At 43.4% G+C, this 109,167-nt stretch overlaps 1 protein-coding gene across 2 annotated transcripts; it reads left to right on the top strand.

Moving 5' to 3' along the window:
* The first annotated feature begins 42,001 nt into the window (after positions 1-42,001).
* spock2 (SPARC (osteonectin), cwcv and kazal like domains proteoglycan 2) lies at positions 42,002-104,585 on the top strand. Of its 2 annotated transcripts, XM_029698697.1 has the most exons (11): positions 42,002-42,327; positions 66,940-66,948; positions 67,844-67,892; positions 87,922-88,036; positions 88,613-88,718; positions 89,189-89,300; positions 89,415-89,552; positions 90,440-90,658; positions 92,837-92,899; positions 99,969-100,106; positions 103,461-104,585. In XM_029698697.1, the coding sequence occupies exons 1-11, from the start codon at positions 42,139-42,141 to the stop codon at positions 103,586-103,588; spliced, it is 1,266 nt and encodes a 421-aa protein (XP_029554557.1). In that variant the 5' UTR covers positions 42,002-42,138; the 3' UTR covers positions 103,589-104,585. The 2 variants fall into 2 exon arrangements, with proteins under 2 accessions (XP_029554557.1, XP_029554558.1); XM_029698698.1 differs by lacking the exon at positions 66,940-66,948.
* Positions 104,586-109,167: the final 4,582 nt, after the last annotated feature.

Here is a 109,167-nt window from a genome sequence, read left to right as displayed (position 1 = left end):
TAATAAAATAGATGAACTACGAGCACGTATATCCTAACAATGGGACATTAAAAACTGTAATGTCTTATGTTTCACTGAGTCGTGGCCGAACGACGACATGAATAACATACAGCTGGTGGGTTTTACGCTTTTTCGGCAGGATAGAACAGATGCCTCTGGTAAGACAAGGGGTGGCGGTCTGTGTGTATTTGTAAACAACAGTTGGTGCACAAAATCTAAGGAAGTCTCAAGGTTTTGCTCGCCTGTGGTAGAGTATCTCATGATAAGCTGTATGTAACAGTGTAGGTTCCGTCCCTCTCTTCGCACCAACCTGGGCTCGAACCAGGGACCCTTGCACACATCAACAACTGACACCCCACGAAGCATCGTTACCCATCGCGCCAAAAAAGCCGCGGCCCTTGCAACGCAAGGGGAAACCCTACTTCAAGTCTCAGAGCGAGTGACGTCACCGATTGAAACGCTATTAGTGCGCACCACCGCTAACTAACTAGCCATTTCACATCCGTTACATGTAGACCACACCAATTACCAAGAGAGTTTTCATCTATATTTTTCGTAGCTGTCTATTTACCACCACAAACTGATACTGGCACTAGGAGTGCACTCAATGAGCTGTATACGGCCATAAGCAAACAGGAAAACGCTCATCCAGATGCGGCGCTCCTAGTGGCCGGGGACTTTAATGCAGGGAAACTTAAATCCGCTTGACCTAATTTCTACCAGCATGTTACATGGGAAAAGAACTCCAGACCACTTTTACTCCACACACAGAGACACGTACAAAGCTCTCCCTCGCCCTCCATTTGGTAAATCTGACCATAATTCTATCCTCTTGATTCCTGCTTACAAGCAAAAACTAAAGCAGGAAGAGCCAGTGACTCGGTCAATAAAAAAGTGGTCAGATGAAGCACATGCTAAGCTACAGGAATGTTTTGCTAGCACAGACTGGAATATGTTCTGGGATTCTTCCGATGGCATTGAGGAGTACACCACATCAGTCATTGGCTTCATCAATAAGTGCCTCAATGACTTCATCCCCACAGTGACTGTATGGATTACATGCAACATTCGCACTGAGCTAAACTGTAGAGCTGCGGGACTTCAAGGTGCGGGACTCTAACCCGGAAGCTAATAAGAAATTCCTCTATGCCCTCCGACAAACCATCAAACAGGCAAAGCGTCAATACAGGACTATGATCAAATCGTACTGCACTGGCTCCAACGCTCGTCGGATGTGGCAGTGCTTGCAAACTATTACAGACTACAAAGGGAAGCACAGCCAAGAGCTGCCCAGTTACACAAGCCTGCCAGACGAGCTAAATAACTTCTATGCTCGCTTCGTGACAAGTAACACTGAAACATGCATGTGAGCATCAGCTGTTCCGGACGACTGTGTGATCACACTCTCTGCAGCCGATGTGAGTAAAACCTTTAAACAGGTCAACATTCACAAGGCCGCAGGGCCAGATGGATTACCAGGACGTGTACTCCGAGCATGCGCTGACCAACTGGCAAGTATCTTCACTGACATTTTCAACCTCTCCCTGCTGAGTCTGTAATACCAACATGTTTCAAGCAGACCAACATAGTCCCTGTGCTCAAGAAATCAAATCAAACCAAAGTTTATTTGTCACGTGCGCCGAGTACAACAGGTGTAGACCTTACAGTGAAATGCTTACTTACAGGCTCTAACCAATAGTGCAAAAAAGGTGTTAGGTGAACAATAGGTAAGTAAAGAAGTAAAACAACAGTAAAAAGACAGGCTATATACAGTAGCGAGGCTATAAAAGTAGCGCGGCTACATACAGACACCGGTTAGTCAGGCTGATTGAGGTAGTATGTACATGTAGATATGGTTAAAGTGACTATGCATATATGATGAACAGAGAGTAGCAGTAGTGTAAAAGAGGGGTTGGCGGGTGGTGGGGGGGGGGGCACACAATGCAAATAGTCCGGGTAGCCATTTGATTACCTGTTCAGGAGTCTTATGGCTTAGGGGTAAAAACTGTTGAGAAGCCTTTTTGTCCTAGATTTGGAAACGTGTTGACTACCGACCCGTAGCACACACGTCTGTAGCCATGAAATGCTTTGAAAGGCTGGTCATGGCTCACATCAACACCATTATCCCAGAAACCCTCAATTTGCATACTGCATCAACAGATCCACAGATGATGCAATCTCTATTGCACTCCACACTGCCCTTTCCCACCTGGACAAAAATAACACCTATGTGAGAATGCTATTCATTGACTACAGCTCAGCGTTCAACACCACAGTGCCCTCGAAGCTCATCACTAAGCTAAGGACCCGAGGACTAAACACCTACCTCTGCAACTGGATCCTGGACTTCCTGACGGGCCACCCCCAGGTGGTAAGGGTAGGTAACAACACATCCGCCACACTGATCCTCAACACGGGGGCCCCTCAGGGGTGTGTGCTCAGTCCCCTCCTGTACTCCCTGTTCACTCATGACTGCACAGCCAGGCACGACTCCAACACCATCAATACGTTTGCAGATGACACAACAGTCATGGGCCTGATCATTGACAACAATGAGACAGCCTATAGAGAGGAGGTCAGAGACCTGACCGTGTGGTGCAAGGACAACAACCTCTCCCTAAATGTGATCAAGACAAAGGAGATGAATGTGGACTACAGGAAAAGGAGGACCGAGCACGCCCCCATTCTCATCGACAGGGCTGTAGTGGAGCAGGTTGAGAGCTTCAAGTTCCTTGGCGTCCACATCACCAACAAACTAACATGGTCCAAGCACACTAAGACAGTCGTGAAGAGGGCATGACAAAACCTATTCCCCCTCAGGAGACTAAAAAGATTTGGCATGGGTCCTGAGATCCTCAAAAGGTTTTACAGCTGCACCATCGAGAGCATCCTGACGAGTTGCATCGCTGCCTGGTATGGCAACTGCTCGGCCTCCGACCGCAAGGCACTACAGAGGGTAGTGCGTACGGCACAGGACATCACCGGGGCCAAGCTTCCTGCCATCCAGGACCTCCCTCCAGGACTAGCCACCCTAGTCATAGACTGTTCTCTCTGCTACCGCACGGCAAGCGGTACTGGAGCGCCAAGTCTAGATCCAAGAGGCTTCCAAACAGCTTCTACCCCCGAAGCCATAAGACTCCTGAACATCTAATCAAATGGCTACCCAGACTATTGCATTCCCCCCCTTCTACACTGCTGCTACTCTCTGTTATTATCTATGCATAGTCACTTTAATAACTCTACCTACATGTATATATTACCTCGACACCAGTGCCCCACACATTGACTCTGTACCGACACCCTAAGTTTTTTTGTTGTTGCTATTTTCTTAAAACTGCATTGTTGGTTAAGGGCTTGTAAGTAAGCATTTCACTGTAAGGTACCTGTGTAACTGTCGTATTCGGTGCATTTGACAAATAAAATTGGATTTATTGAATTGAAAGAGCGCTTTTCATGACAACAAGGGCAACAATGTGTTCTATGTTAAGTTGTAACTTCATGGGAGTCACAGATCATCTGACAAAAGAAGTAAGATCCTTACATTTAATGACTGTTTCTGAAAATGATTTGGTTTGGGGAAAGTGTATAGGCTACAGTTTTTAAAAGATGTTCTATTCACATAGTCTCCTTCATTTGGTCCAGAGGGTCTTTGAATGGGGGATGTGTGTCCCTTCTATAGCATCAATGGTCTTTTGGTATAATCTGCGTGATGAATTAGGATATTTTTCATTTGTATTATGTTCCCTAGGTTTATTCATTTGAGATTAATAAAGCATCGCTGGCAGTCAACTGACCGCAGCCTACCATACCTGCAATTCTGTAAAAGTCCTCCTTGATTATATGGACAGCTTTATGGCCAGGGAATGCAACAAAGACATTAAAAAATATCTTCAATACCAGGCAGACTTATTATGTCTCTACACACAGTTGCCTTGTGCTTTCCTACCGCTCAACTACACACTGCTCCATGCTCACAGGAAAAAAACTGCTGCCCAAATTCGCTCCAATCATTAAAATCACAATTTAATCAACACCCATCTAGTTTTGTGACTACCTGGACCTACCAATTGTTTTTTTAAGTATTTAAACCAAACCATATGGATTTAAATGAAACATATTTGAAGGAACATGAAAAGGTGAATGTAAGAAGCGAACATAATTTCAAATAGGCTACATGTCATATTAAACATCATATAAACACTCTAAATAGGTCAGGAGCCAGACAGGCAGTCTAAGACTGGAACGAAAATGAATTATTTAGGCTATATTATTTAAATTATTTCAAGGCTATAACCTACAAAGAAATACATTGTGAAGCATTTGCCAGTGCGACACAATAGGCTGGTAGGGACATAAAGTGCTCGGCGGTTAAACTACATTTTGTTGTATTAAATCATTACAGTCTATAAATTGCACATATAGGCTGTGACTTACTTATAATTAATTTACAAATTAAACGAAAAATGACTTATTAGTGCATTTGAATTCATTTTAGAATTCATTTTTAGAAACAGGAGTTTGGCCAGTCTGTAGCTTCAGGCTCATGCGATGGTGCCTGGAGAGCCGGTCAGCAGCAGAGAATATCCTCTCCTCACCTGCAGAGCCACTGGGGATGCTAAACACCCTTTTGGCCACCCTTGCCAGGCTGGACAGAGATGCAGAGTTATTTATTTTTCTATAGGTAGGCCTAAAGTGTTTTAGGCAAAATAACCCAATCAAAACGTACAGCTCCTTAAACGTGGGAATATGCCAGGCCTATTGGGCCAAAATCAATTATGTTCTATTCTATAGATAACAGAACGAAAATGAACAAAACCTTAAAGAGATCATATTTTTAGTTTCTAAATACTTTGCTACAATGACACACTTAGTTATCTACCCACCTCGTTCCTTTCTTTTAGCATGTGCACGTAGCATGCTTTTGGGATACGTGTCTTTTCATATTCCACAATGGTTATTTATTTGTGAACACTACATCACCGCCCTCCCTCTCTTGCTCTTGGTCCTAATCTTTGAAAATCACCTTGATTTAGCACCTGTGTGTTTTATCAGTTTATTTATGAACATATTTAGGGAACTTCGTGACAGTAGCTAAAGCAAGGGGCTATAGCAGCACACAAGTAAATGCATGCTGGGGCGGGAATTCCCTGAGTCAGTGAAGTGAGCGCTACTGGAGCGAAATTGGAGCGGCCTTCGAAATTGGAGCAGGCGAGAAGGCCAAGGCTCCAGCCTTTGGGAATCTCTCTCCAAGCTCCAGTCAGATTGGGAACCTTCCACTTCTCGCTCCAGCTCAGCTCTGCTCACATACCCTGGTTGGGTTACATTTGCTACTGTAGCCAGGATAACCACATCACAGTCATAATAAGTCAGTATTTTCTCAAAATAGCCATCAGCAAAGTCAGAGCTAGTAAGCACTGAAAAAAGTCAAGTGTGAGTGTTACTTGACAAAAAGTATTTTTATTGGGAGCGGTGAGGAGGAGAGGGTGGTTGCTGTGGGATTATTAATGATTTTCTTTGAAGAAGTAGGGTTTCAGATGTTTTTCGGAAGAAGGGGCTGGGACTCTGCTCTCATAGCTTCAGGGGGAAGCTGGTTCCACCATTGGGGTGCCAGGACAGAGAAGAGCTTGGACTGGGCTGAGCGGGAGCTGCCCTCTCATAGGGGTTTGAGGGGGAGGGCCAAGAGACCAGAGGTGGCAGAATGTAGTGCTCGGGTTGGGGTGTAGGGTTTGAGTATAGCCTGAAGGTAGGAAGGGGCAGTTCCTCTTGCTGCTCCGTAGGCAAGTACCATGGTCTTGTAGTGGATGCTTGCTTTGACTGGAAGCCAGTGGAGTGTGCGGAGGAGCGGGGCGACATGGGAGAACTTTGGAAGGTTGAACACCAGGTGGGCTGCAGCATTCTGGATAATTTGCAGGGCTTTAATGGCACAAGCGCTGAGCCCAGCCAACAGCTCATTGCAGTAGTCCAGACGGGAGATGACAAGTGCCTTGATTAGGACCGGCATCGCTTCCTGTGTGAGGCAGGGTCGTACTTTATGGATGTTGTAGAGCATTAACATGAAGGAGCGGGTCACTGCTTTGATGTTTGCAGAGAATGACAGGGTGTTGTCGAGGGTCACGCCAAGGTTCTTTTCACTCTGGGAGGGGGACACCGTGGAGTTGTCAACTGTGATGGAGAGGTCTTGGAGTGGACAGGCCTTCCCCAGGAAGAAGAGCAGCTCCATCTTGTTGTGCTTGAGGTGGTGGGACAACATCCACGCTGAGATATCTGCCAGGCACAGACATGAATGTCGCCACCTGGGTGTCAAATGGGGGAAGGAGAAAAGGCTAGAAATTAACAGTAGAACAGACACAGTTCACCTTTTCCATTGACGTGTAAGCTACTACTGTATGTCTGAATACTGTCATTTTTACTCAATGCATTATAAATTGCCACTGAGGATGATTTCATCAAAAGTGCATTGCAGTGGCTTGGAAATACAATGACATTTCTAAAGGAGGCAAATAATTTGTAGGATTTAAAAAAAAATCATTTTAATGTCGCCAGAAAGACTTTAGATGCAGTATAACGTTCACTAGCTAGCTAAGATTGAGGGGAGACCACTGGATCTTAGATAGCTAACGTGAGCATTGCTAGCTATTTTTGACGCCATCTGTCTACAGTAAATTTGACGACATGATAATGATGACAAAGTTGTTTCCTACTAAATATTTGCCTACTTTAGCAATGTTATCATATTTACAGGCCCCTATTGTGTAATTTAGACAAAACAAGCATTAGCCCCCGTTCAGAATGACTGGGTTTATTACGACTTTTGGGCACCACTATGGCAGAGGGCGGCTTGAAAGCATTCATAACAATGGCTTGATGCGACCGAGTGGCGGAGGTGCAACCTATGAATATACTCCCATCTGTATTTATTTGGACAGCCAAGTTAAATGTTTGAATTTGGCACTATACACCAGCATTTTGGATTTGAGATCAAATGCTTCATATGAAGCGACAGTACAGAAGGTCACCGTTTTATTTGAGGGTATTTTCATACAAATTTGTTTTACCGTTTAGAAATGAAAGCGCTTCATCTATCTAGTCCCCCCATTTGAAGAAGTCATAAGTATTTGGAGAAATTCACTTATAATGTAATAAAGTAGTCAGGAGTTAAATTTACTCAGACAGAGTTAAATTAACACTCATTGGTGTAAAATAACCCGTGTTGGTGTTAATAACCATTGTTTTACACAGCGGAGAGTGAAACAATCCCATCAAAACCACACCCATCATTATCATATTTCCCAGCATGCTATGAAGGTATATATTTTTTTCAGGATTGTTTTTAATATCTGTGTTTTTGAATGTACATTGATTGATTGATTTAATCTTATGCTACACAAAGATAAATAAAACAATTCTAAACTAATCCAATCAGTTAGTTAGATTTATTGCACCCGTTATTGAAATGGTTGTTCCCATTTAAATAGTTTAAGTAGTCTCCTGTACCAGAGATCCTAACCCTGGTAGTAATTCTGAATGCAGATTGCAGGTGAATAAAAATTCCAACTGTTGGATATCCTAACTCTGACAGGATTCCAAAAGGAATTACACGTCACTTTGCCAGCTAGTATGAAGTGAATTGCAGGCCTAATGTGGCCTGTAATTTGTAAACCAGGATTTTCCAAACACCACTGTGTTAGGGTAAAACTAGGCCACCAAAACAAGGCCTTATGATTAATTGCCATAAAGTTATGAAATCATTTGCTTAGGTACTCATTTGGTGAAAGCCACAGGCCTTTAAAAGGAAATAATTAAACAATCATGTCTCTGTCACTAACAAAATACAGTCATGGGTGGTAACTGTACAATTCACTCAAAGAAAAGACACCATGGGAAATATGCAAATTAGGCTTTACACCATACACTGTTAAAACAACACTCAAAATCACTTACTGAAACAATGTTTTTGCATGATACTAATAGGAATTAACTCTGGATTAAAACGATACTTCGGGATTTTGGTCACACATACACGATTCTATTTATTTATCAAAGTTAGTAGACAAGACACACTGCTTTTATTTTTATTTTGACTCCAGTGGGACACAATGATCACAGAGAAACAATCATAAAATTGCAACCATTGATGGCCACCAGATTAACGCCATTGCCCTGTTTTTGAAATGTTTTCATCAGAATCAGAATGATCAGGATTCTGTAATCCTCTTTTTTTTTTATATATAATCGTATAGGATCGTTCTGATCCAGATACCACAATATCAAAATTCCATAATACAGATTTTCAGTGCTTTGAACAGGCCTACACCATGCCATTGTTACGAGACAGATTATGGTACTATTTCTACACTGTCATAGGGAAACAGAAATGAGCAAACTTGTCACGTCCTGACCAGCAGGTGGAGAAGGTGTATAGTTTTGGTCAGGGCGTGGCAGAAGAAGTTGTGTTTTCTATGTTCTGTCTAGTTGGGTGTTTCTATGTAGAGTTTATTGGGGTGGACTTCCAATTGAAGGCAGCTGTGTGGTGTTGCCTTTGATTGGAAGTCCTAGATTAGTTGGGTGTGTTTGTCTGTGTGTTTGTGGGGAATTGTTGTGTGCACTGCGTTTGTTTGAGCCTGCCACACTGTTGCCGTTGTGAGTATTGTTTATTGTTTTGTTTTTCTTCAAGTGGATACCTTACCTGTTTTTATCAGGAATAAACATGAGTGTCCACAATCCCGCTGCATTTTGGTCCTTCTCTCTCCCATACGACATATTCGCCGAAGAGTATGACATTTTCTGTGACAGAATTCCCCACCACCAACACAGGACCAAGCAGCGGAAGAAGTCTGGCGAGGACTGGGGAACACGACGGGTAAGGGAGACCGAGAGGCACCCCCAAGATTTTTTTAGGGGGGGCACAAGGGCTGTTTGACGGGGCAAGACTGGAGCGCCAGTCAACAGTTACCAGAGCTGCCCGCCAGTCAACAGTCACCAGAGCTGCCCGCCAGTCAACAGTCGCTAGAGCTGCCCGCCAGTCAACAGTCACCAGAGCTGCCCGCCAGTCAACAGTCGCCAGAGCTGCCCGCCAGTCAACAGTCGCCAGAGCTGCCCGCCAGTCAACAGTCGCCAGAGCTGCCCGCCAGTCAACAGTCGCCAGAGCTGCCCGCCAGTCAACAGTCGCCAGAGCTGCCCACCAGTCAACAGTCACCAGAGCTGCCTGCCAGTCAACAGTCACCAGAGCTGCCCGCCAGTCGTACGTCGCCAAAGCTGAGCCGCCCGCTAGTCAGAAGCTGCCAGAGTGGCCCGACTGCCCGGAACTGCCAGAGTGGCCCGACTGCCCGGAACTGCCAGAGTGGCCCGACTGCCCGGAACTGCCAGAGTGGCCCGACTGCCCGGAACTGCCAGAGTGGCCCGACTGCCCGGAACTGCCAGAGTGGCCCGACTGCCCGGAACTGCCAGAGTGGCCCGACTGCCCGGAGATGCCAGAGTGGCCCGACTGCCCCCCGGGTCTGCCAGAGTGGCCCGACTGCCCCCCGGGTCTGCCAGAGTGGCCCGACTGCCCCCCGGGTCTGCCAGAGTGGCCCGACTGCCCCCCGGGTCTGCCAGAGTGGCCCGACTGCCCCCCGGGTCTGCCAGAGTGGCCCGACTGACCCCCGGGTCTGCCAGAGTGGCCCCCCCGACCCCCGGGTCTGCCAGAGTGGCCTCCCCGGGTCTGCCAGAGTGGCCCGCCCGGGTCTGCCAGAGTGGCCCGCCCGGGTCTGCCAGAGTGGCCCGACCGGGTCTGCCAGAGTGGCCCGACCGCCCCCCGGGTCTGCCAGAGTGGCCCGACCGTCCTCCGGCCCAGCCTGAGTGGCCCGTCTACCCGGAGCTGCCGGGGTGGGTCGTCTGCTCGGAACTGCCAGAACCAGAGCCACCTCCAGATATAGGTGGGTTGGGGGGGTGTAGCACAGTACCGTCGTTGATGGCAGCCACCCTCTCTTCCCTCCCTGTAGTTAGGGGGATTTTTTTGGGGTTGTTTTGGGTGTTGTGTTTTTTTTCTTTTGAAGGTGCATTCGGGGTCTGCACCTTTAGGGGGGGGGGTAATGTCACGTCCTGATCAGCAGGTGGAGTAGGTGTATAGTTTTGGTCAGGGCTTGGCAGAAGAAGTTGTGTTTTCTATGTTCTGTCTAGTTGGGTGTTTCTATGTAGAGTTTATTGGGGTGGACTTCCAATTGAAGGCAACTGTGTGGTGTTGCCTTTGATTGGAAGTCCTATATTATTTGGGTGGGTTTGTCTGTGTGTTTGTGGGGAATTGCCTGCCACACTGTTGCCGTTGTGAGTATTGTTTATTGTTTTGTTTTTCTTCAAGTGGATACCTTACCTGTTTTTATCAGGAATAAACATGTGTCCACAATCCCGCTGCATTTTGGTCCTTCTCTCTCCCATACGACATATTCGCCGACGAGTATGACATTTTCTGTGACAAAACTACATGAATAAAGGTACCTAAGATAAAAAAAATAATAGAGCCTGCATATACAGTTGAAGTCAGAAGTTTACATACACCTTAGCCAAATACATTTAAACTCAGTTTATCACAATTCCTGACATTTATTCCTAGTAAAAATTCCCTGTCTCATGTCAGTTAGGATCCCCACTTTATTTTAAGAATGTGAAATGTCAGAGTAATAGTAGAGAGAATGATTTATTTCTGTTTTTATTTATTTCATCACATTCACAGTCGGTCAGAAGTTTGCATACACTATATCAGTACTTGGTAGCATTGCCTTTAAATTGCTTAACTTGGGTCAAACGTTTCAGGTAGCCTTCCATAAGCATCCCACAATGAATTGGGTGAATTTTGGCCCATTCCTCCTGACAGAGCTGGTGTAACTGAGTCTGTTTTGTAGGCTTCCTTGCTCACACACGCTTTTTTAGTACTGCCCACAAATTTTCTATAGGATTGAGGTCAGGGCTTTGTGATGGCCTCTCCAATACCTTGACTTTGTTGTCCTTAAGCCATTTTTCCACAACTTTGGAAGTACGCTTGGGGTCATTGTCCAATTGGAAGACCCATTTGCAACCAAGCTTTAGCTTCCTGACTAATGTCTTGAGATGTTGCTTCACTATATCCACATAATTTTCCTACCTCATGATGCCATCTATTTTGTGAAGTGCACCAGTCCCTCCTGCAGCAAAGCACCCCCACAACATGATGCTGCCACCCCTGTGCTTCACGGTTGGGATGGTGTTCTTCAGCTTGCAAGACTCCCCCTTTTTCCTCCAAACATAACAATAGTCATTATGGCCAAACATGTCCCCATGTGCAGTTGCAAACCGTAGTCTGGCTTTTTTATGCCGGTTTTGGAGCAGTGGCTTCTGCCTTGCTGAGCGGCCTTTCAGGTTATGTCGATATAGAACTCATTTTACTGTGGATATAGATACTTTTGTACCTGTTTCCTCCAGCATCTTCACAAGGTCCTTTGCTTTTGTTCTGGGATTGATTTGCACTTTTCGCACCAAAGTACATTAATCTCTAGGAGACAGAACGTGTCTCCTTCCTGAGCGGTATGACGGCTGCGTGGTGTTTGGAAATTGCTCCCAAGGATGAACCAGACTTGTGGAGGTCTACATTTATTTTCTGAGTTCTTGGGTGATTTCTTTTGATTTTCCCATGATGTCAAGCAAAGAGGCACTGAGTTTGAAGGTAGGCCTTGAAATACATCCACAAGTGCACCTCCAATTGATTCAAATTATGTAAATTTGCCTATCAGAAGCTTCTAAAGCCATGACATCATTTTCTGGAATTTTCCAAGCTGTTTAAAGGCAGGGTCAACTTAGTGTATGTAAACCTCTGACCCCCTGGAATTGTGATACAGTGAATTATAAGTGAAATAATCTGTCTGTAAACAATTGTTGGAAAAATTACTTGTGTCATGCACAGAGTAGATGTCCTACCGACTTGCCAAAACTATAGTTTGTTAACAAGACATTTGCGGAGTGGTTGAAAAACTAGTTTTAATGACTCCAACCTAAGTGTATGTAAATTTCCGACTTCAACTTTAGCTTAAGTACATTTATTTATTTATTTGACATTTCTCAATATAAAAACTGACCACATACCTATACTTCAATTAATTTAACATGATGAACCTTTGGTTTTCAGATGTAATAACGTTTTTTAAACCTCACCTTAGTTACATGGACATTTCTTGTTTGTAGTGCCTTTCACATTTCTGAATCCACCCTTGCAGTGGATCAAAACTATCCTAATCACTACTTTTGAATAAAATAATAAAAACAACGCTAAAGGTCAGATTGGATTGCCAAATGCGAATCCCTATCCGGACGATCAGAATCTCATTTTTCAGTCCAGTACCAGATCAATGTGCAGGGTATCCCTTGATAAGGACTCTCGGTTTCATAGGGTTAGGGTTCCCACACGGCTATATTTCCATGTTACAGCGCTGGTTTACAGAAAACGGACGGAAGATAGACTAGACTACCTTTGCTAATTTGCTATCTGCGTCTCTGAACACCTTGGTGTACACGTAAATTGGACGCCACAAACATGTTGTCACTGCAAAATACTGTCAGCTGCAACTGTGTTAAAACAGGTTGAAACAGTGTACAGTAAGTGTGTATTTTGCGTTTGAGAAATTATTTTGATGTGATATGAAAGTAGAGGGATTTATGCTTCTACAAACGTACCGCAATTGTGAATCGATTCACATTTAGATGGAGTATTTGGCGGTTTTGGCTTCCAGAACCAATTCGCCTTTAAAACAGAACATGTATGGTCTTATGGAGTAACGTTAGGTTCCTTTAGTCCAATATTGGGCTATGTGCAGGGGTATGAGGTATTTGAGGAAGACATGTTGTCGTGTCTTTGGCTATGCCGGATTAAGTGATATGACATGCTAACTTATAAAATTATTTCTCTGTAATTAATATTACCTGATTAAGCTAATCATGTAAATGTAATTAACTAGAAAGTCGGGGCACCACGGAAGAACGTTTATAGAGCCGTTATCTTCCGAATAAACTCTTAAAATACTTAGTAATATTTTACATCGATAGCAGTCAATATTAACCCTTATCTTATTTTCAGTCTCATAATGAAAGTTGTAAATTCTTGGCTATCTTCACGAACCCTGGCTAACAAGTTGAATCAGCAATACAAAATTGGGTTTAATCATTTATTTACTAAATACCTAAACTAATCACACAGAATTACATATACACAGAATACAATGATGTCATACAGAAAATGTCCTGGTGGACGGAACCTGTATCATGGCTGGTTACACAAAGGAAAGGGGGTTGGGCTTGAATGAAAGAGCGGGAAGATTTAGGAACAGAGAAACAGCAGCTAGGCTATCGTAAATACATTATCTTATGCATTCTAAATTACCGCCCATTTGGAAAAGGAAAATGCAATAAATATTTACTCTGAGCTGCGCTTCGGTAGATTGGTCGTAGATGCTGGCCGGGTTGGCCAACAGATCTTCCTGTAAACTCTTAAGAATGTCTCTGGTGGTAAATTGGATACGTGGTGGTATCTTCGTCCGTCTGGTAGACTGGATCCGTCGTCCGTCCTTTCCTAGCCCACGTCTACAGCGGCCGCTGCTAACTCAACGGCTAGGAAGTATCACTTCTGTAGTGAATAAGCTCAAAGTTCATACCAGTTCATACCATAGCTCACGCCGAGGTTGGCTTAGTTCTGTCCTTGACATGTGTGTCCTTCAAACGTAGAGGCTGCAGACCTCCCATACTGGAACCACCTGGTTATCTTTTCGTCAAAGGCTTATATAGTGGAGAGGGGGGAAGGATGTGTTTCATCGTTTATAACCCCTCCTCTTCACAGGGGTGGGCCACTGATCAAGCAGGGCACTTTCCTTATGAAAACCCAAATCTCTCATTTGGAAGCTAAAATTACATTTAATCTCCTAACAAACAATTTCAATATCAAACATTTCAATTGCATAACAATTCCATGTGACTCTGATAACTAGAGGGTGGATACTTTCCCAGGTACAGTTTATGTCGTCCTGTCATCAGTCATAATGTCTCAGATAACAACGGAACCCATACTCATTACGTTCCAAAGCATATTTCCAACTGGTTTTATTACCAAAATATGGTTCCTTTCCCCATTTGTTTGATGTTCCCAGACTCTCTATATTTAACACAGGCTATTCAAGTCCTTCAGTAGGGTCAGAGAGGGGAAGGGAGAAAGGTATTTATGGGGGGGGTCATAAACCTTACCCACAGGCCAACGTCATGACAATGTACATAAAGGCAGGGCAAAGTGACGAGGATAGATAATAAGAGTGAAGTAAGAACAGAGTTGCAGCAGCATAGGATGAGTGTGAAAGTGTGTGCGCGCGTATGTAGTGCATGTGAATGTGTAGTTTTTGTGTGAGTGTCAGATCCATCATGTAGACTAGCCTAGCCAAACTCTATCTGCGAGCTGTTGGCTAGAGCAACAGTTTTTGTACGCTACTGGTAGGGAAATGCTGCATATTTCTTTATGCAAATGTTACAATAGTCACATAAAAATCTATCGCCAATTGGATGGGAAACCTATCTGACATTTGGAAGGGAGCTATAATCCAGTTATAATAAAAAAAATAAACAGTGTGTCGTTTTTGGTCGAAATCACACGTACATTTAGTTGAAAATAGCAGTGTCGCTGCATTGTGGACCGATTTGTAGTCAAAGATGGCAGATAAATGAAAATAGTTCACTCAGGCCTTTTGCCACTGAAAATAATTCAGTTCCGGTAAATGAAGGGGGTGGCTCTCCCATAGACACCAATGTGATAGCAGTTGTGTCTAGTCTACTTAGTTCATTGACTTCCATTGAAACAGAAAAAATAGGGTGTTGGATGTCTATTCTTTTGTAATTTTTTTGAGTAATGTTTACTGTTAATTTTTGATTGTTTATTATCTATTCCACTTGCTTTGGCAATGTAAACATGTTTCCCATGCCAATAAAGCCTTTTGAATTGAATTGTTTCCCTTCCTCTTCCATCTCTTTTGTGAGAACCTGGGACAACTTCAGAGATTCCTCTTTTGACTGTAGAAAAACAGGAATCTCTGAAGTTGTCCCAGTTGAGGCAGGCATGCAACGGAGGTGCAACTGCAAAGACGCAGTGAATCGTGTTAAGCAAAGGAACAAGGCCTTATTCTTGTGGGTTTTTTGGTTGCAATCAAATTTGCTTTAACACGCACGTGCATGTAATCTCCCATTCGTAGGGTTTTAAGAAATCCAGCGGTAATGGCAAAGATGGTGGATAATGAAGATGTCGCATAATCCTTCTCTCGCATGAGCATGCGTTCAAACATCCTCAGAGATGGTCACGCGAGAGAGTGAATACCCAGAGACAATGGGAAACGGCCCAATAACAGCTGGCTCTGCTTTTATTATTCTGTCTCTGGTAATGGCTATGTTCGAGAGCATCAAATTCATGATGCATTGTGGCTGAATAGTGACTGACTGAATGATCTACAATTAATAATGAGTCGCTATGATGCAAGGTGATTTGTAGAATAGTCCGCCTGCACTGTCGGTTGGAATGGCGAACAAGCCCATTGCATAGCACAGCGCTACATTGGTTGCAATTGGCCATTTACAGTATGTCTCTACTTGGAAAGTCTACCATAGCAGATTTGCATGCCCCATGTAATACTGGATCTGTCCAGAGGATGGCCTCAGTTTATCACTGAACCACCTTTGCGTTCAACCCAACTTAAACATCCTTACATGGTTCGACTCTGCAGTTTCTGGTGCCAGGACTCCAAGGCAATCCTGTCAGAGTGTCAAATCCATGGAGATTTACAACTGATCAGTAATAAGGACCAAATGTATTTCCCCTACGCTTGTCTTCACCTATTTTTGTTGCTATAGGCTACAACAACAATCCCATGTATAAATGAATCAGGGAAAACAATGTGTATTTTGAAGCAGAAAGGGAATCAATCCTGGTCCAGTTCCTATCATTTGCCAGTGTGGTGGTCTGCAGCTGACCCTGTGCCTCTCAACCCTTGTGTGTGTCTAGGAGTGTATTGATGAAGGCAGAAGATGAAGAATGTCCGCTCTAACCAAATGGATGATGAAGTATATTTTATTGTATATTACTCTATTGCATCCTACTCTATTTGGGTGTAGACAGCCAGCAGTGTGGTAGTGGTTTGTACTGTTGCTGTGTAGTGCCTGGGGTAGAGAGTTAACTGTAATGTTACGAAGGAGAGGAAATCAAGTGTGACAAGGCTTGTGTTTTTCTTACAGTCTGCTAGCAGGCCCGTGAGGGATGTTAGGCTGCTTTGGACTGCCCCAGGTTAGGCAAGCCATGAATAATACATGATTACACTGGCAAACGGATGGTTAAGTATGGAGAAGTAGTACTGAGAACTGTTCTATATCAAGGTACTGGGAGTGGTTAATTGTGGCACACTGAGCTGAGCACTCCGTGTGTACATTAATTAGAATGGCTATTCAGAACAGCCATTGGCATTCAAACAATCTCTCTCACTCTCTCTGTCTCCTTTAGTTGATACAGTAACTGTTGAGCTCAGATATACGGTATGTGCATTCATTTGGATCCCTGGTTTCCTAAAATCAAGACCTGTACTGATTTTATCAGCATCACAAGCAGGAAGTAGACTTACGGCCAATGATGTGCATAAACCCTGGATGATTGACCATATTTTAGCCTCCGCGTAGCTATCTTGATACTCCTTGTGAACAAATTTGTGCACAACATTTGAGAGAAATAAGCTTTTTTGTGTGTATGGAACATTTCAGGGATCTTTTATTTCAGCTCAGGACCAACACATTACATGTTGCGTTGATATTTTTGTTCAGTATAATTTTTTTTTTGTAAGCTATAAAAATGCATTTATTAATGTCTACATTCAATTTTGACACGTTTATTCTATTGCAGACACATTAATGCATACTTTTACATTATATTATATGAGCGAAACATACATTTTTTCCTTAAAGTATCTTTTTTAGAGTGCTAATGTTACTGTCCCCATTTCAACAAAATAATACTTAAATACATGTCATTTTGTCCTTGAATTGAAATACGGTAGAATTCCATTCATTCCTATGGAGGACTGCTCCTACTGGGAAGTGCCAATATGACCGACCGGTGGATTCAAAGCCCCTGATCTTTTTGGCCTTCCTGTGACATCGGGTTCTGTAGGTGTCCTGGAGGGCAGGTAGTTTGCCTCCAAGCGCCACAACTGGAGGAAACCTGGCACCATCCCTACAGTGAAGCAGCATCATGCTGTGGGGATATTAATCAGCAGCAGGGACTGGGAGACTAGTCAGGATAGAGGCAAAGATGAACGGAGCAAAGTACAGAGAGAGATCCTTGATGAAAACCTGCTCCAGAGCGCTCAAGACCTCAGACTGGAGCGAAGGTTCACCTTCCAACAGGACAACGCAGGAGTGGCTTCAGGATAAGTCTCTGAATGTCGTTGAGTGGCCCAGCCAGAGCCCGGACTTGAACCCGATCAAACATTTCTGGAGAGACCTGACAATAGCTGTGCAGCAACACTCCCCATCCAACCTGACAGAGCTTGAGAGGATCTGCAGAGAAGAATGGGAGAAACTCCCCAAATACAGATGTGCCAAGCTTGTAGCATCATACCCAAGAAGACTTGATGCTGTAATCGCTGCCAAAGGTGCATCAACAAAGTACTAAGTAAAGGGTCTGAATACTTATGTAAGCATCATATTTCAATTTTTTAGCAAACATTTCTAAAAACCTATTTTTGCTTTGTCATTATGGGGTATTGGTGTGTAGATTGGTGAGAGTAAAAAAAACAATTTAATCAATTTTAGAATAAGGCTGTAACATAACAAAATGTGGAAAAAGTCAAGGGGTCTGAATACGCTGTGCATCATTGTTTACAGCATAGTTGGCCGTAACCATAGAAATGCCATACTTTTGTGGTGTGAGGGCCTCCAGGTACGAGAAGGGCAATGGTTGGAAAATGATGACTGTGGATGTGTTCTAGAATTGGGGTGTGCTGTGTTGGATGGGAGTAATATAAAATATTGTGTTTACTTGTTTTGTTTAAGCATGCTTTTAACAGAATCCCCCCCTCCATTTGGAGAGTGGCAGCAATACTTGGAAAGTCAGGGGTGTACTTAGCTTAGGCTGTCCCAATGCTGGCTAGCCTAACATTGCATAACGCTGCAGATAGAAACAGAGTTTACAGATTGGATATGGTTCTCTACCACTAGCGGTTCTGGGGGGGGGGGGGGGGGCAGTGCCCCTGTGACAACAATTTTGGACCCCCTTGTGGCCCCCCTAAATGTGGAGTATGAAATAATTTTTACATAACTCATTTTTGCTATCATTTTTTTTTTACATCCGCTATTAGACAGTGGCAACGATGATGATTATGAACATGGTATTTTGCCTGCTAATGCCTGCAATGCAGTGAAGAAAACGATATGACAACAATAACTTCTAATGTAACAGGCCCCCCTAACAGTACAACTGGCCCCAGCTTGGCTGTTGAAATGGTCTAGAACCGCCACTGTTCTCTCCATGCTACTATATATGTCTGTAGAACATTGCAGTGTTCAACCAATTAGTTTCATCCCAAGTTCTCCTGAAAGAGTTTTCTTTTCACAGTAAAATACTTATGACAAAAGGATTATAACAGAACATGTATGCATTCCAAATGGCACCCTTAGGGCTCTGGTTAAAAGTAGTGCACTATATAAGGAATAGGGTGGTTTGAATTACACAGTATAAACATATAAAATATTGCCATTGACTGCCCAGAGTTTCCGTTAGGAAAATGTGGCGCTGGACAACGTGGCCGGCAAGATTTTAATTTACCAGACATTTGAGAAATTACCAGACATCCATGTCCATTGGGTGCTTAATGCATTAGGGCGTCCACCTACGGTGCTGAAAATCACATTTAGATTATTCAAATTCATCTTAAAATAATAGAAATTAGCCTGTAAAGTTGTAATAAAATAAAGTAGAACAATGTTCTTATATCAACATGAAAGGTTTTATTGAAAAGCAAAACATCAAAGCGTCTTCATCATAAATTAGAACTGAATATCATAAAAAAAAAAAAACATTTAGCCTAGAAGAACAAGTCACCTACACAGTAAAAAACACAACTTCAAAAATATAATATTTGTATAATATAATTTGCGAATGACCTGTCCTATAGGCTGTTGGTATGAACATTTTGAATTAATAAGTAACAAAACACAGCTGTTTTCTAGGCATCTCTAATTGAATTTAGCCTAGGCATGATCATTTTAATTAGGCCTAATAAATAACAAAACACAGCTGTTTTCTAGGCATCTCTAATTGAATTTAGCCTAGGCATGATCATTTTAATTAGGCCTAATAAATAACAAAACATGGCTGTCTACAAACACCAGGACCGGCCCGCCCCACTCCCCACCCCACTCCCCACCCCACTCCGTATTCCCGCTGCGATTCAGCACCACAGCAGTGGAAAGAGGCCACTCTATGCGGCCACAAAATGAAGAAATTGTAAAGGCTGGTTCATTGAGAGAAAGCTTATTTTACAATACTCCTGTGAAACGAGGCCCGCCCATGCATTTATGAAAGCACTTGTTTCCAAAGCTCACATGATATCTCACTCTTTTTACAGTTGTACTGGAAGACGTTAATAAATGTTCTGTTTATTGTCATTTGAACTATCGTGGGGTCGTGACTCATGTCATGTGTGATTTACGTGGCTTATTGATAACAACTCTGGTTCCTACAATAGGAAGTTGGCTGCCTAGTGATTGCAACATTGTAACTCTCCAATGTGAATAGTTGGCAACGATGTTTCGTTTCCAAGTGCTACTGAATAAGCTCAACTGAAATGCACCAATTGCGCATGATTAACATCATTACTCTACTCTAGTTTATCAATCCATTCCCCAAAAATATGTTTTACTATATATGACACAGGCGGCATATGCTGATCTTGCATAGGGCAGCAGCAGAACTGCTAGGACTGGGCCTGACGGACACAATGCTTTGCCTCATATTTACTGCTCAAAGGGAGCCGCTGCTGTTGTGAAGTCTAAACTGTCCAACTCCTTGGAGCAACTTCAGATGCGCATCAGCCTCCTTTGTCCTCAAGAAGGTGCGATCTTGAGGCCGTCTTTACACTGTTTTGGAGAAAGAACCCCCTCTCAGCAGGCACACTGGAAACGGGGATAATCAACACAATCATTTCCAATTTTGCCCAGTCGGGGTATACTTAGCTGAAGTCCCTTATGAGGACCTCGTAAAAATACAAACACTCATTTCCAAGCAGCTTGAGGATTTATCAGCCTATGAAGTATATTTGACTTTTAAGTTGGATCACATCGACGAATATCTCCATCAATCAATAAAAATCATTATTTTGTAATGGATTACATTTTTCTTGACAATTTGCCCGGCACAATTTTATTAATAGACTTTTGATTAAAAAAAATAGGTCAGAAACCACATTTACATGCTAAAGGAAACGCTGTGACTGCCATGCTTTCTTTACCAGATAAGAATGTAGTGTTTGATAAGTGAACACCTAGGATGGCAACAGTTCAAGATATTAACCCCTAAAACGAGTCGAGTCCAGAATGCCCAGATAGTCTCCAATTACTATACATTAGGCTTAAAGTGCAACTAGGCTATATCTAAAGTTGCTGTGGGCAGTGTAACACAGTTTTGGCGTTGGGATAAAGAACAGTGGGTCTCAGCAAGATTCGCCAAACATCACAGTTTCTCCTGTCCCCCCAGGGAGAGCAAAGCAGATTTGTTTCTGCCTCCTCAAGCAATAAATCACACAACCCTAAATGGTGCATTGCCTCCACTCCAGTCACAAAGGCAGAGTCAGACAGAGGCAGATTCAGACAAAGGCAGAGTCAGACAGAGGCAGAGTCAGACAGAGGCAGAGTCAGACAGTCAGACAGAGGCAGACTAAGGCAGAAAGAGTGACTTTTGCTCTGCTCACGGCTACAATATTTTTTAATTGAGGATTGGCTCTGTTCCAAACTCCAGGTAATTCCAGAGGGAGAGACAGGGAGACAGGGAGAAAGAGAGAAGCAGTGACAAAGACAGAGGCAGAGACAGATATTTTCATAGTATTATTACACAGATATACCATGTCTGTATAATATATTCCCTTCAGATGTTTTCTCCATACAATATCTGTGTAATAATATACAATGTCTGTGTAATAATACCTGATCTGTCCTTTCAAGCCCTAGGCTTTATCTTATATAATTAGATGTGTCTCTTCAGTACTGAGTCATGCAACAGTAGCCCAGAGGATTGTCATGGACTGAATTGTCCTCATTATTAGACCTTGAGAGAGGGACGCTTTGTCTATTTGATCACATAACCACTGTCTCCTGCTTAGTTCCAGTTCATTTCGACCAGATTTTTTTGACTATTTTCAGATCGAGGACTTTTCTATGACCGTATATTCTTCATAGAAGCAGTAATACTGTATGTACAGTATGCGCTGAGAAATACATGGGTATGGGAAATGTAAATTCAAGACAATTTGTAAAGGGTGCAAAGGGTGTGACAGTACACTGTGTCTTGCATAGCTCCCATTCATAACGACAAGAAATGTATTTCAGACGTGGAACTTTTGAATTTAATAATACATTATATAAGCGCATTTAATGCCTAATGAGCTATGCATGTTTTATCATGTTTCATTTTTCTCATAATACATTTCTCACAAAATAAGTACGATGTGCCGAGAAATACATGGGTATAAAATAGATCACTTCGGGACAGCTTTCAGTGTAACTGGATCAGACCTGGGTTCAAATACATGTGTATTGGCCTCTTGAGTGGCACTGTGGTCTAAGGCACTGCATTGCAGTGCTAGAGGCGTCACTACAGACCTGGGTTTGATCCCAGTCTGTGTCACAACTGGCTGTGATCGGGAGTTCCATAGGGCGGCGCACAATTGGTCCAGCATTGTCGCACTCTAGCGACTCCTTGTGGCGGGCCGGGCGCATGCAGGCTGACCCTGGTCGTCAGTTGAACGGTGTTTCCTCCGACACATTGGTGTGGCTGGCTTCATGGTTATGCTGGCGGCTGTTAAGAAGAGTGGTTTGGCAGGTCATGTATCAGAGGACGCATGACTTGACCTTTGCCTCCCGAGCCTGTTGGGGAGTTGCAGTGATGAGACAAGATTGAAAAAGGGGGTAATATATATATATATATATTTATATATATGTATACTGTACATGAGTATTTGTTATTTTTTATATGTATTTGACTATTTTAAATACACCATACTTTTATTTTAGTATTTTAATTGTTATTTGTAAAAAACAAATAGTCTTCCAAATTGTATTTGGAAGGATTTTCAAATACTTTTTTGAAATACTATTTTCAACTATCTGGGTAAAATGTATGGGATTGTATTTGAGTCTTTTCAAATACTTTCCAAGTGTATTTCCAAATACATTCTAATATTTAACCACTTGTTTTTTTAAATAAAGGTTATCTGAATACTTCGGAATGTATGTAAAAGTAATTTAGATATTTTAAATATTATTTGAACCCAGGGCTGAGAGGGATGTACAGTATGTATTAGATCAAATCTTATCCTCGAGATAAGAAAATCAGACCATATCTGGTTGTGGCTGCCCGGCTCTCATTGATCAGAAGACTGCTCCACATCCCAGAACCCTGTAATATCTGTGAAGTAAACAAACCAGTGGTGTGATAGCCTAGTTATCAGATCAAGCACTGTAAAACTAATGTGTGGGAACTAGCTGGCAGGCTACTCTACTCACTGCAGCATTTAACTGGTCTAGAAAAAAGTGACACGGAGGTCGGTTGGTGCAGTCCCTCAGAAGTGCTGAGAGTAGGGAAAAACACACACGCATGCACGCACACAGCCACGCACGACACACACAGCCCTTTCCTCCCTGCTTAGAAGAGAAGAGCTGTTAGGTTGGGTGAGTCATTGATATTGAATCAATGTCAGTAAAGAGGAAAAAGCTACTGTAGGTGTTAAGTGCGAGAGGGAGGGGGGGAGGAGAGAGGAAGACACCCCACTGTACTGTAGCCTATGTAGCGAGCTCTGCTAGCAGCATGACATCAAGGACAGGAAGGAAAACGATGATGATCATAATTTATAAGCAGCTAGTCTTACCTTGACTTCTCTCTCGCTTCGAACAGCACAAGCTGTTCCATGATGCCGTCTCTCTCTTCAGCACCACCTATACATTATTTAAAAAATAGGATTGTCTCTTTATAGTGCACTACTTTTGGATACATTCATAATATATTCTCAGAGATAAATCAATCAACGCAAATGACTGCTGCTGTGACTGGCTTGGTGTCGTGATGTAATAATTTTGTTATAGAAGGTTATTCATCAGATGGACCCCATACCTTTACATTACTTTTTTTATGCTATTTTAGACCAGGAGATGTAGTCATAGGTAGCAACCCCATATATATAAGTGTGTGTGTGTGTGTGTGTGTGTGTGTGTGTGTGTGTGTGTGTGTGTGTGTGTGTGTGTGTGTGTGTGTGTGTGTGTGTGTGTGTGTGTGTGTGTGTGTGTGTCTGTGTGTGTGCACTACCGTTCAAAAGTATGCGGTCACTTAGAAATGTCCTTGTTTTTGAAAGAAAAGCAACGTTTTTTGTCCATTAAAATGACATCAAATTGATCAGAAATACAGTGTAGACATTGTTAATGTTGTAAATGACTATTGTAGCTGGGAACGGATGATTTTTAATGGAATATCTACATAGGTGTACAGAGGCCCATTATCAGCAACCATCACTCCTGTGTTCCAATGGCACGTTGTATAAGCTAATCCAAGTTTATCATTTTAAAAGGCTAATTGATCATTAGAAAACAAGTCCTCAACTGGCAGCTTCATTAAATAGTACCCACAAAAACACCAGTCTCAACGTCAACAGTGAAGAGGCGACTCCGGGATGATGGCCTTCTAGGCAGAGTTACAAAGAAAAAGCCATATCTCAAACTGGCCAATAAAAATAAAAGATTAAGATGGCCAAAAGAACACAGACACTGGACAGAGGAACTCTGCCTAGAAGGCCTGCATCCCGGAGTCGCCTCTTCACTGTTGACGTTTAGACTGGTGTTTTGCAGGTACTATTTAATGAAGCTGCCAGTTGAGGACTTGGGAGGCATTTGTTTCTCAAACTAGACACTCTAATGTACTTGTCCTCTTGCTCGTTTGTGCACCGGGACCTCCCACTCCTCTTTCTATTCTGGTTAGAGTCAGTTTGCGCTGTTCTGTGAAGGGAGTAGTACACAGCGTTGTATGAGATCGTCAGTTTCTTAGCAATTTTTCACATGGAAGAGCCTTAATTTCTCAGAACAAGTATAGACTGATGCGTTTCAGAAGAAAGTCCTTTGTTTCTGGCCATTTTGAGCCTGTAATCGAACCCACAAATGCTGATGCTCCAGATACTCAACTAGTCTAAAGAAGGCCAGTTTTATTTCTTCTTTAATCAGGACAACAGTTTTCAGCTGTGCTAACATAATTGCAAAAGGTTTTTCTAATGATCAATTACCCTTTTAAAATGATAAACTTGGATTAGCTAACACAACGTGCCATTGGAACACAGGAGTGATGGTTGCTGATTATGGCAATCTGCACGCCAATGTAGATATTCCATCAAAAATCTGCTGTTTCCAGCTACAATAGTCATTTACAACATTAACAATGTCTACACTGTATTTCTGATCAATTTTATGTTATTTTAATGGACAAAAATGTGCTTTTCTTTCAAAAACAAAGACATTTCTAAGTGATCCCAAACTGTGTGTACATGTGTATATATATATATGTATATGTGTGTGTGAATATGTATACAGTTGAAGTCGGAAGTTTGGAGTCATTAGAACTTGTTTTGAACCACTCCACAAATTTCTTGTTAACAAACTATAGTTTTGGCAAGTTGGTTAGGACATCTACTTTGTGCATGACACAAGTAATTTTTCCAACAATTGTTTACAGACAGATTATTTCACTTATAATTCACTGTATCACAATTCCAGGGGGTCAGAAGTTACATACACTAAGTTGACTGTGCCTTTAAACTGCTTGAAAAATTCCAGAAAATGAGTCAGACAGGTGTCCTTTGACAGCTCTTTGGTCTTGGCCATAGTGGAGTTTGGAGTGTGACTGTTTGAGGTTGTGGACAGGTGTCTTTTATACTGATAACAAGTTAAAACAGGTGCCATTAATACAGGTAACGAGTGGAGGACAGAGGAGCCTCTTAAAGAAGAAGTTACAGGTCTGTGAGAGCCAGAAATATAGCTTGTTTGTTGGTGACCAAATACTTACTTTCCACCATAATTTGCAAATAAATTCATAAAAAATCCTACAATGTGATTTTCTGGATTTTTTTTTCTCATTTTGTCTGTCATAGTTGACGTGTACCTATGATGAAAATTACAGGCCTCTCTCATCTTTTTAAGTGGGAGAACTTGCACAATTGGTGGCTGACTAAATACTTTTTTCCCCCACTGTATATGTGTATATGTCGTACCAGTCAAAAGTTTGAACGCACCGACTCATTCAAGGATTTTTCTTAATTTTTTACTATTTTCTACATTGTAGAATAATATTGAAGGCATCAAAACTATGAAATAACACATATGGAATCATGTAGTAACCAAAAAAGAGTTAAACAAATCAAAATATATTTTATATTTGAGATTCATCAAAGTAGCCACCCTTTGCCTTGATGACAGCTTTGCACAATCTTGGCATTCTCTCAACCAGCTTCATGAGGTAGTCACCTGGAATGCATTTCAATTAACAGGTTTGCCTTGTTAAAAGTTAATTTGAGGAATTTCTTTGTTGAGAGAATTGCCAAGAGTGTGCAAAGCTGTCATCAAGGCAAAGGGCGGCTACTTTAAAGAATCTAAAATAAAAATATATATTTTGATTTGTTTACCACTTAATTATCAGACTCAAGTTACAAATACCGTGTATATATATGTTTATATGTATGTGTATATGTGTATATATATATGTATGTATATGATCGACTGTAAAAACAGTGGTGCCTCATTCATTTCCAATAATGAAATTATATTATACCACCTTATCTGTGTAATGTAGAAACCATAGCCGCGGGAAGTAGTGGTGCTGAGGATGCCGCAGTATCCCCTGAAATATCGGAATAATTAAAATAAAAATGTTCAAATCACAAAAGTTGTGCACTGGACCTTTTCTGGTATTAGCAGACCGATTATAGACTTCTGTAGCATGGCCCAAAAAATTATTCAGCATCTCCGTTTTAACAAAAAAGGTTGTTGTGTAATTAAGAACAGTATCTTACAGGATTCAGTAGTTGGAATTGTAAGGGTTGTTGCCCTGTCCCTTTCTCTGATTGTGATTCTAATGAAATCCAGAAAGAACAAAACCATGTCCTCAAACATTTACATCAAAAGGTGCAAAGTTATGGACAAAGACACAAAACATCCACATCAACAACAAAAAAATCTAATAATCAAATAACATGGAAAACAACCACTTTTTGTGCAGTATTAATTTCCCATCATTAAAAACCACTTAATGTACATTACTGTATTGTACATAAACTGCTCATCTAGGTTTGTAACTAGACTTTACATCACCATGAAGAAAAACAATGCACAATACAGTAATTGAGTACATTGAGACATCAAGTGGTTTGTGATGATGTGGCTGTTGGTAGAGCATTGTGTTTGCAATGCTAGGGTTGTGGGTTCGATTCCCACGGGGGACCAGTACAAATAAGTATGAAAATATATCCACTCACTACTGTAAGTTGCTCTGGATAAGTGTGTCTACTGAAAAGGAAGGATGAATAAACCATTTCTGTTTTCACATAGAAATAAATTACATTTTCAAAGTATTTTTAAAAAACTGAAAAACATATATAAAGCAAGTATTTTTGTATTCCACAAGTATTATCAGATTAACTGTTTTGTACAGATAATTATCAGACTCAAGTTACAAATACTGGTAAACAATACAAATACATTTAGTTTAAATTGCTTCACAAAAGGAGTGCACTGGGCCTTACCTAGTCTTGTGTTAGCAGACTGATATACTGATATAGACTTCTTCAATGCAGGAAATTATTATTTTTTGCATTCCCTGTCTGCAAAAAAAAATCACAGCAACCCACCCTCAAACTACTTCCAGCAGCTATGGTAGAAGCTATAGAATTAGAGATCACATCCTTACCTTTGGGGGAGCATTTAACCTACTTCAAGTACAGTCTGTTAACATAAAATGAGTTGTCTGTTAATGACTTTTTGAGGTCAAAGTAACTGGGCCAAATGCATTAACTGTCTTACCTTACCTTTGGGACTGCTTCCTCTAATGGCTTACATGGTTCCTTTAACACACACACACACTCACATTGCTAATTCACATGTATTAATTTGTTTATTTCTCAGAAACCAAGTGTTTGTTCCAAATGGCAGTCTATTCCCGATCTAGTGCCCTTGGGACCTGATCAAAAGTAGTGCACTACATAGGGAATAGAATGCCATTTAGGATAGCGGCATTGTAATGGGGACTCACTGAATATACCTAAATAGACAACTAATGAAAAACACAATGAAAGAACCTCTTAAGTGTCAACAATCACTCTTAGAGAACTCTCTGCATTCATTTCTGATACTGATTCCATTGGTTTCCCATGGCTACAGTTTCAGTAACAACCATAACTCATATTTTCATAGGAGGCATATTGAAGGTCTTGTTCATCATGAAGTACATCCAGGGCATGTTTTTTTAATAAGCCTCATTGGATCTCCGGATTTCACATCTCTCAACCCTGGAGCCGAGCAGCATTCCAGTTATTCTCCCTCTCCTTGAGAAAGAATGGGACCCGAGGAAACTGGAATTGCAGGGATTGTCATCATGATCGCAGCCATTGAGAGACAATATTTAGTCCCATCTGCTGTAAGGAGGGTATACTTGATCTCCCATCTCCCCACCCTGGAGCCAAGCATTCCCCCGCCACCATCAGTTTCTCTATCTCTCCTTGAGAAAGAATGGGACCCAAGGAAACTGGGATCACACAATTGGCCATGTTTATTATTCCCAGCTGATGTACTAAGGAGGGTACCTGAAACTGAGACCAGGATTACTGAGCCTTTTCTTCTGGCTGACTCCTCTATTAAATAAGAGGATCATTCCTGGCCTATCAGTCTAGGACATAGAAATATAATTTCTAGAATAGACGATAGTGCCGGTCCACCCATCATGAATTGAATGGGGATATCCGTTCTAGTAATTAATTTCTATGGTCTACGCCTCTTCTTCTGTTCCTACTTCCTATTCCCTCTGTCTGTCACATCTATTTCTATGTCTAGGCCTCTGTCATATCCTCTACCTTTCGCATCTAATCAGTCCAGTCCTTGAATGTAGTACAGAGTGGTTACAGGAGGCTAGGCCTGTTTTCCAACCATGTGTGTTGGGTACAAGGACCATACAGCAGCGAGTAAGTAGGTGGTGGATGAAATTTAGAGAATTGTAATATTCTACGTTGATGTATACTGAACAAAAATATAAACTCAACATACAACATTTTCTAAGATTTTGCTGAGTTACAGTTCGTATAAGGAAATCAGCCAATTGAAATAAATAAATTAGGCCCCAATCTATGGATTTCACATTACTGGGCAGGAGTGCAGCCATAGGTGGGCCTGGGAGGGCACAGGTGGTGGCTTATGGTAGAGAAATTAACATTCAATTCTCTGGCAACAGCTCTGGTGGACAGTCCTGCAGTCAGCATGCCAATTGCACACTCTCTCAAAACATGAGACATCTGTGGCATTTTGTTATGTGTGGCCTTTTATTGTCCCCAGCACAAGGTGCACCTGTGTAATGATCATGCTGTTTAATCAGCTTCTTGATATGCCACCCCCATCAGGTGGATGGATTATCTTGGCAAAGGATAACATCCTCACTTACAGGGATGTAAACAAATTTGTGCACAAAATCTGAGAGAAATAAGTTTTTTGTGCATATAGTATGGAACATTTCTGGGATCTTTTATTTCAGCTTATGAAACATGGGACCAGCACTTTACATGTTGTGTTTATATTTTTGTTTAGTGTATTGCATTACATGCTTCCTTAAAACCTAGAAGTACTGTAGCCCTAGATCCAGAAAGGCCTTGCCTTTTTAAAACCTCACTCATTTTGTGACTTGTTGGTCTAGCATCCTTAAGTAGGCAACCTTATTACCAGTAGATGTATCCTTATCATTCTGTATATTTGAGGTACTGTTGCTAAGATTTTTTCTGTTAATGACGTATGCTCTCAATGGGATTTGATAGGAGTGACGCCAAATCCAAGCTGGCTTCTCTTGACACTTTTTTTGGTGTGCCAGGACCATTCACAGTTGAGCTCGCTCAGATTATCTCAACGCTGATTGGCAATTTTTTTTACACTTTTTTTGTCAAAAGAGGTCCTAGCCTTCAATGCTACGGGTGGCAACAATGTCATACTCGTTTGGACCAGACAGCATCAGATTGATGGCCTACACGTAGAGAGACAGAGGGGTGCTGTTTCGCTCGCTTGGATGCTTTCTCCTATGAGAAATTCAGCCTCTTGTGAATTGAAGGAAAATTATGTAAGATTATATATATATATATATATATATATATATATATTTTTTTTTTTTCTTGGTGAATTTTCTGGGGGAAGCCTAAGAAGCTTCCCTTGGCATCCATGAATACACGCCACTGCTCTATACAAACAGTGACTTCAGAAAGTATTCATGTATAATAGAGCAAGAAGGCGCCAACAGAGATGGTCGCCTCGATTCGAGTCCTTAGGAAACTATGCAGTATTTCGTTTTTTTAATGCATTATTTCTTACATTGTTAGCCCAGAAGATCTTAATTGTTACTACATACAGCCAGGAAGAACTATTGGCTATAAGAGCGATGTCAACTTACCAACATTACGATCCTTTGTTCGGACCACCACCCAGGACTTTGGATCTAATCCCAGAGGCCGACCCAAAACAACGTCACCGCAGAAGAGGTAGACGGAGCGGCCTCCTTGTCAGACTTCGAAGGCCCACCGCTTCCGAGTATATTACTCGCCAATGTCCAGTCTCTAGACAACTGATAAGGGAATTTATATGTTTAAGGTAATGTCTAAAGAATTTCCCCCTGAAACGTAATTATTAGATTATGTAACATGTATTATGAATAATTATACAAACTTAACTATTAGTAATGATTAGATTATGTAACATGTATTATGAATAATTAGAGTGATAAACTTAAGTCCAATAAGGTTTGGTCGAGACTAGTAAGGGAGAGAAATGTGTGTGTGTGACTATGAAAATACAGAGGACAATTAAACTATTCATGACCTAACCTGGTTAAAACTCTAAGAAACTTACGACAGGAAAGGGAGTCCTGTCAAGGTCCCTCTAATCTCGGGAGGATAGAACTGCCAGCTTGGTAGTGATAGATGAGGAATGCGGACTGTGGGGAAAGATACAGCCCACCTACTGTTTGTGTGTGTGCGTGGAAATAGGTGGGGGTGAGAGTTATAAAAATACATGTCTTTGCATTCTTGACTTTAGAACGTTCTCTGAATAAACTGTACGGACCTTTTGCATAAGAGTCTTTGCCTAATTATTATTAAACCCAGGGTCTTATAAACCTCGGGGATTGGTCAAAGCTTAAATAATTGTTAGTTATCATCATTGGGATTGAAAATTCTCGTGACAACAACAAGGTAGACAAAATAAGGGCAAGGGTTGCCTTCCAGAGAGACATCAGAGATTGTAACATTCTCTGTTTCACGGAAACATGGCTCTCTCGGGATATGTTGTCGGAGACGGTACAGCCACCTGGTTTCTTCATGCATCGTGCTGACAGAAATACAAATCTCTCTGGGAAGAAGAAGGGCTTCATGATTAACGACTCATGGTATAATCATAACAACATACAGGAACTCAAGTTCTTTTGTTCACCTGACCTAGAATTCCTTACAATCAAATGTCGACCATATTATCTCCCAAGAGAATTCTCACCCGTTATCGTCACAGCTGTGTATATCCCCCTTAAGCAGATCCCACGACTTCACTGGACTCTACGTAAACTGGAAACCATATATCCTGAGGCTGCATTTATTGTAGCTGGGGATTTTAACAAAGCAAATTTGTGAACAAGGGTATCAGCACATTGATTGTAGCACTCGCGCGGGCAATACCAGCCTTCCCTGTAGCTCAGTTGGTAGAGCATGGTGTTTGCAATGCCAGGGTTGTGTGTTTGATTCCCACGGGGGGCCAGCACAGAAAAAAAATGTATGAAATGTATGCATTCACTACTGTAAGTCGCGCTGGATAAGAGCGTCTGCTAAATGATTAAAATGTAAAATGTTTAAAAAAATACACTGGACCACTGCTACTCTAACTTCCGTGATGCATACAAGGCCATCCCCCACCCTCCCTTTGGCAAATCTGACCACGACTCCATTTTGCTCCTACCGTCCTATAGGCAGAAACTCAAACAGGATGTACCCGTGACAAGAACCATTCAACGCTGGTCTGACCAATCGGAATCCATGCATCAAGATTGTTTTGATCACGCGGACTGGGTAATGTTCCGGGCAACCTCAGTGAATAACATCGATTTATACGCTGATTCGGTGAGTGAGTTAATAAGGAAGTGCATTGGAGATGTGGTACCCACTGTGACTATTAAAACCTACCCTAACCAGAATGTGTGGATAGATGGTGGCATTCGCGCAAAACTGAAAATGCGAACCACCGCATTTAACCATGGAAAGATGACTGAGAATATGGCCTGAATATAAACAGTGTAGTTATTCCCCCCAAGGCAATCAAACAAGCGAAATGTTGGTGTAGGGACAAAGTGGAGTCGCAAGTCAACGGCTTCGACACGAGACGTACTGTATGTGTCAGGATCTACAGGCAATTACAGACTACAAAAAGAAAACCAGCCACGTCATGGACATTGACGTCTTGCTTCCAGACAAACTAAACTTCATCTTTGCCCTCTTCGAGGATAATACAGTGCCAGCGACACGGCCCGCTACCAAGGACTGCGGGCCCCCCCCTCTCCTTCTCCGTGGCCGATGTGAGTAAGACATTTAAACGTGTTAACCCTCGCTTTGCTGCTGGCCACGACGGCATCCCTAGTCGCGTCCTCAGAGCATGCGCAAACCAGCTGGCTGGTGTGTTTACAGACATATTCAATCGCTCCCTATCCCAGTCTACTGTCCCCACATGCTTCAAGATGGTCACCATTATTCCTGTACCCAAGAAGGCAAAGATAACTGAACTAAATGACTATCGCCCCCTTAGCACTCACTTCTGTCATCATGAAGTGCTTTGAGAGACTAGTCAAGGATCATATCACCTCCACCTTTCCTGCCACCCTAGACCCACTTCAGTTTGCATACTGCCCCAACAGGTCCACAAACGATACAATCGCCATCACACTGCCCTATCCCATCTGGACAAGAGGAATACCTATGTAAGAATGCCGTTAATTGACTACTGCTCAGCATTCAACACCATAGTACCCTCCAAGCTTATAATTAAGCTTGAGGCCCTGGATCTCAACCCCACCCTGTGCAATTGGGTTCTGGACTTTCTGACGGGCCGCCCCCAGGTGGTAAAGGTAGGAAACAACATCTCCACTTCGCTGATCTTCAACACTGGGGCCCCACAAGGGTGCGTGCTCAGCCCCCTCCTGTACTCACTGTTCACCCACGACTGCGTGGCCATGCACGCCTCCAACTCAATCATCAAGTTTGCAGATGTCACAACAGTAGAGGGCTTGATTACCAACAACGACAAGACAGCCTATAGGGAGGAGGTGAGGGCACTCGGAGTGTGGTGTTAGTAAAACAATCTCTCACTCAATGTCAACAAAACAAAGGAGATGATCGTGGACTTCAGGAAACAGCAGAGGGAGCACCCCCCTATCCACATCGATGGGACAGCAGTGGAGAAGGTGGAAAGTTTTACGTTCCTCAGCGTACACATCACAGACAAACTGAAATGGTCCACCCACACAGACAGTATGGTGAAGAAGGCGCAACAATACCCCTTCAACCTCAGGAGGCTGAGGAAATTTGGCTTGTCACCTAAAACCCTCACAAACTTTTACAGATGCACAATTGAGAGCATCCTGTGGGGCTGTATCACCGCCTGGTACGGCAACTGCACCACCCTCAACCGCAAGGCTCTCCAGAGGGTGGTGCGGTCTGCACAACGCATCACTGGGGGCAAACTACCTGCCCTCCAGGACACCTACAGCGCCTGATGTCACATGAAGACCAAAAACATCTTCAAGGACAACAACCACCCGAGCCACTGCCTGTTCACCCCACTACCATCCAGAAGGCAAGGTCAGTACAGGTGTATCAAAGCTGGGACCAAGAGACTGAAAAACAACTTCTATCTCAAGGCCATCAGACTGTTGAACAGCCATCACTAACACAGAGAGGCTGCTGCCTACATACAGACTTGAATCATTGGCCACTTTAATAAATAGATCACTAGTCGCTTTAAATAATGGCACTTTAAGAATGTTTACATATCTTACATTACTCATCGCATATGTATATACTGTATTTTATACCACCTTGGCTCTGCCGCTCGGTCATCGCTCATCCATATATTTACATGTACATTCTTATTCCATCCCTTTAGATTTGTGTGTATTAGGTAGTTGTTGTGGAATTGTTAGATTACTTGTTAGATATTACTGCACTGTCAGAACTAGAAGCACAAGCATTTCGCTATACTGGCATTAACATCTGCTAACCATGTGTATGTGACCAATAAAATTTGATTTGATTTGATGCCCCTTTTTCCACATTTTGTTACAGCCTTCGTTTAAAAATAGATTCAATTGAGATTTTTTTCTCACTGGCCTACTCACAATACCCCATAATGTCAAAGTGGAACTTTGTTTTTTTTATACATTTGTAAAAATTTTATTCAAAATGAAAAGCTGAAATGTCTTGAGTCAATAAGTATTCAGTGCTTTTGTTATGGCAAGCCTACATACTGTAAGTTCAGTAGTAAAGATTTGCTTAACAAGTCACATAAGTTGAACATCCCTTTGAGCATGGTGAAGTTATTAATTACACTTTGGATGGTGTATCGATATACCCAGTCACTACAAAGATACAGGTGTTCTTCCTACCTCAGTTGCCTGAGAGAAATGTTGTTTATCCATCCTCAGGGATTTCACCATGAGGCCAATGGTGACATTAAAACAGGTAGAGTTTAAAGCTACAATATTCACATAGAAAAGTGAGTTATAGATCTGTCATTCTCATTGAAAGCAAGTCTAAGAAGAGGTGGATATGTTCTATGTGCACTTTTTCTATGATTCCGGTTAAGTTTAGTTTTTGCATCTTGTACTTTCGGTTTTGTACACCAGCTTAAAACGGCTGAAAATACTATGTTTTTGGCTATTTAAAAAAAAAATGTATTTCACCTTTATTTAACCAGGTAGGCTAGTTGAGAACAAGTTCTCATTTGCAACTGCGACCTGGCCAAGATAAAGCAAAGCAATTCGACACATACAACAGCATAGAGTTACACATGGAATAAACAAAACATACAGTCAATAATACAGTAGAACAAAAGAAAACAAAAAGTATATATACAGTGAGTGCAAATGAGGTAATTTAAGGCAATAAATAGGCCATGGTGGCGAAGTAATTACAATATAACATTTACATTTACATTTAAGTCATTTAGCAGACGCTCTTATCCAGAGCGACTTACAAATTGGTGCATTCACCTTATGATATCCAGTGGAACAACCACTTTACAATAGTGCATCTAAATCTTTTAAGGGGGGGGGGGGTTAGAAGGATTACTTTATCCTATCCCAGGTATTCCTTAAAGAGGTGGGGTTTCAGGTGTCTCCGGAAGGTGGTGATTGACTCCGCTGTCCTGGCGTCATGAGGGAGCTCGTTCCACCATTGGGGTGCCAGAGCAGCGAACAGTTTTGACTGGGCTGAGCGGGAACTGTGCTTCCTCAGAGGTAGGGAGGCGAGCAAGCCAGAGGTGGATGAACGCAGTGCCCTTGTTTGGGTGTAGGGCCTGATCAGAGCCTGAAGGTACGGAGGTGCCGTTCCCCTCACAGCTCCGTAGGCAAGCACCATTGTCTTGTAGCGGATGCGAGCTTCAACTGGAAGCCAGTGGAGAGAGCGGAGGAGCGGGGTGACGTGAGAGAACTTGGGAAGGTTGAACACCAGACGGGCTGCGGCGTTCTGGATGAGTTGTAGGGGTTTAATGGCACAGGCAGGGAGCCCAGCCAACAGCGAGTTGCAGTAGTCCAGACGGGAGATGACAAGTGCCTGGATTAGGACCTGCGCCGCTTCCTGTGTGAGGCAGGGTCGTACTCTGTGAATGTTGTAGAGCATGAACCTACAGGATCGGGTCACCGCCTTGATGTTAGTGGAGAACGACAGGGTGTTGTCCAGGATCAGGTTCTTAGCACTCTGGGAGGAGGACACAAGGGAGTTGTCAACCGTGATGGCGAGATCATGGAACGGGCAGTCCTTCCCCGGGAGGAAGAGCAGCTCCGTCTTTCTTGAAAGGGCTGGTAACTGTGACAGCATGGAATTCAAATGAGGAGATAGACAGATGGGTCAGGGGAGAAAGAGAGAATGTCCACTTGGGAGAGATGAGGATTCCAGTGCCACCACCCCGCTGGCTCGATGCTCTAGGGGTATGCGAGAACACGTGGGCAGACGAGGAGAGAGCAGTAGGAGTAGCAGTGTTATCTGTGGTAATCCATGTTTCCGTCAGCGCCAGGAAGTCTAGGGACTGGAGGGTAGCATAGGCTGAGATGAACTCAGCCTTGTTGGCCGCAGACCGGCAGTTCCAGAGGCTGCCGGAGACCTGGAACTCCACGTGGGTCGTGCGCGCTGGGACCACCAGGTTAGAGTGGCAGCGGCCACGCGGTGTGAAGCATTTGTATGGCCTGTGCAGAGGGGAGAGAACAGTGATAGACAGACACATAGTTGACAAGCTACAGAAGAGGCTACGCTAATGCAAAGGAGATTGGAATGACAAGTGGACTACACGTCTCGAATGTTCAGAAAGTTAAGCTTACGTTGCAAAAATCTTATTGACTAAAATGACGAAAATGATACAGTACTGCTGGCTGGTGGAGTAGGCTAGCTAGCACTGGAATGGTAGATGTGCAGAAGATGAATGTGCAAGTAGAGATACTGGGGTGCAAAGGAGCAAGATAAATAAATAAATACAGTATGGGGATGAGGTAGGTAGATAGATGGGCTGTTTACAGATGGGCTATGTACAGGTGCAGTGATCTGTGAGCTGCTCTGACAGCTGGTGCTTAAAGCTAGCGAGGGAGATATGAGTCTCCATGTCACGTTCTGACCTGTAAAGGTGTTATTTGTTAGTGTTTAGTTTGGTCAGGACGTGGCAGGGGGTATTTGTTTTATGTGGTTCAGGGTGGTTGTGTGTATGTGTCCATGTAGAGAGGGGTATTTGATTTATTAGTCCAGGGTTTTGGTTATTGTTCTATGTTAGTTTATTTTTATGTTCTGTCTAGTCATTTGTATTTCTATGTTTAGGTAATTGGTGTTGGGGCCTTCAGTTGGAGGCAGCTGTCTATCGTTGCCTCTGATTGAAGGTCCTATAATTAGGGGTGTGTTTGTATTGTGGATTGTGGGTAGTTGTATTCTGTTTTGTGCTTGTCACCTGACAGAACTGTTAGTGTCGTTTCAGTTAATTGTATACGTGTTTATTTTGTTTCTCCTTCTTATATATTAAAAAGAGAAGATGAGTATACACTTCCTGTATACACAGGCCACGGAAGGAGAGTTGTATGGCATTGAAGCTCGTCTGGAGGTTAGTTAACACAGTGTCCAAAGAGGGGCCAGAAGTATACAGAATGGTGTCGTCTGCGTAGAGGTGGATCAGAGAATCACCAGCAGCAAGAGCAACATCATTGATGTATACAGAGAAGAGAGTCGGCCCGAGAATTGAACCCTGTGGCACACCCATAGAGACTGCCAGAGGTCCGGACAACAGGCCCTCCGATTTGACACACTGAACTCCATCAGAGAAGTAGTTGGTAAACCAGGCAAGGCAATCATTTGAGAAACCAAGGCTGTCGAGTCTGCCAATAAGAATGTGGTGATTGACAGAGTCGTAAGCCTTGGCCAGGTCGATGAATACGGCTGCACAGTAATGTCTCTTATCGATGGCGGTTATGATGTCGTTTAGGACCTTGTGCGTGGCTGAGGTGCACCCATGACCAGCTCTGAAACCAGATTGCATAGCGGAGAAGGTACGGTGGGATTCGAAATGGTCGGTAATTTGTTTGTTAACTTGGCTTTCGAAGACCTTAGAAAGACAGGGTAGGATAGATATAGGTCTGTAGCAGTTTGGGTCTAGAGTGTCACCCCCTTTGAAGAGGGGGATGACCGTGGCAGCTTTCCAATCTTTGGGAATCTCAGACGATACGAAAAAGAGGTTGAACAGGCTAGTAATAGGGGTTGCAACAATTTCAGCAGAAAATTTTAGAAAGAGAGGGTCCAGATTGTCTAGCCCAGCTGATTTCTAGGGGTCCAGATTTTGCAGCTCTTTCAGAACATCAGCTATCTGGATTTGGGTGAAGGAGAAATGGTGGGTGCTTTGGCGGGTTGCTGTGGAGGGTGCTGGGCAGTTGACCGGGGTAGGGGTAGCCAGGTGGAAAGCATGGCCAGCCGTAGAGAAATGCTTATTGAAATTCTCAATTATAGTGGATTTATCGGTGGTAACAGTGTTTCCTAGCCTCAGAGTAGTGGGCAGCTGGGAGGAGGTGCTCTTATTCTCCATGGACTTTACTGTGTCCCAGAACTTTTTTGAGCTAGTACTACAAGATGCACATTTCTGTGAAAAAGCTAGCCTTAGCCTTTCTAACTGCCTGTGTATATTTGTTCCTAACTTCCCTGACAAGTTGCATATCACAGGGGCTATTCGATGCTAATGCAGAATGCCACAGGATGTTTTTGTGCTGGTCAAGGGCAGACAGGTCTGGAGTGAACCAAGGACTATATCTATTCCTAGTTCTACATTTTTTTGAGTGGGGCATGCTTATTTAAGATGGTGAGGAAGGCACTTTTAAAGAATAGCCAGGCATCATCTACTGACAGGATGAGGTCAATGTCATTCCAGGATACCCCGGCCAGGTCGATTAGAAAGGCCTGCTCGCAGAAGTGTTTTAGGGAGCGTTTGACAGTGATGAGGGGTGGTCGTTTGGTCGCAGACCCATTACGGATGCAGGCAATGAGGCAGTGATCACTGAGATCTTGATTGAAAACAGCAGAGCTGTATTTGGAGGGCGAGTTAGTGAGGATGACATCTATGAGGGTGGCCGTGTTTACGGATTTGGGGTTGTACCTGGTAGGTTCATTGATAATTTGTGTGAGATTGAGGGCATCAAGCTTAGATTGTAGGATGGCCGGGGTGTTAAGCATAACCCAGTTTAGGTCACCTAGTAGCACGAGCTCAGAAGATAGATGGGGGGCAATCAATTCACATATGGTATCGAGGGCACAGCTGGGGGCAGTGGGAGGTCTATAGCAAGCGGCAACAGTGAGAGACTTGTTTCTGGGAAGGTGAATTTTTACATTTACATTTACGTCATTTAGCAGATGCTCTTATCCAGAGCGACTTACAAATTGGTGCATTCACCTTATGATATCCAGAATTTTTTTAAGTAAAAGCTTGAATTGTTTGGGTACAGACTTGGATAGTAAGACAGAACTCTGCAGGCTATCTTTGCAGTAGATTGCAACACCGCCCCCTTTGGCAGTTCTATCTTGGAGGAAAATGTTATAGTTAGCGATGGAGATTTCAGGGTTTTTGGTGGTTTTCCTAAGCCAGGATTCAGACATGGCTAAGACATCCGGGTTGGCAGAGTATGCTAAAGCAATGAGTAAAACAAACTTAGGGATTAGGCTTCTAATGTTAACATGCATGAAACCAAGGCTTTTACGGTTACAGAAGTCAACAAATGAGAGCACCTGTGGAGTGGAGCTAGGCACGGCAGGACCTGGATTAACCTCCACATCACCAGAGGAACAGAGGAGAAGTAGGATAAGGGTACGGCTAAAGGCTATACGAACTGGCCGTCTAGCACGTTTGGAACAGAGAGTAAAAGGAGCAGGTTTCTGGGCTCATGATAGCATAGATTCAAGGCATAGTTTTCAGACAAAGGTAAGGTAGGATGTGAGTACATTGTAGGTAAACCTAGGCATTGAGTAATGATGAGAGAGATATAGCCTCTAGAGATGTTTAAACCAGGTGATGTCATCGCATATGTAGGAGGTGGAACAACATGGTTGGTTAAGGCATATTGAGCAGGGCTAGAGGGTCTACAGTGAAATAAGACAGTAATCACTAACCAGGACAGTAATGTACAAGGCATATTTATATTAGGGAGAGGCATGCGTAGCCAAGTGATCGTATGGTCCAGTGAGTGGTTGGGCTGACTGGGGACACGGCGATTCAGACAGTTAGCAGGCCGATGCTAACAAGCTAACAGTTACAAGCTAGCAATTAGCAGACCGGGGCTGGCAAGCTAGCAGTTAGCAGACCGGGTTAGCAAGCAGTTGGCAGACCAGGGCAGGCAAGATAGCAGTTAGCAGACCTGGGCTAGCAAGTTAGCCTTTGGGGGACGTCGCGATGGGGCTAAGTCTGTTTTTGCCTCTTCGTGCGGTGACGTCGATAGACCAGTCGTGGAATTAGTAGGGTTCCAAGTAGCTCTAGATAGCTAGCAGGCCGGTTAGCAGAATGGGCCTTGAGCGGACATCGCGCCTAAGGGGCCTGTTGGAACACTCGGGCAGATTATGTCGGTATTCCAGTCGTAGAGGATCGGCGGGGTTCCGTGCCCTGTACTGGCACGCAAAAATATATTTTACAGTGGTTTAGATGGTACAATGATTCTCTACACTATACTTGCTTGTTTTGTCACATAAACTGAAATTAGGCGTACGATTAGAATTTTAGCAACCAGATGTTGGAGCAATTTCTGCATAGTGCATCTTTAATGGCTGTAATAGGAGAAAACTGAGGATGGATCAACAACATTGTAGTTACTCTATAATACTAACCTAAATAACAGGGTGTAAATAAGAAAGCTTGTACAGAATAAAATATTCCAGAACATGCATCCTGTTTGCAATAAGGCACCAAGTAAAACTGCAAAAAAATTGACAAAGAACTTTATGTCCTTAATACAAAGCGTTATGTTTATGGCAAATCCAACACAACACATCACTGAGTACCACTCTTCATAATTTCAAGTATGGTGGTGGCTGCATCATGTTATGCATATGCTTGTCATTGGCAAGGACTAGGGAGTTTTTTAGGATAAAAAGAAACGGAATAGACCTAAGCACAGGCAAAATCCTAGAGGAAAACCTGGTTCAGTCTGCTTTCCAACAAACACTGGGAGACAAATTCACCTTTCAGCAGGATGATGACCTAAAACAAATATACACTGGAGTTGCTTACCAAGATGACATTGAATGTTCCTGAGTGGCCTAGTTCCAGTTTTGATTTAAACCGGCTTCAAAATCTATGGCAAGACTTCAAAATGACTGTCTAGCAATGATCAACAACCAACTTGCCAGAGCTTGAAAAACGTGCAGACATTGTACAATCCAGGTGTGCAACATTTTTAGAGACTACCCAGAAAGTCTCACAGCTGAGTTTAACATGTATTTACTCAGGGGGTTGAACACTTATCTAATCAAGATATTTTAGTGTTTTATACAAATGTTAGAACTTTTCTTCCACTTTGACATTAGAGTATTTTGTGTAGACCATTGACAACAAAAATTACAATTAAATCAATTTTAATCCCACCTTGTAACACAATAAAATGTGAAAAAGTAAAGGGGTGTGAATACTTTCTGAAGGCACTGTAAGTACTTTCCCTCCACTTGCAGTTTGTGATGAATGTGAGACATGTAAAGTCTTAACAATAAAGAAAAACCCGCGATAGGCTATATGTAGGCCTACTAGTCAGTCACAATTCCCATCTGAATTCAATTTAGCTCTGTTTACTCGTGTGTGCGTTTTCAATCTAAACGTTTTTCTCCCCCCTCGCTCTCTTTTGCTTGAAAACTGATTGCTTTCTGTGGAGAGATTAGATTATCCCCTTCGAATACTGGTTTTAGAGAGAGGAGCAATAAAATGGTATATTCAGTGAAGGAATAGTAAAGACGGCATCAGTTAATCCTGTATTATAATTACAGCGCGTCTACAACAGAACTCCCTTGGGGCTGGCTCGTCCCACCTAGCTCAGCAATATGCAGGTAGGAAAGTGATAGAGGAAATTAAATAGGCATGATAGTAATAGATAGGAGACTGATATAAAGTGATAGGCGATTCCCAGCTGTGAATTATTTGCACAGACTCATGATATCTGTTACATCTGAACATGACCAAACGGGTATTGGGTTGTCCGTGTACCTCGAGAGTGACTGTGTTATCCCACTGAGCTAAAGCAAATGGCAGTGGCACTGACTTTGCTGATAACTGATTTATTGAGGGAAAATGTACTTACTACGACTGTGATGTGGTTATCTTCAGATGAATGCACTAACTGTAAATCGCTCTGGATAAGAGCATCAGCTAAATGACTAAAATGTAAAATGAGTGGTCACAAGAGGACGTTTTAACTGAATGATGTATTGCTTTCTTTAAGACAAGTGGTATATTCAGATCATAGGCTACAGTTAATCAGTTAAATGAGGTAAGATATGAGTACACCATCCACCCTTTATCAATTGATGCATGTATAATGTCCTTAAATAGGTCATATTCAATGGGAGCAATGAGAGGGAATGGCATAACAGTAGACATTATTGTACCTTTAATGCGTAACCTCGCCAGGTGCTATACATTTCGTAACACATGAAAGCGTCACCCCCCCCTCTTTCTCCCTCTACTTCTTTCTCTCCCCCCTCTCCTTTTCGCGGCAGCAGTAGTAGGAAGGCGCATCTCCGCAAACAGGTCACATTTCACTCTAGTCGCATCCTCGTCTTCTTCTACAGAAGAGAAGCTATATCGAGTGCCGCGCGCCTTTTCTAAGCGCTTACCATGGTGATAATGACCGAATTGGGGGTCCTTCTCGTCCCGGTGATGATGCTGGTGGGATCCACCTTGCAGGTGGAAATTAAGAACGGGAAAGAGGCTGAAAAAACTGGGAATTTCATGGAAGACGAGCATTGGCTGTCCACCATTTCTCAGTACAGCCGCAAGATCAAGCACTGGAATCGCTTCAGAGACGTGAGTCTCTGTTTTGGTTGATTGAGAGATCCGCGGTAATGCGGTAAGCTGTGTTGATAGGGCAACGGATGCCCGCGGTAGGATTCCGCCCAAAAGCAAGTCTTTATAATAACCATGTAGCTATTAAAAATATCGCCTAGTCAGACCATTATTACTGTTCCAGCTGGCTGATATGCTTTATTATAGGTAATGTTAAAGGGATTCAGTGGGATTTTTGGCAATGAGGCTTTTTATCTACTTCCCCAGAGTCAGATGAACTTGTGGATACCATGTTTTATGTATCTGTGTCCAGTATGAAGGAAGTTAGAGGTAGTTTCGCGAGCGAATGCTAACTAGCATTAGCGCAATGACTAGATGATGGGTATCTGCTATGGTGCTTATTTGCAAACAGGGACAGTTTCGTTGCACACAATACACACTGATTTGGCATTGGATAAATGATAAGATTAACACAGGCATATATCTCTATCCATTCTTAGCCTGTAATTCCAGTAATTTGTGTGGTATAAAAAATATTCTGCTAGTAAAATTATGTAGAATTGCATGGAATGTTTATAAAAGGCAATTGTTTTCTCTGATCGGCAAATACGATGATAGATGCTATGATTTTACTATAGAGGAGATCTATCCACCCCTACTCTTGTCCATGGTGGTCTGTGAACCCGCAACCTTCTGGCCCGCAGCCCTGTGCGATATCAAAATTCCTGCGTTCACATGTAATGCTGACAAGACGAAGAACAGTTTCTTAAACTGCATATCTAAGGCTCTAGTCTGTCCAATAAATGAGGGTAAATAGTGGAGTTCTCTGCTATCCACTTTGTTTACATTATAATTTGGGTTATAGGGGATCATCACTTGTTTTGTTTTTCAAGCGTTCAGGAAGGGTTTAGATAAAATATTTCCCTGAAGGGAGCGCCATCCATTTTCATTTTTGAGAGGTCTGATTTTCTCCAGGTAACCCTTATTATAAATAACGTTCACTCCTCAACCTTTAATTAGCATACTTCTTCAATTCCCGACTTGGAAGACAACAGGTCTTCTAAACTTCCAGACAGAATTCGGCACAGAATCTGCAATTCTCTTGTAGTGTGATATGTGTGTAACAGTGTAGGTTGCATCCCTCTCTTCGCCCCAACCCGGGCTCGAACCAGGGACCCTTGCACACATCAACAACTGACACCCCACGAAGCATCGTTACCCATCGCGCCACAAAAGCCGCGTTCCTTGCAACGCAAGGGGAAACCCTACTTCAAGTCTCAGAGCGAGTGACGTCACTGATTGAAACGCTATTAGCGCGCACCACCGCTAACTAACTAGCCATTTCACATCGGTTACACGTGCAACGACAAGTTTTGAGAACGGTGATTGATCAGCAATAGCCAATGACAGCTCAGCAATGGCCAATGAGAGCCAGTGAATAAAATAATAATAATAATATCTATTTTTTGGGGAACTCAGTCAGGGTCTGAACATAAGTAAGAATAGTATTCTGAACTAAAATATAAACGCAACATGCAACAATTTCAACGATGTTTCTGAGTTATAGTCAATTGAAATAAATGTACTAGGCCCAAATATATGGATTTCTCATGACTGGGAATACAGATATGCATCTGTTGGTCACATATACCTTAAAAAAAAGGTAGGGACATGGATCAGAAAAATAGGCAGTATCTGGTGTGACCACCATTAGCCTCATTCAGCGTGACACATCTCCTTCGCATAGAGTTGATCAGGCTGTTGATTGTGGCCTGTGGAATGATGTCCCACTCCTCTTCAATGGCTGTGTGAAGGTGCTGGATATTATCGAGAACTGGAACACGGTGTCGTACATGTCGATCCAGAGCATCCCAAACATTCTCAATGGGTGACATGTCTGGTGAGTATGCAGGCCATGGAAGAATTGTGACATTTCAACTTCCAGGAATTGTGTACAGATCCTTTCGACATTGGGCCGTGCATTATCATGCTGAAACTTGAGGTGATGGCGGCGGACGAATGGCACGACAATGGGCCTCAGGACCTCGGTGTCTCTATATTCAAATTGCCATCGATAAAATGCAATTGTGTTCATTGTCCATAGCTTATGCCTGCCCATACCATAACCCCACAACCACCATGGGGCACTCTGTTCACAACATTGACATCAGCAAACCGCTCGCCCACACAATGCCATACATGCTGTCTGCCATCTGGCCGGTACAGTTGAAGCCGGGATTCATCCGTGAAGGGCACACTTCTCCAGTGTGCCAGTGGCCATTGAAGATGAGAATTTGCCCATTGAAGTCGGTTACGACACCGAACTGCAGTCAGGTCAAGACCTTGGTGAGGACGACAAGCACACAGATGAGCTTCCCTGAGACGGGTTCTGTTGTCTGACAAAACTGCACATTTTAGAGTGGCCTTTTATTGCCCCCAGCACAAGATGCACCTGTGTAATGGAGAAATGCTCACTAACAGGGATGTAAACAAATTTGTGCACAACATTTGAGAGAAATAAGCTTTTTGTCCGTATGAAAAAATGTCTGGGATCTTTTATTTCAGCTCATGAAACATGGGACCAACACTAGATGTTGAGTTTGTTTTTGTTTGGTGCAGAATACATCAGGTGCAAGTTTGAAATGTGGTAGTGCATCAGCAGTTTTTCTCTTGTTATGTCAGTCACTGATAGTCAGCTAACAATTTGTTGATCGCAATTTGTTCCCCTTTAAAGCACTGCACCCACATTCACCCCTTATACGGTTTGTCACGTCCACTTTCTCACAATATGCATTCTGGCCTGCTGTCATCCTGCTATTGACTCAGCCAAGTGTTTGCAAATGATCTATTACAAACAGAATAGGCACAATGCAATAATGCAATTATAATACAAGTTCTGATCATTGATTACCAAGGTAATGCAGTTAGCTTCAAACTGAATCCGGCTGTACCGATGCAATTTTAGCCTAAATGGCATGTAGATATTGCTTTGTCTACGAATATTGTGTGTGTGTATGTGTGAAATCCTGCCTCTATCCTGCCTCTATATGATTACCAACGATCACAGCATGACTTGGACGACAGGCCTGTTGGATTATACACTGAGTGTAGAAAACATTATGAACACCTGCTCTTTCCATAACATAGATTGACCAGGTGAATCCAGGTGAAAGCTACAGTATGATCAACTCAATATTATGAATGTGTTCTTAATGTTTTGTACACTCAGATTATTTTCAATAATTATATTCCCTCAGAATCCTGTTGTTTTAATTGATCCCATATCTAGGTTGAGGGATTATGTCTTAATTGGAGCATACAATACAATACCAGCTTTTTTTTCTCTGAGTTAATTATTGCAAGGAAATGTGTGGAAATAGTCCTTATTTCTGTATTGAGGAGATGGTTGGCCCCCTCCATGTCCAAAATAATTCAATAATGTGTCATTGTAAAGGGCAATTCCACATTAAAGGAATTACACTTTGACTCAGATTTTCCACTGTAAAATCTCTTAGATGTAAAGTCCCCTGTTTAGGGTACCTGCGTGGTTCTGGTACCGGTTCCGACTGACATTTTTGCTTAAAAATCGATCGGTGGACACCGTAGATAAAATGGCTTGGTTTGAGCGATGTCCGCGAGAACCAGGGCTATCAAAGGAAGCACCAGAACCACGGCGAAATCAGTGGGATCTCGCATTTTGCAACACACGTTTTGAAAAAGCATGTGATCAAACAAAGCTTCGGACATCATTGATGATGTACTTCTGATAAAGTGATACACGCATTGGCACACTGCTTCAAAGTTAGCTGCTTACGCTTAAATAGTACGCAGCATCATCTGGATATGTATGCAACAAAAGTTCAACATTCACCTTCTGCTATCATTTCTGTCAAGCAGTTTATGCATACCGTTTGACGCATACGTTGATAAATCCAACGTATGCACCGAGCGCACCACAACTGCCTCTGCAACACAATGCTGCAAGGCAAACGCAGCGTTTCATTGGAAATTAATGTACTTCTGGTGTACCAAAATGCAATGGCGCTGTCGGTGTGATCGAAGCGTTAGCGATTTCGATGCATGCCTTGGAGCTCCGGTATCAAACGGAACATCACTAGCCAGCATCCCATATGCCTAATGTTTGAAGCTATCTCTGCCACGGGATAAGATATTATCTTCCCCAATTATTTAAGTTGAAGTAATTGCCTTAAAGGTAGACTCAGTGAAATAATGTTGCCATGAGCAGCACCGCAGATATTGAGATGAGCGAGATGCAAGACTTCGCTCTCACACATAAGCACACTATCTGCACTTGTGCACAAGTTCGCTTCAAGCTGTTAGCCAGGGCACCAAAACAGCAGAGAAGTTGAACCTTGCGCTTCAACACTTAGTTGTTGCTGAAATTGACCCTCTATGCCGGGGGGGGGTCAAACTCATTCCAATGCAGGCCTAGTGTCTGCGGGTTTTGGGGTTTTCCTTTCTATTAAGACAGACAACCAGGTGAGGGGAGTTCCTTACTAATTAGTGACCTTATTTCTTCAATCAAGTACAAGGGATGAGCAAAAAACCTGCAGATACTCGACCCTTTGTGGAAAGAGTTTGACTCATGCATTATGCTGTTTACTTTCTGCATCTAGGTCATATCGCTGAGTATACCATTAAAAGGGCCAGTAGTTGATTTTGAAGGTTTGCCATGTTTCTTTGAGTAAGAACATCTTTTGGGACCTGAAGGTTCCCCAAGCTACCTGTCAAGCCTTTTGAGTTAAATAAATCCCCATTTGAGAACGGAATTGCCTTGTCTGACTCTTGGTTTTGCACTACCACACATGTGACACAGTCCTCCACCTATGGAGTGGTGACACATCTTTGAACAGAAATAAATGGAAAATGCAAACAACTGGAAACGAGTTAAAAGGCAGTTTTTCAGGAAATTACTTGGTTATTCTATGAAGGATCACCCATGACACTGTTAAATAAGACAAATTACTCAACTGAATGCTGACCCTCCTTTGAGGGGCAGAATGTTTAATATTAATGCAACAATTGAAAACAATAATTATAAGCAGATCATAAGAACATGCACACAAATATGCTTCGCACACACAGTATATACACACACAACCACAGAAACATACATGAATATTAAATATGTATTCTATTTAAAAATGCAGACCTACAGTATGCAGAGCTTGCAGAGCTGCATTGGATTGTTTGCGGCCGACGGCTGTTTCGCTTTTGATAAAATCTCATCCCCCAACTCTAAATAGACTTGATTCTTGTTCTTTCTATATTCCTGGTGTAGACAGTGTCTTCTGTACCCTAGCGTGATTCACGGTTGAGCCAACATGCTTTATCCCCTGGCCTCCTCTTCAAATGGCCATTGTGATGATGAAACAGTCAATTTGCACTCAATTAGTCGTCCATGTTCAATTTGAACTCTTAACACAAAGCAAACGGACACTGAAAGAGGCTGTTGATCCAGCAAATTAAATTGTATTGGTCGCATACACATATTTTGCAGATGTAATCCACCCAGGTTTCACAGTCACAGAAACTTGTCAAATGTTAATACGGTAAGATGTTCAATGAGACTCCATTATAGGGGTGATGAGATATGATTGCTGTTATTACTCTATCAACCTGGATCAAATTCAGATAGGCTCATCCGATGAGTCCGCCTATGTCTTAAATTGCACCCTATTCCCTATGTAGTGCACTACTTTTGACCAGGACGTATAGCACTATATAGAAAATAGGGTACTATTTGGGATGTAACCGATGTAGCAGCTTACCAGTCAAGCCACCATCTTATCCATTCTTGTTATAAAAATAAATTAGATGACACTGCATTATTGAAATTGCAGACATTCTGCACGTTATGCATAATTGATCGGATTTAGTCTCTCTGATTGCAGAAGCCAAATCAACAGTGAATACAATTTTATGCTCAACTAACTTCCCCTTATTAACGTCACATTGTGAAGTCATACTTTCGAATCAGTTCGATCAGCATTGGAGACAGTTGTCTTGTCCCAAATGGCACCCTATTCCCTACATAGAGCACTACTTTTGGCCAGAGCCCTATGGTGTTTTCTATCGTTGATGATGACATAGAATAGATCAGTTTAGAATGTTCACCAGACTGTGGGAGAGGATCACACATACTCATTCTTTTTAGGAGAGTGTGTAGTGGCACCGAAACACACGAATGCACTCACACAGTAGCACACTGTTGGAATAAAAACAAGCAGAGCTGACCTATCCTTAGGTCTCTCTCTCTCTCTCTCTCTCTCTCTCTCTCTCTCTCTCTCTCTCTCTCTCTCATCGAATCGGTTGCATTTGCATTCCCCCTCTAACAATTCTTCCCTCTTTCTCTCTTTATATCCTACTCCTCATCACCCCTTTCTCTCCCTCTCTCTCTCTGTGCTTGTTAGAAGTAGCAGTAGCACTAGCTCGTTAGAGCGCAGCTCTCTTCCACAGCAGCGGGCCAGAGCTGTGCCACTAAGTCCCTGCCTGCACCTGTTCTTCTCCTTACTTCATTTTTAATGAACAGAAAACGTTCTGTGCATTCAGACAAACCTCAGTCCCCCATGCAGTCGATGCCAGCCAAATAAAAAATTCAGGATGCCTGGGCACGCAGGTAGGTGGGGGGGTGTAGACAGTTTGGTTGTCGAAGCGAAGCTCATTATGAAGATTCAGTGATTCAGGCCCGGATGTGGTCATGATGGTGTTGGGTTCGGTGTGTGTCTGTTGTTTGCCAGCTTGATCATCAAACCATTTGGATGTCGTTTCGCTTGTGTTTGTGAACCGTTAAAGCTAGAAAGCAATGCAAGCAGTTGGCTTGGTGGCTAAAGCAATATAACCTGCCACATGGAGCCTAGCGTTCACCTGGGCTCCGAGACAAGGATCTTTATGTCAGGGTGGTTGCATGACACATATAGGTTGCTCCCAAATGGCACCCTATTCCATATATAGTGCACTACTACTTTTGACTAGAGCCCAAGTACGGAATAGGATGCAATTTGGGATGCATCCACACACACTCTTGGACGAAACAAAACACACACAAAACAAAGGTTGTTTGATAAACGCCAACCATGGCACCTGTTCCTCTTCTTGTTTGATGTTGGCACAACAAACACCCGCCCCTTCAGTCCCCCAAACAGAAATTGTTAAGACCACACTGTAAAATGGAAACAGATCCCATTGGCCTTATTCAAATACTTCAGAAATTACTTTCACCAATCCAACCAAATGAGATCTGTGATTACTTCAAGGAAGGATGCCTTTCTGAAGTATTTGAATAAGGCCAATGGGATCTGTTTCCATTTTACAGTGTGGTCTTAACAATTTCTGTTTGGGGGACTGAAGGGGCGGGTGTTTGTTGGTGACAGTGCAGCCAAATACTCAATTTAAGATGATTCAGGAGATTACTGTGTGGGTGATGTCAGGGAATTATTACTGTAGCCTACTGTACCAGTCCTGGATATTGCCCTTGTTCGGAATGTCACAGAGAAACACTATGCATACTTTCCCTTTAACAGCTATTTATTTCATTATTATTTATTTAAAGTATGTTTATGTTTTTAGATTGAGATATTTCATGTACTTCCCTCATTTGGTTAATATTTACAGCTTTGTCAAGAAAGATCCCCCTCACCAACATTTTGTTGTCTTGTGAACATAGATCAGCAGGCATGGCGTAGTAGATAGTGTGCCTAGATCAGCATCTAGATAGCGCCGTTGGGTGTCTTGGCCCAGCACCAGAAGTTGTGGGCTCTTGGGAAGTCTGCGTAGATAGACTGTGCCTAGATCATCAGGCATGGCGTAGATGGAGGGCACCTAGATCAGCACTGACAGAGAGAGGGGTTGAGAGCATCATGCTGCTCTGTGGGGTGTTTACGCTCGGCATCAGAGGTTGAGAGCACAGTGCTATACTGTGGGGTGTCTTGGCCCAGCACGAGAGAGATGGGTGGGATGTAATTGAGTGAGAACAAAACAAAATATCCTTTCATCATCCTCCACTATTCACTCCCACGCAGCATTCCAAATGACACCCTATTCCCTGTATAGTGCACTACTTTTGACCAAGGCCCATAGGGAAAGACACAATAATAATTATTGTGAATTGCTGTAATTTCCTGGAGAGACACAATAATTCATAATAAGTGTCCTAGTCGGTCTCTGAAATGCCACTGAAGTTGTTGTGTTGTTTTGCCTTGAGGCACTTGGGCCCTGGTCAAAAGTAGTGCACTGCATAGGGTAGAGAGTACCACTTGGGAGACAACCTGTGTTTCAGTGCAGGCTGTTGTGTTGTATGAAATTTAGACCTTTCTGTTCCTCTTCCTCCCACTGTGTGTGTTGTGAAGACAACTGCGCTGTATGTGTGAAATAATTCAATAGTATTGAAATATTCGCAATGCTCAATATTTCACAACTGGATTAACCAAGTATTCTTGTTTGTTCTACTTGTCTTTAATCTCACTATACTACCCTCTGTCACTATTGTAGCATTAATGCAGTGACGGGTCATACACTCCTGTGAAATGGTATCAGGCCTGATTCGATGTGAATCACTTTAATTCCCTTGCTGAGTCCAGAAAGGGTTCTAAATTCAGCAGTATTTAGGATGGCCTGCCCGGCCGAGGCTGCAAGCAGCAGCAGCAAGACACGCAATCTATAATCAATTACAGCTGGATACTGTGACAGTACTGTGTGTGTTTGACAGCACTAGGGGACATTAATAACACAGCATGGGGGAAATGGAAACACTTAGAGGATTTAAAATGTTCAATCGCTTTCTGCTCTTTTCTTTTTTCTTGTTTTTCTCTCCTCTCTTCTCTCTTGCTCTACCGCTCTTTCTCTCTCATCCCTCTTTCTCTCGGTCTCTCTCTGCCCCCCTTCTCTCTCACATGCTCACTGTCACTCATTCACCCTCTTTTTCTCTTCATCTCTCCTTTTCCCACTCTCCCTCTGTATTCTCTCAGTCCGACTCCCCCAGAGGTACTGAACACCTCTCACCTCGCCACTCTGACAGTTCTCATATAGCCCTCCCTAGCCTCTACTCTCTACCTCCCCACCCTCCCAGCCCTCTAAGCCCTCCCATGATCCCCCCACACAAGACCTGACCCTGCCTCCCTACACCTCCCTACAGCCAGAGGGAGGTGTATAGATTATATATTCTTAATTCCATTCCTTTACTTAGATGTGTGTATTGGGTATATGTTGTGAAATTGTTAGATATTACAACACTGTCGGAGCTAGAATCACAAGCATTTCACCACACCCGCAATAACATCTGCTAAACACGTGTATGTGACCAATAACATTTTTTATTTTGATTTGATTTGAGAAGAGGAGTGGGCTGGCGCTGCTGCTACTGCAGTGTGTGATCTGCCTCCATTCACTCCACACTTTTAATCTGGAAACCCCTGGTTGGAAAGGAGGGAGACCCCTGTGTCCATATATACACACATTCATGCATATCGACCAATTAGTAGGCTCTAGTGATCTTTACAATTTTTTTTATTGGTTTTAGATCACAACAGAATCACAAAAAAATATATATACATTTACATTTAGGCTCCAGTGAGCAAATCCGTGCTTCACAGCTCCTGTGAAGCAACACACTGCTGACATAGCAACACACTGCTGACATAGCAACACACTGCTGACATAGCAACACACTGCTGACATAGCAACACACTGCTGACATAGCAACACACTGCTGACATAGAATAACATGTTGGAGGAGAGAAGAAAGTATACATTGTTCTGGAGTCCAGGGAGGATGGCCCATGTGTTCTCCTCTTGGACCATGACTGATTAGATCCACAATCAAAGGGAGGAGTCTGTCTGGTTCTCAGGAGACTAGAATATAAGAACATGATGTAGCACAAAGCCTGTACATATGTAGCAAAGCAGTACTGCAGTAGAGGCTCCTACAGATGGAACTGAAGGTTTGGTTCTAAACTTTGATCTATTATCAAATCAAATTTTATTGGTCACATACACATGGTTAGCAGACGTTAATGCGAGTGTAGCGAAATGCTTGTGCTTCTAGTTCCGACTATGCAGTAATATCTAACAAGTAATCTAACAAATTCACAACAACTACCTTATACACACAAATACACACAAATGTAAAGGGATGAATAGAATATGTACATATAAATATATGCATGAGCGATGGCGTGCGGCATAGGCAAGATGCAGTAGATGGTATAGAATACAGTACATACAGTTGAAGTCTGTAGTTTACATACACTTTAGCCAAATACATTTAAACTCACTTTCACAATTCCTGACATTTAATCCTAGTAAGAATTCCCTGTCTTAGGTCAGTTAGGATCACCACTTTATTTTAAGAATGTGAAATGTCAGAATAATAGTAGAGAGAGTGATTTATTTATTTCAGCTTTTATATCTTCCATCACATTCCCAGTGGGCCAGAAGTTTACATACACTAAATTAGTATTTTGTAGCATTGCCTTTAAATTCTTTAAGTCGGGTCAAACATTTCAGGTAGCCTTCCACAAGCTTCCCACAATAAGTTGGGTGAATTTTGTCCCATTCCTCCTGACAGAGCTGGTGTAACTGAATCAGGTGGGTAGGCGTCCTTGCTCGCACACACTTTTTCAGCTCTGCCCACAAATGTTGACTTTGTTGTCCTTAAGCCATTTTGCCACAAATTTGGAGGTATGCTTGGGGTCATTGTCCAATTGGAATTCCTATTTGAGACCAAGCTTTAACTTCCTGACTGATGTCTTGAGATGTTGCTTCAATATATCCACATAATATTCCTTCTTCATGATGACATCTGTTCGGTGAAGTGCACCAGTCCCTCCTGCAGCAAAGCACCCCCACAACATGATGATGCCACCCCCGTGCTTCACGGTTGGGATGGTGTTCTTCGGCTTGCAAGCCTCTCCATTTTTCCTCCAAACATAACAACGGTCATTATGGCCAAACAGTTCTATTTTTGTTTCATCAGACCAGAGGACATTTCTCCAAAAAGTGCAATCTTTGTCCCCATGTGCAGTTGCAAACTGTAGTCTGGCTTTTTTATGGCAGTTTTGGAGCAGTGGCTTCTTCCTTGCTGAGCGGCCTTTCAGGTTATGTCGATATAGGACTCGTTTTACTGTGGATATAGATACTTTTGTACCTGTTTCCTCCAGCATCTTCACAAGGTTCTTTGCTGTTGTTCTGGGATTGATTTGCACTTTTCGGACCAAAGTACATTCATCTCTAGGAGACAGAACGCGTCTCCTTCCTGAGCGGTATGACGGCTGCGTGGTCCCATGGTGTTTATATTTGCGTACTATTGTTTGTACAGATGAACCTTCAGGCGTTTGGATGAACCTTCAGGCGTTTGGAAATTGCTCCCAAGGATGAACCAGAGGTCTTGGCTGATTTCTTTTGATTTTCCCATGATGTCAAGAAAAGAGGCACTGAGTTTGAAGGTAGGCCTTGAAATACATTCACAGGTACACCTCCAATTGACTCAAATGATGTCAATCAGAAGCTTCTAAAGCCATGACATAATTTTCTGGAATTTTCCAAGCTGTTTAAAGGCACAGTCAACTTAGTGTATGTAAACTTCTGACCCACTGGAATTGTGATACAGTGAATTATAAGTGAAATAATCTGTCTGCAAACAATTGTTGGAAAAAATACTTGTGTCATGCACAAAGTAGATGTCCTAACCGACTTGCCAAAACTATAGTCTGTTAACAAGAAATGTGTGGTTGAAAAACGAGTTTTAATGACTCCAACCTCAGTGTATGTAAACTTCTGACTTCAGCTGTACATATGAGATGAGTAATGTAAGATATGTAAACATTATTAAAGTGCCGTTATTTAAAGTGACCAGTGATACCTTTATTAAGTCCATTTATGTAAGTGGCCAGAGATTTGAGTCTGTATGTTGGCAGCAGCCTCTCTATGTTAGTAATGGCTGTTTAGCAGTCTGATGGCCTTGAGATAGAATCTGTTTTTCAGTCTCACGGTCCCAGCTTTGATGCCCCTGTACTGGCCTCGCCTTCTGGATGATAGCGGGGTGAACCAGGGTCAGGGTCTCGAGCTTAATGACGAGTTTGGAAGGTACTATGGTGTTAAATGCTGAGCTGTAGTCAGTGAGCAGAATTCTTACATAGGTATTCCTCTTGTCCAGATGGGATTGTGCAGTGTGATGGCGATTGCATTGTCAGTGGACCTATTGGGGCGGTAAACAAATTGGAGTGGGTCTAGGATATCTGGTAGGGTGGAGGTGATATGATCCTTTACTAGTCTCTCAAAGCACTTCATGATGACAGAAGTGAGTTCAATGGAAGATGAACCAAGGGGTACGGTTACAACCTCTACTCAACGGCTGGATCAGTGTTAATCTGGGACTGTATGTTATCATCAGTGATAGAACATGAGAGAGGGAACGAAAGAGGGGAAGAGTAGTTTGAGATGCAGAGGAAGGAAGATGGGAAGTAAGAAAGAGAAGAGGGGGATGGAAGAGAGGTGAAAGGGGATGAGATAAAAGAGAGTGAGAGAGAGAGAGAAACAGAAGGAAAGAGAAGACGGAGAGCATCACCTATAGAAAATAAAACCGAGACGGCGAGAGGTATGGAAATGAGGACAGTGCAGACTGCAGAGTCTTACATGGTCTAAAATCATCTTTGGGCTGGCGGTCGGGTGCCAGGCGAAATGAGAGCTGCCCAGCAGGTAGTGTGAAGCAGCAGGGTGGAACTGAATTTAGTCCGAAGCAGAGAGGCAAAGCAGAACTCACTTTATTTTCCTCTCTCTGTCATCTCAAAGGGTAATAGCTTCTATAAAGAAATAACCCCCATTTACCTCAATGATGAGTGGTTGTAGACTTAGTTGGTAAGAGTGTGGTGCTCGCAACCCCATGGTTGTGGGTTCACTTCCTGCAGAGAACAAATACACATACTGATACTGCAGTCCGTCATTGAGTAATGCTAGAAAGGAAGGTGTTGAGAAGGTCATTCCCTATGAGATTAGTGTTGCTAATTGCTCGTGTTTTAAATGCCTCCTCTGATAAGTTACTGATGTTTTCTCCTTCCTCGTCTACACATGATGGAAGACCTTTTGGATCACCAATAGTGTATGGATAGTCATGCATACATAGATTATCATCGGAGGTGCATGTCCCACTACCTTCTGTTTTGGTATTGTGATCCACCCCATCCCCAGTACTTTCTTTGGGACAACTGAACAGGATACAGCATGTGACAGCTGACGTCTACTTACAAATACCTGTCATTCACAGACAAACATGTGCACGTGAGCACATCCACACACACAGGCTGAGTCTCGTCCCGGTAATATGAGGGATTATAACCTGTCAGTCAGGGTGTGGATACACAGCAAGGGGTGGAGCTGTCTGCCATGTCAGATACTGAGACACCCAAAGTTAAGTGGATTCCTGTCATATACATGTAGCTACCTCCACACACACAGAGAGAGAGTAGACATCACTGAGGGATTTTGACATGACATCAGGTGTTCGGCCCATTCATTTAAAATGGTTCAAACTGACAGTTTTACTATATCCCGCTTTCAATAGACTTGGGATACGAGTGGATGTTTGTCATAATTGTTTTTTTTGGGGGGGGGGGGGTATTTTGTGTTAGCTGCATGCATGCATATGCATCCTTGAAGATTGGCAGGCATTTGCATACCAGAATGATTTGTGATATCGTGACCCTCTTTCACCCTTTTGACATTGCCTAGTTGCCACAAACTGCAATTAAACCTTGTCACATTTCCCCAAATGATAATGTCACCTTGCTACCGTGTGCACTTTAGCCACTATATGTATTTCGCAGTTGATGTCCATGATACATGTACACAAAATAATACATTCTCCCTGAATAAATGTTTTGTAGCCTTCCCTTCATAAAAACATTGATTTCCACTTCTTGACAGAAGGACACCTATTACACTGGGCCTGGCAGAATACCAAAAACCACAAACACACACACACACTCACACACAAACACACTTTAAATAATGCACGAGCTGCAGCATCAATAACAAGAACATCAGAGGTGTCCGATTTAATGGTTGGGTCATAAACTCTGTGACACACACAAGGCCCAGCTAATGTGTGACTCCTTCAGGTCCGGATAAGGTTAAACTACGAGAGCCAAAAATTCACAGAGCCAAACAGCAAAGGTAGATTTAAAGGGAATGTACAGTCAAAATTATGTTTTTCATGAAATTGGATTATATTTAGATGAAACCAAAGTATGATGACCAAAGTCAGAAAAATGACTGTTGCTTCTACATTGATAAAGTTTGTTCATAAAGTTACTGGTCCGATCCCCCGTGTCAAACATTTGGATTCAGGAGGCGGGATTGTTAAGAGGATAGGATGACATCACCCTAACTCTCTCATTTTAATACACCAATTGTAACATGCATGTTTGCAAAGGGGCGTGGTTTATATAGCTAGATACAGTGTATTCGGAAAGTATTCAGACCCTTTGACTTTTTCCACATTTTGTTACATTACAGCCTTTTAAAACATGTATTACATTGTTTCCCCCCCTCAATCAGGTGTAGACCTTACAGTGAAATGTTTAGTTACAAGCCTTTAACCAACAATGCAGTTCAAGAAATAGAGTTAAGAAAATATTTACTAAATAAACTAAAGTAAAACATTTGTTATTTTTTAAAATTGTAACACAATAAAATAACAATAATGGGGCTATATACAGGTATACCGAGTCAATGTGCGGGGGTACAGGTTAGTCGGGGGGGGTCAATGAAAATAGTCCGGGTGGCCATTTGATTAATTTTGCAGCAGTCTTATGGCTTGAGGGTAGACGCTGTTAAGGAGCCCTTTTGGTTCTAGACTTGGCGCTCCGGTACCGCTTGCCATGTGGTAGCGGAGACAACAGTCTATGACTTGGGTGACTGGAGTCTTTGACAATTATTTGGGCTTTCCTTTGACACTGCCTAGTATATAGGTCCTGGATGGAGGAAGCTTGGCCCCAGTGATGTACTGGGCCATACGCACTACCCTCTGTAGCGCTTTACGGTCAGATGCTGAGCAGTTGCCATACCAGGCGGTGATGCAACCGATCAGGATGCTCTCGATTGTGCAGCTGTAGAACTTTTTGAGGATCTGGGGACCCATGCCAAATCTTTTCAGTCAATTTTCATAAGTATTCAGACCCTTTACTCAGTACTTTGTTGAAGCACATTTGGCAGCGATTACAGCCTCGATTCTTCATGGGTATGACGCTACAAGCTTGGCACACCTTTGGGTAGTTTCTCCCATTCTTCTCTGCAGATCCTCTCAAGCTCTGTCAGGTTTGATGGGGAGCGTCGCTGCACAGCTATTTCCAGAGATGTTCAATCAGGTTCAAGTCCGGGCTGTGGCTGGGCCACTCAAGGACATTCTATCAGGCTTGAAGGTAAGACCCAGATGTAGACTGTGTCGGAGTAACAATGTTTATTACAGACAGCAGGGCAGGCCAACGACAGGTCAAGGCAGGCAGGGGTCGATAACCAGAGTAGTGGGGTAAAGGTACAGGACGGCAGGGGGCTCAGGGTCAGGTCAGGCAGAGGTCGGTAATCCAGAGGTGGGGAAAAGATACAGGATGGTAGGCAGGGTCAGGGTCAGGCAGAGTGGTTAGGCAGGCAGGCCCAGAGACGGGACAGGCAAGGGACAAAACCAGGAGGGCGAGAAAAAGAGAGACTGGGGAGAAGATGGAGCTGAGACGAAAAGCGCTGGTTGACTTGACAAACAAGACAAACTGGCAACAGACAAACAGAGAACACCGGTAGAAATACACAGGGGATAATGGCGACAATACCCCCCCCCCAGGGGCGCCACCTGGCATCCTACTTGGGTGCATACCTGGTTGACTGGGTGCCAGCAGTGGAAGTCAGCAATGAGGACTGGGTCCAGGATGTCTCTAGTGGGGACCCAGCACCTCTCCTCCAGGCCATAACCCTCCCAGTCAACCAGGTACAGGAAACCCCCCACTGTTGCACAATCAGGAGGCGTCTCACCGTGTAAGCCTGTTGGCCGTTGATGAGACGGGGGAGAGGAGTGGGCCTGGAAACAGAAGACAAAGGGCTGTGAGACATGGGTTTAACTCGGGACACATGAAAGGTGGGGTGTATACGAAGGGTACGGGGCAACAGAAGACGGACAGCAGAGGGACTAATAATTTTAGAGATGGGAAACGGCTAATAAACCGGGGGGAGAGTTTGCGGGATTCCACCTGGAGGGGCAGATCCTGGGTGGATAGCCATACCTTCTGCCCGAGACAATACCGGGGAGCCAGGGTCCGATGGCGATCCCGCTTGTAGTCAATACCTGGAGATGGTCTTGAGGAGGGCCAACCGGGCTCTCCTCCAGGTACGCCGACAGCGGCGGACAAACATCTGGGCAGAAGGTACACTGTCCTCTTCCTTCCGCTCAGGGAAGAGCTGGGGCTGATACCCCAGGGAACATTCAAAGGGTGATAGGCCCGTGGCAGAGCAGGGAAGGGTGTTGCGTGCGTATTCCACCCACACAAGCTGCTGGCTCCAGGTGGTGGGGTTGGTGGAGACCAGGCAGCGCAGAGTTGTCTCAAGGTCCTGGTTGGCTAGCTCCGACTCACCATTGGACTGGGGGTGGAACCCAGAGGACAGGCTGGCCGACGACCCAATGAGGGTGCAGAATGCCTTCCAGAACTGGGACGAGAACTGAGGACCCCAGTCGGAGACCATGTCCACGGTCGGTCCATGGATCCGGAAGATGTGCTGCACCATGAGCTGGGCCGTCTCCTTGGCCAAGGGTAGTTTGAGGAGAGGAATGAAGTGGGCGGCCTTGGAAAACCGGTCGACCACCGTCAGGACGGCAGTGTTGTCCTCAGACGGGGGGAGACCTGTGACGAAATTCAGGGATATGTGGGACCAGGGACGGTGAGGGACAGGCAGAGGTTGCAGAAGGCCAGCCGGAGCTTGCCGAGGAGTCTTGTTCTAAGCACACACTGCAATTGGCGCCGAATGCGGAGACGTCAGGGACCATGGTGGGCCACCAAAAGCGTTGTTTCACAAATGCCAGGGTCCGTCAGAAACCCGGGTGGCAGGCCAGTCTGGAGGAGTGGGCCCACACCAGGACCACGAAGCAGACTGTGTCATGCACGAACATCCGGTTATCAGGACCCCCGACCCCCGGGGGTTTGTCTGGGAACACTGTGCCTCCCCGGCCTGTTTCTCTATACCCCAGTTGAGTGCCCTTGCCAGGCACGAGGTAGGAAGGATGGTCTCGGGTTCCGGGGTAATAGCCGTGGGGCTATAACGGCTGTGATATTTAAATTAAAATGTCTTCCCAAATATTTTGCAACCTTTATGGCGCCACTATCAACATTTTGGTCCTCAAGTAAAACGGATATATATTTTTTTATTTATTACCTTTTTTTGCCAAATTTGGTCTTTAATAAAGGGCAGACAAACAAGTTCCCTACCTTCTTCCACTTGCCTCCTCCATTTTTGCGGTAATGCTGCAATCAGTTGGTTGTAATTTTGGATAGAGCAAACATTTCCATATATTTTGGTTAACTGTACATGTGACATTACTCCACCTTTCCTATTCGTAATATCATTAACAAAGATGTATTTTTTTCATCAATTTGTATATTTGAAATTAATATTTATTTTCTGAAGGATGAAACTGGAATTGCAACCAGCTTTGTATGACTTGTTTTACAAATGGCGATAATTTAAATATTTTTAGATAACTGAAAGTGAGAGGTTGTAATCTGGATAAAGAGAAAAATACCGTATTTGAACAAGGGGTGAGCCATTCTTACTAATCTACTGGAGAACCAGTTTGGGTTTAATTATAACTTTTGTATGCTTTTAGTAAGAGGCTTAATGCTTTAATATTTAATCACTTTAGCCCCCCAAACTTATTATCAGTATATAAATAAGCATGTTTAATTTTGTCTTGCTTTCCATTCCAAGTAAAGTTTTTTTTTTCTCAAATCATTTTAAATGATACAAATCTGTCGTAAATAGGTAAACTGGGATATATCTAAGTAATTAATAAGGGTGATTTTTCCATAAATAGACAAGTATTTACCTTTCCATGGTAGCAAGATCTTAACTATTAACTTCCTATTAAAATGAGTTGTACTACGTTCCTTTATTTCTTTAAGGATATGAATAACTGTGTCTGGTGTTAGCTAGTTACAGGCTAGATGGGTCTTCAGCCAGCATGGAACAAAAGGGGGGGAAGGGTCGTTCAAAACTCAGACGCAGTTGTCAAGTCAACACATCCATCAGTGCTGCTGTGAACCGCATCACATTTTTTACATCATTAGCCATGTTTCCATCCAATTGGTGACAGATTTTCACAAGAATATTCTAAAATCTGCATAAAGAAAATATGTGCATTTTCCCACCCAACAAACTTGTTGTGGATAACAGTCAGTGCGTGATGACGTAGTGCACACTTTTTCTCTTAAGTTTTCATGTACCGAATACATTTTTTAAGTTCAATGTGTTTCCAGTGCATTTTCAACTCAACTTATAGTTTTTTCACAAAAACTGTTGCATTAAATAGAACATTTAGGCGTTTCCACCACCATTTCTCGCATAATTCATTTTACAGACACAAAAAGACCCCACCATGTAGAATTAACAAATGATCTGTCAGCATTTATAAAATTGTACCGAAAAAACATGTTTTTTGTACAATTTTATTTCTGATTTATATTTTTGTTTTATACAAAACATCCACATGCAAACTACAACATACAGACATACACAAACATTCACAATATCACCCCTGCCCAGATTCACCTGCACACACCCCCATCTCTATCGCCCGTATCTGTCACGACTTCCGCCGAAGTCGGCTCCTCTCCTTGTTCGGGCGGCGTCCGGCAATCGACATCACCGGCTTTCTAGCCATCGCCGCTCCATTTTTCATATGTCCATTTGTTTTGTCTTGTTCCATACACACCTGGTTTTCTTTCCCCAATCAATCTACATGTATTTAGTCCTCTGTTCCCCATCATGTCTTTGTGTGTAATTGTTCATTGTTTATGGTGTATGTTCACGCAAGATACTTTTATAGTTTATGTTCCGTGTTTTTGGGCACTTTTGTCATTTTTTGTGCCTATTGTTGAACGGAAATAAAGTGCGAATGTTTACTCTACTGCACCTGACTTCGCCTCCCTTACACCGCCATAACAGTATCACTCTCTGCCACATGGCCTCAAACTGCACCATGTTGTTTCTCTCCGTTGCGCTTGCACTTTCAACATTTAGATAATAAAACCTTGACCTTTCCATTGTGTTAACGATGGAGGGATTGGTTGATTTCCAGTTTTTAAATATACTTTTTTTAAGTAAATTTACATCGTACTACTTCTGACAGCCAACTTTCTAACTTTGCCCATAACTTTAGGACTTTATAGCATTTCTAGAAGGCATGGCTTATTGAGTCAGTGATTTTTTTTTTATACGGTATGACATTACTCACATAAAAACTGTGGATGGAAACGTGGTTAGTGATGCAATTTCAATGTTGATTGAGTAGCTTTGCGTACCATCAAATTAGCTTGAGATGAGTTTACTGCAACATTGCTCACTGCATCCAAGTTGCTTGGCATTTCAAAGATCTGTCAGTCAAGGCGAGCTCATGAATATAATCTCCATGCCCACTCAGCTTGTCTTTTCAAACTTTCTGGTACTTAGCCATGAGAGAAAAATAAAAATTTCTCAAATTTTGAGCACTTCTGTCCAAAACAAATATTATTTATGATGTTTTAGTCACTTGAAAGGCTATTTTACATGTGCATCAGAATGACTGACTGTTTTGAGACTTTAAAATTCAGCTCCTCCCCTTGTCAGAGACACCACCCAGTTTACTGTAAGTACTCTGGCTGGGACTGAGGAGGAGAGAGGGATGGGGACAGATAGGGGAAGAGGAGAGAAATGGGTTCTGGGAAATCAGCTCATTCCCAGTGGAGGGAGAGAGAGAGAGAACAGCAGTGTTGTGGTCTGGGAGGCTCTAAATGGCAGAGTTGAGTCTCTGCCATTAGCTAGGCCAACAGATTTTCATACCAATATTCTAAAATCTGCATAAAATAATATATGCACATTTTCCCACCAGAGATGTGATTCCATTAAATTGACTTGTTGCGGATAAAAGCCTGTGCGTGATGACGTAGTTCACATTATCACATGGATATCATAAGGTGAATGCACCAATTTGTAAGTCTGCTAAATGACGTAAATGTAAATGTAAATTTGCGGTTAAATTCCCATGTACCAAAAAAAAAATGTTAAATGGGTTTCCATCGCATTTTCAAATCTGCTGATGGTTTTGTCACAAAATGTTTTGCATTATATAGTGAATGTTCCCACTCTGGTATTGGCAAGTGCGCTCTAGCCAACAGCTGGCAGATACAGTGCGGCTAGGCTCTACAGGCAGTGTTGCCAACTTAGCGACTTCGTCGCTATATTTAGCGAGTATTCAGACCACTCTTGCGACACATTTTCAAAAAATCGACTAGCGACAAATCTAGCAACTTTTTCTGGTGTTATTGGAGACTTTTGGAGACTCTGACGTGAAAGCACGTATGCGGGTGCTGCAATGGGCCCCACCACCATCCCCATCCCAAAGCACTCACAGGCGTCTCAGCCCTCGCGCCCCTCCGCCTCCAGACTGCAAATGAATCGCGCATGCGGGAAGCCGCCGCTGGCTGATCCCACCCTGGCTTACATTCAGGGCGGGATGTAAATGTAAAATGCCCTTTGTCTAAAATAAATCACTGCACAAAAATCAATCACTGCATTTGACTCACACAGCCTCAGTCACTTACTCACCTTGTCCACTGTGTGTGTGCCTCTCTGTGACATAAGCTAAACATCTAGCTGGCTAGCTCATCATGTCTCAGTCTAAACTGTACACTCAAAAATACAGAAAGGAGTGGGAATCAAACCCTGAATTCAAAGGCTGGTTGAACTGCCTGTATTGTAAGGCTGATTTCTACGCCAAACTTAGTGATGTAAAAAAAAACACATGACAACTCAAAAACATACTCAAAAGGCAAAGCCTTATAACAGTTCCACCCAAAACAAGCTGCCATTTATGGTTAAAAAAACTGACTCTGCAAAAAAAGCTGAGGCCACCATGGCATTACAGTGAGGGAAAAAATGATTTGATCCCCTGCTGATTTTGTACGTTTGCCCACTGACAAAGAAATAATCAGTCTATAATTTTAATGGTAGGTTTATTTGAACAGTGAGAGACAGAATAACAACAAAAAGATCCAGAAAAACACATGTCAAAAATGATATAAATTGATTTGCATTTTAATGAGGGAAATAAGTATTTGACCCCCTCTCAATCAGAAAGATTTCTGGCTCCCAGGTGTCTTTTATACAGGTAACGAGCTGAGATTAGGAGCACACTCTTAAAGGGAGTGCTCCTAATCTCAATTTGTTACCTCTATAAAAGACAACTGTCCACAGAAGCAATCAATCACTCAGATTCCAAACTCTCCGCCATGGCCAAGACCAAAGAGCTCTCCAAGGATGTCAGGGACAAGATTGTAGACCTACACAAGGCTGGAATGGGCTACAAGACCACCGCCAAGCAGCTTGGTGAGAAGGTGACAACAGTTGGTGCGATTATTCGCAAATGGAAGAAACACAAAAGAACTGTCAATCTCCCTCGGCCTGGGGCTCCATGCAAGATCTCACCTCGTGTAGTTGCCATGATCATGAGAACGGTGAGGAATCAGCCCAGAACTACACAGGAGGATCTTGTCAATGATCTCAAGGCAGCTGGGACCATAGTCACCAAGAAAACAATTGGTAACACACTATGCTGTGAAGGACTGAAATCCTGCAGCGCCCGCAAGGTCCCCCTGCTCAAGAAAGCACATATACATGCCTGTCTGAAGTTTGCCAATGAACATCTGAATGATTCAGAGGACAACTGGGTGAAAGTGTTGTGGTCAGATGAGACCAAAATGGAGCTCTTAGGCATGAACTCAACTCGTCGTGTTTGGAGGAGGAGGAATGCTGCCTATGACCCCAAGAATACCATCCCCACCGTCAAACATGGAGGTGGAAACATTATGCTTTGGGGGTGTTTTTCTGCTAAGGGGACAGGACAACTTCACCGCATCAAAGGGATGACGGACGGGGCCATGTACCGTCAAATCTTGGGTGAGAACCTCCTTCCCTCAGCCAGGGCATTGAAAATGGGTCGTGGATGGGTATTCCAGCATGACAATGACCCAAAACACACGGCCAAGGCAACAAAGGAGTGGCTCAAGAAGAAGCACATTAAGGTCCTGGAGTGGCCTAGCCAGTCTCCAGACCTTAATCCCATAGAAAATCTGTGGAGGGAGCTGAAGGTTCGAGTTGCCAAACGTCAGCCTCGAAACCTTAATGGCTTGGAGAAGATCTGCAAAGAGGAGTGGGACAAAATCCCTCCTGAGATGTGTGCAAACCTGGTTGGCAACTACAAGAAACGTCTGACCTCTGTGATTGCCAACAAGGGTTTTGCCACCAAGTACTAAGTTATGTTTTGCAGAGGGGTCAAATACTTATTTCCCTCATTAAAATGCAAATAAATGAATAACATTTTTGACATGCATTTTTCTGGATTTTTTTGTTGTTATTCTGTCTCTCACTGTTCAAATAAACCTACCATTAAACTTATAGACTGATAATTTGTTTGTCAGTGGGCAAACGTACAAAATCAGCAGGGGATCAAATACTTTTTTTCGTCACTGTAGCTATCGCTGAACACTGTTCCATGCTGGCATGTGATCACTTTGGAGAAGCATGTAGAGCTGCTTTCTCAGATTCCACTGCTGCTACCCACTTCAAAATGCACAGGACAAAGTGCACAGATATGATTAATGGTGTTCTAGCACCATACTTTCTGAAAAAGTTGGTTGCAGATGTGGGTGACCAGCGTTTCAGCCTCCTCCTCGATGACTCCACGGATGTAAGTGTTTCTAAGTACCTGGGGGTTGTGATAAGGTACTTTAGTGACACCAAGCAGACAATTGTATCAACATTTCTGGGGCTTGTTGAGTTGGAGGGAGGAGATGCCAAATCTATAGCCTGTGCTGTTGTGGCTTTCCTCGAGAAGTGTTGTCTTAAAAAAGAGAAACTCCTTGGGATAGGGACTGACAATGCCTCTTTTATGACGGGGATTAACAATGGGGTCCATAAAGTGCTGAAGGAGGAGTATGGCCTCAAATATCTGGTTCTTATTTGCTGTGTGTGCCACTCTCTGCAGCTTGCTCATTTGTAGTTCTAAACATATTTAGGGTGTTTTTTACTCACTTTTTGTCTCTCCCACGACGCTATTCCTCTCTCCTACAGCATCCATCACAGTTACATGCACATGGCCAATTATGTAAATTAGGTGATGATGTCATTTAGAGACTTCTAGGGACTTTTAGGACAGCCAACAGCTACTTTCCTTTCTGAGGAGTTGGCAACACTGTCTACAGGTAGGCTAGTCTACTTGATGAGATTATTATCGATAAGAGCTAAATATTTTTTTTTATCAAACGGCAACCAAGCATCGATCATCATGTCACCAGAATAAGACCCTTAATATTTATTGAAATCAGCATCAAGCTCATCACCCTGTGAAGTTCATCATACCTTATTTCATCTGTAGACTAATAAACTGCATGCTTTCCCGAGTCGTAGTGGGAGGACCACACACCATATCATCTCGTGACTCCAATTTTACTTCCATATGATGGTTAATATATAAATATTTGTTCATAAAAGCAATTCCACTGCCATTTCTCGCATATTTAATTTTACAGACACAAAAAGATCCCACTATATATAGCGTATTTTATAGCGTATTTTTTATAGCGTATTTTGTTTTGCTGTTTCCATCAGGCCTGTCGTGTCATTTGTTATCCGACATGTACTTTACTCTCATAGAAAGGTTGGATGGAAACCTGGTTACAGACGGAAAATATTTACCTCCATGAAAACAGCCCCAAGGAGCAGAGAGGGGAGACCCCAGTACGCCTTTATGAGGGTGTCACGCTTTATTGCTTCCATTGGGAGCTTTCTGGCACCTCTTCTTCCTGTACAGTAAAGGTTTATGGTGATGTATTTCCTACGGAGTATACCATCGCTAAGGAGGGAGACTGTATATTTCACCAAATGGCTGCTATTTACTGTTCTGAGGCCAAGAGAGGCCTAGGCCAATATGCTTAATTTCTTTGCAGTTTGCTATAGAGCATATTCACAACCAAATAGATACAGGGAGGATATCACAATGTAAATGTGTGTATATTTCTTGATACTGGGGAAATAAGCTTGCTCTTTCTTTTACTTCTGTTGTGCATTCTGTTTTATGAGGATACAAATGCTTTGAACAATATTGTTTTTCTCTGCCTGTTGCAGAAGCAATTATATGTGAAGTCACTGCTAACAAAAGCTGGTTGTTATTTATTGTGTCTTTGTGGAGACCTTAGCAAGAATCAAGTGACGCTGTATACTGAAGACGGTGATGAATGTTGATTAATACACTTCGAAATATTTGATGTTACACTTCTTATCCTCAAACTATCCCTCTGTTTTCTTCTCTTTTGCATCTCGTTCTACCAGGAAGTAGAGGTCAGTTTCTTTTTAATCTATATTCTACTCTTCCCTTTTTCTTTTGTCTGATGTCTTTTAAAAAATACTCGGAACTCACTTTCATTGTGTCTCTGTCTCTCTCTTTATTGCAATTTCCTCACTCTCCCGCCCGCCCTAGACACTTTCTCTCTCTCTCTCTCCTTCAATCTGTCCATTTTAATGAGGATGGTTACCGTTGTCATGAAAGGAAAAATCACTCCACAACTATCTTTTGGTATTTTGTTCATTAGTCCACTGTTGATACAGTCCCAACATGTTTTGCATGTCAGCAACGACATTTTCAAGATATAGGACTTTCAAAAAGCAAATTGTCATTTGCCGCATCATCGGGATGATGCAAATGACTTCATATGATGCAAAACGCATCATTATGATGTGGCAAATGACAATTTGCTTTTTGAAAGTCCTGTATCTTGAAAACATCATGAAAAAACATGAAAAAAATACCAAAAGATAGTTGTGGAGTGTTTTTCCTTTAAGTATAAAAAGTAAGGATTACAATTCAAAGCCCGCTTCCCCCTGAAGCCATATGTTCCACAGCCATTGGATGCATACCAAATGCATCCAGACTCCATTCCCTATATTGTGCACTACTTTTGACTTTACACCAGAGCCCCATGGGATAAGTAGTGCGTTATATAGGGAATAGGGAGCCATTTGGGGGACACAGTGTGTACAAGACTATTCTGGTGAATTACTACAGGCTGCCATGCTGCTCCTTAAATCCCCATGCAGACCCATAGGGCTCTGGTCAAAAATAGTGCATTATATACCGAATAGGGTGCCATTTGGGAAGCAACCATTGACTCACTCACTCAGTTAATCATGATGCTTATTTTACTGTGGGTTAACTTGGAACTCTCTGTCTCTGCAGGATGACTATGTGCGGACCTTGGATGAGAATCAGGGAGGCTCTAATGAAAGTACGTTTCACCTAAGTTCTTTCAAGTACCCTTTTATCTATTACAGTGCCTTCAGAAAATATTCACACCCAAAGTGTGTTGTGTTACAGCCTCAATTTACATGGATTACATTTCGATTGTGTGTTCCTGTCCTACACACAATACCCCATAATGTCAAAGTGGAATTATTTTTGGGGAAATGTTACAAATTAATTAAAAATGAAAGCTGAAATGTCTTGAGTCAATAAGTTTTCAAACTCTTTGTTATGGCAAGCCTAAATAAGTTCAGGAGTAAACATTTGCGTAACAAGTCACATAATACATTGCATGGGCTCATTCTGTGTGCAATAATAGTGCTTAACATGATTGTAGCCCACACATACAATTATCTGTACACAGATTCAACCAAAGACCACGGAGGTTTAAACAATGCCTCACCTATTGGTAGATGGGTAAAAATAAAAAAGCAGACATTGAATATCCCTTTGAGCATGGTGGTTACTAATTACTTTTTGGATGGTGTATCAATACACCCAGTCACTACAAAAATGCAGGCGTCCTTCCTAACTCAGTTGCTGGAGAGGAAGGAAACCGCTCAGGGATTTCACTGTGAGACCAATGGTGACTTTAAATCAGTTACATAGTTTAATGTCTGTGGTAGGAGAAAGCTGAGGATGTATCAACAACATTGTAGTTACTCCACAATACTAACCTAAATGACAGTGAAAAGAAGGAAGCCTGCTTGCAATAAGACACTAAAGTAAAACTGCAATAAATGTGGCAAAGAAATGAACTTTTTGTCCTGAATACAAAGCGTTATGTTTGGTGCAAATCTAACACAACACATCAATGAGTACTATTTTCAAGCATGGCGGTGGCTGCATCATGTTATCGGTACACTTGTCATTGGCAAGGACTAGGGAATTTATTTAGGATAAAAATAAACAGAATGTTGTTAAATAGAGGCAAAATCTTAAAGAAAAACCTGGTTCAGTCTGCTTTCCAACAGACACTGGGAGAAAAAAATCACCTTTCAGCAGGACAATAACTTAACACCCAAGGCTAAATTTACACTGGAGTTGCTTACCAAGACAACATTGAATGTTCCGGAGTGGTATAGTTACAGTTTTGGACTTAAATTGGCTTAAAAACTATGGCAAGACTTGAAAATGGTTGTCTAGCAATGATCAACAACCAACTTGACAGAGCTTGAAGATTTTTTTTAAAGAATAATGTGCAAATATTGTTCAATCCAGGTGTGCAAAGCTCTCAGAGACTTACCCAGAAAGACTCACAGCTGTAATCTCTGTGGATACTTATGTAAATGCAATATTTCTGTATTTAATTTTCAATCAATTTGAAAAAAATACAAAAAACATGTTTTCACTTTGTCATTAAAGGGTATTGTGTGTAGATTGGTGAAAAAAAAGATTTAATCAGTTTTGAATTCAGGCTGTAACACAACATAATGTGAAATAAGTCAAGTGGTATAAATACTTTCTGAAGGCACTATATGTTTGTGTGCTGTCCATGTAATTTACTATGAACTTTATTTAGGACGATGAATCAGTTTTCTTTTCTGAATCAAAAAGGGGCTTCGGTGGTGGGCATGGCAGGGGTGGTCAGCGCAGCTAAATTTTTGAGAAAATGTTTGAATCCCCCATCTGGGCAGTGTAGAGACATATTTGCATTTACAAGCCAATTTCCTGTAATTCTATATATTTTGCCATGCAGCTGCGAGAGAACTTTGCAGTTTTAAAGCAAATTTCCTATGATTCTACATATTATGCCATGGAGATGAGAGAACATTTAGCAGTTGTAAAGCTATTTTCTTGAAATTCGATGCGTTGTACCATAGCTAATGCTGTGTTCTATTGATCAAACATAATAACATAATTTATACTGGTAAATGCATTTATTTTGTTATTTTCCCTGACTGTCTATCTTTATATTTTGGTGGTTGTTTGTTCTCAAAGATTATATTACAAAAATATATATAGGTCCATTATCTTTTCTACATACTGTACATCTGTTTTTAGTTGTTTAAGTTAACACTGAAAGCGTTTCCCCCCCCCCCCCCCAAAAAAAGATATATAGTGCATTCGGAAAGTATTCAGACCACTTGACTTTTTCTACATTTTGTTACGTTACAGCCTTATTCTAAAATTGATTACATTCGTTTTTTCGCTCATCAATCTATACACAATACCCCATAATGAAAAAGAAAAAACAGATTTTTAGAAAACTTATTGTACATTTACATAAGCACTCAGACCCTTTACTCAGTACTTTGTTGAAGCACCTTTGGCAGCGATTACAGCCTGAAGTCTTCTTGGGTATGACACTACAAGCTTGGCAAACCTCTATTTGGGAAATTTCTCCCACTCTTCTCTGCAGATCCTCTCAAGCTCTGTCAGGTTGGATGGGGAGCGTTGCTGCACAGCTATTTTCAGGTCTCTCCAGAGATGCTCGATCTGGTTCAAGTCTGGGCTCTCGCTGGGCCACTCAATGACATTCAGAGACTTGTCCCGAAGCCACTCCTGCATTATCTTGGCTGTGTGCTTAGGGTCGTTGTCCTGTTAGAAGGTGAAGCTTTACCCCAGTCTGAGGTCCTGAGGGCTCTGGAGCAGGTTTCATCAAGGTTCTCTCTGTACTTTGGTCCATTCATCTTTCCCTCGACCCTGACTAGTTTCCCAGTCCCTGCCGCTGAAAAACATCCCCACAGCATGATGCTGCCACCACCATGCTTCACTGTAAGGATGGTGCCAGGTTTCCTTCAGACGAGACACTTGGCCTTCAGGCCAAAGAGTTCAATATTGGTTTCATCAGACCAGAGAATCTTGTTTCTCATGGTCTGAGAGTCGTTTAGGTGCCTTTTGGCAAACTCCAAGCAGGCTGTCATGTGCCTTTTTACTGAGGAGTGGCTTCCGTCTGGCCACTCTATCATAAAGGCCTGATTGGTGAAGTGGTGCAGAGATGGGTTACCTATCTCCACAGAGGAACTCTGGAGCTCTGTCAGTGACCATCGGGTCCTTGGTCACCTCCCTGACCAAGGCCCTTCTCCCCCGATTGCTCAGTTTGGCCGGGCAGCCGTTTCTAGCAAGAGTCTTGGTGGTTCAAACTTCTTCCATTTAATGATAGAGGCCACTGTGTTCTTTAACTTGTTTTGGTACCTCGACACAATCCTGTCTCATGGCTTGGTTTTTCTCTGACATGCAATGTCAACTGTGGGACCTTATATAGATAGACAGGTGTGGGCCTTTCTAAATCATCTCCAATTAATTGAATTTACCAACGGTGGACTCCAATGAAGTTGTAGAAACATCTCAAGGATGATCAATGGAAACAGGATGCACCTGAGCTCAATGTCCAGTCTCATAGCAAAGGGTCTGAATACTTATGTAAATAAGGTATTTCTGTTTTTTTTTTTTTTTTGTGTAAATTAGCAAATATTTCTAAAAATCTGTTTTTGCTTTGTCGTAATGGGGTATTGTGTGTAGATCGATGAGTAAAACATTGATTTAATAAATTTTAGAATAAGGCTTTAACATAAGAAAATGTGGAAGAAGAGAAGGGGTCTGAATACTTTCCAAATGCACTGTATTTACACCGTTTGGACTTATGCGACCCCAAACAATGCTTAAGTGGCCTGACAAAGGATTTAAATGGCAGAAAAAAATCCTGCCAACCACTCTTGAGAGCTGACTAAATCAGTGTAGGCTAGCTAGCTAACCAGCTGAGAGACCGGTCAGCAACATCACAAGGACCAGTGCTGGGCATGAAACTGGGGGTTGAAGATCACTGGGTTTATCAGACACGACACGGTACATAGGAATGAGAATCAATGCACCACGACGCGCTCAAGCCCAGGTTGGATAAAAGGGAGCAAAAAGGTGCTCAACTGAGGAACGAAACGCTACTTTGGTGTATTAGACACAACAGGGTGAATGTTTGTTTACAATCCCATTTGTATTCTCGGGTCAGATGTTGTCCACACGTGTAGTGGCCTCTCAGTGAAAAGTTCAAGTGATGTTAGAGATGTAAACTCACTGTAGCAGCAGTCGTCTGGCTGTCTCTCTCTCTGTGGAGGTTCTGAGCTCTGCTGTCGACCACCTACTAATCAACATTGAGTACCCTGTGTTTTCTCCACTCCTCTGTCTTTAATTCAGCCACAGGCAGATAAAGTCATGGCATCCAGGCTGCATCCCAAATGACACCCTATTCCCTATATGGTGCACTACTATGGGCCCTGGTCAAACATAGTACGCTATTTAGGGAATAGGGTACCATTTGGAACATAGACTGAAATCATGTCCATGACCATTGTCTTGATTTGCAGCTCAAATAAAGTAGTGGGAATGAAATGGCTGAGTCCATTAGTACTGCTATATCTCTCCAAGCTTAATTAGTGGGTAATTATGACTTCCTGTAGAGGGCTGGAGAGAGAGGGGGAGAGGGAGAGGAGGGAGAGTGGAGGAGGTAGAGGGGGAGAGAGAGATTGTCTTGCTGGAGTCCATTTTGTGTCCATTGTATTTTATTATAATCAATAATTGAAATATCAAACGATGCTGTAGAAATTGTTGGAGCTCTCATCTTAATAATCTATTGACAGGCTTTCCTCTAAGGCTGGCTTAATAAGGCAATGGAGAGAGGGATAGAGGGGGAGAGAGAGAGGGAGGTAGAAAGAGAGAGGGGAAGAGAGATTGAGATACAGAAAGAGTGAGAGAAATTTAGAGGGGGAGAGATTTTGTGCCTCAGACATATCTAGAGTCAGTGTGATGTCTTCACTGTAGAGCCAGGCTGATCAGACACCATTTCAGGCCTCGTTAGTCTAAACCCAGAGAGGATAGACAACCAATCCCACTCAATACTGTCACACACAATGGCTGTGTTTACACAGATTTTTCTTCCATAGGCCTATCCTATCTTTTTTACTGACTGTCCACACAGAGTTTTACATTTGCCCTATTATAGATTTGCTCACTCAAAAGATGTAGCATCTGAAATAGCATACAGATGCTATGCTCATTTCCTGTCACTGTTCCTTTAAATGTTGAGGGGGTTGTCTTGGTAACGGTAGGTTATGTGCAAAAAAAAATATGCTTCATAGCAAAAAAATCTGATCTGAGAATCCAGACAGAAGTCACATGTGGAGGATCGGGTTTGCATCAGGATTTAAATCCACATATAGAGGTGGTATAAATCGTAAGTAAAAAGATCAGATTCCATGTGTTTTTTTTGCTGTTTACACATTAGGGAAAAGATCAGATAGGTATCAGATATGCAAGTAATTGGCAAAATAATTGGGCTGAATGTAGTATAAATCGGAAGTCAAAAGATCATGGAATAATTGTTATTTAGTAGACTCAATAGACACAACTATTGTAGAGAACGCAACACTGTCACAAAAGCAGGAAGGCACTGCCAGATCACAAATAACATTGTCTACATATAGGCTACAGTTATACACATAAATAATATCACCCCAATACATCCCTCCATGCAACAAATATAATACCTATGGCTTCAGCGTTTTCGTGATCATGTGTAGGGCGTTTAAAGCTGGAGGATTCGTCCAGTCCTCTAGGTCCCTGATAGCAATCTGCTTATCTTTGTTTACTCAGCAACTGGTTTGACCCAGGGAGGACAGGTGAACGGACGTTCACTCTCTAACTAATCAATGACCTTGAATCAATTTCCTTAAATCAGTGACGGTGAAACAATTATGTACTCTTAGGAGGTAGGGAAACTAGCTGACTCTGCAGCCCCCAGGTCTATAGTTTAATACCCCTGCTATAGGGACTGTAGGGTATCGATATGTTAACAGTTTAATACCCCTGCTATAGGGACTGTAGGGTATCGATATGTTAACAGTTTAATACCCCTGCTATAGGGACTGTAGGGTATCGATATGTTAACAGTTTAATACCCCTGCTATAGGGACTGTAGGGTATCGATATGTTAACAGTTTAATACCCCTGCTATAGGGACTGTAGGGTATCGATATGTTAACAGTTTAATACCCCTGCTATAGGGACTGTAGGGTATCGATATGTTAACAGTTTAATTCCCCTGCTATAGGGACTGTAGGGTATCGATATGTTAACAGTTTAATACCCCTGCTATAGGGACTGTAGGGTATCGATATGTTAACAGTTTAATACCCCTGCTATAGGGACTGTAGGGTATCGATATGTTAACAGTTTAATACCCCTGCTATAGGGACTGTAGGGTATCGATATGTTAACAGTTTAATACCCTTGCTATAGGGACGGTAGGGTATCGATATGTTAACAGTTTAATACCCCTGCTATAGGGACTGTAGGGTATCAATATGTTAACAGTTTAATACCCCTGCTATAGGGACTGTAGGGTATCGATATGTTAACAGTTTAATACCCCTGCTACAGGGACTGTAGGGTATCGATATGTTAACAGTTTAATACCCCTGCTATAGGGACTGTAGGGTATCGATATGTTAACAGTTTAATACCCCTGCTATAGGGACTGTAGGGTATCGATATGTTAACAGTTTAATACCCCTGCTATAGGGACTGTAGGGTATCGATATGTTAACAGTTTAATACCCCTGCTATAGGGACTGTAGGGTATCGATATGTTAACAGTTTAATACCCCTGCTATAGGGACTGTAGGGTATCGATATGTTAACAGTTTAATACCCCTGCTATAGGGATTGTAGGGTATCGATATGTTAACAGTTTAATACCCCTGCTATAGGGACTGTAGGGTATCGATAAGCAGGCAGGTCATGGTGTATGTGAAGGCTGCTTAGAAACACACAACCATGGTTGAGTGCCGTGTGTGTGTGTGTGTGTGTGTGTGTGTGTGTGTGTGTGTGTGTGTGTGTGTGTGTGTGTGTGTGTGTGTGTGTGTGTGTGTGTTTCTATGTGTGGTTCTGTGTATGTGCGGTTATACACACACGTGAGTGAGCACACACTGTGTGTGTTCATAAACTAAAGATATCTGAGTAATAGCTCCGTTTATCTATTTCCAGGAAAAAGCAATATGCAGTAGCTGATGACATTAGTAGCAGAGAGTTTGTAAACAGAGGATGAGAGATGATGATGAGGCAGTGGCCTGAGCTGAGCTCCCCATTCTCCAGCCCCAATATGCAGGGATTAGCCTGATGATAATCTGTATTAGGATGGATATCCACATACAGGGCCTAATTTGGAGAGTTTATAGCAGCACACTCTTATGGCATAACAAGGATAGAGATGGAGAGCGATGATGGGAAGAGGACTGAGAGATGATGTGAGGAAAATACAGAGGGAGAAGGGTGTAGAGTGTGAGACTTGGGATGTAATAGAGACTGTTGAGAGAGACCATAATAAAGAGAGAGTAGATGTGGAGACAGAGAGACAAAGGGAGATGGTTGTTTAAAGAGAGGGAGCGTGGGAGGAAGAGGAAGGGGGGGGACAGGGGGTACTGAGAGGGAGAGAGTGAAAGAGAGAGAGAGTTCTCAGTAATATAGCAGATTGAGCTGCAAATCACAGTCAGTCCAAAAACTAGACCCCCATCAGACCGCAGTGCACAGAGCCTGTTGCTATGGAGACGTCATCGTTGTGGTGCAGGCACTACTTTAATCCATGGAAGCCTGTTAAATTATCACTGGGCTAAGGCAACCACCTTATGCTATTGTACAACACACAACGCAACTCCAAGCCTGCCAGCGCCAGTATTGTGGCGGCTGCTATACCAACAAGATTTATTTACAAATGTTTTCTATAAACATTACGAGGATTGTCTTTTCTATTTGCATGTATTTTCTTATTCCTTTAGCTAAGGTAAAGTCCTCTGGAGGGAGACAGACAGACAGACAGACAGACAGACAGACAGACAGACAGACAGACAGACAGACAGACAGACAGACAGACAGACGGCAGGCAGGCAGGCAGGCAGGCAGGCAGGCAGGCAGGCAGGCAGGCAGACAGACAGACAGACAGACAGACAGACAGACAGACAGACAGACAGACAGACAGACAGACAGAGGATAATGACCAGTTGATGACAGACTGAAAGGGTGAGGATCTTGGTCATTTTGTAAATATATATTATTTTCTGGAATTACTACATTTACCCAACTCATTGTTATTCAATTATTAGAGAAACCCATTGTTTTTGCACCCACCATGCGTCATTTCCGCAATGGTCATGTGAGGTGAAATGTGGATATTTTGGGATGTGAACACTCGGTTTGTTTGTTTGATCTGACGAAGAGCCGTTTCGGATGAAAACGTGGTCAATAAAGCGGTGAATTGGGAGCTTCAACAGTGTGCGGGCCTTCTTGTTCTTTACAGGCTGGATCTTCACCATGACTCTTCTGTGGCTCTGACGTGTGCACATGCATGCAAGTGTGAGGCACAACAGGCCCGTGGCGGACGAATAGGGGGTGTATTGTTTCGGATTTGCTTTTCCAATCTGATCTGTGGGTTTGCTCTGATAATCTGCTATGATAATCTACTATGATAATCTACTATGATAATCTACTATGATAATCTGCTGCAGAACTCTGTTTTACTGATTTAGTCTTCTTCATCCTACAATGCCATAATATGAGATGATACCGGTCACCACAGGCATAGATATAAGATGACTATGTGTACATGTGAATACAGTATGCCTCTGTGCATCACAATATCTGCTCTAATTGTGCCATAAGAGCTGATTTAGAAGAGAAGAGAGAACAGCAATTCTGTTATGAGAATGCTTGAGATGTGAGAATGAATAGAAATGTCAAGGGATTTAAGTCTTGCTAACTGATAAAGCACTAAGTGGTATTGTGTTGTAAGGACCCAGTTGCCTGCAGTAGCCTACGGTATTGATGGATAGTGTGGCTGTATAGAGGTGGGGGAGGGAGAGAATGTGTCATCCGGTTCAGGATTTGGTGGGCTTGGTAGTTGCATACAGTGGTAACATATAAGTGTGTGCGTCTGTGTGTGCATCATCCGGGTTCAGCCGGTTGGGCCTGTTAGGAAGACGTATGAGTGTGTGTGTGGTGCCGACACACAGCCACTGGCGTACCAGACACTCCCGCAAGGGGGGGGGGGGGTTGACCTTTACTGGTACACAATAGCATGTACACATTCTTGGTCCCCGGCCCCAGTATGCCCACATGTGTTCAGAGAAAACAGTGCTCTGCTCACTGGTGCTTCTGATGACTGCTCTGCTGTCTCTCTGATCAATATGATGCACACTTGGGTGAGTTTGGTTACATACACTGCATTTGAGACGCCTATTGCAGTCTCTTGTGCCCACTTGACAAGCAACCAAAACAAATTCCCTTTTCCTTTAGGAAACCAATCTTCTCCCTGTGGCTCCTTTTCCTAAGTTGTCGACACAGCTCCAATTTGTGACGGCCGTTACACAATAGACATGTGATGTGTTGGGTTGGGGGGGGTTGCTGTGGTGATGACATGCTGGTAGCAAATCTGTTCCCTGTGGATTTGTGAATAGACGTGTGAATGAGCCTCGACGGTTGGCCTTTGACTCATGCTTCTGGATTGTATAGGATCTATTCTCACCTGTTTTTCCATGAACAGGATGAGATCAAGTAGTCTAGCACGCCTTCTCCTGTAACTCACAAGCAACTGACCTCCACCTCTCCCTGACTTTGTAGGGTAATTACAGGAGGATGTTCTTTAAGCTGGAGGCCAGATCCATCTCGTCCATGTCTTCCATATCTACCATTACATTACAACAACCTCGCTACACCGGCCAGAACATCTGCTAAATATGTGTATGTGACCAATACAATTTGATTTGATTTGAGGTATAATGCATAGGCCTGTAATGCCTTGTGGTCTTCGGATTTGATGCTAGGCCAACTAAAAGCCTTCTCCATGCACTGGCAATCTTGTATTCATTACCGTAGTTCTCCTTTAATAAGCCCTAGGCATTCTGATAGCCTTATCTGGAGCGATATGTTGGCAGCTCCTAACCAGCTCTCGAGGCTGCCCTCTGGTTTACTGTTCGAGGAAGTGCCGTTTGTGTTGACTAGTTTGGCCTATATACCATGTTCTAATGACTGAATGAAGGACCTGTACTGTAAAATGTCACCATCAAAAAGAGTAATTTCTCTGGGTGGCAGAAAGGAATGATGTTGCTGTTGACTAGCATAGCAGTAACTTCATTCTGTCTGTGGAGAATGGTGATAAGAGGTTTTCTATGTTTTCCTGTGAAATGTCCTGAGCACCGTCCTGTGAATTGGAAAGCCTTGACTGTTCTCCCCTTGGCCCTCTATGTGAGTTCGTCTACACAGAGGGGCCTTGTCCTGTATAGGCCTGCAAACTTGGGTTTGAGTCTTGTGCAGCAGTGTGCTCTCCATGAGCTGCTGTCTGAATCCCACTGTGTCCTGATTGTTCTGATTGAGCTGAAACCCTGTGAGCCTTGGCTGATTGAATGTTAATGTGCTCAATGAATTGGGGTCCTTCTTTGGGATGCATACTTGGTGCATGCCTGGCAGAAGTGTACCTCTGCCCTGTGTGAAATTCAAGGTCAGATATCTTGTATCTCTCTGCCGTTTCCTCAAAGTAGTCATTCATGCCATCTATTATTGAGTTGGCCTATCTCTCCCTACAGATGTCTAGACTATGAGCTTTGCTGAGGCAGCTGCTATTTCAGTTTGCAGCTCAAGAGTCTCCCTTCTTTTCCTCAGTTCCATCTTTTGTTGGTTTAATTCCTCCTCCCTATCCTCTAGAAGGTGTTTGAACATGAGAGCAGCAGCCTTTGTTATTAATGCTGCTCTGTCGGCCTCTGGTCGGATGCAGGCTGAGGATGTAGAGGGTTCACCTGAGCGTGAACTCCTGTTAGACCGGCGGCTGGAGGTTTGGCTGGTGGTTTGGGACACACTGTTAGTAGGTTTAACATCTTTCTCATCAGTGCGTTCATCAGGTTTCTCTGGTGCTGGGGCTGGGGCTGCACCTGCAATCCATTTCAAATAAAATCACATTTTATTGGTCACATACACATATTTAGCAGATGTTATTGTGGGTGTAGCGAAATGCTTGTATGTTGGACACAGAACTAGAAATGCGTGAATATGCTGCCATTTGGGTTCATACCAATTCAGCAGATCATTTTTTCTTTCATCCTCAGGTATCATGTGATGATAGGAATTAATCAAATCTTTGAATCCATTCAACATTTCATTGAACTGAAGCATGCTTTTTTTTTTATAACTTCAATATTCTTATTGTCAGTCATCAGATCAGTAACAATGTTAATTTTTCTAGTCAGCATTGCAAGTTTACTTCTGGATTTGCACATTTGGGAAACGTTCTCCTTCAAGGCCTTTTCTGATAAAGGCTCCTCCACTAGCGACATATCGCCCCCATACACGACTATCTGCAGTGGTAGAATTCTCTTCAGCCATATTCCATCATATTCTATCACAGTAATATCTATATCAAGAGATGCATATGTGTATTCCCTGTCATGTGAAATCCATAGATTAGGGCCTCATGAATTTATTTCAATTGACTGATTTCCTGATTTCCTGTAACTCGTTAAAATCTATGTTTATATTTTTGTATTTCCCCTAATGTTATTAGTCTACCTCCTCTTTCTCTCTCTAGTGTTGCTTCATTCCTTCCTCGCTTTCAACAGTTAAATGAAATACGTTTTGTTGTCCTTATTTTCATCATTCTAATGTCATCCTTTAATAATATTGGACTAGAATTAGATGCAGAAGGCTTTCACTTCTCTTCAAGAAGAATGGTTATGGGTCTGAATAAATAACTGCTATAGCCTACCGCCATCACGCGTTCGCTCTTCTTTCAAACTACCCGTGAGTTCTAATGGCTGCTGTATTAAACATTCATCAAACAAGAGCTTGCGTCCCTCTTCGAATAGTCTGTTGGTAGAAGAAATGCAAAAAAAAAATTAGGTCCAGCAAGCTATTCTAGTCTAGCTTTTCCTGCGTTGGACTTGCTGTGTTGTGTTCATCACTGATTGTCTAGTATAGCATCCATGATTCGTTTCATTGATTGGACAGTCTATTTTGTTTATATGTTTTTTATCTGAAATGACTAGATGATTTGGTGGTTCTATTTACGTTGTTTTTTTAGATTCTACTCATTGAGAGAAACGTCAGCTTCAACTGAGAACAAGTGTTTATTTTTTTATTTTTTTAAACATAACATTAGCTACCAGACTGGATGTGGTTAGCCCTGAGAGGAAAAGGGACATTCTTCTCCGCTGTCTCGGCACCGAGGGCCTGCACATCTTCCAAACGCTCAGGGAAGCACACACATATGATGCAGCTGTTGAACTTTTGGATGGACATTTAGCAAAGGAACAGAGTGTTCTTCTGAAGAGGCTGCATTTTCGGTAGTGCGCACAGTGCGTGGGTGAGTCGGTGACCTTAAAGGGCTAGCGCAGTCATGTCAGTTTGTTTATCTTAAAGATGAAATGATCAGGGACCAGATAATTGAAAGAACCTCCAGCTCACTCGAGGCTTCTCCTTGAAGATGATGATCTGACTTTAGTAAAAGCTGTAGCCATAGCTTCCCAAGTGGAATCAGCAGCTCACTGTGCAACTAAGATCTCTGAGGCACAGACACGTGCTTCGATGTTCAAGCTGTGCAGCAGTCTCAGTGCTCAGACTGTAGATGTCACTCAGACATGAGTGCCTCAGTGCAGTTGATGAGAACCCAGGGGCGTCAACGGTGTGCCAACTGTGGTTCCAATAGACACAGTTCACGTGCCCCTGACTGCCCTGCTCGTGGACAGACATATAGACGATTTCAGAAACCAAACCATTTTGCAAAGTGGTGTAGGTCAGCTCCAGCCCCCCCCCGTGCACCAACGCTCACGCCCCCATGGACACACCCCCTGCTGTCAGTCACACTGTTGGCTCAAACCCAGCTGGGTTTTCCACCTGTGCTGGATACCTGGGTGACTCCTGCATTCCTCTCATGCTAGACACAGGAGCAAAGGTGTCGCTCTTCAACATGGCTACCTACGAGCAGTTCTTGTCCCACCTGCCACTCCAGCCACCCAGCCTTAGTCTGTACGGATATGGGTGCTCTGTGATTGATGTTATCGGCTTTATATACTCACCTGTGCAGTATGGCAACAAGGCCTTCACAGTTCCCCTACCACATCACACGGCCATGGCACTAATATCTTACGTTTAGAGCTGTTCACCAGCCTGGGGTTCTCTCTGTTGGCAAGAGCTATGGCCCACCCTCTTCAATGGCGTAGGTGCCCTGACAGCGTTCACACATAAGCCCCTCCTTGACCCTACGGTGACTCCAGTCATTCAACCTCTACGCCGTATTCCACTGGCTGTATATGTGAGGAGGTCACTAAGGATCTACAGAAGCAGCTGGAGGGTGGATTCATCGAGCCGGTGGATGCCTCCCCATGGGTGTCCAACTTGGTCATTGCTAAAAAGAAGTCTGGAGAGCTGCGGGTCTGCTTGGATCTGAGAGTGGCCAACAAGGCCATCATTCCTGATCGGTACCCACTGTTGACTATGGAGGAACTGACCACTCACTTCTACGGGTCGACGGTCTTCACAAAGCTGGACCTTCTCAAGGGCTACCTCCAAGTTCACCTGACAGCCTTCGTCACTCATAATGGTGTGTTCCCCTACACCCAGAGAGTAGGAACCTGACAGCCTTCGTCACTCATAATGGGGTGTTCCACTACACCCAGAGAGTAGGAACCTGACAGCCTTCGTCACTCATATCGGGGTGTTCCCCTACGCCCAGAGAGTAGGAACCTGACAGCCTTCGTCACTCATAATGGTGTGTTCCCCTACACCCAGAGAGTAGGAACCTGACAGCCTTCGTCACTCATAATGGGGTGTTCCCCTACACCCAGAGAGTAGGAACCTGACAGCCTTCGTCACTCATAATGGGGTGTTCCCCTACACCCAGAGAGTAGGAACCTGACAGCCTTCGTCACTCATATCGGGGTGTTCCCCTACACCCAGAGAGTAGGAACCTGACAGCCTTCGTCACTCATAATGGGGTGTTCCCCTACACCCAGAGAGTAGGAACCTGACAGCCTTCGTCACTCATTTCGGGGTGTTTCGCTACACAAGGATGCCTTTTGGTCTCAGTTTGGCCCCCAGCTGTTTCCAGAAGATAATGACCACCATTCTTGCCAGGGTCTCTGGAGTGGCTGTCTACTTGGACAACATTGTCGTCCATGGTAAACGTCTGCAAGCAGCTTTCGCAGCACTCAGTCAACACAACCTCACACTCAACACTGAGAAGTGCCTGTTCTGAGTGCCAGAGATCGACTTTGTCGGGTTCCGCGTGTCAGCCCGAGGGCTCTCGCCACTGCAGTCAAACGTGGAAGCCATCCATCGTGTCCCAGAACATACATCTGCTACACAACTTGCCTCATTTCTGGGAATGACGGGTTACTACATGCGCTTCCTGCCCCAGTACTTGGCAATCACTTCCCCTCTGTGTCAGCTGTTGAAGAAGGAGGTGTACTGGGCCTGGACACCTGACTGTGCACAGGCTGTCCACTCTCTCAAAGAACTGCTGACCACCTTCTGTCCTGGCCCACTTTAACCTCACCAGCCCAACTCTGGTCACCTGTGACGCGTCAGCCGCAGCAGTGAGAGTGGTTCTTTCTCAGCTTCAGGACGGTGTTGAGAAACCAGTGGCTTGCGCATCTCGCCCCACCGAACAGAAGAACTCCGTTCAAATCAAATCAAAGTTTATTTGTCACGTGCACCGAATACAACAGGTGTAGACCTTACAGTGAAATGCTTACTTACAGGCTCTAACCAACAGTGCAATTTCTAAGTAAAAAAAGGTATTAGGTGAACAATAGATAAGTAAAGAAATAAAAACAACAGTAAAAAAGACAGTGAAAAATAACAGTAGCGAGGCTACATACAGTAGCGAGGCTATAACAGTAGAAAGGCTATGTACAGGCACCGGTTAGTCGGGCTGACTGAGGTAGTACAGTGGGGGGAAAAAAGTATTTGATCCCCTGCTGATTTTGTACGTTTGCCCACTGATAAAGAAAGGATCAGTCTATAATGGTAGGTTTATTTGAACAGTGAGAGACAGAATAACAACAAACTTATCCAGAAAAACGCATGTCAGAAATGTTATAAATTAATTTGCGTTTTAATGAGGGAAATAAGTATTTGACCCCCTCTCAATCAGAAAGATTTCTGCCTCCCAGGTGTCTTTTATACAGGTAACGAGCTGAGATTAGGAGCACACTCTTAAAGGGAGGCCAAGACCAAAGAGCTCTCCAAGGATGTCAGGGACAAGATTGTAGACCTACACAAGGCTGGAATGGGCTACAAGACCATCGCCAAGCAGCTTGGTGAGAAGGTGACAACATTTGGTGCGATTATTCGCAAATGGAAGAAACACAAAAGAACTGTCAATATCCCTCGGCCTGGGGCTCCATGCAAGATCTCACCTCGTGGAGTTGCAATGATCATGAGAATGGTGAGGAATCAGCCCAGAACTACACGGGAGGATCTTGTCAATGATCTCAAGGCAGCTGGGACCATAGTCACCAAGAAAACAATTGGTAACACACTACGCCGTGAAGGACTGAAATCCTGCAGCGCCCGGAAGGTCCCCTGCTCAAGAAAGCACATATACATGCCCGTCTGAAGTTTGCCAATGAACATCTGAATGACTCAGAGGACAACTGGTGAAAGTGTTGTGGTCAGATGAGACCAAAATGGAGCTCTTTGACATCAACTCAACTTGCCGTGTTTGGAGGAGGAGGAATGCTGCCTATGACCCCAAGAACACCATCTCCACCGTCAAACATGGAGGTGGAAACATTATGCTTTGGGGGTGTTTTTCTGCTAAGGGGACAGGACAATTTCACCGCATCTAAGGACGGGGCCATGTACCGTCAAATCTTGGGTGAGAACCTCCTTCCCTCAGCCAGGTCATTGAAAATGGGTCGTGGATGGGTATTCCAGCATGACAATGACCTAAAACACACGGCCAAGGCAACAAAGGAGTGGCTCAAGAAGAAGCACATTAAGGTCCTGGAGGGGCCTAGCCAGTCTCCAGACCTTAATCCCATAGAAAATCTGTGGAGGGAGCTGAAGGTTCGAGTTGCAAAACGTCAGCCTCGAAACCTTAATGACTTGGAGAAGATCTGCAAAGAGGAGTGGGACAAAATCCCTCCTGAGATGTGTGCAAACCTGGTGGGCAACTACAAGAAACGTCTGACCTCTGTGATTGCCAACAAGGGTTTTGCTACCAAGTACTAAGTCATGTTTTGCACAGGGGTCAAATACTTATTTCCCTCATTAAAATGCAAATCAATTTATAAAATTTTTGACATGCATTATTCTGGATTTTTATGTTGTTATTCTGTCTCTCACTGTTCAAATAAACCTACCATTAAAATTATAGACTGATAATTTCTTTGTCAGTGGGCAAACGTACAAAATCAGCAGGGGATCAAATACCTTTTTCCCTCACTGTAGAAGTGATTTAGCTTATTTGGTAGGCTTGTGTCACTGGGCAGCTCGCGGCTGTGCTCCCCTTTGTAGTCTGTAATAGTTTGCAAGCCCTGCCACATAAGACGAGCTTCGGAGCCAGTGTAGTACGATTCAATCTTATCCCTGTATTGACACTTTGCCTGTTTGATGGTTCGTCGGAGGGCATAGCAGGATTTCTTATAAGCTTCCGGGTTAGAGTCCCGCACCTTGAATGCGGCAGCTCTACCATTTAGCTCAGTGCGAATGTTGCCTGTAATCCATGGCTTCTGGTTGGGGTATGTACGTACAGTCACTGTTTGGGACGACGACCTCGATGCACTTATTGATGAAGCCAGTGACTGATGTGGTTTACTCCTCAATGCCATCGGAAGAATCCCGGAACTTGTTCCAGTCTGTGATAGCAGTCCTGTAGTTTAGCATCTGCTTCATCTGACCACTTTTTTATAGACCGAGTCACTGGTTCAATCAAACCCTGAAAAATGGACTGAGGGCGCACCTAGCTCAGGGTTGCTCCTTCACTGAGTCTTTGTCGCAAACTCTGCTGCACTATAGAGCTGCTCTGCACCTTCTTGTCAACATTGTGTCAAGTTCGTCGTCAGCTGGGCCCAGCAACATTTCAACTGACTGACGGCTCTCGCTGGCATGCCAGCCAACTGAGGAAGGTGCCACCTCCTGCATGTCCCCACTCTGCCATTGATGCCACCTTGAGTGGTTAACTACCAGTGGCAGACGTTCCCTTGGCCCTAACTGAAGTACAAGTGCCAGCCCCACAGGCACCTGTTGCTGTCGCTGCAGCACCCGTTCTGAAACCTCTAAGGGTGCGCTCTAGACCTGTTCACCTTCACTTTATCACCTCCTTTCATGCCTACTTTAAAAGGGGTGGGGGGATCACTGATTGTCTAGTATAGCATCCATGATTCGTATCATCAATTGAACGGTCTATTTTTTGTATGTTTTTTTATCGGAAATGACTAAGTGATTTGGTGGTATTATTTCTGTTGTTTTTTGAGATGCTACTCTTTAAGATAAACGTCAGCTTCAACTGAGAACAAGTGTTTGTTTGTTTAAAAAAACAAACATAACAGGACTCGCTAAGGAGCGTTTTTTAAGGAGAGAGGCCAGCATGTGTATTGCTCAAGAGACAGAGGCTGTACGTTAGAAGCTTATTATGCATTATATTACTGTAGAATAGGCTATGCTGCAGCAAATGTAGGCCTACCTGTCACAAGGAAAAAGGTTACCATGATGAGATAGCTCTACATGCATTGTGAACTGCGCTCCATACTGAGATGGGCTGTCTGTCCACACCCGCAGCGTTGATGATTCATCATGCAGAGACAAGGCCGTAGAGAAGCCAGATGTAGACATTGCATATCATTTAACAGTTCCATTTCATGTTATGCTGTTCATATAAATATTTTTTATAATTTACCGGTTTCTCGCAGTTATTTATCCCGGGAAAAGGGAGTGGTTTTGGGCAACCAGGTTCAAGCCATTCAACCCTAGTCTGGTATGGTCAAAAAACTGTGTGCTGCCATTCCAGTCACTCCCAGTAGGCCTTGGTTTTTGTATTTTTTATTTCACCGTTATTTGACCAGGTAGGCCAGTTGAGAACAAGTTCTCATTTACAATTGTGACCTGGTCAAGATAAAGCAAAGCATTGCAACACAAACAACACAGAGTTACACACGGAATAAACAAACGTACAGTCAATAACACATTAGAAAAGTCCATATACAGTGTGTGCAAAGGAAGTAAGATTAGGGCGGTAAGGCAATAAATAGGCCGTAGTGGCAAAATAATTACAATTTAGCAATTAAACACTGGAGTGATAGATGTGCAGGCCTTGGAGCATGTATTCCTTTTAACAGTGTTCTCCATTGGCCTGTAGAGGGGGTACACATGCTTGACAGGGGATTAGTGGCAAACACACATACAACTGAAATTCATCATGAATTGGAATAATTGGACCAATTTAACCTATTTGGCTCCTACACCGTTCACAGCACAAACAAATGGTGCACTCATAAGTTTAATACAACAGCAGTAATGGAGTTTATAGAAATGGAAATGTTTATACTTGGCAGGCATGAATGGAGAATGGTGGTTCAACGTGATTAGAGAGCTTGTATCATCACACAAGCCGTTGTTTATAGGGATTATATCTGTCTCATAATTGGCCTGGACTATTGTTTGCATTCAAGACCAGGTCGTTTTTATTGCTCTGTTTGTCACTGTCAGAGTAGCCACTCATTTCGGTTAGTTGTGTGGTATTAAAAAGTATTATGCTAATATCATCTATCATCCATCATGTAAAAAAAGAAATACTGCAAAAAAAAGTAATGTGGAAATCCTAGAAACTTGTCTGCTCAACTGTATTCCACTACGCAAATGCAATTATAGATGCATTTAATGCTTTATTATGGGCATTTGTTACACCCCTCTGGCAGCACCCCCCAATCATAATTTCTTCCCTCAGCCATGCCAGGGGACTTTCCTCTTTTGTTCTCATTTGCTCCTCTGTTGTTCCTCAAGCAGGGGGGATCACGGATTCCCATCAGACCAACTCCTTGAATGCCCTACTCCTTGAAGTTTGCAGTTGTGTAGACTTAACTGTATTTATACTTGGGATATCGCTTTTTAACAGAAAAAGTAAAAAAATTGCTGGAGGACGTCTTTTAATCCATGAGATTCAGCTGGGATCCCTCACAAGCCAGCAGGCACGCTCCTTTCTGATTACTTCTAGCTTCAGGTGCAGGTGAGAGCGTGGATATGAAGTTGCTACCCCTCACAGCACCACAGGTAGAAGAAAGACCATTCTAGACCATCTATAAAATCCATCTAGGCCCCTTGAAGAAAAAACAGAATTGCTCCTAGGTCTTCACCTACAGAGGAAGTGTTAAATGCATGGTTTTAGCATTGAACCACATGCTAATTGACACGTCAGAACACAAGAGCAACACCACCTGGAACAGACCCGTTGGCAGAGCACAGTCCCTTGAAGGTCCTTCCCCTAGACCTAAGAGCAGAGGGGACCTATAATTGACAGCATCTGGACCTGGAAGGCCTGTTGATTGGCTTTATCTACTGGGTAGTGAAGTTGATGCCCATGTCACTGTAATGGCTATATGAGGAAGGGTGGACTTCCACCTTCAGACATGTAAATATTGCCATTATTTGCCAAATGAATGAGTAGTTATGTTGAACTGCACTGTTAGACTACCACCATCCGACATGCAAATGCTTACATTGTTTTGCAACTAGTAAGTTAATGGAAGAAAAGTAACTTAGAAAATAGAGATGGGGAGGGGTGGAATACAGAAAGAAAGAAAATGGAGAAAGTGAAACAGCAGAAGGTTTACGTCAAGCATGGAAAGAGGCAAGCAAAGAGCGAAAGAGAACTGGATAGTCACAGGAAGAGAGAGCAGGTGAGAAACATACATACTGTAGGAAGAAAGATTGCTCTTCTCGTTTCCTCAGAAAAGGCACGGAAAATGAGATGGATAAAGGGGAGGGAGAAGGCGAGAAACACCGAGAGATTTCTATCGTCTGATCTCCTTGTCTTTCCATAGATGTTGACACCACCAAGGACCCCTGTCAGAAGGTAAAGTGTAGTCGACACAAGGTGTGTATCGCCCAGGGATACCAAAGGGCTGTGTGTGTCAACCGCAAGAAGCTTGAGCACAGGTGAGTGTGTCTAGCCCTCAAGAAAGATGGTTGATGAATTTGACTTGCCATGCACTCAAAGAGATAAATGTGTGAGCGCACACACACATACTAACGCAAGCAAGCACGCACACACTCACATGCACACACGCACACACACTGTGGCCTTCAAGGACTAGATACAGTATGCTGTCACAGAATGAGAGTCTATTTCTATGGTTAGCGCCCTAAAAGTGCTTTTCCCTCATTATTCTGCTGCTGTGCTGTAGACGGATGATTAAACACCTCTTGGCGTACTGTACTGCACAGTTACTGTACCTCCCCAGGTTTAACTCTAGCTCTATAAATACCCTGTGGTTGTTATGATACGAGGAAGGATCCTCAGGGCATGTCTGTGGATGTGTTACCGGGTAGAAAACAGCACAAGCTTTCACTAAATCTAATATAAATATAGAGTATTATTATGAGGTGGAATTCATTCAAAACAAACTGATGTATAGAACTCAGTTTACTGTAATGGTTCACGGGGGAAGTACTTTATTGTAGCCACCAAGCCATGGTAGGCATTATAGTACCTCTGTTCCCTCTGTGTACTAGACTGAAGCAGCCTTCCCTGAGGTCTCCTGAAGGAGGATGCCGGCCCTGCCCCATCTCCTCCTCTGTTCCTGTGTGTGGCTCTGACGGACACAACTACGCGTCACAGGTATAGCAACACACATAGTGACGGGGGAATTTAGTTCAATCCCAGATACAGATTAAATATTCATCAAGGTAACTGTCGACTGACTGTACGCCTTAATTCGGATCTCTCTCTGAAACAAGCCTTTAGATGAATAGAGCATAGTCATTTCATTTCCTGTTTCCTCTTCGACATATCATTTCTCAACAAGGTCAGAGACAGTCCCAGAAGACAAAGCATAAATCACTAAAAACACATGCGAGAGATGCCTCACCACAACAACCCTCTGGTCCTCCTGTTCCTCTGAGGCTATTTATCACGACCCTTTGTCATTGTGTTGTTTATCTCTGGACACTGTTCACCTCTAACAGTATTTATACCATTAAGTACATGTTCTAGATTCAGGAAAGACAACACAACAGCCGGGTTTTAATTCACTGATAATTACCACAAAACCCAGAGAAACATAGCCTGATAAGAGATGTGTGTTACAGTGTAAACTGGAGCAGCAGGCGTGCCTCACAGGGAAGGAGCTGACTATGAAGTGTTCAGGTCTTTGTCCCTGTCCAACCACAGCGCCCATCACAGAGACAGAGGTCAAGCATGGTAAGTACGCACATGCAAACACACAAATGTGCACACACATGCTTACACACACAAAACTGCAATGCTATACAATTTCTCTCTCTCTCTCTCTCTCTCTCTCTCCTTCCTTCTCAGAGAGTTGTACAGGGCAGGACCTCTCTGATCTGGGGGAGAGGCTGAGGGACTGGTTCCAGCTGCTGCAGGGCAATGCCAAGCTGAACAACAACAGCAAGACTGGAGGCAGCAACCCTGCAGGGGCTAACACTGGATCAGGTAAGAGATAGAACCGATGCAGAGCCTGGGGTCTAGAGGTAACGTATACTCCTCTCCCCACCAGAGATGGTGGGTCAAATTCCGCTCCAACCCTTTCATCTCCTTATCTCACCCTATGTCTCACCCTATGTCTCACCCTATGTCTCACCCTATGTCTCACCCTATGTCTCACCCTATGTCTCACCCTATGTCCCACCCTATGTCTCACCCTATGTCTCACCCTATGTCTCACCCTATGTCCCACCCTATGTCTCACCCTATGTCTCACCCTATGTCTCACCCTATGTCTCACCCTATGTCTCACCCTCTGTCTCACCTGTCTGTCTCACCCTATGTCTCACCCTATGTCTCACCCTATGTCTCACCCTATGTCTCACCCTATGTCCCACCCTATGTCTCACCCTATGTCTCACCCTATGTCTCACCCTATGTCTCACCCTATGTCCCACCCTATGTCTCACCCTATGTCTCACCCTATGTCTCACCCTATGTCTCACCCTCTGTCTCACCTGTCTGTCTCACCCTATGTCTCACCCTATGTCTCACCCTATGTCTCACCCTATGTCTCACCCTATGTCATTGCATAAATGTCTCAATAAAGTAAACAAATACAGTAGATAAGAAAAAAGAGACAGTTAAGTTATTATAGGGCCAGAACTGCATCAGGTCAGATTAAAATAGGACCAGCAACATACTGTATCAGATGCAACAGTGAAGACATTCTCCTTTCTTTTGCAATCTAGTGACATTTTGACTCACTGTAATCCTGACGTCTACCACTGTTATAAATATTTGATCTGTATATGTGGATTATAACTCATTCCCCCTCCCCCTTTTCACTGTGTGTGTGTCTCTCTCTAATATGTGTCTCATATCTCTGTCTGTAGTCATGGACAGGAACGTGGTGGCCAGCTGTAAGGACTCTATAGGTTGGATGTTCTCAAAGCTGGACACCAACAGTGATCTGTATCTGGACCAGGCCGAGCTGGCAGCCATTAACCTGGACAAGTATGAGGTTTGCATCCGACCCTTCTTTAACTCCTGCGACTCCTACAGGGACGGGAAGGTGTCTACAGCCGAGTGGTGCCTCTGCTTCTGGAGACAGAGTGAGTATACTGTGGGGAGAGGGGTGTGTGTCTGTGAGGGAGTGACAGAGTGTGTCACTGTGGGTGTGTGTGTGTGTGAGAGAGTGAGTATACTGTGGGGAGAGGGGTGTGTGTCTGTGAGGGAGTGACAGAGTGTGTCACTGTGGGTGTGTGTGTGTGTGAGAGAGTGAGTATACTGTGGGGAGAGGAGTGTGTGTCTGTGAGGGAGTGACAGAGTGTGTGTCACTGTGGGTGGGTGTGTGTGTGAGAGAGTGAGTATACTGTGGGGAGAGGGGTGTGTGTCTGTGAGGGAGTGACAGAGTGTGTGTCACTGTGGGTGGGTGTGTGTGTGAGAGAGTGAGTATACTGTGGGGAGAGGGGTGTGTGTCTGTGAGGGAGTGACAGAGTGTGTGTCACTGTGGGTGTGTGTGTGTGTGTGAAAGAGTGAGTATACTGTGGGGAGAGGGGTGTGTGTCTGTGAGGGAGTGACAGAGTGTGTGTCACTGTGGGTGGGTGTGTGTGAGAGAGAGTGAGTATACTGTGGGGAGAGGGGTGTGTGTCTGTGAGGGAGTGACAGAGTGTGTGTCACTGTGGGTGTGTGTGTGTGAGAGAGAGTGAGTATTTTGTGGGGAGAGGGGTGTGTGTCTGTGAGGGAGTGACAGAGTGTGTGTCACTGTGGGTGTGGGTGTGTGTGAGAGAGAGTGAGTATTTTGTGGGGAGAGGGGTGTGTGTCTGTGAGGGAGTGACAGAGTGTGTGTCACTGTGGGTGTGGGTGTGTGTGAGAGAGAGTGAGTGAGTATTTTGTGGGGAGAGGGGTGTGTGTCTGTGAGGGAGTGACAGAGTGTGTGTCACTGTGGGTGTGGGTGTGTGTGAGAGAGAGTGAGTATACTGTGGGGAGAGGGGTGTGTGTCTGTGAGGGAGTGACAGAGTGTGTGTCACTGTGGGTGTGTGTGTGTGAGAGAGAGTGAGTATTTTGTGGGGAGAGGGGTGTGTGTCTGTGAGGGAGTGACAGAGTGTGTGTCACTGTGGGTGTGTGTGTGTGAGAGAGAGTGAGTATTTTGTGGGGAGAGGGGTGTGTGTCTGTGAGGGAGTGACAGAGTGTGTGTCACTGTGGGTGTGGGTGTGTGTGAGAGAGTGAGTATTTTGTGGGGAGAGGGGTGTGTGTCTGTGAGGGAGTGACAGAGTGTGTGTCACTGTGGGTGTGTGTGTGTGAGAGAGAGTGAGTATTTTGTGGGGAGAGGGGTGTGTGTCTGTGAGGGAGTGACAGAGTGTGTGTCACTGTGGGTGTGTGTGTGTGAGAGAGAGTGAGTGAGTATTTTGTGGGGAGAGGGGAGTGTATCTGTGAGGGAGTGACAGAGTGTGTGTCACTGTGGGTGTGTGTGTGTGTGAGACAGAGTGAGACGGTAAGGTCTGCACCGTTGCCTGGTAACTCTGTTTCCGGAGAGAGTGAATATGGGGGATACTGTGTGTGTAGATGGGGGGTGGAGTGTGTGTGTGTTTTTCATGTAACCTGGCATTCAGAGTTCCCTACTGTCACCATGGCTACACAACGTACAGGTACAGAAAACTCTGTGTCCTCTCGCCTCTCTCTCACCCCTCACCCTTTTTTCCCCTCTCACGGTCCGTCACAGTTTGTCTCCCCCATTGTTGTTTTGGGGGAATGGCCACCATTGTGCAGTAACAAGATGACGGTAGCTTGTTGACAGGCTGGTCCTCCCAGAGCTCTCACAGACGGTATGTGTGTCAGCCAAGCAGCCGAGCAGAAACCAGACGAGACTTGTGTTTACCACTGGACCTGGCTGGAGCCACTGACTATATTCCAAATGGCACCTTATTCCCTGTGTAGTGCACTACTTTTGGCCAGAGCCCATTAGAGTAGTGCACTACAGTATGTAGGGGATATGGTGTCATTTTGGGCACGCTTCTGTGGAGTCCAAGTCCACTGCATAGCCTACAGAGTGGGGAACCTGAGAAACACAGTTGTTCAAAGTAGAATTTAAATCATGCATAATAATGGGAGATTTGTGTGAAGGTTTGACTTCTGAATTCTTTTCTACAGATTTCCTAAGCCTTGATTTCAAAGTTTACCGTTGACTTACCAATAAAAGCTCAACCCAATGTGTACACACGCACACGTGTGCTTTAGTGTTTGTGTGTATTGGAGTGATGTACTGAAGCATTGATGTGTTTCCCTCTCAGAGCCCCCCTGCCTGGGTGAGCTGGAGAGGATCCAAGTACAGGAGGGAGGCAAGAAGAAATTGGGTATGCATTATGTTCCTGCATGATTCACATTTCCCAGATGAACATGTGTGCTCTGTGCTTGAGTGAACATTTGTGTGCCAGTGTGTTCCACACGTTAGTGTGCGTATGCGCACAATATGTGTGTGTGTGTGTGTGTGTGTGTGTGTGTGTGTGTGTGTGTGTGTGTGTGTGTGTGTGTGTGTGTGTGTGTGTATCACTGATAGAGGAGTTTCATTAAACAGATGCCAAGCAGAAGGCAGGGATAATCCCCTGATCAGCCCGGTGGATTATAGCTCAATACAGACAAACGGCTAGGGTCTGCAGGAATCAGGGTGTGTGTGTGTGCAGTGGTGGGAAAAGTACTCAATTGTCATACTTGAGTAAACGTAAAGCTCCCTTAATAGAAAATGACTCAAGTAAAAATAAAAGTCACCCAGTAAAATCTACTTGAGTAAAAGTCTAAAAGTATTTGGTTTTAAATATACTTAAGTATCAAAAGTAAATGTAATTGCTAAAATATACAAAAGTATCAAAAGTACAAGTGAAAATATATGTTTCTTATTCCTTATATTAAGCCAACCAGACAGAAAAATTATCTTGTTTTTATTTATTTATGGATAGCTAGGGGTACACTCCAACACTCAGACAAAATTGACAAATAATGCATTTGTGTTTAGTGAGTCTGCCAGATTAGAGGCAATAGGGATGACCAGAGATTTTCTCTTGATAAGTGTGTGAATTGGACTATTTTCCTGTGTTGCTAGGCATTGAAAATGTAACAAGTACTTTTGTGTGCCAGGGAAAATGTACAAAGTACATAATTTTCTTTATTAATGTAGTGAAGTAAAAGTAAAAGTTGTCAAAAATATAAATAGTAAAATAAAGTACAGATACTCAAAAATGTACTTAAGTAGTACTTCAAAGTATTTTTACTTAAGTACTTTACACCACTGTGTGTGTGATGCTAACCACATGGCAGTGTGTGTCTGTGACACAATGCGGACTGTGCATGTGTGTGTGATGCAATACACTGAGTGTACAAAACATTAGGAACATGACATAGACTGACCAGGTGAATCCAGGTGAAAGCTATGATCCCTTATTGATGTCACCTGTTAAATCCACTTCAGTCAGTGTAGATGAAAGGGAGGAGACAGGTTAAAGAAGGATTTTTAAGCCTTGAGACAATTGAGACATACAGTGGGGGAAAAAAGTATTTGATCCCCTGCTGATTTTGTACGTTTGCCCACTTACAAAGAAATGATCAGTCTATAATTTTAACAGTAGGTTTATTTGAACAGTGAGAGACAGAATAAGAAACAAAAAAATCCAGAAAAACGCATGTCAAAAATGTTATGAAATTATTTGCATTTTAATGAGGGAAATAAGTATTTGACCCCTCTGCAAAACATGACTTAGTACTTGGTGGCAAAACTCTTGTTGGCAATCACAGAGGTCAGACGTTTCTTGTAGTTGGCCACCAGGTTTGCACACATCTCAGGAGGGATTTTGTCCCACTCCTCTTTGCAGATCTTCTCCAAGTCATTAAGGTTTCGAGGCTGACGTTTGGCAACTCGAACCTTCAGCTCCCTCCACAGATTTTCTATGGGATTAAGGTCTGGAGACTGGCTAGGCCACTCCAGGACCTTAATGTGCTTCTTCTTGAGCCACTCCTTTGTTGCCTTGGCCGTGTGTTTTGGGTCATTGTCATGCTGGAATACCCATCCACGACCCATTTTCAATGCCCTGGCTGAGGGAAGGAGGTTCTCACCCAAGATTTGACGGTACATGGCCCCATCCATTGTCCCTTTGATGCGGTGAAGTTGTCCTGTCCCCTTAGCAGAAAAACACCCCAAAGCATAATGTTTCCACCTCCATGTTTGACGGTGGAGATGGTGTTCTTGGGGTCATAGGCAGCATTCCTCCTCCTCCAAACACGGCAAGTTGAGTTGATGTCAAAGAATTCTTTTTTGGTCTCATTTGACCACAACCCTATTCACCAGTTGTCCTCTGAGTCATTCAGATGTTCATTGGCAAACTTCAGACGGGCATGTATATGTGCTTTCTTGAGCAGGGGGACCTTGCGGGCGCTGCAGGATTTCAGTCCTTCACGGCGTAGTGTGTTACCAATTGTTTTCTTGGTGACTATGGTCCCAGCTGCCTTGAGATCATTGACAAGATCCTCCCGTGTAGTTCTGGGCTGATTCCTCACCATTCTCATGATCATTGCAACTCCACGAGGTGAGATCTTGCATGGAGCCCCAGGCCGAGGGATATTGACAGTTCTTTTGTGTTTCTTCCATTTGCGAATAATCGCACCAAATGTTGTCACCTTCTCACCAAGCTGCTTGGCGGTGGTCTTGTAGCCCATTCCAGCCTTGTGTAGGTCTACAATCTTGTCCCTGACATCCTTGGAGAGCTCTTTGGTCTTGGCCTCCCTTTAAGAGTGTGCTCCTAATCTCAGCTCGTTACCTGTATAAAAGACACCTGGGAGGCAGAAATCTTTCTGATTGAGAGGGGGTCAAATACTTATTTCCCTCATTAAAACGCAAATTAATTTATAACATTTCTGACATGCGTTTTTCTGGATAAGTTTTTTGTTATTCTGTCTCTCACTGTTCAAATAAACCTACCATTATAGACTGATCCTTTCTTTATCAGTGGGCAAACGTACAAAATCAGCAGGGGATCAAATACTTTTTTCCCCCCACTGTACTACCTCAGTCAGCCCGACTAACCGGTGCCTGTACATAGCCTTTCTACTGTTATAGCCTCGCTACTGTATGTAGCCTCGCTACTGTTATTTTTCACTGTCTTTTTTACTGTTGTTTTTATTTCTTTACTTATCTATTGTTCACCTAATACCTTTTTTTACTTAGAAATTGCATGGTCTTGGCCATGGTGGAGAGTTTGGAATCTGATTGATTGATTGCTTCTGTGGACAGGTGTCTTTTTTACAGGTAACAAGCTGCGGTTAGGAGCACTCCCTTTAAGAGTGTGCTCCTAATCTCAGCTCGTTACCTGTATAAAAGACACCTGGGAGACAGAAATCTTTTTGATTGAGAGGGTGTCAAATACTTATTACCCTATTTACAATGCAAATCAATTTATAACATTTTTGACATGCGTTTTTCTGGATATTTTTGTTGTTATTCTGTCTCTCACTGTTCAAATAAACCTACCATTAAAATTATAGACTGATCTTTTCTTTGTCAGTGGGCAAATGTACAAAATCAGCAGGGGATCAAATACTTATTTCCCCCACTGTAGATTGTGTATGTGTGCCATTCAGAGGGTGAATGGGCAATACAAAAGATTTAAGTGCCTTTGAACGGGGTATGGTAGTAGGTGACAGGCGCACCGGTTTGAGTGTGTCAAGAACTGCAAAACTGATGTTTTTCACGCTCAACAGTTGCAGGTGTGTATCAAGAATGGTCCACCACCCAAAGGACATCCAGCCAACTTGACACAACTGTGGGAAGCATTGGCGTCAATGTGGGCCAGCCTATCTGTGGAATTCTTTCGGCACCTTTTAGTCCATGCCCCGACGAATTTAGGCTGTTCTGAGGTCAAAAGGGGATGCAGTTCAGTATTAGGATGGTGTTCCTTGTTAGTACACTCGGTGTATATCGTGTGTGAGGTTTTCGGGTTTGTTTGTGTTTGCATGTTCGTGCGTGCTTGTGCATGCATATCGTGGGTACTGTGTGTGTGTGTGTGTGTGTGTGTGTGTGTGTGTGTGTGTGTGTGTGTGTGTGTGTGTGTGTGTGTGTGTGTGTGTGTGTGTGTTGCTGACTTGGCTAAGCTGTGTATCAAGGCTCTTCAAGGACACGGAGTGGAGCAGAGAGGAGGCTGGGCAAATTGTGATACTCAGACACAGTTCCCTTGAAAGCCAATCACTCAGGGACTAGAGGGCTGCCTCAGCTGATAAGAATACAACCCAATGCAACGTTATGTCATTTATTTACATGAACACATTTTTCAACTTATTCTGCATTTACATTATAGAAGTCCTATGACATCCTATCCCAATGTCATTCCTTTTTGGGGAGCAAATTCTGACCCTCTGTAGGAGGCTGTTCAAATAGTAATGCATATATTATATTATTATAACATACAGTAGATGCTGATGTATTCCAAAGTGTCTCAGCAGTCTTGTAAAGGTTAACTAGTCCAGATTCAGAGCATGTCTGTCCTTGTTCTCTTGTCATTAGCCAGCCCCTTGGTGCAGCAGTAGTATGCTGACCATAGAGTATTAGAATTAGATTGTCATTCTATCTCTATGGTAGTGACTACAGTTATTCACCTCCATCTCCTGCCTCCTTAATGAATGGATATGTGTTCAGGAAATGTGAAATATGGCTGATGGCTTGCCAGAATGTATAGCTTACTGGCCTATAGATGGAGGATCTTAATCACCCTGTTGCAGGAGAATGTTCCTGCAATACATGACATTTCTAACTTGTATTGTGTTTAAGGTTTAAAAAGGCTTTTAAAGTTTGTAATTTCGACTTTTTCCATGAATTATTTTCCTGCTGTAGCAAACTGGCTCAAATTAAGATCGTATGCAGGTCTAACTGTAGATGTTAACCTGCACACATCAGCAAGTCAAATGCTTTTTGAACATGGATCTCTTGATGCAACAGAATAAATTAAGAAAAATAAAACTCACAATTAACATTTTATTTACAAATAGCCTATTTCTCCAACAGTGATAAAAAATAAGCACCAAAGACTGAAAATAACAAACAAAAAAAGAATGAACAATGCAGTAAGGTGCCAGGAACAGGTGTGCCAGTTGAGAGTTGCTCTCTGTTCTCATAAGTTTTGCAGGGCAGTCATTTTCCTGTGTGGTTGAAGGTGGCTTATACTGAAGGTGGCTTATACCAGTGGTTTATACTGGTAGTCCTCCACGAGCTGCTTCAATTCCTGCTGGCTGCTGTGCAGACGTTGCAACTTTAGTAGCGGTTTACTACCAGCGAGGTACTGCTCCTTCTGCAGTGTCATCCTATGCTGCTGTAGTTGCAAGGCATCGAAGAACTAACAGATTGTGGGTTTTGTCACTGTGGAATAAGGTAATATGCCCCACAAATGACCGACAACAGCCCTTTGTGATGTTATTGGCCTTCCCCATGTCCTTCAGGACAGCATCTTAGTAGTTCCACATTTCTGAAATCAAAAGATCGAAACATGTTAAACACCCATTTGCCATTGTCTTTAAGCTTGTTGCAATAGCCTATTATACATATTATACTCACATTACTATGAGCCTATTTTATTATTAGCCTACCATATTTTATGGTTTTGAATGCATCACTAACTGAAACTACCCATTTCCACTAGCATTGCTACGTTCTCCAAAAATGCTAGCCAGATTCATATTCTTATTCTCAACCTTGCTAAATAACCAGCTAACAAACGTTTTAAAGGTTTGGAGGAAACAACCACAGCCCAGGGATGTCGAAAATGAGCAAAAAAAGAAAAGAGTAAACTATCCCTTTAAAACAACTTCAATAGGCTAGTGAATGATGATGCCTACCTCAGAATTATCAGGCAACATAATAATGGCTGCTGCAATCACGTGCTCCTGTCGCATCAGGTCGTCTTCATTTGGTGAATATGTGGGAATTCCGTGGATGGTATACACCTGCTGGAACAGACGTGGGACCTCCTTGAATGTTCCATTTGCAAGCCAGGGATCGCAGTTGCACAGGAATTACAAGTTGTCTTTGGTTGTTAAGATCAGAAGCCTGTCTGGGCCTGGCCCACTGTTGTGCTGGAGGAACAGGTCTTGACAATGCGTGGTTTGGTAGATCTCAGATATTACCAGGTTGGATAGGGTTGCAGGTCTAACCTGGCCTCCACCCACTGCCGTACCATTGCCCCCAGGAACTGGACCCAGTACCGGCGAGATCTGCTTGTCTTTGTTCTTTTGCCAGTACCTCTGTATACACCTTTTCAAGTTATTTTCTGAGGGCAAATACTGCCTTACAACACCTGTCACGGCTGATGTAGCAGGCTCCAAAACACGCAGCGTGCTTTCCTCAGTCTCCAAACTCCTCTTCTTCAAGTTTCTCAGTACCTGTCGGACTTCTATCTGCTTTCCATCTGGAATGTGGTTGTGGTCTCCAGATACCTTGGAGATAACCCTGTCAGTGAGGACAATGCAATCTCGGCACGAGTATGAATGGTACTCGGTGCATTTCCAGATTGATTTGTTGGCCATGATCTCGTTTCTTTCTATAGGTGTATCCGCCATGCCCCAGGATTCTGCTTCCACGCACAGAGAGGACAAACTTGAGTTCTGTAGTTCCAAAGTTGGGTGTCATTGTTGCTCCATTGGACCTCCTCAGAAATTAAAGACTGCTGAGGAAATATTTTTTTAGTAAAAAAATCTTGGGGTTATTAGCATACTAGTGATTTGCCAGTCTATTGTTGGACTATCAAGGTCCCTCCACACAATGGGCATGTGTCTATTCAGTATGCATTATGTTCCTATTCAGATGCATTTCAGAAGTGTTAATGTTGGGAAAGAATGTGCACCTATAGCTGCACCCACAGCAGTTAGGCAGTTAGGGCTATTATAGGCCACAGGTGTTCATGTTTGGATCACCTTCATGACTATATATATTACTTTCTACAATCATGTGAAAACGAGCTTTTTTATCATGTGAAACGACCAAGCTGTCTTCTAATGCAAACCACAACATGTATAATAAAATATATAAAATCATAGGATAATGAATAGTCAGTAATAGGCATAGAAACACAAGTGACTTGATATGTTTTTTATTTATATTACCATTATTTAACTAGGCAAGTCAGTTAAGAACAAATTCTCATTTACAATAACAGTCTAGGAACAGTGGGTTAACTGCCTTGTTCAGGGGCAGAACGACAGATTTGTACCTTGTCAACTCGGGGATTTGATCTGGCAACCTTTCGGTTACTAGTCCAACGCTCTAATGCTGTAATGGAGTAGGCTAATGAAAATGTAACATCACATACACCGCAATGCAAATATAGATTTATTCGGTCTAAAATAGCATGTGTGCCTCCGTATGTAACTTCCCATTGTTTGTGTGTGTCGTAGGCCTGTTCATCCCTAGCTGTGATGAGGATGGATACTACAGAAAGCTACAGTGTGATCAGGCCAGGGGAGAGTGCTGGTGTGTCGACCAACACGGTGGGGAACTGGCCAGCTCCAGAATCCACGGCAACCCTGACTGTGGTAAGACACCATCAGGGTTCAATTGCTCTCAAATCTCAAACTTTTGGTGAAAACCCTGGCACACACTCCGTATAGAACCTCACTCACTTGGCTACAGACCATCACACACAAGCGGTATGCAAAAACACACACACACCCTCACACACTCAGTATTGATACCCATACACTGTCGAATGATCAGTATTGATCCATCACACACACTCTGTACCCCAACACATGCTCACACACTCGTTGCAGAACCTCGACACACACACAGATCCCTACACACACCCGGTACAATGCACCCTTTATGCGTCAGCTAGGGCTTAGGTCCACAGCACCACCAGCAGTCAGACACAGTGCCACATTCAAATCATGTTGTCAGGGATCATTTGCATTCTAAAGGGCCGCTTGTCGCTGAGAGAAAAGTCTTCCAAGATAAATGGTTGTCTGGCTGGACGGAACCTGCTCCTGATAAGAATGGCTCCCCTGGCAGGGTCCAGAAATAGCCATTAAAACCCAGACAAAGTCAAACACATGCCCTTTACTTCACCACTGTCAAATTCACTCAGTGCTTTTTTTAAACAAATGTATTTCTCAGATTAAATAGATGGAATTGATCAAAGCCGGGAAGTATACATGCAGGGAACAGAAGTCAACTTTGAATGAAATGTCATATTTGGATACAGGTACATTGAATTAATCAATGTCTCTCTTCCTTCTCCCATTCCTCTGTCTGTCTCTCTTCCCATCCCTCTGTCTGTCTCTGTCTCTCTTCCTCTACTCCCATCCCTCTGTCTGTCTCTCTTCCCATCCCTCTGTCTGTCTCTGTCTCTCTTCCTCTTCTCCCATCCCTCTGTCTGTCTCTGTCTCTCTTCCTCTTCTCCCATCCCTCTGTCTGTCTCTGTCTCTCTTCCTCTTTTCCCATCCCTCTGTCTCTCTGTCTCTCTTCCTCTTCTCCCATCCCTCTGTCTCTCTGTCTCTCTTCCTCTTCTCCCATCCCTCTGTCTGTCTGTCTCTCTTCCTCTTCTCCCATCCCTCTGTCTGTCTCTGTCTCTCTTCCTCTTCTCCCATCCCTCTGTCTGTCTCTCTTCCCATCCCTCTGTCTGTCTCTGTCTCTCTTCCTCTTCTCCCATCCCTCTGTCTGTCTCTGTCTCTCTTCCTCTTCTCCCATCCCTCTGTCTGTCTCTGTCTCTCTTCCTCTTCTCCCATCCCTCTGTCTGTCTGTCTGTCTCTGTCTCTCTTCCTCTTTTCCCATCCCTCTGTCTCTCTGTCTCTCTTCCTCTTCTCCCATCCCTCTGTCTCTCTGTCTCTCTTCCTCTTCTCCCATCCCTCTGTCTGTCTGTCTCTCTTCCTCTTCTCCCATCCCTCTGTCTGTCTCTGTCTCTCTTCCTCTTCTCCCATCTCTTTGTCTCTCTGTCTCTCTTCCTCTTCTCCCATCCCTCTGTCTGTCTGTCTCTGTCTCTCTTCCTCTTCTCCCATCCCTCTGTCTGTCTCTGTCTCTCTTCCTGTTCTCCCATCCCTCTGTCTCTCTGTCTCTCTTCCTCTTCTCCCATTACTCTGTCTGTCTCTGTCTCTCTTCCTCTTCTCCCATCCCTCTGTCTCTGTCTCTCTTCCTCTTCTCCCATCCCTCTGTCTGTCTGTCTCTGTCTCTCTTCCTCTTCTCCCATCCCTCTGTCTCTCTGTCTCTCTTCCTCTTCTCCCATCCCTCTGTCTCTCTGTCTCTCTTCCTCTTCTCCCATCCCTCTGTCTGTCTCTGTCTCTCTTCCTCTTCTCCCATCCCTCTGTCTGTCTGTCTCTGTCTCTCTTCCTCTTCTCCCATCCCTCTGTCTGTCTCTCTTCCCATCCCTCTGTCTGTCTCTGTCTCTCTTCCTCTTCTCCCATCCCTCTGTCTCTCTGTCTCTCTTCCTGTTCTCCCATCCCTCTGTCTGTCTCTCTTCCCATCCCTCTGTCTGTCTCTGTCTCTCTTCCTCTTCTCCCATCCCTCTGTCTGTCTCTGTCTCTCTTCCTCTTTTCCCATCCCTCTGTCTGTCTCTGTCTCTCTTCCTCTTCTCCCATCCCTCTGTCTGTCTCTCTGTCTCTCTTCCTCTTCTCCCATCCCTCTGTCTGTCTCTCTGTCTCTCTTCCTCTTCTCCCATCCCTCTGTCTGTCTCTGTCTCTCTTCCTCTTCTCCCATCCCTCTGTCTGTCTCTGTCTCTCTTCCTCTTCTCCCATCCCTCTGTCTCTCTGTCTCTCTTCCTCTTCTCCCATCCCTCTGTCTGTCTCTGTCTCTCTGTCTCTCTTCCTCTTCTCCCATCCCTCTGTCTCTCTGTCTCTCTTCCTCTTCTCCCATCCCTCTGTCTGTCTCTGTCTCTCTTCCTGTTCTCCCATCCCTCTGTCTGTCTCTGTCTCTCTTCCTCTTCTCCCATCCCTCTGTCTCTGTCGCTCTGTCTCTCTTCCTCTTCTCCCATCCCTCTGTCTCTCTGTCTCTCTTCCTCTTCTCCCATCCCTCTGTCTCTCCGTCTCTCTTCCTCTTCTCCCATCCCTCTGTCTCTCTGTCTCTCTTCCTGTTCTCCCATCCCTCTGTCTCTGTCTCTCTGTCTCTCTTCCTCTTCTCCCATCCCTCTGTCTGTCTCTGTCTCTCTTCCTGTTCTCCCATCCCTCTGTCTGTCTCTGTCTCTCTTCCTCTTCTCCCATCCCTCTGTCTCTGTCGCTCTGTCTCTCTTCCTCTTCTCCCATCCCTCTGTCTCTCTGTCTCTCTTCCTCTTCTCCCATCCCTCTGTCTCTCCGTCTCTCTTCCTCTTCTCCCATCCCTCTGTCTCTCTGTCTCTCTTCCTGTTCTCCCATCCCTCTGTCTCTGTCTCTCTGTCTCTCTTCCTCTTCTCCCATCCCTCTGTCTCTCTGTCTCTCTTCCTGTTCTCCCATCCCTCTGTCTGTCTCTGTCTCTCTTCCTCTTCTCCCATCCCTCTGTCTGTCTCTGTCTCTCTCCCTCTTCTCCCATCCCTCTGTCTCTCCGTCTCTCTTCCTCTTCTCCCATCCCTCTGTCTCTGTCTCTCTGTCTCTCTTCCTCTTCTCCCATCCCTCTCTCTCTGTCTCTCTTCCTCTCTTCCCATCCCTCTGTCTGTCTCTGTCTCTCTTCCTCTTCTCCCATCCCTCTGTCTCTCTGTCTCTCTTCCTGTTCTCCCATCCCTCTGTCTGTCTGTCGCTCTGTCTCTCTTCCTCTTCTCCCATCCCTCTGTCTCTCTGTCTCTCTTCCTCTTCTCCCATCCCTCTGTCTGTCTCTGTCTCTCTGTCTCTCTTCCTGTTCTCCCATCCCTCTGTCTCTGTGTCTCTCTGTCTCTCTTCCTCTTCTCCCATTACTCTGTCTGTCTCTGTGTCGCTCTTCCTCTTCTCCAGATGAGGCGCTGACATATTCAGGTGATTTTGGCAGTGGGGTCGGATGGGAGGATGAGGAAGAGAAAGAAGCGGAGGAGAATGAAGAGGAAGAGGAAGGAGAGGCGGATGACGGAGGATATATTTGGTAGAGGTGAAGAAATAATGGAGTCTAGCTGGTCCAACATTACTACCGGAGCATCTCAACTTCTCTTGCTTTCTCTGTCTCTTACACACACACACACACACACACACACACACACACACACACACACACACACACACACACACACACACACACACACACACACACACACACACACACACACAATGATCCCGAAAAACCTGAAGAGAAAACACACTCTGAACAACACTGAATCAGTCCTGGACTAAGGGAGGGGGTTGGAGGGAAAGATGGGGGGTGGGTGTGGTGGCGTGACAATGTGTGATATCAATAGCTAGCAACTGTGGTCTGACGAGTCAGGAGATGTGTCCTAAATACCTGGGAATATCTTGGTTCTTTTTTCTGTTGTATGTACAAGACAACTTTCTCATGGAGCAGTTTTTAGCAGCTTAAAATGTTTTATTAAAGGCAGGAAGCAACTGGAGGTTATGTGCTCATGTTAGGAACTGGAGACACAATTGGGTGCATCTCAATAGTCAAAAGTGGTGTCCTCCCCTTGCTTCCGTTCCGTTATTTCCTCCTTTCTCTGCACTGATGTGAACAAACTGGACAGGTAATTATAGTCAGGCTTTCACCTTACTGTTTTCACCAACCCGGGGCTTTCAGATCAGGGCAGATGGAGAGGAGACAAAGAGAGGAGTCCACTTTAGACTAATTGCATATTCCTATTGCATCCTTTGACTTTCCCCATTCCATCCCGTATGCTTCACCTCATATGACAGTAGTGCTCTGTCTCATCAAGTCTAATAGAATAAAGTTTCTCACGCTACACTCCTAAATGTGAATAAACTGTGTATCTGAAGACAGATTTGCCACTATTATTATTAGTCCTGTATTGCTAATGCCTTGAGAGACTGGCAGACTGTACTGCTTGATTGACAAGTGTCCATTGTATTATCTGCAGATCAACATTGTGTTTAATAATAAAATTAATTGGTTCTATGTGGCCCAACAAGGCCACCATATTCCTCTGTCATACTGTCCTTCCCTTGTGTAAAAACCGACGCCGGTAATGAAAAGCAGGTACGGGAAGTTGGAACATTTAATGTAGGACAGACATGGAACAGGACAAGAACAGCGTCAGAACCAGGTAACAAAATGACATACGAACGTTAATGCAGCTGTGGGGAACAGAGCTGGGGAACTGACAAATACAGGGGAGGTAATAAACAGGTGATTGAGTCCAATAAATCACTGATGCGCGTGACGAGATGAGGGAAGGCAGGTGTTTGTAATGATGGTGGCAGGAGTACATAATGCAGGGCAGCCTGGCGCCCTACATTTCGCAAAACCTTTTTCTGCAGTTTCTGAGGCTTAGATCTATAGGAGGCTAGAAAACATATATTACATTGTATGTCAATAATGTACTTTTTTTTTTTTTTGCTGAAACATGATCTAGGTCGTATATTGCACATTGCAATTCTAGCAAAACAATACCATAGATGCCCCTTCTACCCAGCATCCTGAAGGCATTTCGCAGCTCCTTTACCTATAAACTACTGCCATGTAAACCAGTAACTGTGGCGCTTTATGTTGTCATATGTAAGTATGAGTCTTCAGCTTTCCCAGTCCCCTGTAGCTCTACTGCCTGGTATTGTGCTATTTGAAATGGACAAGTAATCCATCCTTTTAAATCATGTTTCTCAGCATCATATTTCTGCCATGATGGAATCCGGTAATGGCCGGGTGGGGTCAAGAAGAAGACATAACGTAACGTATGTTACCTCAGTGTCTACAACAGATCTGGATTCAAATGCTATTTCAAATCTTTCAAAAACTTTGAGCATTCATGAAGTGCAAGTTGGGTGAGGTTTTCAGTTTTGTGACTATTCTATTGGTCCTTTGCATCAGGCAAGATCAATCAAGCCAGGCTAAAGTATTTTCAATTACTTCAAATAGTACTTGAACCCAGGTTTGGCGTCTGACGCTCCTCTCCGAGTGCAGGGGAGAGAATAACAGATGTGTGACAGCTTTTATATCTGAGCTACCCAAAGATGCCAATCAGTCTGTGCAACATGTCAGATAATCAGATTTCTCGTCCCATCCCGCCTGGCCGGATGCACGTGTAACGTTACCAGGTGTAAATCTCACACTTGAGAGGTCGATGCGATGGTTTTAGTTTTACCTCCAGACTAAAGTGCACGGTACAGTATGAAAGTAGAGAAGATGAGATGGTGGAAAACACTGAAAGTGTTAGATACTAATCTGTAGCAGAGATTGTGTATCTAAAGCTTTATGTGTGCTCTCATGCTGTGAATACTCACTACAGCTAGTTTTAAAAGCCCTTCTATGCTATGCACCTGTGTGTGTATAGTCTGTTACATATGAAGATAGTGTCAGTGGATCAGAAAGCAGAGAGTAATATGAATGAACCATGTATGTACAAAAGTCAGACCCATTTGCAATACCAGTATTTCAGCTCTGGGACCAGTTTCCTAAAAACATCTTTAGGCTACTTTTAAGCTATTTTGGAAATACTTAGCATGTTAGCTGACCCTAATCCTAACCTTAACCCTTTTAGCTATCCCTTCACCTAATCCTAACCGTAACCATTTTAGCTAACCCTTCCCCTAACCTTAACCCTTTAACCTAACTCCTAAACTTAACCCTAACCCTTAGCCACCTAGCTAGAATTTGTAGCATATCATACGTTTTGCAAATTCGTAACATATTGTACGTCTGCAAATTCGTAACATATAATATTAATTGTAATTCGTAACATATCAAAGGGGTGATGGACATCCACATGTTAATACATACCATACAAAACGTAACATATCATACTAATTGGAGGGTCCAGGATTTCCGTAAAGAATAATACAAAATGCTCTGAGACCAGGTTGCCCAAAACCATTGCTATTAACATTGCACTTAAAAATGCTAGTAATCTAACGCCTATCTCTGATCACTCATAGAACAGCTAAGTGCATCGTTAGATTATTTTTGCCCTTTATTAACAGAAGATCTCAGAGAAAATAAAATCACATTATCAGTCTCTCTGTGAACACTGATACCTTCAGAACAAAGTTGACCAGAAATGCAAAGTTGCCAATATCTTTGCAATTGATACAAACAAGCGACGTGAGCTATAAAACGATGCTTCAAATGAAAACCGAGAAGACTGCATTCTAATATAAACAGTTGGCTATCGACCTATCTCAATCATATTGAAATACAATGAACAAAAATAGAAACGTAACATGCAGCAATTTCAAAGATTTTACAATTGTGATTGTTGTCCGTAGCTCATGCCTGCCCATAGCATAACCCCACTGCCACCATGGGGCACTCTGTTCACAATGATGAAATCAGCAAATTGCCATTGCCCGGTACAGTTGAAACCAGGTTTAATCTGTGAAGAGCACACTTCTCCAGTGTGCCAGTGGCCATTGAAGGTGAGCATTTACCCACTGAAGTCGGTTACAACGCCGAACAGCAGTCAAGTCAAGACCCTGGTGAGGAAGACGAGCACGGTGATGAACTTCCCTGAGATGGTTTCTGACCGTTTGTGCAGAAATTCTTTGGTTGTGCAAACCCACAGTTTCATCAGCTGTCTGGGTGGCTGATCTCAGACAATCCCGCGGGTGAAGAAGCCGGATGTGAAGGTCCTGGGTTGGTATGGTTACATGTGGTCTGCGGTTGTGAGGCCGGTTTGTCGTACTGTCAAATTCTCTAAAATGACGTTGGAGGCGGCTTATGGTAGAGTAAATAACATTCAATTCTCTGCAAACGGCTCTGGTGGACATTCCTGCAGTCAGAATGCCAATTGGACGCTCCCTCACAACTTGAGACACAAGTAGCATTGTTGTGTGGCAAAACTGCACATTTTAGAGGGGCCTTTTATTGTCCCCAGCACAAGGTACACCAGTGTAATGATGATGAGGTTTAATCAGCTTCTTGATATGCCACACCTGTCAGGTGGATGGATTATCTTGGCAAAAAGAGAAATGCTCACTAACAGGGATGTAAACACATTTGTACACACAATTTGAATGAAATAAGCTTTCTGTGCATGTGGAAACATTTATAGGATATTTTATTTCAGCTCATGAAAAATGAGACCAACACTTTAAGTGTTGCATTTATATTTGTGTTCAGTATACAGTTGAAGTCGGAAGTTTACATACACTTCGGTTGGAGTCATTAATTCTCGTTTTTCAACCACTACACAAATTTCTTGATAACAAACTATAGTTTTGGCAAGTTGGTTAGGACATCTACTTTGTGCATGACACAAGTAATTTTTCCAACAATTGTTTGCAGACAGATTACTTCACTTATAATTCACTGTATCACAATTCCAGTGGGTCTGAAGTTTACATACACTAAGTTGACTGTGCCTTTAAACAGCTTGGAAAATTCCAGAAAATGATGTCATGGCTTTAGAAGCTTCTGATAGGCTAGTTGACAACATTTTAGTCAATTGGAGGTGTGTGGATGTATTTCAAGGCCTACCTTTAAACTCAGTGCCTCTTTGCTTGACATCATGGGAAAATCAAAAGAAATCAGCCGGGACCTCAGAAAATAAATTGTAGACCTCCACAAGTCTGGTTCATCCTTGGGAGCAATTTCCAAACACCTGAAGGTTCCACGTTCATCTGTACAAACAATAATACGCAAGTATAAACACCATGGGTGTTACGTGCCTCCGACGAGAGGTAGGTGCAAGAGTCAGGAGCAGGAGAGAAAGGATTTCCAGAAGCACAAACGTTTATTAGAACGTCCCAAACACGACAACAACAGGTGGGGAAACACACCCAACGAAGTCGCCACACACAATGAAATAAACGTAACACACGGAGGAGAAACCTCTACTCCTAAATAAACTACATCGGTACAACACGGCCGTGAGAAAAAAAACCCTGTAGCGCAAACACGCACCCCTATCGTAGCAACAACAGCAAATAATCCCGCACAAAGAATAGCATATGGGACACAGGTGTAAAACAAAACAGACGGACACAAACGAAAAGGAAAAATGGATCGGTGGCAGCTAGTAGGCCGGCGACGCCGAGCACCGCCCAAACGGAGAGGAGCCACCTTCGGTGGAAGTCGTGACAATGGGACCATGCAGCCGTCATACCGCTCAGGAAGGAGACGCGTTCTGTCTCCTAGAGATGAACGTACTTTGGTGCGAAAAGTGCAAATCAATCCCAGAACAACAGCAAAGGACCTTATGAAGATGCTGGAGGAAACAGGTACAAAAGTATCTATATCTACAGTAAAACTAGTCCTATATGGACATAACCTAAAAGGAAGAAGCCACTGTTCCAAAACCGCCATAAAAAAGCCAGACTACGGTTTGCTACTGCACATGGGGATGAAGATTGTACTTTTTGGAGAAATGTCCTCTGGTCTGATGAAACAAAAATAGAACTGTGGCCATAATGACCATCGTTATGTTTGGAGGAAAAAGGGGGATGCTTGCAAGCCAAAGAACACCATCCCAACCGTGAAGCACGGGGGTGGCAGCATCATGTTGTGGGGGTGCTTTGCTGCAGGAGGGACTGGTGCACTTCATAAAATAGATGGCAGGAAGTTAAATCT

The sequence above is a fragment of the Salmo trutta genome, chromosome 18, assembly GCF_901001165.1.
Source record: "Salmo trutta chromosome 18, fSalTru1.1, whole genome shotgun sequence".
In the NCBI taxonomy this organism is placed as follows: Eukaryota; Metazoa; Chordata; class Actinopteri; order Salmoniformes; family Salmonidae; genus Salmo; species Salmo trutta.
Note: the sequence above shows the minus strand (reverse complement) of the source record. Positions and strands in the feature narration are given on the sequence as shown.

Excerpts from the sequence above, each read along its gene's own strand:
- spock2 (XM_029698697.1), top strand. The coding sequence starts at position 42,139 with ATGGTGATAATGACCGAATTGGGGGTCCTTCTCGTCCCGGTGATGATG. Across the intron at positions 88,037-88,612 it reads CGCAAGAAGCTTGAGCACAG|ACTGAAGCAGCCTTCCCTGA; the intron begins GTGAGTGTGTCT and ends TCTGTGTACTAG. Across the intron at positions 92,900-99,968 it reads GGGAGGCAAGAAGAAATTGG|GCCTGTTCATCCCTAGCTGT; the intron begins GTATGCATTATG and ends TGTGTGTCGTAG.